This window comes from Chrysemys picta, chromosome 22, assembly GCF_011386835.1.
Source record: "Chrysemys picta bellii isolate R12L10 chromosome 22, ASM1138683v2, whole genome shotgun sequence".
NCBI lineage: Eukaryota > Metazoa > Chordata > Testudines > Emydidae > Chrysemys > Chrysemys picta.
Window position 1 is genome coordinate 22,166,224 of NC_088812.1, and position 138,711 is coordinate 22,304,934.

Consider the following 138,711-nt stretch of genomic DNA (forward strand, 5'->3'; position numbering starts at 1 on the left):
TTTGTTTGGCATTATCCAACACATTTTTTATAAAGTAACTTTTCCCACAGTTGCTAGGCCCCACGAGAATTGCAGAAAAGAGGTGTTTCCACCTCATATCTATTTTAAAAGCCGTAGGGCAAGGTTTTAAACCCTTCTCCTAGGACCCTCTTGTTGTAAAAGACTGTTTTCTTAAGGGTTTTTGTCTCTATTTGCCACTGATTTTTTGTTTTTTACGATAGAGGGCTGCTGCACCTCTATCTTTTTTGAGGTGTTTTCTTGCAGGCTCGTGCAATAGTCCAGGACTAGATCTTTCAAACTGTCAAAGTTGGTCTTTTCATAGTTTGCTATGTTCAGGGTAATCCTTTTGACTTTCATGCAGGCCCTTCTTCCCGACAGCTTATACCTGTATGTTTTCGGGCCTGCCAACACAAACTTGGTGTTGATCTGGCAGGACCTTGCTTGTGAGGTCCCCTAAAACGGGCGTAAGCAGTGGTGAAACAGGCTATGAAAACACTGGTATTTCCAGAGACAGAGTACCGATCTTTTGTGTGTTTCCAAGACAGGCACGCTGTTTCATTGTCGATAAACTCGCAGGATGAAACCTCGTAGTTGGGGGGAAACAGGTACTGAAAGAGTTGGTCAGGGTCTCTCACGATGCTGATGTTGGGTCGGTTTGTTCTTTGGTTGAATTTACCCCACAGAGAATTTTAAAACAGTTTAGCGATTTGGCGTTTAGCGGTGTTAAACCTGATCTCATGTTGGCATAAATGCACGCCTTCTTTCTGGTAGAAATCGTTAATGTACTTATTTTGTTTTTCTTTGTCTGTGCACCAGCTGGGATACCCTGAAGCCTCTTGTTTCTGGTGGAGGTGTAATTTTATGTACTCTGAAAAGAGTTTCAGATTTTTCATTAAAATGCCAGTTTTCATATATTTTAGCCACCGCGTACCCCTTCGCTATGGCCGCGTTCAATTCCACCGTGCACCAAGTCCCCAGGATGGCCCTCTCCTTGTCAGTATGGGGGGTGCACATCTCCCACTGCTTGGTTTCCACACAGGTTCAGCATAGCGGGAACATAAGCTTGTCACCTACTCTGACAGGTAACAATGGGAAAAAGAAGCCTCATGGGGGGGTACACTTTAACTTTTGCAATTCCAAAATAATTTGCAAGGGGTCCCAATTTGTCATACCCTATTGGACACCCCAATATAGTTTATTCTTGGGTTTTGCTTACGAATGGGTACAGGCTGGTAAAATCATAATAGTGGATTTCTTCCCTGGGGTTAGGTTTGTAATATAGGCCGATAGCGTTTGTCCTCCCCCCAAAAAGAGCATCCCTAGGCACGAGAGGCACCTGGCGCAACTGGGCTCTGTTTAAGAAACCTGCAAGCTTCTTGTCTGTTTCTTTCATCATCTGCCACTCGTGCTCCTAAAGAGTCCTCACTACAAAACCAAGTCGTTTCAGACAGTCGGTCTTGAGCTGCATCTTGTAATAAAGAAACCCAAAAGTTGTCCCCGTCATAGGGTTTTGTGCTTTTTCACAATGACAGTGACACAACCGTGGGGAAAAAAACAACTGTTGAACTCAAAGGCTGTGTGTACCCTGTCAACATTGGCATAACCGTCTAAAAAGTAGGGGCCTACCTGTAGTTCCCCACCCTGTAAAGCATGCCGTATTGTATATTTTCTTTGTGAGAGGTATACGACCACCACTGAATAGCTGGGGTCGAATATCTCTTTTTCTGCCTGTGATAGTTATCTGGAGGGAGAAGAGCTACCATGTTGGGCTCCAGAAACATAAACCTGTACATAGCCATGCAGACACATGCCAGTGTTATGTACCGGAATGGATCTAGACACAGTTTTATCTCAGTGAATGTACCAGGTTCTATCTCTACTATATCTCCCTTCTCCGTCATTTTCATAATCTCTTTTCTGTATAGGATACAAGCCTGTCTCAAAATTTTGACATCCTGCTGACAGTTGTACGCGAGCTCTTGCTACAAGTCAAACATCTCATACCTGTGGTCCCAATATCAGTCGAGAAACTCTGCTTTTTCCCTGGGCATCATGCTTTCTACACCATAGTGCTCCACACCCGGGTATAGGCCCCACTTAATTTTGATTTTCTCAAGTGTTTAAAAAAATGTGGAAAATACCCTTTGCACCCTTCAAACCCCATCGCCTGCGGGAGCTTGCTAAGCTTCATGGGCAAGAAGTTTGAAGAGAGTCTATAAAACGAATGCCCAGGGCCTTAATTTCCACACACATTAGTTTACTACCCTGAGTGATCAGTTCTAGGCACATCTTTTCCTTCAGTAACTGTCTAACGATGAAGTACGCATCGTAACCTTTGGAATTGTGTGCTAGGAATGTGTAGTCCTGGAACTCTTTGCCAATAAAGGTCTTAACAACCATAGAAAGACACTCATCGTCCTTAAATTCCCAGGACTTTTCCGGCTTTAGGGACATAGCGAAACCCAGTCTCCTCCATCTATTCAACCTATTCTCCTCCATCTATTCAAAATCATAAAAAATATACTTTTCTGAGGATTCAGGCTTTCTAAGGCTGTCCATAAAACAGAGATGACTTCTACATCACCAGCGATCAAAGCCTGACACTGCTTACAGCGCCTCCCTTTATACCTGTGCCGCTTGCCCACGTAAGACTGACACTTATCACACACAGTTTTAGACAGACATTTGACTAGTTTTTTTGATGCACAGTCTGTGTCTGTCTAAACACTCTTTGGACTGACAATATAGTCTACAGCTAGGACACCTCAGCTGCATGCCCACGCTGTCTGAACATGTTACGCTCAGGCAGAGGCGGCAACGATACCTGCAAGAATGGTCGTGACTGTACACCGTGTGGCAAAACTCACAATAATTTTTCGCTCCGAACAACTTTTTCACATCCAAAAACCCATAGTAATGCTGCTCATGCAACAGGATGAAATAAGTCTTGGGGTACACTGGGCCCCCGTTTTTAAAAAGTCCCATCCACCTTTCGCCGCATACTGCACCACCTGTATGTTGACTCCTAAATGCTGCTCAAACATTGCTGCGTCACTGAGCATAATTTTTTTTGATCTGACCACCCCAGTTTCTCATGCAACTTTCTCGCCCCCGGCTAACAATTCCACATCCCTATGTTTACGGTCGGACATGAAGGCCAAGAGCCCACCCGCAAAACACAGATTGGTACCCGTGTAAGTCAGGTCTACTGAACATTGTCTCTTTTTATGGATGATTTGACTACTGAGGATACTCTACGAATGCCCCCACCCCTGGTTTCTACAATGGTCACAATGAGGCGCAATGTCCCATCAACACGCAACTCTCTATTGCTCTATAGCAGCTTTGAGGACTGATTTAAGAAATCCTCAGCAGAAAGCTCATCTCTAGTTCGTCAGACCAAAAACAAAGGATTAGTTAAATTACGGCTCTCTAAACGTAGCTGAACATAATCATCAGGGCCTACCCTACCATTAACGTCATCGAGCACTAACTGTATTCCCCTGTGTATGGCTTCAACAACCTGCTGAGCTGAATTTATTCGCTCAAGATTGACAAAACAAAATTCTGCACAATACACCGACCGACCCCACCCCCCCCCAAATCTAGGTAATTCATGTTGCCAACATCTCACTCTCTCCATATACACCTCTGCATTTTCAGGGTTACTTGGGGGTTCCTCTATGGGACCATCAGTGGCATCTTTCTACATCAGATGCTATTTGAGAGTCAGACTCTGAGGTGCCTCCGTGAGGGTCATTGGGAGTAGATGGGGACCCATCTAGAGAGCCCTCTGGGGAATTTTCTAAACCAGATTCTGCGTGAGAGTCTGATTCCACCTCCCCATTTTCTGGGAAGCCAGTTTGAGAGCATCCAGTAGGGGGCATCTCTTTTTGTTTTTTCCCCCCTCATTACTTCTTTAGCCCTTTTTAAAATTTTTACAGCGATCCTGGCCTGGAACTTTTTGGCAGCCATTTGTTTGTCCACCCAGCGCTGTCCCCCCTTTTGTTTACACCCGAGCTGATGTGTAGCCTTGGGGTGCCCCTTTAACCCAGGCCCCTTTCCATGACTAGTCACGCCTGCTCAGAGCCACCCTTTGGAAAAATTGAAGTATTTTTCAAAAAGTCACCCGCCAAAGCTTTTGCATTTTTGGTGTGGTTTCCAGCCCTCCTTCCTTTTAGGCCCCCTGAAGATACAGCGTTCACCAGTATTCTGAACGAAGCGTCATATTTTTCCCAAATGTTTTTAGAATACCGTTCTTATAGAACTCCCGAGGATACTGCGTCCATCAGTTTTCTGAATGAACCATCATACTTTTCCCAAATACTAGACTATGGGGGAGCTGTGAGGAGCTTATGGTGTTGAGGGAATGGTTTGTCAGTCCTTGGGTTTTTTATTCACAACCCCTAGAGCGCGTGCTCCGGGTTTGTGAATGTGTGTTTTGTGAACGTGCACAACCCCTAGAGCAGGTTTGTGAATGTGGGCGTTTTCGCTCAGTTTTCTCAGGGCTTGGTGTAGTGGTGGTCACTGAGGAACTGGAGTTGTGTTTGCATGGTTGGTTTTTACCAGAGTCTTTTGTTTTGTCCCTGGGTTTGACGCATATGAGGTTTGGACTGCCCTGATGCTTCATCTGCACTCTTGTGCTGTTTTGCCTTGTTAAAGGTCTCAAAGCAGATTTCTGGTTCTTTGGCAGTTCTGGTGGAGGTGTCCCTGTAGCTCTGACTATAACATTGTCAGGAGAGCTGCACATGCCTGACTGGGGGGGAAGGAACATATTACAAAACTTAACTTTACCATCTTTCTCACCCACACCTTTGCATTTACTTAAAATACAAAACCTCATAAATTAACCAAACTAATAAACACAATATATTTACTGGGCTTCATCCATCCATCCATCCGTCACTGATACTGGTGACATTTTCTTTTCAGCTGTCTCTTTTCTTTTAAGCTTGTTTACCCTCTGGTCTAAGGGTCTCTCATGTTTTGACTGTACTGTGGAGCAGACAATATTATTATTATAAATCACATGAAACTGTCTTGTAAACTTAAGAATAAAATATTTATTTGGGTGTTTTTCTATTTAAAAAGTCATAGCTTTAAAACAAAACAATCCATTTCAGGCTGTACAACAAACAGGAGTTTTGAATTTCTTTCTACCACTTAAAAACAAAAAACAACAAACCCACATTTTTTTCTAATACACCTCATTTTGCAAAATAAAAACCAAACTGCTTTTAAAATCAACTTTTAAAATCCAGTTTAAAACCATTTTGCACAGGAAAAAAAAACCACCCTCTTAGTTTGAAACACACCATTACCATCAGTTTGCAGCCATATACTTAAAAAAACCCACCTATGTTTTATACACGCACACACACACACAGTTTAAAACACAGTTTGCAACAAAATACTGTTCAATAAATCCACATGCATTTAAAAGCCAATTGCAGAAAGTTACCTTCTACTACAGGATAAAGTGTTGCAGGCACATACTTGTTCTGTTTCCCCCCGCCCATGTGTGTTTGGGCCTTTGGATTAAAGAACAAGCAAAAATGTTTGTTAGTATTACCCCCAAATCCCTATACAACCTGTGTAATACCTGACGTTATTAAGCAAAACTACAGTTAAAATGGTTTTTACCTTGGCCTGGTGATGAAATGCAATTTAAAGTTACTGGTTCCATGCTAAACAGATCACACTGCAATAAACATAGGCATCATTATTTACTAAGACAACATGGCCAACGACTGATATTATATAATATATATTTTCAGAGTTAAAAACAGGGAGCATACCTCCTCTTGCAGTCCAGCAGCTGTTCAACAGAGTTTCTGTTGAAAAAGACAGTCTCCAAAATACCTGAGGTTTTTATACCATCCTAACCCTTTCTTTCAAACAGACTTCAAAATAGTAGCTAACAGGTTGATTTGATTGCTACAACTCTGAAATAATAGATACTTAAGGACTTTAGGCCCCTCCCTAACATTCCCTTTTGTGATCTAGGGTGGGGGAATTAAGCTGTCTGCACAACTGAGCTGCTTTTGGCTACATTTTTTTCCTTGTAGTTAAAATACATTTTTCTGTAGGGCCTTCTTACAGTATTAAACAGTAAATCCCCAATCCTTAGTGGAACTGCCCCATTCCCAAGTGGGGACCCTTTGCAGATATCAATACATGTCTTTGGGGCTTGTTTTTTTAAACATGTTTCTTTCATGCTTAAAGTTTGGGGTGGGGGTTTGAAATAAAATGGTTGTATCACAACCATAATAAACACCCAGAGCTTTTAAATGTTTGATTGTGTTTAGAGCAAATGCTTGTTCTAAAGCATGGTGAAGGTTTGTGAACCCTTGAAACATTTCAGTTTTGGGTTAGATGCTTGTGTGTGGGTTGGTTTTTTGTTTTTTGTTTTTGGTAAATATATTATTTTAAACATTTAATGGCATTGAATTGCTAGAAAGAGTGACCCATAGCATTCAAACAACTCCTGGGGTCATATTTAATCTGCCCAATAGAGTTCTGCCAACTCCTGGGACATTTTAACTAATAGTGCTCTACCAACTCCAGGGGTTATATTTAAACTGTCCAATAGCGAATTCCTGAGGTTTTATTTCATTTCATATTAATCAGAACTGGCCTAGCCACCTCCCTTACTATGGGTGCACCCCAATCAAATTTATCCCTATGGCAACGTGGGTATGTAATCATAATTACCTTCACTATTCAGTGGGGGTGTGATTAAAACTATTCAGTTCAACAAGATGAGTCAACTCTATTGTACTCAAACACATGTCTGAACCATCTCTGTTTGTTTGACTGGTGTAAGCAGAGTCAGGATGAGCTCTGCCCTGACATCTGGTGGTGCGTTGTGGAAAAGAACTTCAGGAACACATTTTTAGGATTTTTTCCCTTCCCACAACATACATTTCAGCTTTTTGCTGTAAATGGGTCTCTTTTACACAAAGACACAAGAGCTAGGTTCTCACAAACCATTTTTTTTAAATTGAAAAGACATACCGCTCCTTGAAAACAAACCAAGATGTTCCATCAAAACTTTTAGCTCACTTAAGGGCCAGAGACCTTCTAACAGAAACACAGATAGTCACAAAGCCCTTTTCAATAGATTTTTTTTAAATTTACAGCTACCAAGTTTGATATTGCCTGTTTGTCCCCTCACCATTCTCTAACTTAATCCTTTTAGATTTCTTACAAATAGTCTTTTTCTTAAGCAGGACTCTGTCACTTTTAGTGCGGACCAGACGGTCAATATAACGCTGCAAGCAGGCATCTTCCAGTTTGGGCATTTTCTTTAAAATGTGGCCAGGGTCTCCACTGAACTGCACAGCATTTATCAAAGTCACCCCTTGTGCTAACTGTTCTTGGGTTAGGCACAGACATTGCATAGCATAACCTATGGCAATAATAGTGTTCAATAAGCTTTCCAAACACAGCTCAGCACACAGGCCCCGGAGCTTGCAGTTTACATTCATTGAAGTCCAAGTCACACAGTCATGGTGCCGTTGGGCTGGCGCATCTATGACACGGCCCTCACAAGCTTCAAAAAGCTTTTCCCTAAGACAGTGATTAAGAATGGCATAAACAGCAACGCGTACAATAGTCCGCATAACTTTTTCACGCTCACGACGTGGCACTGGCTCAGTGAGTTCTATCCCAAGCCTCCTCCTAAACTCCTCATAGCCATCATCCTCGGGGTTCATCTTCGCTGCTTGATGCAATGCTGACCAGGGCCTCCGGTCCTCTAGAAAGGCATCGTCGAGCTGTCGAGAGATTTTCAGACAAGAAACAAGTGTAAGTTCCCACTGCTTGTTTTTAGATTTACACAACCCCAGGTTCCTAACCCCATTACACCCCATCATCGACCGTAACTTCTTAATCATTCATTTACCTGAGTGACATCTTTTCCATTCACCTTGTCCACCGGTGATTCCCCAAAGCCATGATCACCTTCCTCCTTCAGGGTGATGGACGACGAGAGGCCACCATGCTCAGCGGGGTGTCTCATGAGCGGTTGGGCTTCGGGTTCGGCTTCTGGCATATTCATCAATGGCTGGGCCAAAGGAATCCCCTCGGCTGCTCCCTCATCCTCTTCGGAATTGTCGCTGCTGTAGCGCTTTCTCCACACAAGTCCAAAGGTCCTCAGAGTTAAAACAAAGTCCAAAGTTCTCACGGGGGTGGTAAAGGACTCCCATGTTTCCTCTCAGTCTTGCCATAATTTCTAAAACATGTCTTCTTGGTAAGAGATGGCCTCCTCTGCCCAGCGCCGGGACTTATAGGGTGATGGTGCTGCATTCTGATTGGCAGAGGGCATTGGAAGGAGTTCTTAGATGGGTCACACGACCCTCTTCTGGGTGGTTCACCCCATCCCAGAACCTGCCCTATTTTGGTCAGATCTCCTTTTGGGACAATCCTCTGCAGCCGAAACCCATCGCGATTGGTAGAGAGTGTTGGGAGGAGTTCTTAGAAGGGTCACATGAACCACTTCCGGACTGGTCACCCCACCCCAGAATTCCCCCCAATTGTCAAATCTCCTTTTGGGGTGGTCTCCAGTGGCTGAAACCCCTCCTGATTGGTAGAGAACAGAGGGAGGAGTTCTTAGAGGGGTCACATGACACACCTTGCTTCTAGTCATGTGTCCGCCTTGACCCCAGAAGTAATACCCCCCCCATGGGGTGGGACTTCCAGTGACCGGAGGGCAGGGCTTATTGGGTCAAGGTGTGGGGTTAATGTTTGATTGACAGTAGGGCCCTTATACTACTCACTCAAAATTGGAAGAAGAGAGAGGCAACTATAATACTGGGCAGTATTAGCCGTTGTACTACTGCTGAGATGCTGTAAGTGAAAGAAGGATGAGGCCCTGTAAAGTAGCCTGGGTTGATTTTTATCACTCAAAGCGTTTTTATTACACATCAGGACATCTAGTCATTCTGATGGACTTGTAGCTTCTGGACAAGCTCAGTGATAAGCATGTTTATTATACTGTTTGCTCAGGGGTCATTACTGTAGTAACAGCCAAGTACCGGCCCAGATCCTGAAATACACCTGAGCTCTAGACTCCGCATCATAGTCGAGCAGTCTATGGAGTGGAACTCCTTGTTGTACATCAACTTTGTTGACTATGAGAAAGCATTCGATAGCGTGGATCGAGAGACTCTCTGGAAGCTCCTTCGGCACTATGGCATCCCAGCAAAGGTGGTCAACTTGATTAAGAACTTATATGACGGCATACACTGTAGAGTGATCCATGGAGGGCAGCTTATGAACAGCTTCCAGGTGCAAACCGGAGTTAGACAAGGATGCTTATTGTCACCATTTCTCTTTCTCCTTGTCATTGATTGGATTATGAAGACATCCACTTATGAGCGCAGGAATGGAATCCAGTGGACGATGTGGACTCAGCTTGATGACCTGGACTTTGCCGACGACCTTGCACTCCTTTCGCATAGCAAACAGCAGATGCAAGAGAAGACCAACGTAGTGGCAGCCATGTCATCACAGGTTGGCCTCAACATCCACAAGGACAAGACCAAGATCCTCAAGATTAACTCCATCAGTAATGACCCAGTCACACTGAATGGAAGCCCTCTGGAAGAAGTGCAGTCCTCCACCTACCTAGGCAGCATCATCGACCAACAGGGTGGCACGGACGCAGACATCAAAGCAAGGATCGGTAAGGCAAGAGCAGCTTTCTTACAGCTCAAGAACGTCTGGAGCTCCAGAGAGCTGTCTTTTTGGCAACAAAGATTAGACTGTTCAACTCCAACGTGAAATCAGTTTTATTGTATGAAGCTGAAACCTGGAGGACAACTAAAACAACCACCAGGAAGATCCAGACCTTCATAAATAGTTGCCTTAGAAGGATTCTCCAGATCCGCTGGCCAGACACCATCAGCAACATCTACCTCTTGGAGAGCACCTGTCAACTTCCAGCAGATGAAGAAATTAGAAGGAGAAGGTGGGACTGGATAGGAGACACACTACGCAAGCAGCCAACCAACATCACTAGACAGGCATTGCGGTGGAACCCCCAAGGCGAGCGGAAAAGAGGCCATCCAAGAAACACCTGGCGACGCGACCTTCAGGCTGATAGCATAAAAATGGGCTATACCTGGAACCAGCTAGAGCAAATGGCCCAGGACAGAGGACTCTGGAGATCTGTGGTTGGCGGCCCATACCCCGATTGGGGTGACGAGCATGAGTGAGAGTAAGTGAGAGCTAGACTCTGGGTTGTTCTAAATTATGCTGTCTTGAAACAGCCATTGCTGCACTGGAGATTGCTGTAGCTCAACGCACACTGTGTGTGCCATCTTCTGTTTCCAGCTCACACCCCATATACTTGGGTGGGAAGCTAGGAGTTGGTGACATTCAGCCAGCTACACTGGCAGTACACTATATATGCTAGTTCTGTGTGTTAGGGATTTGCACATGCTGGGGAATTCCTAGCTACCTCTTAGGGCAGCTTTATGGCTACTTTGTCCTGCTCCACTGCAACATAGGGCAGCAAAAAGGTGATTTTACAACTGACCCCACCCCTATTTCTGCACCTACATGTGATTGTTAGGAGTCAAAGTTTAGGTATCCAGGTTTGGAAAATCCAGTCACCTGGCATAAAGTTGTCTGATGTCAACCGAAGGACAAATATGCCTTTAAACATCATTCCCCTTGTTTTTCAAATATCTATTTTAAACACCACAATGCTGATAGAGATTTAATCAGCACCTCTGCAGGTGGCTATAATGAGTATTTAGGCATCTAACTGCAGATTTTAGTGCTTAACTTTAGCCACCCAAGGCCTTTATATTTGTATTGCCCAATCCTATGAGTTGCTGAGTGTTCTCAAACTCCCACTGATGTTATTGGGAGATAAGGATGCTCTGCCCTTCAGAGAAGGCGCTCAGCAGATAGAACTCATCCTCCAAAGTTAGCTACTATGATCCTCCACCTCATAGAAAAAGGTCACTGAATGGTCAGGCTTCTAGTCTCCATCACCACCTCGTTCTCCAGTTTACTGTCCCCCGGGTTCAGGGCCTGTGGGGATTCACCAGGCAGCAGTTAGCAGAGGAGGGCGAAAGGCAGAGGGAGTCTGGGATGTTATTGCTTATAGCTCTCAATGGGGAGATAATGTTCCTGTAAGAGTTGAATATTGGAAGGAAATCAATAGAGACCCCTGCTGAATTGACCCATTCCGCTCATTCAAGAGCGACTATATTAAGTAATATGGGTTTCCCTAATCTTGTAGTGTTTCCTGTGTTGGTGTTTGCTTTCTATACCGTATCCAGCAGCTTATTCCCGGTCCATGTTATCAGATTGTTATTCCCTAGTATTCACCACTCTGTTTATGTGTATTAAGGAGCACTGGACAAATACTCATGACTCTTCACATTTCTTTTTCAGGTGCTGGCCAAGTATCTCACAAACAACGTCATATGTAAATAACCCAGCTCCGGATTTTGGATTTACTGTGCACACATTTCCTATTAAACTGTTTGAAGAATCTGTTTCAATTGCTCAGAGGCCTGATTTCTTCTTTCAGAGAAATTGGGGCTTCCTGCATGTCCACTGTAACCATGATGTGGGGGCTTCCTCCCTTACCCTTTCTCTGCAGAGATGGAAGAAGACCTCAGTTCAGTGCCTCTCTGGGGTTTCTAACCACTCTTCCAGGATCCCCACTGTGACGAAATGGGGGATTTTCTTATATTTTCGTGGTTTTCCAATGGTTTGCATGCAGAGGGAGTGGGACTCAGTGCCCCTGGGTGTTACTGGTTTAACGAGGTGAGGGGAGAGGGAGTTTGTTGTTACAGAGGACCGGAGAGGGAACTTGGGACCCCAGCCGATGGCCTGGAGGATGGACACCCCAGCGACCGCTGACCTGATGACCCAGAGACCCAGATGAGGAGTCACAGCCGGTTCTAGCCAGTGGGAGGACAATGGGCCGTGAAGAGAGGACCCCATGACCCAACCAGCCGGTTCCAGCCAGAGGAGGGCAGAGAGGAAAGGAGGCCCAGACGACCCTGTTTACCTGGAGAGAAGACAATGGACAGAGGGGGGCTTGGGGCCGGTGATCTCAGATGCAGCTGGGAAGCAGGGGGGCTCGGGGCTGGAGAGGAGGGGCAGGCAGAGCCCACCTGGATGCAAGGAGACTGGGATGTACTGGGCTGAGGGAGGTCAGGCCTGAGGCCCTGAGTGTTTCCTGTGCTGTGTTCAATGCTCAATAAACCCTCCTGTTTTACGCTGGCTGAGAGTCACTATGGTCTAGAGAACAGGGTTGCATCATCCCCTTCAGGGGGAGGGAGGCCCCAGGGGGTCCAGAGCGAGTGGACTCCCTGAGGGGGCCCACGGCGAGAGACAGACGTGCTAAGGCTCAGAGAGGTGCGGCTCCAGGAGGTGGAGGGGCCTAACCCTGAGAGAGAGTGGACCCCCGAGAAGGGCTGTCTCACTGAAAGGGGTGCCCCCCCCCTAACCCGCACGGACCGCACAGGGCCACGAGTGGGCACGATCTGTGAGTCTGTGACACCCACAAAGCTAGATCTAATCCCTGTAGTTAGTGATCTGGGGTCTGGTTCTTAATCATATTCTCATCTTTGTTTTTCTGGGAATTCAGTGTTGCTGATGAATTCTGGGTTGTAAGTGGAATGGACTGTGTTCTGGTGAGTTATCCTCCCTCCTGTCTGGTCTATTTCTGGGTCAGAAGGCTATCTGTGAACCGTGTCTGTTTACTTACAGACTTAGGATAGGTGCCTGGAATAGTGGGCAAGGGAAGGCATCTCTGCTTTTCCAAGTCCCTGTTTGTGTACTGCAAAACTTTATCTGAGAGGAACCACTGGATTCCCTGGCTTCCCCCACTGCACTACAAGGGAACGACTGTCATTGGGTATCTCTGATAGGGTATGTCCCGCTGTGCTCACTGGTCTTGTGACTTCTCCATATCAGGGACCAGCTCATTTTGTTAATAATTCACATTGGACTAGAGCTGGGTGAACGCTGCAGGGTCAGTTCGCTGTGGGGCTCACCAGTTAAACTCCACAGTTCAGAGAATCCTAGAAATGTAGGGCTGGAAGGGTCCTAGAAAGATGCCGTCTGGCACTATACTTAAACCGTCCCTGACAGCTCTTTGTCTAATGGGTTCTTAAAAACCTCCAATGATGGGGATTTCACAACCTCCCTTTGAGGCCTATTCCAGAGCTTATCTATCTTTATAGTGAGAAAGTTTTTCCTAATATCTAACCTAAATCTCCCTTTCTGCAGATTAAGTTGATTCCTACTTCTCCTACTTCTAGTGCACATGGAGAACAGTAGATCAGGGTCCTCTTTGTAACAGTCCTTAACATATTTGAACACGGTTTGAACATATTTGAGGTTTGGCTAAGATAAAGAGGCCCCTGGAGGAGGGAAAGCAGGTTACAGGGGTATGTGTGCAGCTTTCTTGGGGTGCCCAGGCTCTGAGTCACCTTCTTACCCATCTGGCGAGAGGAAGATTTTCTCAGGGAGCTGATATCCAGCCAAGCATAACATTACCGGTCTGTTAGCCATCCTACCAATCTCCACAGGGCTCTGCCAGCCCTTGCTCTGCCTTGCACGGTAACAGTAGTTGCACCACAGCCCCCAAGCCCCTCTGAAAGTGTCCCCCAGTAGCATCGGGTTACTGTCACAGGACACTCACAGAAATTACCAGGGAACAGAATCCAAACAGCTTAGTGGTACAGCTCAGGATCAGACCTTTTATAACCTCGCAGCAATGAGATATATGTATAGTGGAACAATCCTAAATTTATTATCAAAGATTAAGATTTAAGAGGTACTGAGTCAGGATAATGGAAACAGAACTGGTTACATATAAAATGAAAATCTAAATTTAACATTAACGGGCTAAAATCAATTATTACAGCGTTTTTTCACCTAAAGCAATCTCCCAGCAGCATTAACCAACATGGGATCCAACTTTCCTGCGTAAGGAGACAGGCTTTTTGCATGCTGTTACCAGATATGCCCGTTACTTTTGGGTAGGCTCATTGATTAGGGTTACTCTTCTGGGAGGGGCGGGGGTCTGTAATTCTATCAATGTGCTGCTTGTGTCACTTGTGTGTTCACATGGAGCTCTACTTCCTTCTGCAAGTCCCCTCCCAATGGAGCTACCCTGCAGGACCTAGGTTCCCCAGGGCTGGGTTCCTCCAGCCCTAGAACTAGAGCATCCCCTACCACATTGGCTGGGAGAGTGCATGCAGTGAGCGGTGACTCTGAATGCTGAGCTGGTGTCTGCCCCAGGGAGAACGCCCCCTACCACCTCGGCTGGGAGAGCACATGCAATGAGCGGCGAGTCTGACAACCCCAGCTGGCACCTGCCCTGGGCTGGGACACCCCCATCCCCAGAGCACCCGGGCTGCTCTCAATCCAACACCTGCAGCCAGGAAGGGGTTGAAGTCAGGTCAGCCCAGGTGAAAACCTGAGTCCCATGGAGGGGTCACAGGCAGCTGGTCAGGTCTCGCCTGGCCCCTCTGGAAACAGCACGGCTGCTGGCCTGGACAGCGCCTGCCCAGAGCGCTGGGATGCCTGAGTCATTTTTGCTGCAGGAGGGGCATGGACGAGGCTGAGAGTAACAGGGGTGCCCATTACCCTGGCGTGGAAGGGGTTAAACACAGCAGGGAGAGTTGGTCCCAGCTGTGCCCTGGGCTAGGCAGAGAAGCTGGGGTTCCCCAGCCAGGGTCTCCAAGCACCCCCCAGCACAGGCCTCACTCTCCTGTACAAGGACCGTCCGGCCTCCACTGCCATCCAGTCGATGGCAAAGTCCATCTGGCGCACGAATGGGGACATGCGGGCGGCCACAGTATGGGCAACACTCAGCACCACACTGGGCTGTTCCCGCATGATCCTGGGGAGAGAGTGGGCAGCTCGTCAGTGCACAGGTGGCCCCGTTGCTGCCAGTGCGCTGCTGACTGCAGCCGCCCCCTCCCTGAGTCACCCACCTCCTCTGGAACAGAGCCAGCCAAGAAGACATGTCACCAGGACAGATCACAGCCCAGGGCAGGAGAATCCAGGCCCATGCACAGGTGCACAATTGGAGGTCTGGGACATGGGGCCTTTCCCCTCTAGGGGGAGGCAGCTCCAATCCAGCCCAGGGCAGGGGACTGGCTGGTTTATGGGGGTGGGGAATGGGACACGGTGCCTTTCCCCTCTAGGGAGCACTGGCCCCAATCTGACCCAGGCCACCAGCCTAGATGGAAGTGGGGTGGGAGGTGGGCAGAGCCTGCCCACAGGATGAGGAGGGGAAGGGGGACACCAACTCGTAGAAGTCCGACGTGGAGATCTTGAGGAAGGTGCAGTCACGCTTGGCCTTGATGGTGAAGATGAGCGGCTCCCCGGTCAGCACAGCCAGCTGGCCCACCATCTCTCCAGGCTGCGGCAGAAAGAGGCACATATCCTCCGCCTTGTCAATCATGCGCTGGTAGACGTGTAGGCAGCCCCACAGCACGAAGTGAAGGCTGACGTCCTGTTGGGGGGTGGGGGCGGAGGATAGAGAGGAATGTCAGCCCCAGCACCAGGGTGAGGGGCAGGCCTGCCCCCAAGGTGCGCACCCACAGATAGGCGGCCAGGAGACCTGGGGACAGCCTACAGCTCCAGCTGAGCCTGAACTCTCTGGAGCACCCCATTAACCTTGGCAGAGCCACAGCCCAGCATAAATTCCCCCAGCTCCATGGAAACCAACCCCTCCCCATTCCAGCTGTGCAGGGGTTTAATGTTTCCTAGGCCTGAGGCCCAGCACCCGGGGGGGGGGAACAAACAGGAGGGGGCTGCCATCCCACCTGCCCAGTAGGCATGTAGCCCCGGGGGGGAGCGCACAGGGAACCTCTGGCGAGGGCGCTGCCAAGCTTCCCTCCCCGCCCCATCTGACCTCCACCTCTGCCTCCTCCCCTAAGTGCGCCCTGCTCCTCCACCTACTTCCCAGCACTTGCCACCACACAATAGCTGTTTCGCGGCGTAACAAGCTCCAGGAGGGAGGGGAAGGAGCGGGAATGCGGCGCGCTCAGGGGAGGAGGCGGGGGTTGGCAGGGGATTTGGGGAAGGGGTTGGAATAGGGGCAGGGAGGGGGCAGAGTTAGGGCGGGGACTTTGGGGAAGGGGTTCGAATGGGGGCAGGGCAGGGGTGGAGTCAGGGCGGGGCCGGGCGCAGAGAGTGGCAGCACCCACCGGCGCCAGCAGAAGTCAGCACCTATGGCCACAGTGCCATTGACCTCCGCAAGGAGGGACTCAGCGTGAGAGGCTGAGGAAGCAGCAAGGCCCTGTGACACTGGCAGACCAGGTGCCAGCTCATGCCAAGGCCCCCAGGCCTCACTGAGCCCTGACAAACGCAGAGCCGGGAACCAGGCTGGCTCACCAGTGTGTTCGCACTGTTAGAATAGATGTGAAGTTGATGCGAATGTGTTTGGTGTTCAGAAATGCTGAAATGCTTGTAGGATGCTGATCTCACTTATCACATCACTGGAGCCCATGGTGTAGTTACATCAAGCGTTTGCATTGTAAACCTCTTATTGTTTAACTCAACTTCCTTGATCCCACACACACCCCGCCCCCAGACACACCCATGAAGGGGAGCCAAGCACCGACCGACACTCGTTCCATCTGTGTGAGCTCTGGGGGAAGGAAATAAGGCCTGACCGGAAAGATCTGTATCACTGCATGGGTTGGCATTCAGGGAAGGCAAGATTTCTAAGCATAAGCAAGGGATCCCCAAGCAACTTAGCTTGGGTTAGCCCTGAAGGTCGCATAGAGCAGCAGTTCTCAAACGTTTGTATTGGTGACCCCGTTCACACAGCAAGCCTATCAGTGCACCCCCCTTATCAATTCAAAACATTTCTTATATTTCAAACTATTATAAATGATGGAGGTGACACGGGGCTTGTGGTGGAGGCTGACAGCTTCCAACCCCCCAGGTAATAAGCTTGCAACCCCTTGAGGGTTCACGGCCCCCAGTTTGAGAACCCTGGTCTAGAACTTGCACATTACAGCAGCTTCTCCTGCCTTTTGGAATCTGACTACCTCACTTGTGTGCGTCTGTTACCTGCTTTCACCTAGTGAATAACTCTCACTTCTTTTCCCTACTTAATAAATCTTTAGTTAGTATCACAGGATGGCTACAAGCATTGTCTGTGGTTTGAGATCTGAGGTACAATTGACTGGGGGTAAGTGACTAGTCCGTTGGGTGAGGGAGTAACCTGAATACTGCTGTGATTCTTGGTGTAAGGGCCCATCTGTCACAAAGGCCGGCTTGCCTGGGTGGCAAGCTAGACCCAGGTGTAGCCAAGGACTGTCGGTGACTCCATGGTAAGGCTGTTATGGTGCTTTAGGAGTTCACGCTTGTTACTTGGTGAAATCTTTACAGAGCACAGAGCCTGTTTGGGGTTTGTGCCCTGGTTTGTACAGTCTGCCCTGACGTTGGCACACACGTTCGTGAGCCTCTCCAGGCAGCTTGGCAGCCCCATGACCCTGCTGCTCATGCAGCCATCAGCACCGGTGCAGAGTGGGTGAGGTGCCCCCACCCCAGCAGGCAGCATGTCCTGCCCACTCCACACTGGGGCTGCTGCAGGGCAGTGGGGATCAGGCCCCAGCTGCCAAGAGACAACAGCAGCACCAGCTCAGAGCACCTGCTTCCTGCTTCGCTTGGGTTAGCCCTGAGGGTCATACTGGTGACCCCTTTCACACAGCAAAGCCTATCAGTGCAACCCCCCTTATCAATTAACCTGGTCCCTGTGACGAACTGGGACTGTTCTTACTGTGGTCTGTGAATGCTGACAGGGGAGTGGGGCTAGGATAGTCTGCCCGAAGGCGAATACCTGGGCGTGTAACATGAGAGCCCAGGTGACACCGTGGCCCGGGAAACTGAACAAAGGCTGTGGGAGGGGTCGCTGAAGGCAGAGTCTTGGAAGCTGGGTGGTGAGATGGTGGGGAGGCAGAGATTGCTCTGACCTCCCAAGGGGGGCTGGGATGCCCTGGGACCCCAAGATGGACCTAACTGAGGGGGGGCCCTGTTGTCTGTGCCTGCAAGACCTGTCTTGGACTGTATTCCTGTCATCCAAATAAACCTTCTGCTTTACTGGCTGGCTGAGAGTCATGGTGAATCGCAGGAAGCCGGGGGTGCAGGGCCCTGAGTCCCCCAATACTCCGTGACAGTCCCATCCTGGGAGAGTTCCACGTACCTGAGCTATCCACTGGCATGGAGATGCAGCGGCTCAGCAGTGGCACTGCAGAGGGCTCCAGGGACCCCAGCTTGAGCTGATCAGCTGTGAGGGTGACACACACATCCCGTTACACTGGCACAGCGAGCACACGGGGTCCAGAGCCTCCCCTGCCCTGGGTCGGACCCTACAGCCAGGCCACCTCCAGGGGCAGGATTGGTGATGAGAGCCACTCCACAGCTGTCGTGGCATATGGAAGGTGTGGACCAGTTCCGTGCAAGGGGAGTGCCCAGGCCTCCACCCCGCTCCCTGCAGCACAGCACCCCGTACTGAGCCCTTCTGCACCCTTGACTTCTTTCACCCCTGTCCGGTCCATGCCCAGCTCAGTTGCTCTGAGGGGGAGCACAGCTGCTGCGTTCCCCTCCCTGAGCCAGGGCAACCCTTACCCAGATCCTTGGCGCTGGCATCTGGCTGCCTCCAGAGCTCTCCTTGTGGTGGTCAATGGAGGAGACGCTGATGACGCGCTTGCTGTGTCTGACAGGGCTGGTGCGTGAGGCATGGCTGGGCTGGGGGAAGAGTCGCAGCGGCTGCATCTCCTCCATGACACAGCTGGTATCAGCACCAGGCCAGGCTGGGCAGTGCCAGCCTGGGGACCAGCCACACCCACCACTCAAGGCCAACGGGGCCATTCAGCGCATCTCGTCTGACCTCCCCCATCACACAGGGGGCGACACCTCCCCCAGAGAGTCCTGCCCCCACCCCAGAGCAGAGCTGAGGCAGAGGGACGGGGACGGGCACAGGCACGGCTTGGCTCCCCTCACTTGGCTGATGGTCCAAGAGGGAACATGCTCCACGCCAGCAGCCGCATGGCTTGTGTGGGGGAGACCCGAGTCCACGGAGCTGCGTAACGTGGGAGGGGCCAGATGTGCCACTGTAGACAAGGAGAGCGCAGCGCCCAGCTGAGCCCAGAGCACCAGGTGCTGCCGCCACACGATGGCCTTGCAAAGCTTGCTCTCGGCTCCTGGCTCCCTGGCAGCCGGGGAGAGGGGGTCACAGCGCCAGCCCAGTGACCCATCTGAACGCTGGGCTGGTTCCTCTGGCATCAGAGGATGGACCCGGCTGTTCCCACAGGCCTTGGATCCACCCCGAGCCAGGTGCTCCACCCAGCAAGGCAGGGAACGCTGCTCCAGCAGCCAAGTCTGAGGGCAGAGCAGGGCTGTGCCAGGGGGAGAGGCTGCTTGGGCGCAGGATTCTTCACCTCTCCAGAGCCGCCAGGCCGGGGGTTAAGGCCTCTCACTGTGACTTGCTGCCAGCAGGGTAGGGTTACCATACGTCCGGATTTTCCCGGACATGTCCGGCTTTTGGGGGCTCAAATCCCCGTCCGGGGGGAAATCCCCAAAAGCCGGGCATGTCCGGAAAATCGGGAGGTCAGCCGGGCCGGCGGGGAGCCGGGCCAGGCGGGCCGGCGGGGACCCCGGCCGGCGGGGAGCCGGGCCGGCGGGGAGCCGGGTCGGCCGGGCCGGCGGGGACCCCGGCCGGCGGGGAGCCGGGTCGGTCGGGCCGGCGGGGAGCCGCGTCTGCCGGGCCGGCGGGGAGCCGGGTCGGTCGGGCCGGCGGGGACCCCGGCCGGCGGGGAGCCGCGTCCGCCGGGCCGGCGGGGAGCCGGGTCGGCCGGGCCCGCGGAGACCCCGGCCGGCGGGGAGCCGGGTCGGCCGGGCCCGCGGGGACCCCGGCCGGCGGGGAGCCGGGTCGGCCGGGCCCGCGGGGACCCCGGCCGGCGGGGAGCCGCGTCTGCCGGGCCGGCGGGGAGCCGGGTCGGCCGGGCCGGCGGGGACCCCGGCCGGCGGGGAGCCGGGTCGGCCGGGCCCGCGGGGACCCCGGCCGGCGGGGAGCCGGGTCGGTCGGGCCCGCGGGGACCCCGGCCAGCGGGGAGCCGCGTCTGCCGGGCCGGCGGGGAGCCGGGTCGGCCGGGCCCGCGGGGACCCCGGCCGGCGGGGAGCCGGGTCGGCCGGGCCGGCGGGGACCCCGGCCGGCGGGGAGCCGCGTCGGCCGGGCCGGCGGGGACCCCGGCCGGCGGGGAGCCGGGTCGGCCGGGCCCGCGGGGACCCCGGCCGGCGGGGAGCCGCGTCTGCCGGGCCGGCGGGGACCCCGGCCGGCGGGGAGCCGCGTCTGCCGGGCCGGCGGGGAGCCGGGTCGGCCGGGCCGGCGGGGACCCCGGCCGGCGGGGAGCCGGGTCGGCCGGGCCCGCGGGGACCCCGGCCGGCGGGGAGCCGGGTCGGTCGGGCCCGCGGGGACCCCGGCCAGCGGGGAGCCGCGTCTGCCGGGCCGGCGGGGAGCCGGGTCGGCCGGGCCCGCGGGGACCCCGGCCGGCGGGGAGCCGGGTCGGCCGGGCCGGCGGGGACCCCGGCCGGCGGGGAGCCGCGTCGGCCGGGCCGGCGGGGACCCCGGCCGGCGGGGAGCCGGGTCGGCCGGGCCGGCGGGGACCCCGGCCGGCGGGGAGCCGCGTCTGCCGGGCCGGCGGGGACCCCGGCCGGCGGGGAGCCGGGTCGGCCGGGCCCGCGGGGACCCCGGCCGGCGGGGAGCCGGGTCGGCCGGGCCCGCGGGGACCCCGGCCGGCGGGGAGCCGGGTCGGCCGGGCCCGCGGGGAGCCGGGGGTTTGCCGGGCCGCCGGGGGCCAGCAGTGCTGGGCGGGCCGGGGGTGGTCGGCCGGGGCCGGCACCCCAGGGCCCGAGCTGACCCAGGCTGGAAACGCCGGGGGGGCCAGCCTGAGCCGCGCCTCCTCCCCCCACACCCCCCTTACCTGCTTCAGGCTTCCCGCAAATCAAATATTCGCGGGAAGCAGGGGAGGGGGCGGAGACTTTGGGGAGGGGGCGGGGTTGGGCAGGGGTGTGGGCGGGGCTGGGGGCGGGGCCGTGGGCCTTGGAGTGTCCTCCATTTGGAGGCACAAAATATGGTAACCCTACAGCAGGGGGCACCCTGCCAGGCCCTGCTTCATCCCTGCTGCACAGGGATCCCCCCCTTGCAGACACAGGGGCTTTGCTCGGGGGGTTCTAGCTCTTTCTGTCCCCTCCCCAGCCATGTACCGGCCTCCAGCCCCCCTAGTGGGACCAGGATTTGGACACTGGCCCAAGTCTGGCCCAAACTGCCATGAGCAGGAGGGACCGGGGATGGGAATGTTGGGGTTACTGTGCCTGCCTGAGCCAGAGTTCTTCCATGTTTAAACTCTGTCCTTCCATGTTTAACTCTAATCGACCTTAACAACCAAGGACAGGAATTGGAATGTGTAAATAGCCAGTTAGCAATTATGACCTTGTTCATTTCAGGTACCAAAGAATAATGATGAGGTTTGCATGTGTCTAGCTGGGGAAGGGGTAATAAACTAAGGGTAAACAGGACCAAATAACTGTTTAGAGAGAAGTTACTAACAAGCTAGATTTATAGCCCTAGAATGATTTAGTTGCTTAAATGTATAAACATGCCTTCGGTAGAGAGGGGAGGGGGAGTAGAGGAGGGGTGGTAGAGAGGGGGGCTTAGTTGTAAAATGTATAAAGAAGAGAGAAACTTCCCTCCAGACTCCTGCTGGGGAGGGCTGTGCGAGCCATGCAGGGGTAGGAGCTCATCCTGAGGGGGGAGCTATGAGCTGGGCTGGAGCGGCTCATGCTGGGAGGGTAGGGTGGGGAGGGGGAATTGCCCACTGAGGGGGCTGTGCAGAGGCAGGGGGCTGTGTATGTCGTGCAGGGATGGAGGCTCGTGGGGGGCGGGGAGGGCATCTGTGCATTGGGATGGGGCTGTGTGTGCTGTGCCAGGGCGGGGATCATTCCACCGGGGAGTTGGCTCATTCTAGGGGCCCCTGTTCTGCCCTTGCAGCTGGAGCAGATGCTGGAGAACACAGCCGTGCGTGCCCTGAAGCAGCTGATTCTGCTGCACCGGGAGGATGGCCCCAGCCCCTCCCGTACTGTTGAGTGGCTCAACATGCGCAGCTGGTGCTCAGGACACCTTCACATCAAGTGCCCACGCCGTGTCTTCTCCCGCCGGAGCCCCAACAAGCTGGTACTGTCCCTCTCGTCCCCAGGACCCTCTGGGCTGGTGCAACATGGTGTTGCACGGTGAAGCTGTCTGTGCTAAGGAAGACAAGACCCCATGGGGGTGGGCACAGAGCTGCTGTCTCAGAAAAGACCCCCAGGCCAGTCTGGTCCCTGTGGTGCCTCTGCTGCCTTCTATGGCATTAACCTGGGCAGAGCCTGATGCCAGCCTGGCCTAGGTCTGTGATGGCATCAGACCTCTCTGGAGTGGGGGGCCATAGGCATCCACAACCCCAGCTTTACAGTGGGCAGGGGGGACAAACCCAGGGATAGAACCCAGGAGTCCTGGCTCCCAGCCCCATGTCCCTACTGGTACACGAACACTGCCTCCCAATAAGGGCCGTGGGAGTGGGGCTGGGACAGTGACCCTGCCGCCCACCACCCTGCCCGGAGCAGTGCATGCTGGGAGCACCATCGCAGACATCCTGGCCGCCTGCCCCGTTGGAGGCATAGCAGCTGCGTGGCAGGTTGCAGAGTTCGGGGCCATGTGATGGCCCCTGGGGTAGGCTCCCTGCCTCCCACTGGCCTCTGACCTCTCCCTCCCTCCCACAGGGGCTGCTCCCACATTGGGGTGATCAAGGCCATGGAGGAAGCCGGGATCCCCATTGACCTGATCGGGGGCACATCCATTGGCTCCTTCATCGGGGCTCTCTATGCTGAAGAGCGCAGTGCTGTGCGCACCAAGCAGCGTGCCCGTGAATGGGCCAAGGTGAGGGGCAAGGCCTGCTGTGGGGGTGGGGCAGACACAGGGTGGGGTGTGCTGTGGGGCAGGGCCAGACTTGGGAGGGTGGGAGCAGGAAAACTCCCCAAACCAGCCCCTCCCAGAGCTGCCACCCAGTGACCCAGCCAGCCTTCCCCACAGCCGCTGGCAGCCAGGCCCAGGGCTGCACTGGGAGCTGGCCCTCACGGCCAGCAAGTGCAATACAGAGGTCCCAGCATGCACTGGGGCCTGATCAGTCTGCCTGAGGGGGCCCATAGAACCTCCAGGCTCTCTCTGCTGCCGGCATCTCTGCCCCCTGCCCATGCTATGCAGCTCTGCCCTGTGGGTTCAGAGGCAAATCCCCTGCAGGCTGTGGGGGTTTGTCCTCCCTTTGGCCCTGGGACGTCTGCTTGGCTTGGAGCAGAGAGCCCCATGGGGTGCCTCAGCATTGTGCTGCTAGGCACGGCAGCCTCTGTTGCGCGTGCAGCAGGTTAGGGCAGCATGGGGGTTCCGGTGGGAATCGCAACATCCCCAGTAACGACCCGTCATGCTAATTGGCATACGGTGCTTTGGCTGGAGGACATGCCACACCCCCACCAGCGGTTCCGGGGCTGGCATGCCAAGTGGAGGGGCTGCACCAGGGCACCATCCCACTTCGGAGCCACGTGCAGTGGGTGAGTGTCCTGGGAGCTTCAGGCTCGCTGCCGTCTCCCCGACATTCCTCCCCGCTTGTCCCCATGAGCCTGGACTCAGAACGCTGCCTGTGCTGGGCCGCGCCACCCGCGTAGTGACCCCTCGCCCTCCTCCTGCAGAGCATGAACTCCGTGTTTGAGACGGTCCTGGACCTCACCTACCCCATCACCTCCATGTTCTCCGGCTCGGCCTTCAACACCAGCATCAACAAGGTCTTCCAGGACAAGCAGATTGAGGTAGGTGGGTCCAGGAAGCTGGGCGGGGGTCCTAGTGCAGAACACTCAAAGTAGCCTCTCGCTGGGCAGCCCTGAGCAACGCCCCCTGCTGGCAGCTGTGTTCCCTGGAGTCCAGCCTTGTCCAAGGGGCGTGGTGCCTTGCACAGCCCCTGCAGCAGCATCCTGGGCTGTAACATGTCTCTGATTAGCCCTTTGTGCCCCTGCAGGATCTGTGGCTCCCCTACTTCAACGTGACGACGGACATCACAGCCTCAGCCATGCGGGTCCACAAGGACGGTAAGCGCCTGCACCCCACCCCCGCGGCGTGTCCCAGGCTGCACCAGGTGCATGGCGCCCTGGCTGTTGGGGCCCAAATCCTCAGCATCCGGCTCCTGTGAGGGCCCAGGGCCAGAGGCCTTTCCCTGCCCCCCACCCTGAGCCAGTAGCGCAGCATGTGGGGTGGAGCCTGCTTGGTTGCTGAGAGTAATGGGCCCCATTGGCCTGTCTCAGCCCCTGCTGGCTCTCTCCAAAGAGCCCTGCTGTGTGTGTGCTCGATGGGCCCACGTGGCCATGCCAGGCCTGGGCTCAGCAGAGGGCTGCCTACTCTGACTGAAGCTATTTCAGGAGATTTTTTTCCCAATCTGACCTAATGTCATTTCCTTAAAATAGCCTATCAAAATCTCCTGGATTGTTTCAACAGTCACCGGGAGATCGATGCCGGTTCCAGGAGACTCCAGGCCAAACCTGGAGGGTTGGCAACCCTAGCTGAGCGGTGCTGCCCCTCAGGCGCTGAGCTGATGTCTCTAAGGAGGGGAGCAGGTTATCGCCTGCTCTAGAGAGTGCCCCCATCCCCCAGGGAGCAGTGCTTGTAACCCCTAGCCCACATCAGCTGGCATGGGCCACCCGACTGCCAAGCCATCCACTAACACAGCGAGGGACTGGGCTGGGCATGGCCATCTCGATGTCTTGGCGCTTGCCCCATTTGCCCCCACACCTGGCAGGGCCCCTCAGCGTCCTGCCCTGCAGAGAAGGATAATGTTACAGGAAAGGGCTGAAAGGAGGGCAGGGGCTGACAGGGCAGGGCTCCAGAGGTCTAATTAGGAGTGATGGGCTGAAATAAAGGAGAGACACCCCCCCTTGTCTGCCCCCACCCCTGCGAGAGAGCCGGGGCAGAAGCTGCCATTGGTGGCATAGGGAGTACTAGGGCTCTGCTGCCAGGGGTGTGCCAGAGGCAAAGCCAGGCTCTGGGACACCCCCTCCTTCCGCAGCAGTGCTGTCCTGGGGCAGCAACCCCTGCTGCTCTCCCAGGGGCTGGGGCACCCCCTATAGGGAGCACTCAGCCCGAATTGACTGGGGCCAAACACCAGGGCCACGGGGCTTCCCCCATCCATGGCTCTGCCCTGGGCAGGAGGAGCTGCTGGCTCCCTCTAATCACCAGGCCTCAGGCAGCGGCGGCTCCAGGCACCAGTGCTCCAAGCGGGTGCCTGGGGCAGCAAGCCGCAGGGGGCGCCCTGCCGGTCACTGCAAGAGCGGCAGTCAGGCAGCCTTCGGCAGCATGCCTGCGGGAGGTCCCCGGTCCCACAGATTCGGCGGCACGCCTGCGGGAGGTCCCCGGTCCCGCGGATTCAATGGCAGGTCTAGGGTTACCATCCGTCCGTATTTCCCCGGACATGTCCGGCTTTTGCGTCTCTAAATAGCCGTCCGGGAGGAATTGGTAACAAGGTTAAAATGTCCGGGTTTTTTTCTCCCTCGCCTCCCTCCCTCCCTTCCATGCAGAGTGTGGCTGCTGATTGGGCGGCTAGGCCGATTGACCCACTCCCATTGGCCTCCAGCAGCCAGAGCCCTCCCCTGCTCCCCCCTCCCTCTCTCTGTAGTCCTCTGTAACACACAAACAGACCCACGTGGAGCCAGAATGGTAAGGGGAGTCGGGGGTGGGCAGTTAGGGAGCGGGGGAGTGTTGGATGGGTCCCCAGCCTCCACCTGCCACCCCCCCTCCGTGCATCCCCCCCTCGGTGGGTCCCCCATTCCTGTCTGCCTGCTGGCTCTGGCAGTACATGCAGACAACTGCTGTCTGCTGCCCCTGGGTCCTAGTGCCCCCATCCACTAATGGGAAGACAGGCTGCCCTTACCCTGCCCTTCCACCCTAGCCCTGAGCCTCTCCAACACCCCAAACCCCCCAGCCTTCATCCCCACACACCCTAATCCTCTGCTCCATCCCTGAGCCCCCTCCTGCATCATGAACCCCTCATCCCCAGACCCACAGCCCTCACCCCTGCATCCCCTCCTATCCCCAAACTCCCTCCCAATCCCCCTCCCTCTTCCCACACACCCCCTCCTGCCCTCAAACTTCCTCCTAAAGCCTGCACCCCCTCCCTTTGCACCGCCTCTCACCCCCAAACTCCATCCCAGAGCCTGCACCCCTCACCCCCTCCTGCACACCCACCCCCTGCCCCAGCCCGGAGCCTGCACCCAGCACCCAAACTCTATCCCAGAACCTGCACCCCTCCTGCACCCTAATCCCCAGCCCAGGACCTGCACCCCAGACCTCCTCCCCCCACCCAACCCCCCTCCCAGAGCCTTAGGCAGGTGGGGTGGGGGGTTCTGGGCACCACCAAAATTTCTACAACCCTGCCACCCATGCGAGTGGATAAGGGTCAGGGCAGTCAGGGAACAGGTAGGGTCCTGGGGGGGGGCAGTTAGGGTAGGGGGTTCTCAGCAGGGGACAGTCAGGGGACAAGAAGCAGGGGGGGTTGGGGTTCTGAGGGGAGCAGTCAGGGGGTGGGAAGTGGGAGGGAGTGGATGGGGCGGGGCTAGGGCGGGGCTTCCCCCCCTCCCCCCCCCCCCCAGTGTCCTCTTTTTTGTTTGTGGAAATATGGTAACCCTAAGGTTCGCCGAATCCGCGGGACCTGGGACCTCCCGCAGGCATGCCGCCGAAGGCTGCCTGACTGCCGTCCTTGGGGTGGCAAAAAAGCTAGAGCCGCCCCTGGCCTCAGGGCCCAGAATCCCCAAGCAGCCAGACACCATTCCTGTCTTTCTGGGGGCAGCAAGGGCTGGCCTGGGCCAGCAGAACCCAGGCCCAAGAGCTGCTGACGCTGCTTCTGGTCAGAGCTGGGGGCCCCACAGTGAGTCCCTCCCTTCCCCCCCTGCCCATCCCCACACTCTGCTGCCCACTTGGTCACTGTCTGGCTCCTCCCCCGTTCCCTGCTTGTAACACTTCTGCTACTCACTAACCCCTGGTAACACCCCCCACCCCTGACTATGTGGGGAGAACACAAGATGGGGCTGTGGGACACACTAACCTTGCTGCCCCCTGCCCCTCACGGCTGGCCTGAGCAGCCCTCCTGTCATCTGACACCCCCATTGGGCCAGCTGGATGGCATGTTAGCAGCGTCAGCAGGGGCTGCTCTGGGTCAGGGTGGGGAGCTGGGGCAGCATTCTGCCCTTACACTTGGGTGGTGGTGGTTGGGAGCTCTGGGTGGAGGCAGGTGGAGGAGAGGGCCTGCTATGGGGGTGGGTGGGGGTGTGGTGAGGCTGGGGCTGAGGCAGACAAGGGGCAATATTCTGTCCTTGCACTCAGGTGGTGGTGGTTGGAGGCTCTTGGGGGAGGCAGGCGGGGGATGCTGCTGGTTCAAACTCAGTCTCTGCCCTTGGTCCTCATGTTGTGCCTTGTCTGTCACAGGCGCCTGATCTCACCTGGGACATTGATCCATCCATGTCTGTCCACGGGGCGCCTGGCAGCTGTAACTGCCTGGCTCTCACTCTGCCTGCTTGTCTGTCCTAACGCCAACTAACCCCCACTCACCCCTAACTCACTGAGTCCAGGGGACAGGGAGATGGGTCAGGGAGGGGCAGGGCTGGCTCTGCTGTGTGTCTGTGTGTGTGAGTGCTCTCTTCCTGGGGAGGTGCCAGGGGAAGGCCTCCTCCCTACCAGGACCCTGCTGTCCTACCCAGGGGTCCTCAGCTGGCATCCAGAGCCAACAGCCAAAGCCCTTCCCCCAAAGGCCATGGAATGGGGCCTCTGCCCCACTCGCCCTTTGTCCGATGTTCTGGCCATGCTGGCTGGGTTTCTCCAAGGTTACAGGAGGGCACTCGGCCCAACCCCACTGCCTTTGGCCCTGCCATTGCAGCAGGGCACTCCTATCACCGATCCGGTCTGGTGCACCCTGCCAGCTCCCCACCAGGCTGCTGTGAGGGCACCTAGCTGCTGGATCCCCAGGGTCTGAGCCCTCAGCTTGGGCTCCTTTAGGCATACCCTTGGGGTGCACCCATCTATCTAGCCCCTTCTCCTGAGCGTACTGTGACTACATAGCTTCTCACCAGCCCCGAGCTCAATGCTGACCCCTCAGATTCCCCAGTAACTTAAATGCCTTCTCCCAAGCCCCTTTGAAAAGGTGAGCTGCTGCGTCCCCTCTTCCAGGGCCCTGGGCTAGGTGTACCATTGAGCATAGGTCCTCTGCACAGCTGTGTGACACGAGTGCGCTTTACCTAAGAAGGAGAAACACCCTGAGGGTACAGATCCTATAGAAAACACCACCCTCCTGAGCACAGGGCCACTCACTTGCTCCCCCGTCCCAGGCAGTCCATGGGGGTTCCTTCTCCGAATCTGGCTCCCTCAGCAGCTCCTGATTTTTCACATTTGCTCTCTGGTCACCCTGCTGGGCCTGACTCCTCGCGCCATCGGCCTGGGCTGGGGCAGGCAGGATGCTGGCTGGGCTGGGCAGGCTGGTGACATGGGGGGACAGCAGGCCCAAGCTGCAGTTGGACAGGCCTGACAATGGGCAGCAGTCAGGGCAAAGGGGTGAGATGAGGGCGCAGGGGGCAGCAGCCCAGACGGAGGGAGCATGCGCTGGGTGGTATGGACAGTGGAGGATGCCCTAGCCTGGGATGGACCCGGAGGGAGTACGAGGGGTGATCAGCACTGAGACAGGCAGGATGTTGGAGGTTTTAAAGGGAGGCCAGAATGGGGCTCGTCCTGGAGACCAGGGAGCCATGGGAGGGGGGGAGAAATTGGCCCCGACTCTGCCCCCTCTTTCAGCCCAGCCTTTCTGGTTCAGCAAGGTGCCAGGAACCAAAAGCAAGGTGCCATGTGTGACCCAGGCTCTCATTCTCCCCGAGCCTGGCAGCTGCTGCTCATGTAAATCACAGGAGGAGCGGGAAGGGCAGAGCGCCACCCCAGGGCCTGGCCCAGCTTTGCCGGAGGGGAGGAGAAATATTGACCCAGACCCAGCCAAGAAGTACCTGCCGTCTAAACCTCTCTGTATGCCCTGGGCCCCCACCATTTGGCATCGAGAGTTTCCTGGGTCATACCAGAAGGGGCCCCATGTGTTAGGTGCTGAATGAACCAATGCACATAGAGATGAGCCCTGGCCCGAGGGCACTGGGACACTTCAGGGTTAAGCGAGGTGTCTGGAGTGACTTCCGACAACCTGCTCACAGCAGGAGGGAGCCTTGTCTGTGCCCAGCAGGGAAACTCTCCCCAGTGAGTGGCTGCTGGCACCACAAGCCCCCTCTGCCCCAAGCTCCATGTCACAAAGTGAGAAATCACTGTAATATTTTATGATTCCTAGGCATGCCTCAGTTTCCCTCAGTACTTTGCATTGCTCTCCAGTGGATGCAGAAGGGTTAAATCTGCTCTTGGGGCGGAGCAGAAGCCATGGGGTGATGGGTCATGTAGCTGTCTGGGGGGAATGAACGCAGTGTTAAAGGACTGGCTGAAACTGACCCGTATCAATGAAGGATTCAGAAAGACAATGGGACCTCAATGGCCAAGACGGTTACACCCAGCAACCAAGAGAAAGGACCTTCCTCCCACCCTGCCACCTCTCCGCAGGAAGCCGAGCCCAGCCCAGCTCGAGGACAGTGGCCTGAGAGGTGTCAGGGTACAGGACAGAGTTGGCTTTTGGAGGGACTCAGCACCTCTCAGCTGGGCCAGACAGAGACAGAGCTGGAGCCAGAAGGGGGTTCCAGGGCAGCTTGGCTGGGTGGTGCACTGGATGGACGGTGTCTTAGCCTTTGCTTCTCTGGGCTAACCTGGGGACTTCCCGGGCTGGGATGCAGATGACTAATAAACCCGACTCCGTGTGAAAACATGGTCTGGTGTCACTGCACGTCCTTGCCAGGGTGCACTGGGCCCTGAGGAGTGGGCAAGTCTCTGGCCAGGCGTCTGTCTCAGCTGAACGCGCCGGGTGGAGCTCTCAGGGTGAAGCAGGAGGGCTGGAGCCCAGGGGCTCAGTCTTGGAGGAGTTGAGGCAGTGTGGTGTGCTCTTAAGGAAGAGCGGGACCCCTCGGGGGTCTGGCTCCCTGAAGGGCTCCTCCAGGGACGGTTTAAAAGCTGGGACGTAGCAGCCATGACACTCCACGAGCCCTGCTCTTTCCCAGGACAGGCGAGCAATTTACACCCCCACTTTGTTGCACTCATGTGCCCAGTCCCTTGTCTTCTGGACACCTGCTATGCACCGCAATCCGCTGCCGGCAGGGAAGCGGGGCGCTCCAGTTCACTGGTTCCACCTCAGTGCAACACTCCTTAGCACAGGGGGCTTAGAGGTGGCCAAAGGAAAATCTAACACATTAATTTACCAGAACTCGTGTTAAAATTCAAATAAAAGCCCGGGCCAGGTCAAAAGTTACAGATCAAATAACCCGGGGTGGGCAAACTATGGCCCGCGGGCCAGATCTGGCCCACCAGGTCGGGGGCTGCTCCATGCGGCTCCCGAAAGCAGCGGCTCCAGCTGGGGAGCAGGGTTGGGTGCCGCTCCATGCAGCTCCCAGAAGCAGCGGCATGGCCCCTCTCCAGCTCCTACGCATAGGGACAGCCAGGGAGCTCCGCTCTGCATGCTGCCCCACCCCAAGCTCCGCCCCGCAGCTCCCATTGGCCAGGATCCGCAGCCAATGGGAGCTGCAGGGGTGGTGCCTGCAGACAGGGCAGTGTGCAGAGCTGCCTGGCTGCGCCTCCGTGTAGGCGCCCGAGAAGGGACATGTAGCTGCTTTCGGGAGTCGCTTGAGGTAAACGCTGTCCGGAGCCTGCACCCTTGAGCCTCCCCCCATGCCCCTATCCAGAGCCCCCTCCTGCACCCTGAACTCCTCATTTCTAGCCCCACCCCGAAGTCCGCACCCCGTCCCACACCCCAACCCCAATTTTGTGAGCATTCATGGTCCATCATACAATTTCTATTCCCAGATGTGGCCCTCGGGCCAAAAAGGATGCCCACCCCTGAAATAACCCCATCAAACGCGGTCTAGAGCCTGGCTTATTAACCAGTTCCTTTCCGGTGTGATAAGGTATCTCTCTCCCAGTGGTCAGTCTGTCCAGCGCTTGTTCAGGCCAGGGAGCTGGGCTCCACATTTCCTGGGAGGCTCCTGCTGGCAGAGCGTTGCCTCCCTGATGGATCGCACTTGTGCCCTCTTTCCTTCTCTTACAGTCTCAGACCCTTTTCCTGTGTCAATGCTCACCTCTGGGTCGTCCCTGGACTGTAAACTCTGGGCTGGGCTGGGTCCTAGATGCTGTCGCGGATTGTGGGGGAGTCAGGGCCCTGCACCCCTCTTCCCGAGATTCACTGCGACTCTCAACCAGCCAGTAAAGCAGAAGGTTTATTTAAGGACAGGAACACAGTCTCAAGCAGAGCGTGTAGGTACGACCAGACCCCCTCAATTAGGTCCCTCTGGGAGGTTCAGGGAGCTTAGACCCCAGCTTGGGGTTCCCTGTGTTGCACCACCCAGCCCCAACCGAAACTAAACTCCCAGCCCCTCCCGCTGCTCCTCTCCTTTGTTCAGTCTCCCGGGCAGAAGGTGTTAATTCTCCCCACCCCCGTTCCTGGCTCAGGTTACAGCTCAGGTAGCTTCCTTCAAGGGAAGTCCCACATCCCCACTGCAACCCCCCCTGCAACATTCCCAGGTCAAATCTGCCCTGCTCCCTGCTCCGTCACATCTCTCCCCCCTTCGAGACTGAACTGAGCGGGGTCACTCTGACCAGTGACCTGGGGAAGTTCAGGGCTCCCTCTCCGGGACAATGCGTCCGCTATCAGGTTGTCACGTCCCTTCACATGGACCACGTCCATGTCATAATCCTGCAGGAGCAGGCTCCATCTCAGGAGCTTGGCGTTGGCTCCTTTCATCTGGTGCAGCCAGGTCAGGGGAGAGTGGTCGGTGTGCACGGTGAAGTGACGCCCAAAGAGATATGGCTCTAGTTTCTTGAGGGCCCACACCATGGCCAGGCATTCCTTCTCGATGGCCGCGTAGTTCTGCTCCCGGGGTAGCAACTTCTTGCTCAGGTACACGATGGGGTGCCTCTCCCCCTTTTCATCCTCCTGCATTAACACCGCCCCCAGTCCTGTGTCTGAGGCGTCGGTGAACACCATAAAGGGCTTGTCAAAGTCTGGGTTTGCCAGAACTGGGCCACTGACCAGCGCCTCCTTCAGCGCCCGGAGAGCCTCCTGGCACTCCTCGGTCCAGACCACTTTGTCTGGCTTCCCCTTCTTGCACAGCTCAGTGATGGGGGCGGCTATGGCGCTAAAGTGGGGCACGAACCTCCGATAGTACCCTGCCATCCCAATAAAGGCTTGGACCTGCTTTTTGGTTTGAGGAGCGGGCCAGTCTCTGATCACCTCCACTTTGGCTGGTTCCGGCTTTAGGCAGCCGCTTCCCACCCGGTGGCCTAGGTAGGATACCTCAGCCATCCCCACCTTGCACTTCTCCGGTTTTACGGTCAGCCCAGCCTTCTGGAGTCGGTCCAGCACTTGTCTAACCTGGGATATGTGGTCCTCCCATGTCTGGCTAAAGACACAGATGTCATCGATATACGATACGGCAAAACTCTCCATCCCCCTCAGTAGCTGATCCACCAGGCGCTGGAAGGTGGCCGGCGCTCCCTTGAGGCCGAAGGGCAGGGTCAGGAACTCATAGAGCCCCAGAGGGGTGACAAAGGCCGATTTCAGCCTGGCATCTGCATCCAGCGGCACTTGCCAATAGCCCTTTGTAAGATCCATGGTGGTAAGGTACCGAGCGCCTCCCAGCTTGTCTAGGAGCTCGTCCGGCCTGGGCATGGGGTAGGCATCGGCTACAGTGATGGCATTGAGCTTCCGATAGTCCACACAGAACCGGATCGACCCGTCCTTTTTGGGGACCAGCACCACCGGCGAGGCCCAAGGGCTGGAAGACGGCTGGATCACCCCCAAAGCCAGCATGTCATTGACCTCTCTTTCCAGGTCCTGAGCAGTTTTCCCTGTGGCTCGGAAGGGGGAGCATTTTATAGGCGGGTGCGATCCTGTCTGCACCCGGTGGACAGTCAGATTAGTGCGTCCAGGCTGGTTGGAAAACAGCTGCTGGTACAGATGCAGCACCCCTCCGATCTCAGCTCGCTGGGCAGGGGTTAGCCGATCAGAGAGGGGAATTGCTTCCAGGGGGAAGCCAACTCTTGTCCCAGGGAATAGATCTACTAAAGGGTCATCTCCCTGCCCCTCCCACTGTCCACACACGGCCAACACCATATTCCCCCTGTCATAATATGGCTTCATCATATTCACATGGTACACCCGGTGGTGGTGTGCCCGGTTCGACAGCTCCACCACATAGTTTACCTCGTTTAGTTGCTTGACAACCTTGAAGGGCCCTTCCCAGGCGGCCTGGAGTTTGTTTTTCCTCACGGGGATGAGGACCATCACCTGATCCCCAGTGGCGAAGGCGCGGGCCCGTGCTGTGCGGTCATACCAGACCTTCTGCTTCCTCTGGGCCCTGGCCAGATTCTCCCTGGCCAGGCCCATGAGCTCGGCAAGTCGTTCCCGGAAGGTCAGGACATACTCCACCACCGACTCTCCGTCAGGAGTGGCCTTCCCCTCCCATTCGTCTCTCATCAGGTCCAGGGGCCCCCTTACCCGCCTTCCATATAGCAGTTCGAAAGGCGAAAACCCGGTAGACTCCTGGGGTACCTCCCTGTACGCAAACAGCAGGTGAGGTAAGTACTTGTCCCAGTCCTGCGGGTGCTGATTCATAAATGTTTTCAGCATCATTTTTAGCGTCCCATTGAACCTCTCCACCAGCCCGTTGGATTGGGGGTGATATGCTGAGGCCCAGTTGTGCCGGACCCCACATCTCTCCCACAAGCACCGGAGTAGGGCCGACATGAAGTTGGACCCTTGGTCCGTCAAGACTTCCTTGGGGAACCCCACTCGGCTGAAAATGGTCAGCAGCGCATCCGCCACAGTGTCTGCTTCAACGGACGATAAGGGCACTGCCTCGGGGTAGCGGGTGGCGAAATCGACCACCACCAGGATGTATTTCTTCCCAGACCGGGTCGTCTTGCTGAGAGGTCCCACTATGTCCATGGCCACCTTCTGGAAAGGCTCCTCTATGATGGGCAAAGGTCTCAATGCTGCCTTCCCCTTGTCCCGGGCCTTCCCCACCCTCTGGCAGGGGTCACAGGATCGGCAGTACTGCTGGACGTTGGTGAAGACCCCGGGCCAGTAAAAGTTCTGTAGCAGCCTCTGCCTGGTGCGCCGGATCCCCTGGTGCCCTGCGAGAGGGATGTCATGGGCCAGGTACAGTAGCTTGTGGCGAAACTTCTGGGGAACCACCAGCTGCCTCCTGATCCCCCACGACTCCACTTCCCCCGGGGGAGCCCACTCTCGGTACAGGAACCCCTTCTCCCACAGGAACCTCTCCTTGCATCCTCTCCTCATGGTCTGTACCACACTGAGGTCAGCCAGGCCCCTTAGCTTCCGCAGGGAGGGGTCCTTCTGCAACTCGGCCTGGAACTCGGAGGCTGGGGAAGGGATGGGGACCTGCTCCCTCTCGTCGGCTGGGTCGGAAGCCCCAGCCACCCCGCGGCCTGTCCTTGGGTGTTCCCTCCCCACCCGGGAAGGGTTCGGTGCCTCCGGTGGGACATCCTTCCCAAGGTCAGGACGTAGTGCCCCTCGCCGGCTCTGGCTACGGGTCACGACTAAGGCGGTCTGGGGGCTGCTTGGCCAGTCCTCTAAGTCCCCCCCCATCAACACCTCAGTGGGCAAATGGTGGTGCACTCCCACGTCCTTGGGGCCCTCCTTGGCCCCCCATTTCAGGTGTACCCTCGCTACGGGAACCTTGAATGGGGTCCCGCCCACCCCGGTCAGGGTCAGGAAGGTGTTGGGCACCACCCGATCTGGGGCCACCACCTCGGGCCGGGCCAGTGTCACCTCTGCGCCCGTGTCCCAGTATCCATAAACTTTCTTCCCATCCACCTCCAGGGGAACAAGGCACTCGCTCCGCAGGGACAGCCCCGCGCCAACCCTGTAAACGGAGAACTTTGAATCCGGAGCATCTGGCCCCCCAGAGAAGCTGGCCGGGGGCCCTTCTCTCTCTTGAGCAGTTGATAAGCTGCCAGCCCCTCTTGCGTGGGAAGCCTGCCCCTCGTCCGTCTGGGCCTCTACCAAGTTAACCCGGTGCGGGTTCGGTCTGCTCAGTCTGTCCTTGAGCTTGGGGCACTGGGCCCGAACGTGGCCTCTTCGGCCGCAGTAATAGCAGCTCAGGTCCCGTGGGTCCCCTCGAGCCGGTCGGTTGTCCCTGATGCTGGGCATTCCCCGTGGGAGGGGATTCCCCATATTCCCCCTTTGGGAGGTCCCAGGGTGACTCTCTCTCTGCATCGCGGCGGGCCTGTTCCTTTGGGGCTCCTCCCTGCCACCCCCTGACCGGCTCTTTACAAACTCATCAGCCAGCTGCCCGGCGTGTCGCGGGTTCTCTGGCTTTCTGTCCACCAACCACAGCCTCAGGTCGGATGGGCACCGCTCATACAGTTGCTCCAGTACCAGCAGTTTAATCAGGTCCTCCTTCGTCTGGGCCCCACTAGCCCACTTGCTGGCGTATCTTTCCATGCGGACGGCTAGTTGCAGATATGAGATCTCAGGGGTTTTATCTTGACTCCGGAACCTTTCCCGGTACATCTCAGGAGTCAGCCCAAACTCACGTAGCAGGGCCTTTTTGAATAGTTCGTAGTCCCCTTTCTCTGCCTCTCCCAGTTGGCGGTACAATGCCACGGATTTGGGGTCCAGTAAGGGGGTAAGGACCCGGAGTCTGTCCGCGGGATCAACCCGGTGCAGCTCGCAGGCCGTCTCAAAGGCCTCCAGGAAGTCATCCATGTCCTCCCCCTCCTTGTATGGGGCCATGATGCACTTATCAAAGCTCCGTGCAGTCCTGGGTCCCCCCTCACTCACCGCAGCCGGGGGTTCGCTGCCCCTCAGTCTCGCCAGTTCCAGTTCATGCTGTCTTTGTCTCTCATTCTCCTCCCGTTCACGCTGATGCTGTCTCTCTTTCTCCTCCCGTTCATGCTGTCTCTGTCGTTCACGATCCTCCAGCTCTCTCAGTTTTAGCTCTTTCTCCCATTCCAGCCAATTCCGCTCCACGGATGCCGAACGTCGCCGGGAGGATCCTCTGCTGGCCGGCGGGCTTCGCCGGGGGGATCCCCTGCTGGCCGGGGGGGTCACGGCGCCTTCGGTATTTGCTGGGCTCCTCCCCACCCTTCCCCTAGGCATAGGAAGGAGGGGTCTTGGGAAGCCCTCAGCAGCCGGCTGACCACTCCCAGCTGGGACAGACACTGGTGCCTGCGCTGCATTTGCCAGGCTGCTTCCCTGAGACACAGGGATCAGTTCATTCGCGCGATCTTCCGCCTCCAGCTGGGCAATGAGCTGTTCTTTGGTGAGCCTCCCAATGCGCAGCCGCCTCTGCTTGCACAGCTCCACCAGGTCGCTCTTAAGCCGCTTGGCATACATCTTCCTGCTGGCCACTCACCGGCCTGTGTGCTCACAGCTCCCCGCAGTTCCCAGGGGGACCCCTAGTGTGCCAGCCCTTCTCGAGGTCACCACCTCTCTGCCAGGGTCGAGCTGCAGACTCCTCCGCCCCTGGGACCACTCGCTGCGATCCCCCCGGGGGACCCTGTTACTGCAAAAGTCCTTCTCGCTGGTCACACACTCCCAGGGGTAATAACCGTCTCTCTCCCACTCTTCAGCACGCCTGGTCCCCGTCAATCCCCCTTCGTTTTACTGCTCCCCAGTCACTTACTGCAGGAAGCGCCGTCCACGGGGTGCAGTAGATCCCGCCGCTGCCACCAGTTGTCGCGGATTGTGGGGGAGTTAGGGCCCTGCACCCCTCTTCCCGAGATTCACTGCGACTCTCAACCAGCCAGTAAAGCAGAAGGTTTATTTAAGGACAGGAACACAGTCTCAAGCAGAGCGTGTAGGTACGACCAGACCCCCTCAATTAGGTCCCTCTGGGAGGTTCAGGGAGCTTAGACCCCAGCTTGGGGTTCCCTGTGTTGCACCACCCAGCCCCAACCGAAACTAAACTCCCAGCCCCTCCCGCTGCTCCTCTCCTTTGTTCAGTCTCCCGGGCAGAAGGTGTTAATTCTCCCCACCCCCGTTCCTGGCTCAGGTTACAGCTCAGGTAGCTTCCTTCAAGGGAAGTCCCACATCCCCACTGCAACCCCCCCTGCAACATTCCCAGGTCAAATCTGCCCTGCTCCCTGCTCCGTCACAGATGCCAATGGTTCTCGGTGTTGATGGAGGCAGCTGGGTGACCCACGGTTCACCTCTCACGGGTTTGGAACCCAATATCCTCCACGTTCCAGAACTCTACCAGCAATTCCTGTGCCAGCCCCCTCCAATAACCACGACAACCAGCGAGATTTGAGCTGTTGGTTCAGACCACACACCACCCCGTTGGTGAACTAGTGAGAAGATGGCTGGACGCAGATGGCATGTCTGTGACACAGGCTCCCAGAGTAGCAGCCAGACAGCGGGACTGGGTTGGGGGTGGACAGACATGAGGGAGGATGGGTGGACATGGACAGCAGAGTTGGAGCCCAGGCAGATTTCCCCAGCTCCTCTGGCTTAGTCACTGTCCTGGATTGAGCTGGTCGGGCTGATCCTGGCTAACCCAGGGCCTGTGCCGCTCCATGGTGAGGTCAGCCTGGCCTCCCAAGTGACATCCTTCTCCCCCGGCACCGGCGTGAGCAGCAAGGGACAGCCTGCAGAGACAGATGTACAGACATGGCCCAGGGGGCACCCTGCACTCAGAGTCTGCTATGCGCTGCTCGTCTGGAGCCCGCTGCGCGCCACGGAGCCGGGAGCCTGGTCCTGTGCAGAGTCCCACACACCGGTTAGTGTCTCTGGAGCCCAATGCTCCTGTCTGGCCTGGTACTGCAGCTCCTAGAACTTCCTCTGGGGGGCAGCATCACCCCACACCAGCTGTGATAGTGGGCATAAGGGAATGGGAGCTCGGCATTGCTGTGCGGGGAAGGGAGTTTGATGAGTCCTGAAGTGGCAGGGGCATACACAGCCTGGTGGGAGGAGCTGCCCTGCTCCATTGCCCTTTCTTCCCAGCTCCCCAACCCCCATGTTACTCTGTCCCAGCAGGCCCTTTAGTTCCAGTCCCGTTGTGTAGGATAGAGTCCTGTGGTGGTGGAGAGGTCACGTGGCCAGCTAGGGAACACTGGGGGAAGGAGGGGACAGCCACAGCCAGAGGGGCTGGAGTGCTGCCTGGGTGGGAGGTAAGGACTCTCCTCTAGAGGCCTCTGTGCCCATGGGAAGCCCAGCTCCTGCACAGTCTAGGCACTCCGGATGGCAGCGGCCTCTTGTGCACCTCCACGCTTCCCCAGGGCCATGACACGCAGCCATCTCTGGGGGGGAGCCTGACGCCTCTAACTAACTTGGAACCGCTGCCCAGCTAATGATGAGGTTTTAAATATGATCAGATTTGGGTCTGTTTATTGGCTGACTGCTCTTTGAGTCCTTAGAGGGCCACATTTGCCAGCTTTTCTCTGCAGCTGGCCAGGGCCCGAAACTCACTTTGTTTTTTCATTGGAAGCAGAATCACATGATGCCAGGAGCTGGGGATTTGAGAAATGTGAGTCATGATCAAGTTGTGCGGGTTGGAAACACTGAGCCTAGGAGGCAGGAATGTGATGGGGGAGAGTGCACCACGAGAATGTGTGTGTGTGTGTGCGCGTGCGCTTCTGACCAAAGGTCTACTGAGCTGGAGGCAGTTTGGCATGGACCAGCACCAAGTGATCCCTAGTTGGGGGAATAACCCAATGTCTCCATGCACCTGGCTGGGAGCAGCACAGACTCCCCTGGGAACAGCTCAATGAACCCCGCACCTTCACACAGCCAATACAGCGCTGGGCCGTGGGGGGCCAGACTGGGGGCTGACGTGAAGGATGTGGCTGGTGTGCAGCTCTACAACAGGGGGCACCTGTGCCTGGGCACCATGTGCTGGGCTGAGTGGCTGTCCCCAAGGGACTCAGCAGGGCACAACAGGCAGAGATGGCAGGGAGAAGGGATAGGGGCTTGGAGACAATCCTCCGTAAAAAGAGATTTAAAAGGTTGGGACTGTGCAGAGAGGGGAAAAATGCCAGCCTAGGGAAAGAACTGGATAAAGAACAGGGACATAAGTGAAATGTTTTCAAGTCAGTAGGGCCTGAGGAGATCCACCCTAGGGGACTTACAGAAGTGCCTGGAGCAATCTTGGAATGGTTAGAGATTATCTTTGAGAACTCCTGGAGGATGAGTGGAGGTCCCAGAGGACTGCAGAAGGGCAAACAAAGTTCACATCTTTAAAAAGGGGAAATGCAGAGGACCCGGGGATTATCGACGAGCCAGCCTGGAAAGATACTGGAACAACTTATTAAACACTCGGTTTCTAAGCACCTAGAGTTTTCTCACCACAGTTCTTCTTCCAACGTGGCTGCCCAGTCCTTAGCCCTCGGTGGAAATTTGGAGGCGGGGGGTCCTTCCACTCTGGGTCTTTGGCAGAAATTTGGTGGCGGGTCCTTCACTCGCTCCGGGGCCCGCCGCCAAAGTGCCCCGAAGACGCGGAGCGGAAGGACCCCCGCCGCTGAAACCCCAAGCCCCCTGAATGCTCAGAGGAGGAGCACTGCTGCCTAAGGCGGCAAAAACCCTGGCGCCGCTCCTGGGAACCACTATTTCATTAGAAGGGTGGTGAAGCACTGGAATGGGTTACCTAGGGAGGTGGTGGAATCTTCATCCTTAGAGGTTTTTAAGGCCCAGCTTGACAAAGCCCTGGCTGGGATGATTTATTTGGGGCTGGTCCTGCTTTGAGCAGGGGATTGGACTAGCTGACCTCCTGAGGTCTCTACCAACCCTAATCTTCTATGATTCTATGACTGAGAGAGGCTGCAGGGTGAGAGGGGATGATGGGTGGCGACACCGCCAGAGGAGGGTGGAGCACCTGGAAGGAGCTAATCCCCAGAGCGGCCAGGAGGAGGGGCCCCTAGCAGTGAGTAGAGCCCATGACATCTTGGGTTTTTTGTCTCCTCAGGTGAAAGATTCCATAGTGGCTCTCTCTGCTTATAGCCTCAAAGCTTATCTTTGTGTTCCAAGCCAGGAAGCTCTCCCAGTTCAGTTACTTTCTAGTCTCCTCCCCCCACGGTGATAGTTACGTGGCTCTCTCCCCGCCTCACTAGTTTGATGGCTTTGTTTACCTTCTATGGAAATGTACTTCCATTGTCTCTGCTCACTCACTTTACACTGGAGACACATTTAAGCAGGTGGAACCACACTCTTTTCCTAGGGCAGGTGCCTTAAGCCCTGCTCCCCACACACATTTTCGGAACATATTTATAATTCGCTATATGTTAACCATACACCCATCATGCAAGAATATTGATGATCAGTGAGTTGCTAATTTTCCAATGACATCTTACAAGACACCTGTTAAATAAATATGACAACTGTGTGTGGGGTGCACTGAGCTGGTCAGGCCTGCTGGAAAGCACTGCTACACAGCCTCCTGCCCTCTGGTGCTGGGGTGCCTGTAGGACCACACACAGTCCCACCTGACATCCTCATACGCAAACTAGGGAAATGTGGCCTAGATGAAATTACAATCAGGTGGGTGCAAAACTGGTGGGAAGACTGTACTCAAATAGTTATCAATGCTCTGCTGTCCAACTGGGGGAACTGTGGAGCCCCACAGGGGCCAGTCCTGGGTCAAGTACTAGTCAATATTTTCATTAGTGACTTGAATAATGGAGTGGAGAGTATGCTTATAAAATCTACAGGTGACCCCAAGGACAGGACTCAAATTCAAAATGACCTTGACAAATTGGAGAATTGGTCTGAATTCAGCAGGATGAAATTCAATAAAGACAAGTGCAAAGTACTACACATAGGAAGGAAAAATCCAACTACACAGTGGGGAATAACAGGCCAGGTGGTAGCACTGCTGAGAAGGATCTGGGGGGTATAGTGGACCACAAAGTGAATATGAGCCAACTGTGTGATGCAGTTGCAAAAAAGGCGACTATCATTCTGGGCTGTATTAACAGGGGTGTTGTATATAAGACACAAGAGGTAAGTAACTGTCCTGCTTTACTCGGCACTGGGGAGGCCTCAGCTGGAGTACTGCATCCAGGTTTGGGTGCCACATTTTAAGAAAGACGTGGACAAACGGGGTGGGTGGGGGAGAGCATTCAGAGGAGAGCAATACAAATGAGAAAAGGTTGAAAAAACCTGACCTCTGAGGAAAGGTTTAAAAAACTGGGCATGTTTAGTCTGGAGAAAAGCAGACTGAAATGGGGCCTGACAACAGTCTTTAGCTGCGTGAAGGGCTGTTCTAAAGAGGATGGGGATCAGTTGTTCTCCAGACCACACCCACTGGAGGTAGGACAAGAAGTAATGGGCCTATTCTGCAGCAAGAGAGCCTGAGGTTAGGAAAAACTTTCTAACTCTAAGGCTAGTTCAGCTTGGGACCAGGTTACCAAAGAAGCTGTGGAATCCCCATCACAGGACGTTTTCAGGAACAGGTTAGACGAACATGGTCAGGGATGAGTTGGGTTTACTTGGTCCTACCTCAGTGCAGGGGGCTGGACTAGGTGGCCTCTCAAGGTCCCTTCCAGCCCCACATTTCTATGATTCCATGCAGTGAGTCAGAGTGGGCATAATTCAGGTCTCCAGAGTAATGAAGGGGCCAGAGGGCGATTGGGTACCCCGGTCTCATGGCACAAGAGTGATGGGTGGGACCGTGTGTGTACCTGGCTTGGCTGCACTGGGGAGGGTCTGCCCATGCCACTTCTGGCTCTACCTCCCCCCTGCCTCCCTCCTTCACGGCCCCTGGTCTCTAGGTCGAGCCCTATTCCGGCCTCCCTTTAAAACCCACAACATCGTGCCTCTCTCAGTGCTGGTCCCTTCTCATCACCCCTCTGCATCCATCCCAGGCCATGGCATCCTCCACACTCATCCCACCCAGTGCACACTCCCTCCGTCTGGGCCGCTGCCCCCCACGCCCTCACCTGCTGCTGCCCCTCTTCAGGCCTGGATAGCTGCAGCTTGGGCCTGCTCTGTCGCCTCATGCCACTGGGGGGAGCTGCAGCACCAGCCTCCCCAGCCCAGCCAGCATCCCTGCTTCCCCCAGCCCAGCCAGCATCCCTGCCTCCCCCAGCCCAGCCCAGCCAGCATCCCTGCCTCTCCCAGCCCAGCCAGCCAGACCCTGCCTCCCCCAGCCCAGCCCAGCCAGCATCCCTGCCTCCCCCAGCCCAGCCAGCCAGACCCTGCCTCCCCCAGCCCAGCCAGCCAGACCCTGCCTCTCCCAGCCCAGCCAGCCAGCGACCCTGCCTCCCCCAGCCCAGCCAGCCAGACCCTGCCTCTCCCAGCCCAGCCAGCCAGCGAACCTGCCTCCCCCAGCCCAGCCAGCCAGACCCTGCCTCCCCCAGCCCAGCCAGCCAGCGACCCTGCCTCCCCCAACCCAGCCAGCCAGACCCTGCCTCCCCCAGCCCAGCCAGCCAGACCCTGCCTCTCCCAGCCCAGCCAGCCAGCCAGACCCTGCCTCCCCCAGCCCAGCCAGCATCCCTGCCTCCCCCAGCCCAGCCAGCCAGACCCTGCCTCCCCCAGCCCAGCCAGCCAGCATCCCTGCCTCCCCCAGCCCAGCCAGCATCCCTGCCTCTCCCAGCCCAGCCAGCATCCCTGCCTCTCCCAGCCCAGCCCAGCCAGCATCCCTGCCTCCCCCAGCCCAGCCCAGCCAGACCCTGCCTCCCCCAGCCCAGCCAGCCAGACCCTGCCTCCCCCAGCCCAGCCAGCCAGACCCTGCCTCTCCCAGCCCAGCCAGCCAGCGACCCTGCCTCCCCCAGCCCAGCCCAGCCAGCATCCCTGCCTCCCCCAGCCCAGCCAGCATCCCTGCCTCCCCCAGCCCAGCCAGCCAGACCCTGCCTCCCCCAGCCCAGCCCAGCCAGCATCCCTGCCTCCCCCAGCCCAGCCCAGCCAGCATCCCTGCCTCCCCCAGCCCAACCAGCCAGACCCTGCCTCCCCCAGCCCAGCCCAGCCAGCATCCCTGCCTCCCCCAGCCCAGCCAGCATCCCTGCCTCCCCCAGCCCAGCCCAGCTAGCATCCCTGCCTCTCCCAGCCCAGCCAGCCAGCGACCCTGCCTCCCCCAGCCCAGCCCAGCCAGCATCCCTGCCTCCCCCAGCCCAGCCAGCATCCCTGCCTCCCCCAGCCCAGCCAGCCAGACCCTGCCTCCCCCAGCCCAGCCCAGCCAGCATCCCTGCCTCCCCCAGCCCAGCCCAGCCAGCATCCCTGCCTCCCCCAGCCCAGGCTGATGGTGCAGGGAGTCAGGCCCAGCAGGGCTGCCCTGCCTGTGTGTGTGTGTGTGTGAGCGGAGCAGTCTGCCTGGGAGGGTGCCAACGTCCGGGGGTCCCATCCCACTGGCTGGTCCTTCCTTTGCTCAGCTGCCCTGGCCAGCAAAGCACTTAGGCCTAGCAACCATCTGGGCCAGCTCTGTACCAGCACCTCTGCTGCTGCCAGCCTGTGGCAGTATTAAGATGGCACCACACTACCACTGGCTGCCTAGTCAAAGCTCACTGCAAAGCCAGCTCTGCACCCTCCCGCCCCACAAACTCTCCAAGGAGGGGAGAGCAAAGGACCCTCCAGTGGCAGGCTCAGCCCCCCCCACTCCACACCGGAGTTTGTGTTGCTACTAAACCCGTGTCCCCCCCACACACATGTGCCCCTCTCCCGCCAGCCCATACCCTGCCCAGCTCCTACCCCCGTCAGGGCACAGGGATCACAATCTGTGATCACTGACTCAGTCAGAGCAGACTCTGCAGGGGGAATTATGGGTAAGCACCGTTGTAATTTATGTAAATGAGGCTGGCCAGGGCTGGCTTCCCCTTCCCCTTCCTCCCTCTAGAGGGCGCAGAAAGCTCCCTCCCACTAGGAAACTGGAAAAGCAACTTCATTGTCCCCCGTGTCCCCCGGCCCCATGACATGTCCTGCTTGGCCCCGGCTCTAGCAGGCTGCAGGGACTGATGGTGTCTCTGTTATTTTTCTATACAGCGCCTATTGGGCCCTGATCTTGGGTTGTGCTTCCTAGGCTGTACCTAGCACTCTTGATACCTCCCCACCTCCAGGGTCTGAATTCAGAAGCACCAAGGCCTGGGCAAAGCCTGCTGTCCCCAGCTGCATCCCGTGCTGAGATGCGGGGCAGGGCCAGGGGCTACACAGAACTTAAGAGCATAAGAGCCATGAGGCTGGGTCAGCGTAATGGCCCATCCAGCCCAGTGTCCTGTCTGCTCACAGCGACCATTGCCAGGTGCCTCAGAGGGAACGAACAGAACAGGTAATCATCGAGTGACCCATCCCCTGTCGTCCACTCCCAGGTTCTGGCGAACAGAGGCTCGAGACACCAGAGCATGGGGTTACATCCCTGACCATTCCGGCTAATAGCCATTGACGGACCTGTCCTCCAGGAACTTAGCTAGTTCTTTTCTGAACCTTGTTATACTTTTGGCCTTCATAACATCCCCTGGCAACGAGTTCCCCAGGCTGACCGTGCATTGTGTGAAGTACTGCCTTAGGTTTGTTTTAAACCTACTGCCTGTTAATTTAATCGGGTGATCCCTGGTTCTTGTGTTATGAGAAGGAGTAAATAACACTTCCTTATGCACTGTCTCCACTCCAGTCATGATTTTATAGACCTCAATCATATCTCCCCTTAGCCGTCTCTTTTCCAAGCTGAAAAGTCCCAGTCTTTTCGCTCTCTCCTCATACAGAAGCAGTTCCATCCCCCTAATCATGCCCTTCTCTGCACCTTGTATATGTCTAATATCGCTTTTTTGAGATGGGACGACCAGAACTATTATCAGAGTGGGAGCCATGTTAGTCTGTATCAGCAAAAACAATGAGGAATCCTTGTGGCACCTTAGAGACTAACAAATTTATAACAATAAATAATTTATAACAAATAAATAAATAGTCTCTAAGGTGCCACAAGGACTCCTCGTTGTTTTTGCAGAACTACTATGTTTGACCACAGTGGCATGTTGAGAATCTGGACTGGAGACTGGGAGTCAGGATTCCTGGGTTTCATGCCCGGCTCTGGGAGGGGAGTGGAATCCAGTGGTTAGAGCAGGAGGCTGGGAGTCAGGACTCCTGGGTTCCATTCCTGACTCCCTGGGAGGGGAGGGTGGTTTAGAGGTTGCAGCCAGATCTGTGGCCCAGTACGTGGATTTACCACATTCATTGTGGCTGGGACTTGACTGGGCTCAGCTCTGCCAGGCTGACTCGTGTAATGCCTGGCCTCTCTCTAACAGGGGGAGGCTTCGGGAGGAGACCGAATTGACGGCTGCTCAATAACACAGGCCCTGGAACAGATGCTCACTGATGCCACTCAGTCACTTACCCTCCCAGCACAGTGCCCGGGCCCCTGGCTCCAGCCTCTCTCCACTGGGGACAGAGCCCCTGGTCTGTAAGCCTGGCTGAGGTCCCAGAACCAGCCCTGAACCCCTGACTGCGGGGAACCCGGTCACTCCAATCCAGGGTGTCTGCTCTATGTCAGCCCCTGAGTAGGATGGAGTGGCTCCTGGAACCTGCTGCTGGGGAGAAGTGGGGGAAGCTGTGGCACCCAAGCAGGACAGGGGTGGCAGACACTTGTGTCCTGATATGGTCCAGATGAGGAGAGGGCCCCACAGAGCGGTGGGGCACAGGCCTCACAGAGGATGGTGCCCTCAGCTGCACTGATGGGGCAGCAGGCTCCGGAATGTGCCCCAGCACTGACCCACGGGCCTGGGCCCAGAGCCACTGGGGCTGGCTAGGCAGGGAGGGGGCTGGCCAGCTGTATGAGTGACAGGCAGACAAGGGGGCTGGTGTCCAGTGAATCCACCCGCATGTTCCCAGCGTGGGCCAAACTTGCCCACACCGTTCCCCTGTTCCCTGGCTCCACCCATGGGTATGGGGGAGCCAGCGGCCCCTGGAGAACTGAGCTGGGTGATCATCCCCAGGAGACTACATGGAGAGGGGGGGCCATGAGGTCCCCACACTGCAGAACCAGAGACCCCAGAGGAAGGGATGGTGGGATGTGGGGGTGGCGGTGCAGAAACTGGCGCCTTAGGGGGAGGGGTGCCCAGGCCAGGATGCTGGAGACAGGAGTTTAGGGCCTAGTGGATTGCCGGGGGTGGAGGCAAGAGGGGGTTAGGGAGAGGAGAGGGGGCGGATGGGGGACAGAAGGAGTCACTGGACTGGGGGAAACTGAGGGAGACATCAGCCCTAGACCAAGGAGGATTGGGGGACACAGCAACATTACCAGGGTTGAGTAGGGGAGGGGGCAGAGTGTGGGGACTTGGGGTGTAGGGAGAGACTGGGGCTGGAGGAACCTTGAGCTCCCCACAGCAGCCAGCGTTCCTGCCCTGTTCCCGATAGCGCCTCCTGCTGGGAGAGGCCAGGCTGCAGCAGCTGGGAGCTTCCCCCCCCCCCCCCCGAGCTCCTGCCCCACTCCCCACAGCGCCCCCTGCTGGGAGAGACTGGGCTGAGGTACCTGGGAACTTCCCCAGAGCCAGCACTTCTGCCCACTCCCCACAGCGCCCCCTGCTGGGACAGCTCAGGGCTGCAGTAGCTGGGAACTTCCCCAGAGCCAGCACTTCTGCCCACTCCCCACAGCGCCCCCTGCTGGGAGAGACTGGGCTGAGGTAGCTGGGAGCTCCCCCCACAGCCAGAGCTCCTGCCCCACTCCCTGCTGGGCGTTCCATAGCATCAAGGATCTGAACCCCCTGCACTGTCACTCCCACTGAGCTCCTGTGGGTCCCTGCAGGGGGTGCCAGTCTGGTGGGGTCCCTCAGGCCCCAGAGCTCCGTGTCTGGGCTGTGAGCTTCCCCGTAGGCACGGCGCCTGTGAGCCTCTGTGCGGCAGTGCCCTGGCTCCCCAGGACCAGCGTTAGGTTCGGGGCTCAGGCGGTGGCTATGCTCTGCAGGGTGGGGAGGGGTTGGCTGGGGTGGTGGGATGTGCAGTGGTAACCCTCGGACTTCCTGGGGGCAGAGCAGTGCCCAGCTGTGGGGAGCAGGGGCAGCCAGGCCCCAGGTTTTGCTGTGAATGACGCTGGTTGCCGGGCCTGGCACTGAGCCAGCCTGACACTTATCTCCCCATGGCGGGCACCAGGCCAGCCCCTCCCCCAGCCTGTGCTGTGGGAACATTCTTACTCAAGCGAAAGAAATGCCTTTGCTGTGTCTAATGGCTCGCACATGGGGGGCGGGGCCCTGGGAAAGGTGCTGCCTGCGTCAGGGGGCAAGGGGCACCTCAGGACACACCCCTCACCCGGCACGGGGCCTCTTCACAACTGGGCACCCCTCACAGCAAGGCCTGGGGGCTGGGGGTGAGTTGTGGCCTGGGAGAGGCAGTTCTGGGGTGATTGTCTCTGCAGTCCCCCCGCTTTGGCCACTTCCTTTGCAAGGAAGCCCCCATGTAACAAGCTGCACTCAGGGATCCCTCAGCCGGTGCTGAGATGCAGCCACCTCTGGGGTGGGGCACGGGGTTGTTTGTACAGGGATCCCTCACTCAGCACTGAGATGCAGCCACATCTGGGGTGGGGCACGGTTTGTACAGGGATCCCTTGCCTGGCGCTGAGATGCAGCCAACTCTGGGGTGGGGTGCAGGGGCTATTTGTACAAGAATCCATCGCCCAGCACTGAAATGCAGCCATCTCAGGGGAGGAGGGGGGGATGGCAGATGTTTAACAGACCCTCCTGACATCACCTGGCCCAAGGATGTCATTCCCCCCACAGGTCGGTCTAGGAATGGGGACAGGGAACCAGGACTGGCCCTGCCAAAGCCCTCAACTCCAGCACACACTCGAATGCGGGGCCAGCCAGGGGGCTGCGGGTCGGCACCGGTAGAGCTGTGAGTGTTGGAGCCGTGTAGAAATGGAGGGATCAGTGCTTAGTGGAGGGGAGCCAGGCGCGGGGGAGGGGGGGTTGAAGTGCGTTCTTGGGGTTAGTCAGCCCCACCGCCCCCTCCTCCCCAGTCCTGGCCAGCTCGGCAGTAAAGGGTGGATTGTTTCCATGTGTTGGCAGCTGCGCCTGTGTGTGTGTGAGGGATTGTGTGTCTGGGAGGGATTGTGTGTGTGTGTGTGAGAGAGCATGTGTGTGTGTGTGTCTGGGAGGGATTGTTTGCGTGTGTGTGTGTGTGCATGCGTCTATGTTGGGGAGGGATTGTGTGCATGTGTGTGCATGTATGCATGAGTGTGTGTGTGTGTGTGTGTGTGCGCGCGTGCACAATCTGGGCTTGATTTGGAGCTGGCTTTTTCCCCCAGCTCCATTTCTGTTTCGCTTAGAAAGTGTTTGTGTCCTCCCCTCCTCCAAATCCCACTCCCCCTTTTCACCCCAGCCCCCCAAACATTCAGCACCTCCTCAGACCCCCTCAGTCCTGTCTTCCCATCTCTGGGGGCACCCCACAAACATCCCCCCGGGGTATTCTGCCATAATCCCAGGATTCCTACATGCTCCTGCCCCCCAAAGAGCCCCCCTCACTCCACCTCACTCCACCCACCCCCCAACAACCTTCCTGGCCCTGAACAACTGTCCCCACCTCCTGCAGCAACATGAGGCCCCCTGCTCCAGGCTCTGGAGGTTGCCCCTGGGCTCAGGATTCACTCAAAGCACAGCCACCAGGGTGTGGAGTGCAGTGGGGTGAGGGGAGGAGTGGGGGCAGCACGGTGAGGGATGCAGTGGGGCAGGGGCAGCAGGGTGGGGGTGGGGGAAGGCAGTGGGGGCAGCAGGGTAGTGGGGGTGGGGAGGCAGTGGGGGCAGCAGGGTGGGGGGAGGAGTGGGGGCTGCATGGTGGGGGATGCAGTGGGGCAGGGCCAGCAGGGTGGGGGTGGCAGTGGGGGTGGGGAGAGGCAGTGGGGGCAGCAGGGTGGGGGTGGCAGTGGGGGCGGGGAGAGGCAGTGGGGGCAGCAGGGTGGGGGTGGCAGTGGGGGCAGCAGGGTGGGAGATGCAGTGGGGCAGGGCCAGCAGGGTGGGGGTGGCAGTGGGGGTGGGGAGAGGCAGTGGGGGCAGCAGGGTGGGGGATGCAGTGGGGCAGGGCCAGCAGGGTGGGGGTGGCAGTGGGGGTGGGGAGAGGCAGTGGGGGCAGCAGGGTGGGGGATGCAGTGGGGCAGGGCCAGCAGGGTGGGGGTGGCAGTGGAGGCAGCAGGGTGGGGGATGCAGTGGGGCAGGGCCAGCAGGGTGGAGGGCAGCCCCACAGGCTCTCTTCAGCTCTGGGGAGATTCCCCCTCTGCCTAGACCTCCCTCTGTGTCTGGGAGGCTCCTCCCCAGCCCCAGCCGCAGCCCATGATCTCCCGCCTGCCAGTCCCTGACCCGGGCTGGGCCTGCCTGGGAAAATGCTGCTCTGGATCCAGTCTCGTTCCTTTCTTGGCAGGCGCCTGACCCGGGGGTGGCTATTCCAGGTTGACCCATACTGGGCCACCCTTTCCCAGAGGGAGAGCTCAGGACTGGGATCTGCTGCAGCCCCAGAACAGACCCCAGGGGGGCTAGCCATGGACCCCGTGCTGCATTCCAGCTCCATCCCTGCCACTGTCCCAGAGGCTGTGAGCTTCCCTGCAGCAGTGCCCTGCTTTGCCATGATCCTGGGAGTTCAGCAGAGGGAACTCTCACACAGAGTGTGTGTGGTCAGTCCAGCTGGGGGTGAGGCTGGGAGTCGGGACCCCAGAGTACAGAGTAATGCAGCTGGGATTGTTGGGCGCACGGCCCCTCTGGGAGGAGACATGGAGCTGGTGGAAAGTTGAGCATGTTGGGGGGTGTAGCTGAAGGGATTTCACCCCACCCCACCCCCAGGCAGAGGGGCTCCTGGCCTGCCATCTGCAAGGCCCTGTGCCACCTTAACCCTGAGGCCCTGTCTGTCAGTGGGGTGGGCCCAGTAGAATAGGAATAGCATTGCATGAGCACCATGCAATAAATGAAGTCATGTGCCCCCTGCTGGCTGGCATGAGAACCATGGGCCTGTGCTTCCTGTGCCCCGCTCTGCACGGCCCAATGGCGAGTCCCACACACTAGCTCAGCGGCCAGGGAGGCTGCGGGGTGGGGGGTGGGGAGAGGAGTTGCAGCGATTCTGCCTGTGTGCTGGGGAGGGGTCCATCAGCGAGGAGATGCTGTCCTGCGTCATCAGTGCAGGGTTAGGGGTCTTGCCTGGAGGGGAGGCTGGGAGCTCCTGGTGTGCTGGGAACGTTCCGACGGGGGGCTATTTATACTGCACCCCGAGGAGACGGGGCCTGCCCCCTTGCAGCTATTTGTATCCCACTTCCTTCTGCCCTGCTGCCCTTTTCTTCCATCCTCCTTTATTTATAACAGCTTGGCCTCCACTAACCCACCCCTCTCCCCAGCACAGGCGCCAGGACTCCTGGGTTCTCTATCCAGCTCTGGAAGGGGAGGGTCTAGTGGGTTAGAGCTGGGGGCTGGGAGCCAGATCTCCTGGGTTCTCTGCCCAGCTCTGGGAGGGGATGGGGGGTCTAGTAGTTAGAGCAGGGTTTTATGAGGGAGCCCAATGCAGAGCAAAGGAAGCACCTTCCTCCCCACCCCCGCCAACAGAGAGGTGAGCAGCCTCATCCCTTTGGAAAATTGGACAGATCTGGGGGGTCACATCTCTGGCATTTGGGTGGAGGTGACATATATTGAGCTCCAGGGATTTGATTGAGCAGGGAAGGCAGTGGGTGGAGGCTGTGTAGGGGGTGCTCTCCCCTTGAAGTCAATGCTGACTCCAGCATGGTATTAGGGGGCGCTGTGCCACAGGGACAGGGTGGCGATGCCCCAGTGTGGGGCTAGGGGGCGCTGTGCCATGGGGACAGGGTGGCGATGCCCCAGTGTGGCGCTAGGGGGCGCTGTGCCACAGGGACAGGGTGGCGATGCCCCAGTGTGGGGCTAGGGGGCGCCGTGCCATGGGGACAGGGTGGCAGTGCCCCAGTGTGGGGCTAGGGGGCGCTGTGCCATGGGGACAGGGTGGTGATGCCCCAGTGTGGGGCTAGGGGGCGCTGTGCCACGGGGACAGGGTGGTGATGCCCCAGTGTGAGGCTAGGGGGTGCTGTACTGCAGGGACAGGGTGGCAATGCCCCAATGTGGGGCTAGGGGGCGCTGTGCCACAGGGGCAGGGTGGCGATGCCCCAGTGTGGGGCTAGGGGGCGCCGTGCCACGGGGACAGGGTGGCGGTGCCCCAGTGTGGGGCTAGGGGGCGCTGTGCCACGGGGACAGGGTGGCGGTGCCCCAGTGTGGGGCTAGGGGGCGCTGTGCCACGGGGACAGGGTGGCGGTGCCCCAGTGTGGGGCTAGGGGGCGCCGTGCTGAGGGACAGGGTGGCGATGCCCCAGTGTGGGGCTAGGGGGCGCTGTGCCATGGGGACAGGGTGGCAATGCCCCAGTGTGGTGCTAGGGGGCGCTGTGCCACGGGGACGGGGTGGCGATGCCCCAGTGTGGGGCTAGCGGGTGCCGTGCCACGGGGACAGGGTGGCGGTGCCCCAGTGTGGGGCTAGGGGGCGCCATGCTGAGGGACAGGTTGGCGATACCCCAGTGTGGGGCTAGGGGGCGCTGTGCCATGGGGACAGGGTGGCGATGCCCCAGTGTGGGGCTAGGGGGCGCTGTGCCATGGGGACAGGGTGGCTATGCCCCAGTGTGGCGCTAGGGGGCGCTGTGCCATGGGGACGGGGTGGGGATGCCCCAGTGTGGGGCTAGGGAGCGCTGTGCTGAGGGACAGGGTGGTGATGCCCCAGTGTGGGGCTAGGGGGCCTCTCCCCTGTCCGGCTCTGGGCACCGCTCCAGCTTACGCATACAATGGGCTGCTGTTCGGCCCTGCTGCCACAGCTGGCCGCTCTGCTGGAACAGCTGGCTGACTGGGTGCCTCACCCCGCTCTGCTGGGCGGGGGGCCCTGGGCAGGGACGGGAGCAGCTGGGAGCTGACTCCCCACCCCCGCTCCCAGCCAGCCCCAGGGCCCCTTCACAGGGGGCACCAAAGAGCCACTGAGCTGACATAGCCCCCTGCCAGGCCCCTGAATCCTACAGACCCCCACCCTGACCCCCTGGGTCACACAGACCCCTCTTCTTCCTCCGGGGTCACACAGATCCCCACCCTGACTCTCCCCAGGCACACAGACCCCCTCTTCGTCTCCCCAGTTCACACAGATCTCCACCTGACTCTCCCCAGTCACACAGACCCCCTCTTCATCCCCCCAGTTCACACAGATCCCCACCTGACTCTCCCCAGTCACACAGACCCCCTCTTCATCCCCCCAGTTCACACAGATCCCCACCTGACTCTCCCCAGTCACACAGACTCCCCCTTCATCCCCCCAGTTCACACAGATCCCCACCCTGACTCTCCCCAGTCACACAGACCCCCTCTTCATCCCCCCAGTTCACACAGATCTCCACCTGACTCTCCCCAGGCACACAGACCCCCTCTTCGTCTCCCCAGTTCACACAGATCTCCACCTGACTCTCCCCAGTCACACAGACTCCCCCTTCATCCCCCCAGTTCACACAGACCCCACCTGACTCTCCCCAGCCACACAGACTCCCCCTTCATCCCCCCAGTTCACACAGATCCCCACCTGACTCTCCCCAGTCACACAGACCCCCTCTTCGTCTCCCCGGTTCACACAGATCTCCACCTGACTCTCCCCAGCTCACACAGACCCCGCAGCTTGTCTCCTATTCTCCTCCCTGGGGTGACTCCTCACCCCTGGGCAGAGCTGGAAAGGGAGCTCGGAGTGGGGTCAGATGAGGGGCAGCCTCTTTGGGTCTGACTAGACCATTTCAGGCTCTTGGCCTGGACAACTCTGGGGCATCACGCCCAGATCAACCAGCTCATGGGGCTACAGGGCCACCTGGCAGAGCCAGGCAAGCTGCTGCCAGCCTCCCTCCAGCTCTGCCAGTGCCCCTCAGTCCTGACCCGCAGCCCCAGCTATCCCAGCCCTGTGCTCCCCAGGTCTGCTGAGGCACCTCGGTTCCCCTCTGCTGCCCCCCATCCCAGGTCCCAGCACCCAGTGGGGGATCCAGCTGCTCTGGAATGTGCCCGGGCTGCTTTTCCTGAACCACCTCCCAGCACCCAGGGATGGGCAGGACCCACTGGCTCCCTGCTGCCAAGGGCTGGCCAGGGGTGGGGGGAGCAGCCCCCCCCCCCCCCGCAGGTGCTTGGAGCTGGAGAACCAGAAATTCCTGCTCCCTGCAGGAGCTTGCCTCAGGGGAAGGGGGTGGAGAGGGAGGCCCAGGGGGTGTGGGGTGGGGGCAGAGGGGATAGAGGGACAGAAGAAGACCCAGGGAGAATGAGGGGCAGACGGGAGGCTTGGGAGGATGTGAGGCGGGGGAAACCTGGGGGGCAGAGGGGAGGTGTGGGCAATGGGGAAAAAGAAGGAGACCCGGGGGGATGGGGGCAGAGGGAAGCCTGGGGGCAGAGGGGAGGCGCAGGGGAGATGGGGTCAGAGGGGAGGCTTGGGAGGAGGGGGGGAGGGGAAAGCCTGGGGAGCAGAGAGGAGGCCCAGGGGAGATTGGGGCAGGGGGAATCCTGGGGACAGAGGGGAGACTTGAGGGGATGCGGGGTAGGGGGAAGCCTGCGGAGAGAAGGGAGGCCCAGGGGACATGGGGGCAGGGAGGACCTGTGCGGGGCAGGGGAAACTGGGGGGGGGGCAGAGGGGAGGCCCAGGAGGAATGGGGGGTAGGGGAAAGCCTGGGGGGCAGAGGAGAGGGATGGGGCACGGAGAATCCTGTGGGGGGCAGAGGGGAGGCCCAGGGGATTGCAGGGGTAGGGGAAAGCCTGGGGGGCAGAGGAGAGGGATGGGGCACAGAGAATCCTGTGGGGGGCAGAGGGGAGGCCCAGGGGATTGCAGGGGTAGGGTATTAGTTCAGTGACTGACCACTTTAGGAAGCAGAGAAAGAGCCAGGCCTGGCCCAGGGGGCTCCCCCCCCTTCCTCACTTGGGCTCAGAATTAGCCAAGGGACCTCGAGCTCTACAGTTAAGGAGAGAGAGCATGTGGTTACAGCAGGGGGGCTAGGAGCCAGGACTCCTGGGTTCTCTCCCTGGCTCTGGGAGGGGAGTGGGGGCTAGTGGGTAGAGCAGGGGGACTGGGAAGCAGAACTCCTGGGTTTTTCATAGATTCATAGACTCTAGGACTGGAAGGGACCTCGAGAGGTCATCGAGTCCAGTCCCCTGCCCGCATGGCAGGACCAGATACTGTCTAGATCATCCCTGATAGACATTTATCTAACCTGCTCTTAAATATCTCCAGAGATGGAGATTCCACAGCCTCCCTGGGCAATTTATTCCAGTGTTTAACCACCCTGACAGTTAGGAACTTTTTCCTAATGTCCAACCTAGACCTCCCTTGCTGCAGGTTAAGCCCATTGCTTCTTGTTCTATCCCTGGTTTGGGGAGAGGAGTGGGGGCTGGGAGCCAGGCACTTGGAGGGGAGTGGGGGCTGGTGGTTAGAGCAGGGAGGAGGCTCCCAGCTGGGTCATGCTCCCCAGGGGAGATTCTCTCCTCACCTGTGGGGTGAGCTCATCCGCTAGAGCCTGAGCATCTGCAGCGCAGCAGCTGACCCCACTGACCAGGAGCTGGGGAGTGGCAGGGGGGAGGCGATTTGAAGGTCTGGAGATGGTGGAGAGGCAAATGTCCCAGGGTCTGGTGGAGAGGGAGGAGGATGTTGCAGGCGCCTATGGGGGGGCTGGGTTGAGCCCAAGGGATTAAGGGGGAGAGTCTGCCCCAGGGATGGGGGGGTGGGGGACTCTGCATGGGGTGTGGCTCTGGGGAGAAGTCTGTTGGGGCAACACCCCTCCAGCTCCATTGCTGGGCCCAGGGCAGCCAGAGTGCGATCCTGCCCCCGAGCTCTTGGAGCTGGGATCTGGGGGCCAGGGCCCTACCTGGTTTGGATTCCCTGGGGGCCCAGGGCAGGGGCAGGCCGGGAGCAGCTCTTTGCCCAGCAGGCTTTATCCCCACCCCCACTGGCCCTGCCCCTGCCCCATCATGGGATTAGCCAGGCAAATCAGGGGCCTGAGGCTGGCCCCTGTCATGGCTCCGGCTGGCCTGTACTCCTGCACCAACCACTTCTCGCATCCCCACAAGCTCTGGGGCCGCTAGCCTGAGCTGCAGCTCCTGACCCCACCTGCAGGGGGCAGTGGGGGGAAGTGAAGCTTATGGGACCTCCCCCACCTTCCTGCGCAGCTCACCCAGCAATTCCTCCTAGCCTGAGCGTGGCTCTCTGTTTTCCAAGTGGGGAAACTCCCAGTAACAAATCATGGCCAGATGGACCAGCCCAGTGCCTGGGAAAGGGGAAGCAGCTCAGCTGTAAAGACCTCCCCCTGCAACCCCCAGCCACACCCCAACCACCCAGCTATTCCCCTGACCCTTAACCACTCTACCTGACTTCCCCAGCCATGCCGAGAGCCCAGCGCTCCCCAGCTTGTCTCCCATTTACAAGCCTGTAAATTATTGCTCCTTTGCAGAGTCTTTATCAGCATCGACCTGGAGGGGAGGGGACCGGAGGGGTGCAACAGTCCAGGGACTTGGCTCCCTCCTTAGGGGCTGCTGCTCCCCCCACACACACACACTGGACTTTCTGTCCCTCTGGTCCTTTTTCCATGGTGGTGGGAGCGCGGGGCTGGGATAGCAGGGGGCTGTGGGTCGGGACTGAGTTCTGAGAGGCATTGCAGGGCGGGGCCTGTGGGTTAGGACTGAGGGGCATTGCAGAGCTGCGGGGGCTGTGAGTTGGGACTGAGGGGCATTGCAGAGCTGGGGGGGCTGTGGGTTGGGACTGAGGGACATTGCAGAGCTGCGGGGACTGTGGGTTGGGCCTGAGGGGCATTGCAGAGCTGCGAGGGCTGTGGGTTGGGCCTGAGGGGCATTGCAGAGCTGGGGGGGCTGGGGGTTGGGACTGAGGGGCTGTGGGTTGGGCCTGACGGGCATTGCAGAGCTCAGGGGGCCGTGGGTTGGGACTGAGGGGCATTGCAGAGCTCGGGGGGCCGTGGGTTGGGACTGAGGGGCATTGCAGAGCTCGGGGGCTGTGGGTTGGGACTGAGGGGCATTGCAGAGCTGGGGGGGCTGTGGGTTGGGGCTGGGGGGCTGTGGGTTGGGACTGAGGGGCATTGCAGAGCTCGGGGGCTGTGGGTTGGGACTGAGGGGCATTGCAGAGCTGTGGGGGCTGGGGGGCTGTGGGTTGGGACTGAGGGGAATTGCAGAGCTCGGGGGGCTGTGGGTTGGGACTGAGGGGCATTGCAGAGCTGCGGGGGCTGTGGGTTGGGACTGAGGGGCATTGCAGAGCTGAGGGGGCTGTGGGTTGGGACTGAGGGGCATTGCAGAGCTCGGGGGGCTGTGGGTTGGGACTGAGGGGCATTGCAGAGCTGCGGGGGCTGTGAGTTGGGACTGAGGGGCATTGCAGAGCTGGGGGGGCTGTGGGTTGGGACTGAGGGGCATTGCAGAGCTGGGGGGGCTGTGGGTTGGGACTGAGGGGCATCGCAGCGGGGGGGGGCTGTGGGTTGGGCCTGAGGGGCATTGCAGAGCTCGGGGGGCTGTGGGTTGGGACTGAGGGGCATTGCAGAGCTGGGGGGGCTGTGGGTTGGGACTGAGGGGCATTGCAGTGGGGGGGCTGTGGGTTGGGCCTGAGGGGCATTGCAGAGCTGCGGGGACCGTGGGTTGGGACTGAGGGGCATTGCAGAGCTCGGGGGGCTGTGGGTTGGGACTGAGGGGCATTGCAGAGCTCGGGGGGCTGTGGGTTGGGACTATGGGGCATTGCAGAGCTGGGGGGGCTGTGGGTTGGGACTGAGAGGCATTGCAGAGCTCGGGGGGCTGTGGGTTGGGACTATGGGGCATTGCAGAGCTGTGGGGGCTGTGGGTTGGGATTGAGGGGCATTGCAGAGCTGGGGGGGCTGTGGGTTGGGACTGAGGGGCATTGCAGAGCTGGGGGGCTATGGGTTGGGGCTGGGGGGCTGTGGGTTGGGACTGAGGGGCATTGCAGTGGGGGGGGCTGTGGGTTGGGCCTGAGGGGCATTGCAGAGCTGCGGGGACCGTGGGTTGGGACTGAGGGGCATTGCAGAGCTCGGGGGGCTGTGGGTTGGGACTGAGGGGCATTGCAGAGCTCGGGGGGCTGTGGGTTGGGACTGAGGGGCATTGCAGAGCTCGGGGGGCTGTGGGTTGGGACTATGGGGCATTGCAGAGCTGGGGGGGCTGTGGGTTGGGACTGAGAGGCATTGCAGAGCTCGGGGGGCTGTGGGTTGGGACTATGGGGCATTGCAGAGCTGTGGGGGCTGTGGGTTGGGATTGAGGGGCATTGCAGAGTTGGGGGGCTGTGGGTTGGGACTGAGGGGCATTGCAGAGCTGGGGGGCTATGGGTTGGGGCTGGGGGGCTGTGGGTTGGGACTGAGGGGCATTGCAGAGCTCGGGGGGCTGTGGGTTGGGACTATGGGGCATTGCAGAGCTGGGGGGGCTGTGGGTTGGGACTGAGAGGCATTGCAGAGCTCGGGGGGCTGTGGGTTGGGACTATGGGGCATTGCAGAGCTGTGGGGGCTGTGGGTTGGGACTGAGGGGCATTGCAGAGCTGGGGGGCTGTGGGTTGGGACTGAGGGGCATTGCAGAGCTGTGGGGGCTGTGGGTTGGGACTGAGGGGCATTGCAGAGCTCGGGGGGCTGTGGATTGGGACTATGGGGCATTGCAGAGCTGTGGGGGCTGTGGGTTGGGACTGAGGGGCATTGCAGAGCTCGGAGGGCTGTGGGTTGGGACTGAGGGGCATTGCAGAGCTCGGGGGGCTGTGGGTTGGGACTATGGGGCATTGCAGAGCTGTGGGGGCTGTGGGTTGGGACTGAGGGGCATTGCAGAGCTGGGGGGGCTGTGGGTTGGGACTGAGGGGCATTGCAGAGCTGGGGGGCTATGGGTTGGGGCTGGGGGCTGTGGGTTGGGACTGATGGGCATTGCAGAGCTGGGGGGCTGTGGGTTGGGACTGAGGGGCATTGCAGAGCTGTGGGGGCTGTGGGTTGGGACTGAGGGGCATTGCAGAGCTCGGGGGGCTGTGGGTTGGGACTATGGGGCATTGCAGAGCTGTGGGGCTGTGGGTTGGGACTGAGGGGCATTGCAGAGCTGCGGGGGCTGTGTAGGGGAGAAGTAAGAACTGCCAAAAGCCAAGCAGAGCTGGACCTTGCAAAGGGAATTAATACCAACAGTTAAAGGTTCTATAGCTAAATAAATAAGAAAACAAGGAAAGAAGTGGAGCTGCTAAGCACTGAGGATAGGGTGGAGATTAAAAATAACACAGGGCATGGCCCAACATCTATATGAATACTTTGCCTTGGGTTTTAATGAGGATAAAGAGGAGCTTAGAGGTAGTTGCATGGTGACTGATGGGAATGAGGATATGGAGGTAGAAATTACCACATCCGAGGTGGAAGTCAAACTCAAACACCTCACTGGACTAAATCAGGGGGCCCAGATAATGACCATCCAAGAATATTAAAGGAACTGGCACATGAAATTGCAAGCCCAATGGTAAACTCGAGGGTCGTATCCTATGGCTGGAGTTCCTATTTTAAGAAAAGGGGGAGGAAATGATCCGGGAAACTATTTTTTATCTCAGCTATGCAAGGTCTTGGGACAAATTTTGAAAGAGAAAGTAGTTAAGGACATAGAGATGAACAGTAATTGGGATAAAATACAACCTGGTTTTACAAACTGTAGGTCCTGCCAGACCAACCTGATCTGTTTCTCTGTGAAGATAACTGATGTTTTAGACAAAGGAAATGCAGTAGATCTAATCTACCTGGATGTCAGTAAGTCATCTGATACAGTTCCACATGGGAAATTATTAATTCAATTGGAGAAGATGGGGGTTAATATGAGAATTGAAAGGTGGATAAGGAACTGGCTAAAGGGGAGACAACAACCGGTCACACTGAAAGGTGAACTATCAGGCTGGAGGGAGGTTACTAGCGAGTTCCTCAGGGATCAGTCTTGGGACCGCTCTTATTTAACATTTTTATTACTGACCTTGGCACAAAAAGTGGGAGAGTGCTAATAAAATCTGCAGATGATACAAAGCTGGGAGGTATTGCCAGTATGATGGAGGGACCGGAATATCACACAAGAAGAGCTGAATTACCTTGAAAACTGGAGTAATAGAAATGCGATGATATTTAATAGTGTGAAGTGCAAGGTCCTGCATTTAGGGACTAATAAGAATTTTAGCTATAAGCTGGGGATGTATCAGTTGGAAGTGACAGAGGAGGAGAAAGACCTGGGGGTGTATTGGCTGATCACAGGATGACTATGAGCTACCAATGTGGTACAGCTATGAAAAGGGCTAATGCAGTCCTAGGATGCATCAGGCGAGGTATTTCCAGTAGCGACAGGGACATGTTGGTACCATTATACAAGGCACTGGTGAGACCTCACCTGGAACACTGCAAGCAGTTCTGGTCTCCCATGTTTAAGAAAGATGAATTCAAACTGGAACAGGTGCAGAGAAGGACGACTAGGGTGATTAGAAGAATGGAAAACCGACCTTGTGAGAGGAGACTCAAAGAGCTTGGCTTGTTCAGCCTAACCACGCAAAGGCTGAGGGGAGATCTGATTGCGCTCTGTGAATACATCAGAGGGATAAATGGATATAAACTGCTCATCAATGAGTTTAGGCTTGAAATTAGATGAAGGTTTCTAACCATCAAAGGAGGGAAATTCTAGAACAGCCTCCCACGGGGAGGAGTGGGGGGCAACAAAATGAACTGGCTTCAAGACTGAGCTTGAGTCTGTTCTGGAGGGGATGGGATGAGGAGACGGCCTCCGATGGCATAATTGATCTGCGACTGCTAGCAGCAAATATTCCCAATGGCCGGAGATGGGACACTAGATGGGGAGACTGAGTTATCACAGAGAATTCTCTCCCAGGTGTCTGGCGGCTGGGACTTGCTCATGGTTCTCAGGGTCTAGCTGATCTCCAGATTTGGGATTGGGAAGGAAGTTTCCCCTGGATCAGATTGGCAGAGACCCTGGGAGGTTTTCGCTTCCTCTGCAGCGTTGGGCCTTGGTCACTTGCCGGTTTAAACTAGTGTAAATGGTGGATTCTCTGTAACTTGAAGTCTTTAAACCAGGAGTCGAGGACGTGAGTAACTCAGCCAGAGGTCTGGGTCTATTCCAGGAGTGGGGAGTGAGGTTCTGTGGCCTGCACTGTGCAGGAGGTCAGACTAGATGATCACGATTGTCCCTTCTGACCTTAAAGTCTCTGAGTGCTCACCCCTCGTGTCCCGCCTGGCAGGTCCCCTGGCTCTGGGCTCAGGTGCAGCCTGGAGGTTGGTTATGAAACGCTTTTGGTGGGTCTGTTCCTCTTCACACAGCAGCGAAGAGCTGAAGGGAGCACAGGGCTCCGGATACTAAATCCCCATGGCCTGCCAGGCCCAGGTACGCACCCACGACTGCTCTGGGGGCTCCACAGCACAGATGTGGTGAGTGCCGCTTGATGGGTCACAACCACGCTGCCCTTGCCTACACCACACCTGTCCACGGCACACAGCCACGCGGGGCCCTCATGCTTCACAAACTGGAGCAGATTCCACCCCTTCCCCACCCCCAGCCAGGCATGGCAGTGAGTTGAGCCCGCTAAAGGTGGGAAACTGAGGCAGAGCAAGGGGACTACCCCAAGCTAGAGATGTGACCCAGGAGTCCTGGCTCTCTCTCTGCTGCCATGACCCCCTCCATGTGTTCCCCTTTGGGAGCAGCTGGGAACTTCCAGGCCCAAAGGGATTTAATGTCCAATCATCGCAGAGAAAAAACAACCCAAGAAAGAACCAAGTCAGGCCCACGGGAGGGAGCCCAGCGCCTGCGTCCCTGCACTTCTCCAGAGCCAAGGCTGCAGCTGGGGGGGGTGCAGCAGTGACCTCAAACAATGGCTGCATGGTGCCACCCAGCTGAGCCAGAGGAGACTGTGCCCAGGGCCCCCACTGCTAGGCAGGGCAGACACATGGGAACTCAGCTGGGGAAGTGGCAATGTCCAAATCCCCCTGCCCTGCCCCTGCAGGCCCCAAATGTTACTGGCTCTACCCGGGATCCAGGAGCGGCTCTGCCCAGGGATCCGCATGTGGCTGTGCCCGGGGATCCATATGCAGCTCTGTGGGGGGGATGTGGGGCAGGAGGGGAGGTGTGGGGGGATGATGTGGAGCTGGAGGGGAGCAGGGGGGTGGCTGGGAAGGATCATTTTGAAGCTGAAAAGATGCATCTTTGTCATCCGTGCCTAACCAGGGAACAGCTGCAGCGATTCCAGCAAAGCCCGTCTGGGCTGGGACCCAGCAGAGGCTGCGGCCCGGGGGGGCGGAGCCTGGGAGATGGTTATGAACAGAAATAACCTGCGCGGGCCCCACTGCCCCCTACAACCTGGCTCCCCCATCCCTACTGCAAAATACATGGTATGCAGGGACCAGCCAGCGCTGAGCTGCAGCCACTTCTGGGGTGGGCCGGGGCCAGTTTAACAGCCACATACACTACATGGCTGTGCAAACATGGCTGTTTAGGACAGGAAGTGAAGGCCGAGGTCATAGCAGGGGAGATGGAGTCTGGCTGCCTGTTGGGGTGCCTGGCCTGACTCTGGGGTGAGCCCCCATAGTAGGAACCATCCCAAGGGCAGCACCTCGCAGCCCTCCTGGGCCTCTGGAGTAGTTCTGACCCCACAAGGGGCGGAGCCTGCCCTCTAGCTGTGCCACCCAACACTCACTATTCTAGGGCTGGGCAGTCTCCCCAGATCCAGCAATGTGCTCCCTGTCGTGGAAAAGGGGGGGGGTCTGAACCAGTCACGGGGTGCCCCCAGGCACCCCCAAATCCTCACTGTGGGAGCCCCCCGGTACTTCTGAACTCTCACTATGTCAGCCCCTGGGAACCTCTGAACCCTCACTGTGTGAGCCCCGCAGGCACCCCCAAACCCATTGCTGTGTGTGTTCCTTGCCCCCCTGAACCCATCACTTTGCCACCCCAAACCCTTCACAGGGAGCACTCCTAGGCACCCAAACCTCTCACTGTGCTCCCCAAGCCCCTCTGTGTGTTCCCAAGCCCCACACACTGTCCCTCAACCTGTCTGTGTCCCCCAGAGCCCTGGAGGCACCTTGCTCCCCCAGTCCATGGCTCTGGCTGCACCTTGGCACCCCAAGCCCGTTGCTGAGACTGCTCCCTGGTCCCCCAAACCTCTGCAGATGTGCTCTGAGCGGGGCTTGGCAGCTCTTTCCCAGCGCCCCGGCAGCCGGCCCTGCTCCACAGCTGGCTTTAGCATTCACACAAGAATGACAAAGGAAAATAAATAGGAGGATCTGGGCTGTGAGAATCGCACAGAAAGGGGGGAGCAGGAAGGGCTCACAGAGGAGGAGGCTGTTAGACCCGACGCTTTGCAAAGCCTGGGGCAGCAGCAGAGGGAGCTAATGCCATGGGGGGAATAGAGGGGCTGTGACTAGTGCCCCTAGCAGACATCGCAGCCCTGGGGCAGGCAGCTGCCTTGGGACCTGAGGCCATTCCCATAACTCAGTCGGGATCCCAGGCGCCCAGCGGAGCTGCTGATCTCCAGCCCAGGGGACATCCCAGCCTGTCCATAACAGAGTCCTCATGATGGCCGTGTCTCAGCCCCCATGAGATGAGTTGGCTGGGCCTCAGCCTGGAGGTCACTATCTGCCCCCCGCAATAGGCTAGGCCCCAGGTTGGCAGCCTCAGCCAAGCTCTCCGCTGCCCCCAGAGGGGCCTGTCCCAGGCAGGGGGCGGTGCATTGCTGGGGGTCTGGGTGCAGATGCTTACCCTGCAGTAGATGAATCTTCAGGGCCTGATTTACAGAGGTGCTGAGCACCCACAAGTCCTGTGAGTGCTCAGCCCCCCTGAAATGAGCCTCATAGCTCCAGCTATGCCCCATATCCCATGCCCCTTGGTGTCATGCGGAGACCAGTCCAAAGACGGGAGCATGGCCTGCTGTGTGCCAGCCTCAGGGCACTCTGCCACTTAGTCACAATTGGGGCAGCTGGGCGTGCCCCACCCCATGTGCTGTGCGGTGAGGGGCCCAGAGACCATCACCTCCCCCCCCCCCCCCCCCCGGCTCACACAGCAGCTGTGCCCGCTCCAGTCACTGGGGTCTGAGATGGCGGCAGCAGCGCTGCGGCTAGTGAAGGAGTAAAATGGGTGTGACCATATCCCATCCTCACCGAGGGTCAGGACAGCGGGATGGGAAATGGGGCTCCATCGTCCAGACAGCCCCCCCAGCACCACCCGGCCTGTGACCCCAGCCAGCAATTCCCTGAGCCCCACTGCTCCCTGGGGAGATCGGTCTCACCCCATGATATTGGGGGCTCAGGTGCCCCAAGGGGAGGGGCACCTGCCCAAGGCCACCCAGTGAGTTTGGGGGAGATTTGGGATCAGAATCCTGGAGCACAACCCCCTCCCTCCCCCAGATGAGCCTGAATCCCCAGGCCCCACCAGGAACCTTCTCTCTGGAGAAAATGTTTCTGCCAGATACACCCCCACTGCCAGCTGCCGTGGGGGCAGCAGGGCTAGGAAGGCTGCAGGGGAGGTTCTGCTGTGCAGGGTTTCTCCTCTGAGCTGCTGAGAGCTCTAAGGCCAGGGAGCAGGTGGGCCTGGGGAAGGAGAACGGCCCTGTAGGGAGGGCACTGGGCTGGCCCCCAGCAAGACCTAGGTTATGTTCCAGGCTGTGCTGCAGTCCTGCTGGGTCACCTTGAACAGGTCACCTCCCCTCTCTGGCCTGTTTGCTCTCCCAGCCTGTGAGCTCTGTGGGGCAGGGACTGTCTCTCCCTAGGCAGCTGTGCAGGGCAACGGGGCCCTGATCCCATCTAGGGCATGTATATGGGCCACGCTAGCAATAACTCCCACCAGTACCAGCACCTCTGAGAATCAGGACCCCTGATCTCTTGTGACAGAGCAATCTCTTGGGGGGGGGAGGGGCAGGGCAGCCCCTGTTCCCTCCTTGGGAGGCCAGTCACATGTGCCAGAGGCTGCGAATTGGGAGCAGGCAGCTGTCTGTCTGTCCCACATGCCGACCAGTAGGAATAGCAGTGAGCTGGGGAGCAGGCTGTGGTTGGGTGGGGTGCTGTGCCAGGGAGCAGGAGGCCTGGTTCTATGCATGCTCTGCCACTGAGTTGCTGAAGGGCCTTGGGCAAGTCATTTCCCCTCCCTCCCACTGGATGGTATTTCTTGCCTCAGAGCTTGGCCGGGGGGGGGGGGGGCTGTGGCTTGCAGCTGGCTGTGAAGCCTTATCAAAGCGCAGTGTTAGTAGTGGGATTAGAGCCCCCCAGCCCTGTGCCCATTCCTCCAGAGAGGCTTCTACTGCCTGGGTCGCCCTAGTCAGACAGGACGGAGCGTCCCGGTATGTGATTGCCCAGGGGGGTTGCACATGAGCCTTGGCGCGGCTGTGGCAGCCAGACCCAGGGGGTCAGGGTGCAGACGCTCACCCAGCTGTAGATGAATCTTCAGGGCCTGATTTTCAGAGTGCTCAGTGCCCCTGCAAAGAGCTCCACAGCTCCCTAGCTCTGCCCCATATCCCATACCCCTTGGTCCCTCCGTGTCCTCTTCCTCAAGTAGAAGTCAAACTGCCTTCACCCCCACAATTTGCCTCCTGCAATGACACCTGGCTTTCCGGAGCCTGGAAGAGCAGTGTCTGGGCTGAGCTGTCTTGGACTCTCCTGGAGTCCAGCTGTCTTGTCTGAATTGCCTTGAACTTTCCAGGAAAGCTCCATCCTGCCAGGGCAGCATGAGGCCGAAGGCTCTGGGCTGGCAATGTTACCAGTGTGGGCACAGCTGGGCCCAACTCCAGCTGGTGATGGAGCAAGGGGGGGCGCTCTGCACTGAGGAGGGGCAAGTGGCTCTCTCCAGCCCTTGAGCAGCTGGGGCCAAGTGGCAGGAACCCCCGAGATACTAACCAGCCCCCCGGCGTCTCTCTCCAGTACCCCTGGCTGGTTCTGCTCCAGCTGGGACTCAGTTCATCCAAGGTCTGCTCTGTTCCATCCCCGAGTCTGCCTGGCTCCCCCCAAATGCTAACAAAGCAGCGGGGATCCTGCCAGGGCTACAGCCGCCCCAGTGTGCGGACCCCACCAGTCGACTCGGGCTGGAGTTGCCGGAAGCGGGGGTGGATGAGGGGCCGCCCGTTGCCACAGCCAGCCAGCGATGGAAACTTTCCCCTCCTTGGGGACTTGGATGTTCATAAAAAACAACCGCTTTTTTGGTCATGTTGGAGGGAGGATTCATGACTCTGTGGGAAAGGCCGAGGCTATGGGGTCTGAGCCAGCACATCCCTGACCCCAGTACACACCGCTGCCTATGCCCCCTCCCCCACCCTGCTGGGGGGGGGGGCAGGTTTGTACCCCTCTCCCCTGGGGAACCTTTATCCGGTCGCTCAGAGATCTCCCAGCAGAGCCCCCCACTGCATCCCGCTCCCTCCATAGTCATCTGTCCCCCGGAGCCCGAGCCCCACTGAGCGCCGCGCTGCCCCCCTCTCCCCCCGCCTGCAGCGAGGGAGCGCGGCCAGCCCCCCGCCACCTGCCGGCGCTAGCTGCAGCGCGGGGCTGGGCCTGGCCGGGAGCGGGCTGGGCAGGAGGGAGCGTGGGAGCCCAGGGAGGAGGAGGCCGGGCCCCGCCCCGCGCAGAGGAGGGGCGGCCGGGCCGGGCCGGGCCGGGACTCGAGTCGCTGCTGGCGGGGGAAGTTTCCCAGGGTCCGGGAGGGAGGGAGACAGCCTGGCTGCGCTGGTGTCTGGCTCTGCGGCGCGGGGCTCTTGGCCCCGCCATGGATCTCTAGGGCGGGGGCGGCGGAAGAGCGGGGTCCGGGTCCGGGATCGCGAGCGGAGCAGCGGGATGGGCTCGGGGGCCGGGTCCCGGGCGCTGCTGGGCGGCAGCCTCCTGGGCATCGCGCTGCTGGCGCAGCTGGGAGCCGGAGCAGGTAAGGGGGCAGGGGATCCCGTGCGGGGGGCGCGCCGGCTGGGGGAGTTGTGGTCTGGAGAGCTGGAGCGGGGATCGCGGCAGCTGCGAGTGCCAGGGGACCCCCGCCCCCGGCGAGCTCTTGTTGCTCAGTGTTGGGGCAGTTTCGGGGACCCTGTTGTTGAGGGGTCCTCTCTTGCTGTTTGGGGGTCCTGGCGATTTCGGGGCCCCCAGGTTGGCGTCCCGGGGGGGCGTCTAGTGGCGTCGGGAAGGGGGGCGATGTGATCTGGTCCCTTCACTTTCTCTTTATAAACTTTGCAAAACTTTTTTTGGGGGGGGGGTTCAAAGCCAGGAATCCGTCGCGCGCCCCAATGATGCGGGCTCCCCCGGCAGGGATCAGCGGCTGAATCGGGGGCTCAGGACGGGGACGGCTTCGTCCAACTTGGGAACTACTTGTAACCCGTCTCTTGTGCGCTCCCCCCTGCTCGGAGCCCCCTCCCCTGTCTGCGCTGGGGGGAGGGGGCCGGCCCTGTGTCTGAGCACAAAGAAAATACTTAATCATTGTATAATCCCCGCTTGGGGGAGGGGGCTGCGCGGCCCCTGCCCCGCGGCTGGGCTGGGCTGGGAGTTCGCAGGCACTGATTTGAGGCTGCGGGGAACAATCCTGCGCTCCTCTTCTTTCACTATTGACTAGAAGTAAACTTTCCTCGCAGCCTGCGCCAGCCAGCCTGGGAGCGTGGGGAAACCTGGAGCTGGAGCGCGGATCCGGCTTCTCTCTGCTTCCCCAGCCGGCGCCTTCCCCCTTGCCGCCCTTCCCCCTCTCTGCGATCGCGGCCTCCTGCCCATGAAATCCCCACGAGCCAGGCGCAGAGCGTGGGGGGATCCCATTGCACTGTGGTGGGGGCTGTACAGTGGGGGGTTCGTGGGTGAGTTGGGGTGGGGGAGCAGGGCTTCCTGGGGGCGCTGGGGCTGACCTTACATTTGATGGCATTTTTTTCGCGGTTCAGGGGGGGGGCTGATGTCCTGCACAGATGTTTTGACTCTGGTCTCTTCCCAGCCCCGATGCTCAAACTTTTTGTGTTGGAAAGTAACTCCGAGGCCCCGTCCTGGGGCGCTCCCAGACCTGCCCGGGCTGGGCTCCCCTGCTTCTTCACAGAGCTGGGGCATTGGGGCAGGGCACCCGCTGGCTAGGAAGCACTGAGGAGGCTGGGAGAAAACTTCAAAATGCTTCCCCAGCTCCGCACTGGGCCAGCTGGGATCTGGCCTCCCCTGGCTCTGCCGGGCAAGTGGCAAACTCAGCAAGAGTCCGGGGAGCCCCGCTGGTCAGCCAGCGGCCCCCCACCCCCCAGTGAGTGTGAGCTGGGACTCGAGGTGATGCATCTGGGAGATAAGATGATTTAATTGCGTGTCCTGCACCGACTTGCCAGCACACAGCGATGTGCCAGCAATGAGAGAACTGCTGTGAAAGGTAAATACAGTGCAGGGTTATTATTCAGCGTGGGTTTCACTCGCCCATGAAGCTGCTGGACTGGTTTGTGCAGCTTGGCGAGGCCGGCCTGCCCTGCGCTCCCAGCCAGCGCATGGGAACACATGTGGATGGGCCCAGGGTCTGTGGGATGGCTGCTGCAGGTTGTGGATGCCCTGAAGTATAACCCCCTCCACCCCCCCTTGCTGCCTGGCTGGACATAGACCAGCATTGTTCTTGTTGAGCAACTCGCTGCATTGCGGGAGTCCCGCCGTGCTGTTCGTTCCTGAGCATTGCGTGGCCCCATGGCTAGACGGGGTCTGGCCACTCTGCCCCCGCATAGACTGCTGGTGCCAACCCCCCCTTGCAGGAACTTGGAGCGTCTCTGTCCTGGAGCCAGCCTCCAGATGCACCCAGACAGCGTCCTCGCTAGGGAAAGGCACCTCTAGCCCCGAGTGAGGCAGAGGCCTTTGCAGCAGCTCCAACTGCTTGGGGGCTGGGAGGCCTTGGGCTCAGCTCAGGTCTCTTCTGGGTAAATTCTCGTCTTGGGCAGTAGTAGTGGAAATCAGGAGGCAGCCTGGTCCTCCCCGTCCGGGGGGATGAGCTCCAGTCGTCTTCCCCCACACACACACTCGGGGGTTTTGGGGGGGGGGGCAACAGCCTAGCTCCTCGCCCCCATCCTGGGTATGAGGTCCTCCTACCTTTGCAAAGTCTCCCACTTTCAGGACTTTCCCTGGTTGATTTTAGCCACCCCCTGTTTAACCTCCCCCCTTCCTCCAGAGCAGCCTGGCTCCCACAAAACTGGCTTCTCTGTGCCATGCTGCAGCAGCGTGGGCTCCCCGGAGCGCGATGGTTTGTGTGCCCATGTTGCCCCCTAAGTGAAGGGGCTGCCCCTGTGGAATGAGGTGGGGTGGGGAATTGGGTGGCAGGCAATGGCTCGGTGGTGCTGGCCTCTGTCATTCACCCCACAGACAGTCTCATAGAGCTGGAAGGGACCTTGAAAGTTCATTGAGTCCAGTCCCCTGCCTTCACTAGCAGGACCAATTTTTTGCCCCATCCCTAAATGGCCCCCTCGGCCTCAAGGATTGAACTCACAACCCTGGGTTTAGCGGGCCAATGCTCAAACCACTGAGCTATCCCTCCCCGCCCCTCCCCAGTGCTGGCTATGCCCAGGGAGCGCTCAGAGCTGCAGCAGCTGCCTCCCCTCCAGATGCAGGAGAGGGCCGGCTGGCTGGGCCATTCACTCGCCTGCCCCTTTCTTCTCCCCACTGCGTTGCTAGCCTGTGAACAAAGCGGCCAGGCAGCTGGAGAGCTGTGGAATCTGGAGAGGGCCCTGGAGCCGCCTGAACAATCACACTGGCTAATCCGGTTGTAAACACTCCTCCCACAGAGCCGCTGGCTGCAGCAATAGGGAGACCTAGGGACCCAACCGGCCAGGGAGGAGTGGGGCTGGGGGGCCCGCCTGCCCCAGCACAGCCAGCGCAGGCCATTCTCTCCTGCCCAGCTGGCAGGACAGTATGGACCTGTTCTCAGGGGCTTTCTGCCTGGCTAGTGAGCCCCCTTCCCTGCTGCCTTGGGGACTGCAGAGCTTTCCTCAAGACAGCATCCAAATGTGCCCCAAAATCAGGGCCTGAACCTGCTCGCCCACCCAGGATGGAGACCAGGAATCCTGAGGCGGGTGGCGTCTCCCAGGCCCCCCTCCACTCATGGGCTTTTAGCAACACTGACCCCTTCCCCCACCATGGGGAGAGTGAGGGGCAGGTGAGCCTCCCCGGGCCCTGCCGGGGGCGCCAGTTGCACTGAAGGGTGCCTAATGGGGCCAGTGGTAGGGGTCCGGATGCTGGGCTTGGACTGCACCATAGAAGTGACAGGTCCTGTCTCCCACTCCCACCACCCCCGCACCAGTCAGTCTCCCTGCTCTGGGCTTGGTCACAGAGGCCCCGACTCTCCCAAGCCAATCACTTGGCTCTGAATTGGCTGCACTGTTGGGGCAGGGGCAGTTGGCTGTGTCTGCCAGGCCAGGGGAGCCAGCTCCACTGTCCTGTGAGGGTCAGTTCTGGTCCATCCGTGGGTCCTCGGCTGGCAGGAGCAGCCCTTCCCCTGCCCTGGGGAGTGGGGGATTTGCAGCAATGGGATCCCTGACTGAACAGCCTGGGGCGCTGGCTGAACCCTCCCTGGCCCCTGAGCTTCTCATGAGCCTTCACAAATGCCACAGAGGAGGCAGGTTGGGGCTACTTCTGCCCCAGCATGAATGACTCCGAGAGGGCAAGTGACTGGCCCAGTGATTGGCAGAGCTGAGGATAGAACCCAGGAGTCCTGGCTGCCTCACCTGGCTCTGGACCCCGTGTTCTGCCTGGCAATGTACATTGGGCGGGCTTGGCCTTTGGGGGGCTGTGTCAGGCAGTTGGGAGTTCCAGCAGTCCCTGGGCTGGTTGCGGCTGTCGGGTCCCAGCCTCACTGCACTAGCGTAAGTGGTCCTGCTAAGCTGCCTGTGGTCAGGATCCCAGGGCGCTGGGGCTGCTGGGCAGCATGGGTCGGGGTGGGAGACTCTGTAGGTATGTGCCCTGCCTCGGCTGGCATACCTGTCAGGAGAGCATGCCGGTCCCTGATGCAGAGGGGTGAGGGGCTGTGTCCCAGCATGCACTGCCACTGTCTCAGCTGTGGGGGGCGGGGGATTACGGGGGCTGGGGCTGGGCCAGGTGTGTGTCGGCACAGTGCCCCCCTCGCTGCCTGTGAGCCCCCAGGGCTCAGTGCTGAGCCCCCACTGCTCGCAGCACCTTGCCTGCAGGGGCTGATGGGAGACTGTGCCCCAGGCCTGCCGGAGTGAGAAGCTGGGGGTGGGGGTGTGTGTCTTGTGTTGCCAGCAGCTGTGTGTCCTGAGCACCGGTGGGGGTTCCTGTGTGTGAAGGTATCCTACTTTGGACAGCGGGACTTAGGGGAGGGGTGGGGGGTCGTTCTGTGCCTCTCACCCCCCCAGGAATCCCAGAGCCCTCCGGGGCAGCAGAGCCTCCAGGGTCATCCTGTCTTACCCTGCCTTTGGCAGCGTGGTGAACTCCCCCAGCATTCCCACAGCCTCTTCTCTCCACTGTCCTTTAATTTCTGCAGTGATGGGGCCTTGACTGCTGCTGGGTTTATTTTTTTGGGGGGGGGAAGTGGGCGCTAGTGGGTTAGAATTGGGGGTGGGGCTGGCAGTCAGGACTCCTGGGTTCTATCCCTGGCTTTGGGAGGGAAATGGGGGCTACTAGGTTAGAGTGGGGGAGTGAGGTCGGTAGTCAGGACTCCTGGGTTCTATCCCTGGCTTTGGGAAGGAATTGGGGGCTAGTGGGTTAGAGTGGGGGGTGGGGCTGGCAGTCAGGACTCCTGGGTTCTCTCCCAGTTGTGCCACTGACTCGCTGGGTGACTTTAGGCAGTCCCCTTCCTACCTCTATGCCTTAGTTTCCTGTTGGTGCTCTCTTTGGAGGGCTGTGCATGCTGAGGGTTCCCCATTGCACTTCCTATCAGGCCTCCCTGCAGATGGGGAGTTGGAGCTGGCACCCAAGGGGTTAATGTTCTGGGACCCCTCCCCCCCATTCTGACTCTAGGCTGGAAGAAGTTAGGACTCTTCTTAAAACTCTCACCCACTCCGCTGCTGGGCCTGCCCTGGGTATCACATTGGGACCTCCTCATCACACGTATCTCAGTGTGGAACAGGCCCCCACTCCACTGGGGGGCTCAACTGGGTTTGCCACTCTCCAGACACATCTGTGCCTGACAGGCGTGGTTTCTGTGCGGGGCCTGAGCGTCCTCCTGGCACCTGGGGCAGCCCCGCCAGCTACCCAGGAGAATGAGCCTCTCAGCATCTCGCCCCCCTCCCCCAAAACTGCCGCACCTGGGGCCCCTCATGGGGCTGGGGGTTGGCGCCAAGGGCGAAGGAGCCCAGGGATCAGGGTGTGGGGGGAGCTGTCTAAGCCCGATGCCACCCCTTCGGTTGCAGCCACGTGTGGGGAGGGGGCTGGCCGGCCAGCGGAGCAAATTCCACTGCAGCACTGGCTCTGGGGACTGGAGTGGGGGAGAGGGGCGGGGGCGGCATTGTCTCTGGGAGCTAATCTGTGTGCTGGGCACGCAGCGCGCTCCAAGTGGGTCTGGAGGAAATAGCTGGTGGGGGAAGGAGCGAGGCCCCTGAGCCCTATGTGGCCTGTGGGGCCCAGGCTTGGCCTCCTCTCTCTCTCTGTATGGGGGAGGGGAGGGGGCTGTTGGGTTTGTGCCTCCTCAGCCATAGAAAACTGCTGCTGGGGTTTCCTTTTGGGATCGGCTCCTCCACGGGGCCTGGAGTTGCAGCCCCAGGGGCATAGAGATGTCTGAACCCCATTTATTCCGGGGTCCAATCCAGCTGGCCCCCAGGAGTCCCATTAGAAGCCCAGGCAGTGGCCCATGGGTGTGGGGTGTCTCTAGTTTGCCCCCCCCCCATGCTAGCCCAGCTGCTGGCAGAGCTGTCCAGGGGTCTGGAAGGGGAGAGGGCTCACAGGGCTGGGTGTCCTGGCCCCTCGACCCTAGATTGGGTCCAGCCAGGGCTGGCAGCTGGTCCCTGTCATCCTGGCACAGGCAGCCTGGGCCTCACTCTTCCTGGGGAGGCTTGTTCAGGAGCCTGTGGGGCTTGGCAGAGCTGGGGCTGCCCTGGACAACAGGTCCCCGTGCTGGGGGCTGGGAGGGTGGGCTCTGAGTCGGTCTCCCACAGAGCGACCCTACATCCCCAGGCTGTGGGAGCCTCGCACTCAGGATGGAGGCAGAGGGCTGGGCTGGCTGTAGGGTGAGCTGTGGGTGGAGGTTCCTGGCTCGTTTGTCGGGGAGCCGTCGGGCCTCGAGCTGCTGTAACACCCAGGATGGTTCAGTCGCAATCCCCTCCCAGCTGTGCTGCTCTGTCCCCTGCATGTGGGGCCGAGGCCCCCAGCTCTGTTCTGCCTGTAGCCCTGTGCTGCCTGGCATGGCCCAGCTTCCTTGGCAGGGTCTGAGCCGAGGTTCGAGCTGGCAGGCTACTGCTGTATGAGGGGCCCGGGAAGGGGCAGAGATTAGCAGGGCAGGTCCCTGGACACTTGATGAAGACACTGGCTGGGCTCTGAGGCCCTGACAGGCCCAGCTCTCCCTGTGGGGTCCTGGTGGCCTGGGCCCATGTGCCACAGGGCAGAAGGTTCTCAGAGCAGGAGCTCTGGGGGCTGCTGTCCCTTTGGTCCCAGGGGGTGCGGGGCCCTAGCATTTGACTGGAACCTGCAGGTTGTGCCTGGAGCCCTGGAAACCCCTGTCCCCCTCCCCCTGTGCTGGATGGCACTGGGGGCTGATGGTGGTAGAGTCACAAAGACCTTTCCTTGGCTCACTGGTAGGGGGCAGCCCCAAGCTAAACTTCCTAGTCATGCATCAGAGGGGTAGCCGTGTTAGTCTGAATCTGTAAAAAGCAACAGAGGGTCCTGTGGCACCTTTGAGACTAACAGAAGTACTGGGAGCATAAGCTTTCGTGGGTAAGAACCTCACTTCTTCAGACGCTTGCATCTGAAGAAGTGAGGTTCTTACCCACGAAAGCTTATGCTCCCAGTACTTCTGTTAGTCTCAAAGGTGCCACAGGACCCTCTGTTGCTTTTTAGTCATGCATGGAACTTGTCTGTCAGCTGCCCTCCTCCTGGTTTGTGGTGTGTGTGTGTCTTCCCTTTGCCTGCTGCTTCTGGGATGAAACGTTCCCCATGCAACTTCAGTACCAGTGTCAGTGCGGCGTTGACTCTGAAGCCTAATGATGGCTGTTTAAATCCCAGCCCTGATAGCAGCATTGCTGTTGATCATTTCAGGGTGGGGCTTGGGGTTATGGGCAGGGTCCTGCCACATCCATCCAGTTTATGGGGCGCTCCGATGTTCCCTGGGGCTTGCCCTGAACAGTGTGCTCTAAGCCAGATGGGTGAGGTTTTTAAGGTCAGGCTTGACAAAGCCCTGGCTGGGATGATTTAGTTGGGAATTGGTCCTGCTTTGAGCAGGGGGTTGGACTAGATGACCTCCTGAGGTCCCTTCCAATCCTGATCTTCCATGATTCTATGGACCAAGGACCATCTGGGTGGGGCGGGGGGACAGGGAAGCAAAGAGCAGCTGCTGTCAGGGGTTGCCGCTAGGAAGCCCCCTGGATCCCAATGCCCTGATGCCCCTACCTTGGTGCAGCTGGCATGGCCAGTGACTGAGGTGGGCTCCCCACTGAGGGGCTGGGTGCGAGGGAGCTCTGCATGGGGATGGGGGCAGGGAAGTGAGGGGGCCACTCCTCTCTGCTCTAATGGGCTCTCTCCCGCTCTCTCCCTGCAGCCGTGCAGTGTCTGGAAGGCTCCATGCCCTGTGAGAATGGCGGCCAGTGCATCCTCTACTCCAACGGGAAGGCAGCCTGCGTGTAAGTGACCCCCTGCCCTACAGGTTGGGATCCATGCCCGCTGCCATCCAGCACGGGGCTGTGGGCAAGACGGGTTCCATGGTGGTGGGGTGTTGCTCACAGGCTGTGGGGGTGGGGGGCTTTCCCACCCTCCCTGGGGTGAGGGGATGGGCAGGTCTGAACCAGCAGGAACCGGAGGCCTGGGACTGGGTTAGCAGGAGGGAGGGTGGTTCCCGGCAGCGCAGCCATAAGGAGTAAGGGCAGCCTGGCCTAGTGGTTCAGCTGGCCCAGGCCAGGTTCTGGAGCGCTGGGTTTTGTTCCTGGCTCTGCCCCCATCTTGCTGCGCCTCACCTGATGTATGTCCTTGGCTAGGGGCCTGCACAGCCCCTGTCACCGTGCCTGGCATGGCCCTGCCCCAAAGAGCTGGTGGTGATTGGGGGTGCCAGCCAGCAGGGTGGAGGGTCATGGCACCAAGCCCCAGTCGCTGCTCTGCTCTGTGGAGCTGGCAGAGCTGCCTGGGGGTAGGAAACACTGGCAGGGTAGAGGGTCAGGGCTGGGGGATGTGGGGAGCAGCCACTTACTGTGAGGTAACCTCTTGCCTGCTCCTCGTTGCCTCTGGGAAAGGATGCAGCAGAAGGGACCCTTGCCAGGCCAAGAGAGGGGAGTTGCACCCCCCTGGGGCTGTGAGCATGTGGGAGGGGCTAGGGGTTGCCCTGAGCTGATGGGAGCGGGGGATGCTTGGGGCAGGGTGGGGGGGTTATAAGAGTGCGGGGGGTGGGGTGGGTCTGTTTCCATGTGAAATGAGGAATGTCAGCAGCCAGGCAGTGGGCGACTCACTCTGCCCCTGGAGGCCCGGCTGTTGGGCGTGACCCCTCGTGTCCCCAGGCTCTGCGCTGGGGAGGGCAACACGGGGTGATGCTTGCTGACGCAGAGGGGCAGGAGAAAGGGCTTCCAGCCGGGGGTCGGATGAGCTGGGAGGGCGGCTGCAGAAGAGGTGAATCTTGTGCCTGGCGGGGGGCTAGTGGAGGGCAGAGTGACAAAGTGCCTGGATGTTTTCTTTGGGGCTCCCTGGGCAGAGAACTGACACCCTGGAGCTCACATCCTCTGGCCCTTTCCCCTGCCCACCCCTACTGGCAAAGGGGCGGAGATCTGCCCCGCCCGCCCTTGTTTCCTCCCTGCTGTGGCTGTTGCAATCCCAGATTGCAGAGCAGTGTTAGCAGTGACGTACGCTGGCCCCCCTGCTGCTCCCCACTTCCTGGGGGGGGAAAGCTCCTCCTTCCCAGAGTCTCCCAGACAGGGGGCCTCTTCAGGAGGGGGCCCTGGAGTCATTTGATCCCAGCGGCTGCAGACAGTGCTTGGAAAGGAAGCAGCTGCTGATCTGCAGAGCTTGGGGGGACCGGGGGGGGGGGGGGGGGAAAGGATGTGAGACCCAGGCTGTGTCCGGAGCTGAGCTGACCCCATCAGGCTAGGGTGACTTGGGCTGACCCCCTTTCCCAGCCCCCATTGGAGCAGTTGGCCCGCATGGGAGAGGCCAGGAAGGAGTGTGTTGAGTTTCCTGGTTCTCAGCCCTGCCAGCGGGAGCACCTGAAGGGAGGCCGTTTGACTCCCCGGCCCTGGCTGGTGGGAGGGCCTGCCATCCCTGGGCCCCAGCCTGGCCAGGTGCTTTCCCTGGTGGGGCTGCTGTAAAGGCCATGTGGGGGGACCCAGGAATTCCAGCTGCGGGTGGGGAGGGGCTGGGAACAAAGGGGAGGTGGCACTGGGCCATGGCAGCTCCTGCCATGCCTGGACCCGCTTGGTCAGTGTGGATGGGAGATGGGTTTGGAATGGCGATTGCCACTTCTGCCATGCTGTGCCACCCGACAGGTTTGCAGAGCCCTGGCGAGCCAGCTGCAAGGGGCTGGGGCTGACTAGCATGGGGTGCTTCAGTGAGTGACATCACCTGCTTCACGGGAGCAGAGCTGGGGATAGAACCCAGGAATCCTGACTCCTAGTGCCCCTGCTCTAACCACTAGACCCTGCCGTCTCTGACTTTCTCTGTGAATCACTTCCGTTTTCTTCCTGCTTCTGACTCTGCAGTGCGAGCTCTGGGCGGTGGGGGCTGCCAGTGGGGCAAGGCAGGCTGATTATCTGGGAATTCTCTCTCCAGGGCAGGGCACCCTGATGCTGGGGAGTTGGAACCGGACAGGGCTAAGCCCTGGAGACTGGGTGCAGGGGGCCTTGGCAGCTCCTGGCAGTCTGTCTGCAGAGCCGTCTCTGATCTGTCACCCAGGTCGTGGGGTTCCAGGGGGAAATGGTTGGCGCCTGGTGGGGGCAGCGGCTGGCTCTGTATGGGTAGCCTGGGTGGCCCTGTGCCCACCACTTCCTGCCTAGTGAGCCAGGAATAGCTGACTAGTTTCTGTGCTGTGCCCTCGCCCGGTCCCCGCTGCCCCTAGTGCCAGGCCACGGCACAGCTGCCGTGCGGGCAGGTGCCGGAGCTCGCAGTGGCAGGTTCCCGTCTCCTTGCTGCGTTGGAATGCCAGACAGGTGGATGGGCCTCCTGCCGCCCCGCCCCGAACAGGTGAATCACCGGTTGTGGCGCTGCCTGGCCTGGAGCAGGAGCAGGAGTAGGATCTGGATTGGGCCTTGTTGCCTGGCTGCTGGAAATCGTGGGCTGGAGTGTGGGACTGGAGCACCAGCTGAATGCTGACCTGGCCTAGTGCCAGAACAGGCACAGTGCCCCCAGCCCCCTGCCCCATCTCACTGGAGCAGGCTCCCGTCTGCATGCTGGGTTCTTGGTGCTCTGGAGACAGTCCCCCGGTGCTGTGGGAGAATCAGGGGGAGGGTGCAGAGAGGATTGGGTGTGGGGGGCAGGAGGGGCATGGCGGGGCCACTGAGGATCAGGGGGTGGGATGGGAGCAGTGGAGGGCAGAGAAGGACAGGGGAGGGGTGGAAGGGGCACAGCAGAAGCAGAGATGATTGGAGATGGGGCAGAAATGAGCAGCCAGGGGGTGGGGGTGGGAGAGGCATGGTGGGGCACAGAGAGGAGCAGCTGACAGGGGACTGAAGAGGGGCAGAGAGAAGCGGCCAAGAGGGTGGGGGCAGGGGGAGAGGAACATTGCGGGGGCACGAGGGGGCAGCTGGGAGGGCAGAGAGGAGCGGTGGGGGGGCACAGGGGACATCCAGGAGGACAGAGAGGAGTGGCCAGGGGTGGGGGGCAGAGAGGAAAGGCCGGGGGGGATAAGAGGAGGGCAGGAGCAGAGAGGAACAACTGGGGGGGGGGTGGCAGGGGCAGAGAGGAGCAGCCTTGGGACAGAAAGGGGGCAGGGGGTAGAGAGGGGTGGCCAGGGGGACAGGACGGGAGAGACAGGGAGCAGAGAGGCGCAGCTGGGCAGGCAGGAAGGGGGTAGGGGACAGAGAGGAGCAGCCAGGGGGGCAGGACGGGCGTGGCAGGGAGCAGAGAGGAGTGGCCAGGGGGCTCTCCCTGCCGTTTGTCTCAGCATGGTGCTGGTGCTGCTGGAACCTGTCGAACGGGTTGGAACCGGCTCAGGGATGGCTGAGAGGGGGGGAAATGTATCTCCATCCCAGTGCCAGAAATCTGCCCCCCTCCTCCCCAGTGTGCGGGGCCCCTCACAGGGGGGCAGCTCCCCATGGGCCCTACTGTGCCAGCCTGGAACTGGGTTTGCTGCCTGGGTCCCTCTGCCAGGCGCCCTCGGGGCAAGAAGGGGGGACTAGTTTAGGCTGGATTGTGCCCGCCCAGGTGCCGCAGGAGGGGGCGCCAAATGAGCGTGGGAGTTGGAGAAGTGGGGAGGTGGGGGACAGGATTGGAGCAGGGGCTGATGGGGTGGGGGGAGTGGGGATGGAGGGGGCTGCTGGGCAATGCATGTGGGAGGATGGAATTGGAACAGGGGGGTGAGGTCAGGGAGTGCAGCAGAGACCACTGGGGGATGGGAGGGGGCACATGCCAGGGTAACCCCCATCTGCCAGGCGAAGGGGCATTCTGGGAGCAGACGGGCAGTGTAGCTTGGTGGTCAGAGCAAGGGGAGGCAGGCTGGGAGTCAGGACTCCTGGGTTCTATCCTCTAAAGCTGGCTGCTGCCTCCTGCGGCTGGGAGGTATGGGGGGAAGTTGTGCCCCTGTGCGCTCTCGTGCCCAGGGGCATCCCATCCCTCCAGGAGTGGGTGCCTGAGGCAGCCGCCGGGGTGACTCATGGGGTGATGTGGCAGTGGAGCCGCTGAGTCACCGCCCCACGGAGTGGGCTGGATGCCGGGCTCCACTCCCCAGACATGAGCAGGCAGGAGCACTGCCAAGGGGCTGGGAAGGGGGCTGCCTTCCCAGCGTGGGAGCCTGGCTCTGCCTGCAGGGGAGGGCGCTGCCTGGTGCTGGGATACAGGGCCCTGCTCCCTGCTACAGGGACGCCTGTCCCCACATCCCCTTTCCCTTTCCAGGGGCTGGGTGGGTGGATGGGGTGGGAAGCTCTGCCAGCCCCAGCCCTGCACTCAGGGTGCCTCCCCCTCACATGCAGGGAGAGGGGAGTTGGCATCTCACTAAGTGCTGCATTTGGAGGGAGCCCAAAATGGAGTGAGCAGGGCAGGGATGGGGAGGTCCGCCGGGTATTCCTGGTCCATACTGGGGCCAGTGGAGCTGCCCATGTCAGTGCTGGGGGGGCTGTGGCCTGGGCTGATTGGTGGCATTTGCTGTGGCTGTTGCTGAGGCAGGCATAGCCATCTGCAGGCTCCAGGGCATGAGGGTCAGGCAGGGACCAGCACACCAGGGGATGGGGAGGGGATGGAGTTCCTACAGGCAGTATTGGTCAGTGGGTCTCAGCCTGGGGCAGGGGGGTTATGGTCTAGATGGGCCCATGGCTCCCATCTGGTCCAGTGGGGCAGGAGAGAAGGGCTACAAGGCTGGATGGGCCTGTGGGTCTGGCAGGCAGGGGGGATCTGGCCTGCGCTGTCTCTCTCCTCACCATCCCTCTCCCCCGCCCCGTCTGTGCCCCTAGCACCATGTGTGCTCTAGCACCGCGCTGCCCTCTTTTCTTTCCTTGTTGGACCATGCCCCCAGCTCTGTGGGGTAGAGCTTGGGTCCCCAGGAAGGGCCCAGCGCTCTGGGGAGCTGGTGGGTGTAATTCCAGGCCTGGGCAGAGTCCCTGCTGTCCTGTGGTACCTGCCTGCAGGGGGCGTTGGAGTGAGTGGGACAGGAGCTCCTCCAGTCCCAGCCTCTCCCAGAAGGGGGTGCTGTATAGAGCAGGCTGGGAGCCCCCGTGCTGCTCTGGGGTGAATTGAGCGCCCCCCCTGTTTCTGCTGCAGGGTTCTCCTCCCCCCTGGAATTGAGGGCCTGGACAGCAGAGCAAACAGGTGTTGTGCGTTGCCCTGGTAACGGCAGGCGGGGGTGGGGGTATAATCTGTGCACCAGTACCCAGGCTGTGGTGCGGCTCCCCCCAGCCGGTGCCCTCTGGAGCCGGCCCAGCCTGACGGGGAGCACCCAGGTGCTGCCCAGCGCTGGCTCCATCCTGGACCCTGAGCGGTCGTCAGGAGCGAGCCCAGATCTGGGACTGGGGAGGCAGGATGGTCCTGTCCGGCCTGGCTCAGCCCGGCAGGCTTGGCTGCTCTCCCCTCCTCAGCCCCTGCACACCGTGGGTCTTGGACCCAGCCCTGTGGTGCATGCAGAGCCCAGGTCAGCCCCTCCTGTCGCCTCCCCACTGCAGAGCTCCCAGCATGCCTGCTTCAGCTTGGTTAGCTAGAGACCTGTGAGCTGGGCCCTGGTCACTGGGGGGCTGGGTCTGCCCTGGCTCAGTCCCATAGGATGTGGCCCTCTGGGTCAGAGTTCAGGGCCCCTGCGTGACGGGGGGGATTGTGGAGGGCAGGAGGGACTCTGTACCCTACTCCTTCTGCATGCACCCCGAGGAGGTGAAGCTGGGGGGTGGGGCAGAGAACCCCTCACCAGGCTCTCCCAGAGAGAGGTGCGGACCTGCTGGCTGGACCAGGTTCCACTGGGAGTGGGTGCCCCTGCGGACCAGCTCTAGGCAGTGGGGTCCCTGGGTCAGAGCAGGGTCCTGGGGCCGCCCCTGTGGACCAGCTCTAGGCAGTGGGGTCCCTGGGTCAGAGCGGGGTCCTGGGGCCGCCCCTGCGGACCAGCTCTAGGCAGTGGGGTCCCTGGGTCAGAACAGGGTCTGGGGTTGGGCAGGTGCTAAGAGGTGCAGCAGCAGGAATGATAGGGTGCGGGGGGCCCAGGGAGTCAGTCCTGAATTGGCTGACACCTGCTCTGCACAGTTTGTAGCGGGTGGGGGTGATTCTCTGCCGATCCGGGGTTACCAATACAGCCTCATGTGAGGGTGCCGCTCTGCTGCTATAAAGGTGCTTTGTACTGGTGTAGCACATCTCCTTCCCTGTGCAGGGATAGCTACACAGTGGGGAGCCCCTTTACTTTGGCACAGCTTCCCCCATGCTTGGAGCTGTACCCTCATGCCGAGCCCAGTCTGGTTTGCCAGCAGACCAATCCTCGGGGCAGGAAGCAAAGTCAGACTCAACGGCCCCTTCTCCCCTGGCCAGGGCTATAGGCCGAGTCCGGGAGGCACCCCCTGGGGGGAGCAGAGAGGGGGGTTAAAGGCTTCAGTGGAGATCTGGCAAGGGCTGGGGGAACAAGGAGGGGGCAAAGTGAGCAGCTGGCACAATGATGAGTCCAAGCTGGTGCCAATTGAGGCCCTGCAGAGGGAGCTGAGCCCACAGGGCGAATGGGCAGCACAGGGTAGGGGGTGTTTGGAGCGGAGCAATGCCAAGCAATGTCTGTTGGAGGGAATAACCTGAGATCTGGGGCAGCCCCCAGGACCAGCACCAATTGCATGAGGGCCAGGCTACCCTGGGGGCAGTTTGATGGAGCTGCAGGGATGGAGGTGGCCGATGTGTTGTGGCATAGGGGCCCATGGTTGGGTGCTGAGTGCAGGGCTGGGTGCCTACCCACAGAGCACAGTGGGGGGATGGGCTGGGCCAGAGACAATCCCCCCCCCCTCCCCAGGAACCCCTGGTAACCAATAAAAGCAGAGGAAATTGATGGACTCTAGCCTCCCCACCCTGCCCCGGAAAGGCAGACCAGCCAGAGACTCCATGATGCTGCCCCTAGGAACTTCATTGCCAGTGACGTGATGTATAAGGCGCCCAGATGCAGTGGTGATGGGCATGTGTCCTTCCTGCACTGGTTCCAGGCGGGAGGGACTCACACCAATGTGCCCCCTCTCTGCAGGTGCCAGCCTGGGCTGATTGGCGAGCGTTGCCAGTTCCAGGACCCCTGCCACCAGTCGCCCTGTGCCAATGGGGGCGTGTGTGAAAGCTCCCTCAAGGATGGCACCGTGCAGTACCAGTGCACCTGTCCCAAAGGCTTCCGAGGTGAGGGTCATGTAGGCGGGGGGGCATGCTGCTCTGGGGGAGGCTGGGGAGGGGGTGGGACCAGCTTGGCCCGGTTGGAGGAGGGGCCAGGATCTGACCAGGCCGGAGAGGAGAACCCATGCCACGCAGGCCTAGGGGAGATGGGGGATGGCCATGGGGGTGCTGTGGGAGATGGGGAGGGACCCTCAGCCCAGCTGGGGGAGGGGAACGGAACCTGACTGGCTGGCGTGGGAGGAGGGCTGGGCACATCTTGGCCCCGGAGCGGGGATCTGCTTGGCCTAGGGGGAAGGGCTCTCTGGAGGGTCCTCATGCCTAACCAGGCCCCGCTCACAGACATCCCCCCCCCCCAGGTCAGGACTGCTCCCTGGGTGATGCCTGCGCCAACAACCCCTGCGCCAACGGGGCCCGTTGCACCAACTGGAACAGCCGCTACAACTGCACCTGCCCGCCAGGCTACCAGGGCCGCAACTGCCGCACGGACGTGGACGAGTGCCGGGCAGCGGGCGTCTGCCGCCATGGGGGCACCTGCTTCAATACGCCGGGCTCCTTCCGCTGCCAGTGCCCGGCCGGCTTTACGGGACAGCTGTGCGAGAGCATCTACACACCCTGTGCGCCCTCGCAGTGTCTCAATGGGGGCACGTGTCGCCAGACCGGGGAGCTGAGCTACGAGTGTGCCTGCCTGCCGGGTGAGGGGCTGGGGGCGCGGGTGGGCAGCGTTTGGGAGCAGCAGGGGTTGGTGTGTGGGGGCCTGGCCGGGACGGTGCTGGAGGAACCTCTTTGGGGGGATGCTGTCCCCTCCCTTAGCCCTGGGGGCAGGGGTTGTTGGGGGTGTCTCTCTCCCCCTGCCCTGGCACGTGTGCCCACGGGGCTGGCAGCTCCGGGCCGCGCTGCAGGAAGCTCATCGGAAGCTGTAAATGGCGCCGGGGGATCCTGGACCCTGGCCAGGAAGGAAACAATCCCAGGGAGCGTCCGGGAGAGCAGCATGGCCGGAGCTTGTGGGGGAGGGGGGACACTGTCCCTCCCAACCCTGGGCCATCCCCTCCCCTGCTCCGCAGAGCCCTCTTTGTCCCCCTCCCCACCTCAAGCTGACCGTTTCTTTCTCCCCGTTAGTCCCTTCAGCCCCTTCCCCCCAAGTAATGGCTCATTCTCATCTAAGCTGCAGCTCTGCTCCTGCCAAATCCTGCGCCCTCTGCCAGCTGGCCTGGCCCTGGGAACACAGGGAAGGAGGGGTATGGTCTGGAGGACCCTGTGTGTGGGGGGGGACCAGGCCCTGTGGTCCGTGTGGGAGGTGAAGTGGCTCTGAGGCAGCTGTGTGTGTGTGGGGGGGAGCAGGCTTCGAGGCCGCTGTGTGTTTGAGGGGGAGCAGGCTCAGAGGGTGCTGTGTGTGCGTGCTGAGGGAGTGGGTTTGGGGGCGCTGTGTGTGCATGTGGGGGGGCAGCGGGCTCGGGGGCGCTGTGTGTGTGTGGGGGGGACACCAGGCTCCAAGGGCACTGTGTGTTTGAGGGGGAGCAGGCTCAGAGGGTGCTGTGGGGGGGGGGGGGCGCCAGCGAGCTCGGGGATGCTGTGTGTGTGGGCGGGGAGCAGGCTCCGAGGGCATTGTGTGCGCGTGGGGAGGGCAGTGGGCCTGGTGGCGCTCTGTGCGCATTTGGGGGGAGAGGTCTCCGGCGCTGTGTGTGCATGGGGAGGGGTGAGGGGGCGCTGTGTGTGCATGTGTGTGGGGAAGCAGGCTTGGGGGTGCTGTGTGTGCATGGGGGGCAGTGAGCTTTGGGGGCGCTGTGGGGGGAGTGGGGTTTGGGGAGCTCTGTGTTCATTGGGGGGCAAATGGGCTTGGTGGTGCTGTGTGTGCATGTGTGGGGGGAAGCAGGCTTGGGGGTGGTGCTGTGTGTGCATGGTGAGAGCTGGCTCTGTGTGCCAGGGAGCAGAGAGCTCAGGGGCACTGTGTGTGCCCTGGGGGGGGGGGGGAGGGGGCAGTGGGCTCGGGAGTGCTGTGTGTGTGGGGGGGGAGGGCAGGCGTCAGGGGCGCTGTGTGCACGTGTGTGGGGGGGAGTGGGAGCTGGGGTGCTGTGGGTGCGGAGCAGGGCTCTGTGTGTGCGTAGGCGGGAATTGGGCTTGGGGGTGCTGTTTGTGCGTGGGGGAGAGCAGTGGGTTTGGGGTCACTGTGTGTGCGTGGGGGGGAGCAGTGGGCTCGTGGGCGCTGTGTGTGAATGGGGAGGGGAGCAGCGGGCTTGGGGGTCCTGTGTGTGTGTGAAATGGAACGGGCTTGGGGGAGCTGAATATGTGGGGGGGAGCAGTGGGCTCAGGGGCGCTGTGTGTGCGTGTGGGAACAGCAGGCTTGGGGTGCTGTGTGTTGTGGAGAGGAGTGGGCTTGGGAAAACTGTATATGTGGGGGAGCAGGCTCAGGGGCCTGTGGGGGGGACAGCGAGTTTTGGGGGTGCTGTGTGTGTTTGTGAGCAGGGTTCGGGAAGCTGTGTGTGCTTTGTGGGGGAGGAGCGGGCTCGGGGGCGCTGTGTGGGGGTGGGGGGACAGCGGGGTTGGGAGCACTGTGTGTGTGCGTGGCGGGGGGAGCCAGCTCTGGGGGTGCTGGGGGGGGGCGCGGGAGAGCTGGTTGGGACCCCATGTGTGCGTGGGGCAGGGGAGCAGGGTTGGGGGTGCTGTGTGTGCGTGGGGTGGGGGCGCTGGCTTGGGGGTGCTGTGTGTGTGGGTTGGAGGTGCTGGCTCTGGGGCACTGTGTGTGCGTGGGGTGGGCGCGCTGGCTTGGGGGTGCTGTGTGTGTGGGTTGGAGGTGCTGCTCTGGGGCACTGTGCGTGCGTGGGGTGGGGGCGCTGGCTTGGGGGTGCTGTGTGTGTGGGTTGGAGGTGCTGGCTCTGGGGCACTGTGTGTGCGTGGGGGTGGGGGGTGCTGGCTCTGGGGCACTGTGTGTGCGTGGGGTGGGAGCGCTGGCTCGGGGGTGCTGTGTGTGTGGGTTGGAGGTGCTGGCTCTGGGGCGCTGTGTGTGCGTGGGGTGGGGGCGCTGGATTGGGGGTGCTGTGTGTGCGTGGGGTGGGGGCGCTGGCTTGGGGGTGCTGTGTGTGTGGGTTGGAGGTGCTGGCTCTGGGGCACTGTGTGTGCGTGGGGTGGGGGTGCTGGCTCTGGGGCACTGTGTGTGCGTGGGGTGGGGGCGCTGGATTGGGGGTGCTGTGTGTGCGTGGGGTGGGGGCGCTGGCTTGGGGGTGCTGTGTGTGTGGGTTGGAGGTGCTGGCTCTGGGGCACTGTGTGTGCATGGGGCGGGGGGCGCTGGCTTGGGGGTGCTGTGTGTGTGCGTGGGGCGGGGGCGCTGGCTTGGGGGCGCTATGTGTGCGTGGGGCGGGGGCGCTGGCTTGGGGGCGCTGTGTGTGCGTGGGGTGGGGGCGCTGGCTTGGGGGCGCTATGTGTGCGTGGGGTGGGGGCGCTGGCTTGGGGGCGCTGTGTGTGCGTGGGGGTGGGGGCGCTGGCTTGGGGGCGCTGTGTGTGCGTGGGGGCGCTGTGTGTGCGTGGGGTGGGGGCGCTGGCTTGGGGGCGCTATGTGTGCGTGGGGTGGGGGCGCTGGCTTGGGGCGCTATGTGTGCGTGGGGTGGGGGCGCTGGCTTGGGGGCGCTGTGTGTGCGTGGGGCTGTTCCTGCTGCAGCGTGGCCTAGGGCCGAGCAGAGCTGCGCGGAGCCAGAGGGGGCGGGCAGCCGCCCGTTCCCCCTGCAGCACACCCTGCTGGAGCCTGTGGAGAGGGCCCCCCATGGAATCTGGTCCCGCCATGCTCGAGGCAGCTCTGTTGTGACCCTGGGGTTTTTCTCACCCCTCCTGGCCAAGCTCCTGAATCTCCCATTGTCCTGGTGGTGCCAGCCAGGGGGAGGTGGGCATGGGCATTGCAGGGCCTGGCCCAGGGCCCTGTCCCCTCAGGGCTTTGTCTGATAAATGCCCCATGACAGGCTCCTGACTGAACCCCCTCCCTTGTCTGCAGTGACCTCTCGCCCTGCTCCCTGACCTTTCGCAGAAGCCCCTGCTCCTCTTGCTGCAAGGCCCCGTGTGGGCAAAGCCAGGGAAAACTGGCCTGCCTCACTCAGCCCTGCTGGGACCTGCATTTGTTCCAGGGGTCTGCTGGGTTGCAGCAAGGGGCTGGGGACTGGAGCCAGGACTCCTGGGTTCTATTCCCAACACTGAGCAGGGCGAGGTGGCTAGTGGGGGGAGGCGGGGGCTGGCAGTCAGTTGCCTGGGCTCTGTTTCAGGTTTAGCCACAGAGACTCTGTTTGGCCAGCTGCCTCTCAGATTGGGCTGGGGGTGGATTTGAGCTCTGTGCCTCTTGGAGACTGGGTGGGAGGCGCTCTGGGCTGGGGCTGGGGAGACGCCTGGGGCCAGGGAGTGGGTGGGAGGCGCTGGGGAACGGGCGTACACACACACACTCTGACAAGGCCATGCTCTCTCTCTCTCTCCAGGCTTCGAAGGGCAAAACTGTGAGATCAACATTGATGACTGCCCGGGCCACAAGTGTCTGAATGGAGGCACCTGTGTGGATGGGGTCAACACCTACAACTGCCAGTGCCCGCCCGAATGGACAGGTACCACCCAGCGCCAGGAGTTAACCCCTCATTGCCCACCACCAGCTGTGTCAGCACTGTGGGCCCTGAGCCTTAGCGCCAACATCCAACCCTGTGGGCAGGGACTGTGTGCCCAGTAGCCCAGGGCTGCCATAGGCTCCAGGAGGAATGTGACATGGGGCCTTCCCTTCTAGGGGGCGCCGGCTCTGATACAGCCCCAGAACGGGACTGGCTGGCTCAGGGGGGAATGGGACACGGGGCCTTTCCCCTTTATCATAGAATATCAGGGTTGGAAAGGACCTCAGGAGGTCATCTAGTCCAACCCCCTGCTCAAAGCAGGACCAATCCCCAGACAGATTTTTGCACCGAATCCTTAAATGGCCCCCTCAAGGATTGAACTCACAACCCTGGGTTTAGCAGGCCAATGCTCAAACCACTGAGCTATCCCTCCCCCCAGGGCGGGGGACTGGCTGGCTCGGGGTGGGGAATGGGACACGGGGCCTTTCCGGCTCGGGGTAGGCAATGGGACACGGCCTTTCCCCTTTATGGGGCACCGGCTCTGATCCAGTCCCAAGACGGGACTGGCTGGCTCAGGGGGTGGGGAATGGGACATGGGGCCTTTCCCCTCTAGGGGCGCTAGCTCTAACCTGCCCAGGCTCAGCCCCCTTCTCCCCCAGGCCAGTTCTGCACAGAGGACGTAGATGAGTGCCAGCTGCAGCCCAATGCCTGCCACAATGGGGGCACTTGCTTCAACACCAACGGTGGGCACACCTGCGTGTGCGTCAATGGCTGGACGGGCGAGAGCTGCAGTGAAAACATTGACGACTGCGCCACGGCCGTCTGCTTCAATGGGGCCACCTGCCACGACCGCGTGGCCTCCTTCTACTGCGCCTGCCCCATGGGCAAGACAGGTGAGGTGGGAAGGGGGGTCCGGCCTGGCTCAGCCCAATCTCAGATCTCCAAGCACCCCTCACTGCCGGATTTGGGATTCTTCCCCCCATGCCTAACCCCCCGACGATCTGTGGGGGGCTGAGGGGTTGGCCAGGGGGATGGGAAGGGCTAGGAAGGACCTGAAGGGGCAGGAGGTGGCTGAGTGGAAGGGGGCAAGAAGATGGGGGCAGGAGGAGTGGAAGGGGGTGGGAGGGAGACCTGAGGTGAGGGTGACAGGCTGGCTGAGTGGAAGGAGTTGAGAGGAAGGCTGTGAGGGGTAGGGAGCTGGGGCAAGGGCAATAGTGTGGGAGCGCAGATCAGGGAGGACTGGAGCTGGCTGGGGGGTGTTGGTGGGTGGCTGTGCGGGTGGGAGATACTAAGGCCAGATGGGGCTGGGGGGTTGGTGGGTCTGTGTGGGTGTGGGGGGACTGGGGCTGCCTGGGGAGGGGGGGGGGCTGGGGCCAGCTGTGGGGTGGTTGGTGGGTGTTTGTGCGGGTGGGAGGTACTGGAGCTGGCTGGGAGGGTTGGTGGGTGTTTGTGCGGGTGGGAGGAACTGGGGCCAATGGGGGGTTGGTGGGTCTGTGTGGGGGGACTGGGGCTGGCTGGGGGGGTTGGTGGGTCTGTGTGTGGGGGGTGGGGATTGGTGGATCTGTGTCGGGGGACTGGGGCTGGCTGGGGGCGTGAGGGTTGGTGGGTCTGTGTGGGGGGACTGGGACTGGCTGGGGGGGCGGGGTTGGTGGGTGTCTGTGCGGGAGGCCAGGGCCGGCTGCGGGGAGGGTTGGTGTGTGCGGGTGGGGAGGAGGGATGAGGGGCACTGCCTTAGCCTTCCAGGATGGGGCTGGCACTCTGCTCCCTGAGGGCCAGGCTAGCTGGGGTTCCGGAGGGTGGTTGCCCCACTGCTGTCCACGCCCCTCACTCCCTCCCTCTGCCAGGTCTCCTGTGCCACCTGGATGATGCCTGCGTCAGCAACCCCTGCCATGAGGATGCCATCTGCGACACCAACCCTGTGAACGGCCGGGCCATCTGCACCTGCCCCCCAGGCTTCACTGGGGGGGCCTGTGACCAGGATGTGGATGAGTGCTCTATTGGTGAGGAGGGGCCCACTGCCTTGGCACAGGATTGGGTGCGCCTGGCCCTTTGCTCAGTAATGGGGTGTGGGAGGCTGGGCCAGGATCGGGGGGGGCGGGGAGGGGGGGGCTGGCCCTTTGGTCAGTGGTGGGGTTGGGGTGGGAGAGGCTGGGCCAGGATTGGGGGGGGGGGGCTGGTGGCTAGAGACCTGGCCCTTTGCTCGGGGTTGGGGTTGGGGAGGCCTGGCTGGGATTGGGGTGAGGCAGGAATTGTGGGGGTCTGGCCCCAGCCCCGTCTCTGACTTGGCCACGTCCCTGCAGGTGCCAACCCATGCGAGCACTTTGGCCGCTGTGTGAACACTCAGGGCTCCTTCCAGTGCCAGTGCGGGCGCGGCTATACGGGTCCCCGCTGTGAGACTGACATCAACGAGTGCCTGTCCATGCCCTGCCAGAACGACGCCACCTGCCTCGACCGCATCGGGGAGTTCACCTGCATCTGCATGGCGGGTGAGCACTCAGCCCGCCCCCTGCATTGCCCGCAGGATGCCCAGCTCAGCCTGCCTTAGAACAGCTGAACTGCAGCCCGGAGCCCTTGGGGATGTGTGTGCTCAGGGGCTGGGTCCCTGCCTTGAGGGGAGACTGGCTCTACACCCTTTCCTCCCCCCGACACCAGGACTCTGAGAACAGCCTGTGTCTCGGAGCACCAGATCGCCTGGGGAACGGGGGCCAGTTTATCCCCAAGACGCCAAATGCTGGTTAAGTAATTGTGAAGTTGACTGGGAGCCAGGACTCCTGAGCTCTGTCCCCAGCTCTGGGAAGGGAGGGGAGTCCAGTGGTTAGAGCAGGGCAGACTGGGAGCCAGGACTCCTGGGTTCTCTCCCCAGCTAGGAGAGGTGAGCATTGTGCTGTCAATCCAGGGGCTGGCTGGCCTGAGTGTCTTGAAATGAGAGATGTGATTCTGTCCCCCGCCCCCCAGCGCAGGTGCAAGGCGTCACCTTCTAACAACACCTCACAGTGAGTTTGTTGAGACTCAGCCCAGTGCCCAGCGGGATGGGAACCTGGGTCCCCTGCCCTGTATCCCAGCTGGCTCTAGCCAGCCCCAGCTGAGAGGCCAGGGCTGGATGGGCGTTGGGTGCCCCTCTGTGACAGGGCTCCCCGTGGACAGAGCCCGGCCTGGCCTGCATTCCTCTCCTGTCCAGAGCAGGGAATCCTGGCTTGGCTCGGCTCCCAGGGGTTGGGAGCGGTTGGGAAGCCCAGGCGGTTGGGGCGAGGGCCCCTCCCCTGGCAGCCGGATGGCGGGATCCCGGGGGCTGGGCCTGGCAGGGAAGGATGCAATGCTTAATTTGGAATGAAAGAGGTGCCATGGCTCAAGCATAACAGATGCAGCAAGCCCAGCGGGGCCGGGGCTCTGAGCTCCCAAGCCCCGCGGGGCCGGGGCTCTGAGCTCCCAAGCCCAGCGGGGCCGGGGCTATGAGCTCCCAAGCTCAGCGGGGCCGGGGCTCAGTCCTGGCAAGCCTTGGCACAAGTTAAGTCGTGGAGCTGGCTGTGGAGCCGGCGCCACACCCGGAGGTACTGGAGGGGCAGGGGGTGCGTAGCCGGCAGCCAGACGGTGGGAGTGCAGGGCTGTGCCTGGAATACTAATGGGGCAGGGGGGAGGTCTGCGCGGGGCTGGGCTGCTCCTTTTTGTCTCCCCGCTACCCCCTATGGGGAGGAATCTTCCCCTCCTTTGTGGGGCCAGAGCGGGGGGAGGGGCAGTGCCGGCACAGCACTCGCCAGGGCACCAGGCCCTACGTACCCTGCTACCTCCCCCGCCACATGCTGCTGCCTGCCCTGCGTGGTCCCTGCATGCAGCCTCACCCCTGCCCCAGGGAGCTCTTCCACCCCTGCCCCATCTGTTCCACCTCTCCCCCAGTCCAGCACCCTGGTGCTCTGCTGTGCCGTGCTGGTGCCTGGGCATCCTGACGGGATGGGGGCCGCACAGGCCCCTTGTGGTGCAGGAGGGGAAGGAGCCATAGAGTCTCTGCCCCGATGCCTGTGCCAGTGATGTGGGGACCAGGGAATGGGCACAAAACCAACCCGCGGACTCCACATGCCGACCGCCTGGCCGCTCCGGGGGCCACGCACGTCGCTGAGCTCAGAGCGTAGAGCAGGGATCTGTGCTCTCCTAGCTCTGGGCGGGGACTGGGAGTCAGGACTCCTGGATTCTGTCCCCAGCTCTGGGAGGGGCGTGGGGCCTAGTGGGTAGAGCAGGGGGCCTGGGAGCCAGGACTCCGGAATTCTGTCTCCCCAGCTCCGCCACTGACTGGCCTGGGCCCTTGGGCGAGCGTTTCACCTCTGCATGAAATACTGTCCCTGTGCTTGATGCTTCGTTAAAGTCCCTGAACCAGGCAGCACCAGCACCCCTGCCCTTCCCCTCCAAACCATGCAGTTTTGTAGGGGACCCACTGCCCCCCAACCAGCAGTACTGGCAGCCCTGAGCTGGGTGTGTCCATGGGGCAGCGCTGGGGTCGGGGTGGAGCCTGGATAGTGAGCTGGGGGGATAATAGTTTATGAATTGAATTGAATTGAATTAATGGAGATATCCCATCTCCTAGAACTGGAAGGGACCTTGAAAGGTCATCGAGTCCAGCCCCCTGCCTTCACTAGCAGGACCAAGTACTGATTTTTGCCCCAGATCCCTAAGTGGCCCCCCTCAAGGATTGAACTCACAACCCTGGGTTTAGCAGGCCAATGCTCAAACCACTGAGCTATCCCTCCCCCCAGGTCCCCTCCATTCACAGCCAGGGCAGCACAGCCATCGGGAGCTCTGCCAGGCTGAGGCTGGAGGGTGCTATGGGCCTGCCCCAGATCTATGGGCCCAGAGGCACTGGAATTTATGGGGAAAGGGGGCTTCCAGATTTTAATGGGGGCTGGGAGGGAGGTGTGGGGGGCAGGAATTCCCAAATGCGTTGTGGTCTTCCCACCCCGTGTGGCCAGCTGCAGGAGGAGCCGTAGCCCCAGGGTGCAAGGCCCTCCGGCCATATGGGAGCAGCCTGTCCATGGGGTGGGGTCACAGCTCTGGTGGAAACCGCGGCTGCTGAGCCCCAAGAGGGAGAGGGCAGGGCTGGCTCCGCTCTCCATAGCCTGGGCACCCCCTGCTCCCTCAGACTGCTGCCTCCCCAACACCTCTGTGTCTGCTGCTGCCCTAACACTGCCCTCTCCTGTCCCACCCCATGTGGGGCAAGAGCTCCCACTGCTGCAGCCTTGACCAGGGTGTCTGCCCCCTGCACTGCCCTAGTGATGGAACCCCCTCTGGTAATGGGCTTATTCCAGACCCCCCGCACAGCCTCTCTGCCCCATGGCGCAACCCTAATACCATACAGTCTGCTGCTTCCCATGCTCCATGGCAGTGCCCTGCCCATCTGGAGTCTGCCACCTCCCCTCCTCCCCTGCCCCATGGTGCTGCCCTGCCCCCACAGAGCCTGCCACCTCCTCGCCTCCCCTGCCCCATAGTGCTGCCCTGCCCCCACAGAGCCTGCCACCTCCCCTCCTCCCCTGCCCCATGGTGCTGCCCTGCCCCCACAGAGCCTGCCACCTCCTCGCCTCCCCTGCCCAATGGCATTGCCCTCCTTCCACATAGCCTGCCAGCTCCTCATGGCACTGCCCTGCCCCCACAGAGCCTGTCACCTCCTCGCTGCCCTGCCCCATGGCGCTGCCCTGCCCCCACATAGCCTGCCACCTCCTCGCCTCTCCTGCCCCATGGCGCGCCTCTCCTGCCCCATGGCGCTGCCCTGCCCCCACATAGCCTGCCACCTCCTCATGGCACTGCCCTGCCCCCACAGAGCCTGTCACCTCCTCACTGCCCTGCCCCCACATAGCCTGCCACCTCCTCGCCTCCCCTGCCCCATGGCGCTGCCCTGCCCCCACAGAGCCTGTCACCTCCTCGCCTCCTCTGCCCCATGGCGCTGCCCTGCCCCCACAGAGCCTGTCACCTCCTCGCCTCCTCTGCCCCATGGCACTGCCCTGCCCCCACGTACCCTGCTACCTCCCCCGCCGCATGCTGCTGCCTGCCCTGCGTGGTCCCTGCATGCAGCCTCATCCCTGCCCCAGGAGCTCTTCTGCCCCTGCCCCATCTCTAATGCTCCCTCTGGGTTCTGGCTGCAGGGTTCAGCGGCACATTCTGCGAGATCAATGTTGACGAGTGCGACAGCAACCCCTGTGTCAATGGCGGGGTCTGCCGGGACGGCGTCAATGGCTTCACCTGCACCTGCCCCTCTGGTGAGTCTGGCTCCTCCTGGGGCCATGGGCTGGTGGCAGGCACAGGGGTCCTAGCACGGCTGACCGGGCTGAGGGCAGGCACAGGGGTCCCAGCGCGGCCTGACCAGGCTGAGGGCAGGCACCGAGGTCCCAGCGCGGCCCTGACCGGGCTGAGGGCAGGCACAGAGGTCCCAGCGCGGCCTGACCGGGCTGAGGGCAGGCACAGAGGTCCCAGCGCGGCCTGGCCGGGCTCCTCCTGGGGCTGAGGGCTGGGCCCATGGAAGTGCCCTGGGCTGGACAGGCTGGGTCCAGCAGCAGGGGGGGCCCTCTGGGGTGGAGGGGAGGGAGCGCTCGCTGGGGAAGCATAACCCCCTCCCCCCTGCTCCTTTCACCCCGGAGGTTACCTCTTGCGGGACTGATGGACAGCCAGGCCACGCTCTCCGTGCTGACTGGGGACAATAGCACCTTTGTTTTCCTGGGGCCGCCTCCCCTGCTGGCACACAGACCCCTGAACCCAATTTACATGTGGGGCAGACGCCGGTGATTGGGATGGGAGGGGAGCTGGCCTGCTCCATTGCCGGGCCCAGTGGGGAGCCTGTGCCATGGTCCTGCACAGGCACCCTCCTCTGGGACAGGATGCCCCCCCCCCCCCAGCTCGCTCGCAGATCCACCAAGCTTACACCCAGCCCCACCCCAAAGCCCTTCTCCCCCTCCCACACGGACCCTGCACCCCATCCTGGAGTCCCGCTCCCAATACCCAGCCCCAGAGCCTGCACCCTGCCCCTGAGTCCCTCTCTTCTCCCACCCTGGACCCTGCGTCCCATCCCAGAGCTCCTCTTCTGCCCCACCCCCAGACCCTGCACCCCCCACCTCACCCCAGCTCCTCTCCTGTCCTAGCCCGACTCCTGGATCCTGCACCCCACTCCATCGCCAGGGCCTGCACCCCCAACTCGGAGCTCAGCTCCCCTCACCACTGTGGCCGTACTCCCTGACCACAGCATATCCCTGTCCCCCTTACTCCTGTGGCATCTCTCCCCTCCCCCCCAGCCCCTTTGTCCACTTGGCCCCTTGCTGTTGCCCAACCCTGACCTGGAGCCTTTGCCTGAAGTTGTTCCAAGCTCGGCCCCCAGCACCTGTCCCCGAGCAGGGCTGCGTCTGAGAGCACAGCCAGGGAACGTCCCCGAGGTGGTGCTGCCCCCTGGGGTGGCCCCAGTGCCCCGGTGGGGGAGTGGGGGCTCCATGGGGAGGCAGTGCAGGGCCCCGGCATACATTTGAGCCCCCTGCCTTTCTGTGCCCAGGTTTCTCCGGTTCCATGTGCCAAATTGACATTGATGAGTGCGCCAGCACGCCCTGCCAGAATGGTGCCAAGTGCGTGGACCGGCCCAACGCCTATGAGTGCCGCTGCACTGAGGGTGAGTGAGGGCTGGTGCCGAGAGCCTGGTGCTCCGTGGCCTCAGCACAGGCTGGGCGGCTTGTCCCACAGGGGCCACAATAGTTCCTCCCATCAGCAGGGGGCAGCGGGTGCCCCAGAGCACCCCCATTCCCAGGCTGGCTAGGGCCCCCCACCCAGCAGTCTGGGGAAGACACTGCAGCTGCACCCCCAACCATAAGGGGGGTCAGGGGTACGTCTGTATTAAACAGAGGCATTCCGTGGTGCCCAGGGAGGGGGAGCCAGTGCCAAGGGCTGGGGACCCACCTGCCAGCCACACTCTAGGGGCTCCTCCCTCACAGCATGGAGGATGGAGAGCCAGGTCTGGCAATGTGTTGGGCCGGTTGCCTGCACTGGGGACCCACACAAACCTGTGGCTGGGGTCACATTCCATGGGGCTGGACTGTCCCCCTCCAGACCCTCCAGCATCTGGAGACGGGACAAGAATGGAGCTGCTGGAGTCTGTCCCATGTGGGCATCCCTCCCCAGCAGGCGGGGGTGGCGCTACCCACATGCCATGTGGCTGCGGGGCACTCGGGCCACACCGAGCATCACACAAGCCTGGCACTGCCCCGCGAGGAGGGTCAGAGTCAAGCCCCCCTTCCCTCCGCTCCCACCCCCCAGGGTTTTGAGGGCATGCTGTGCGAGAAGAACATTGACGACTGCTCGCCCGACCCCTGCCACCACGGCACCTGCCTGGATGCATCGCCAGCTTCACCTGCTCCTGTGCCGCCGGCTACACCGGCTATCGCTGCGAGAACCAGCTCAACGAGTGCCACAGCAGCCCCTGCCAGCACGGGGGCAAGTGCATCGACCGCATCAACAAGTACCAGTGCAACTGCCTGCCGGCACCTCAGGTGGGGGCAGGGCTGGCCAGGTCTGTGCCCCCGCCCCACCCCCCTACTCCATCCTTAGGGTCCACAGTCCCTTTCCTTCCCAGGGGCGCACTGTGCCCCACCTCACCCCCAGGGGTGCACAGTACCCCTCCTCTGCATCCCCAGGGTCCACAGCCCCTTCCCTCCCCCACCCCAGGGCACACTGTGCTCCTTCCCGCCATGTGCCTATGCTGCCCCCCTCACTCCCCCTCCAGGTCCATGGCCCCTCCCTCCCCCTGGGTCCTCTGGCTTCCCTTACCCCCAACCCTAGGACATGCACTACCCCCCACCTCAGAACACACCATGCCTCCCACCCCCAATCCCAGGGTGCATCCGCTGCCTCTCACTCCCACCCCTCCTAGCCCTAGGGCATGTGCTGTCCCTAGGAATACGTTATTCCCCCAGCTCCCCTTCCGCTGCTCCTGCCCTCCCAGCCCACACGCCCTGCTCTGGCCAGGCCGTGGGTGTCGTGGGGCGCTGCAGTGGCTGGCTGGCGCGGATGTAAGGCAGCCCCTCTCCCCAGGCGTGAACTGTGAGGTGAACTTTGATGACTGCGCCAGCAACCCCTGCGACTACGGCGTCTGCCGCGACGGCATCAACCGCTACGACTGCATCTGCAAGCCTGGCTTCACAGGTGGGGCAGGGACGGGGCCCAGCTCCAGGGAGCCCTGGCTCTGGGAGGTGGGGGTGGGGTCCTGTAACCCTGGTTCTGAGAGGATGGGGAGGGGGGGGCCTGGCTCTGGGGGGTTGTTTGGGGTGGGGCCTAACTCTGGGGTGGTGGGACCCTAGCTCTGTGGGGGTGGATAGGGGGTGGGAGCAGGGCCCCATGACCTGGCTCGGGGGGTGGGGCCCTGGTGTTGCAGGGCTGGGCAGGGATGGGGTCCTGGCTCTGGGAGGGTGTGGTGGCTAGGCCATGGGGTGCCCTGGGCCGAGCCATACGCGGCCCCCATGCCAAGCGGGCGTCTCATAGGACCCCTGTGCAACGTGGAGATCGACGAGTGTGCGTCCAGCCCCTGCCAGAACGGCGGCACCTGCCTGGACGGCGAGAACGGCTTCACCTGCCTCTGCCCCGAGGGCTTCCATGACCCCCACTGCTACTCCGAGGTGGACGAGTGCAGCAGCAGCCCCTGCGTGCACGGAACCTGCCGCGACGACATCAACGGGTGAGGGAGCACTGCGCCTGCCCGGTCTGCCCCTGCTCTGCCCTCCCTACCCTGCCCTGCCCTGCCTGCATCTGCCCCGCGTCTGCCTGCCCTGCCCCAACCCGCCTTGCCTTCGTCCGCCCTCCCTGCCCTGCATCCACCCCGCCTTGCCCCCACCCCTGCCCTGTCCCGCCCCGACCTGCCCTGCCTGCATCTGCCCCATCCTGCCCGCGTCCGCCCTGCCCCTGTCCCTGCCCTGCCTTGCCTTGCGTGCATCTGCCCCACACTGCCTCAACCTGCCCTGCCTTGGCTGCGTCTGCCCTCCCTGCCCCGCATCCACCCCGCCTTGCCCACGTCTGCCCGCCTTGCCCACGTCTGCCCGCCTTGCCCCTGCCCTGCCCTGCCTGCGTCCGCCTGCCCTGCCTGCATCTGCCCCACCCTGCCTGCATCTGCCCTGCCCCAACATACCCTGCCTGCGTCTGCCCTCCCTGCCCCAACCTGCCCTACATCTGCCCCACCCTGCCTGCGTCCCTCCACCCTGCCTCTGCCCCATCCTGCCTGACCCCCCACCCCACCCTGCCTGTGTCCGCCTGACCTGCCCCCGCCTCACCCTGCTCTGCCTTCCCCCACCCCACCCTGCTGCCCGCCTGCTGCCCTGCCCACTCTGTGGCCAGCACTCCGCCCACCTGCCCTGCCCAACCTGGGGAGCGGCGCTTGGCTCGCCTGTCCTGCCCACCCAGGGGGCATCGCTGCGCCTGCCTGTCCTGTCCTATCCTATCCCCGCGTGCGCTGTGGGCAGCACTGCGCCCACCCATCCTTCCCTGCCCATCCTGGGGGCAGTGATGCACTTGTCCGCCCTGCCAGGGGGAGCCACTGGACCCAGCGGCCCCATCCAGTGCTTGCTGTGTGGTGCCAGTTCCCCAGAGAGCCCTGGAGGCACAGAGTTGGGTCCCCATGGGGCAGGACCTGCACTGACGCCCCCTCCCCCACAGGTACAAATGCGAGTGTGAGCCGGGCTGGGCTGGCACCAACTGCGACCTGAACAAGAATGAGTGTGAGTCCAACCCCTGCCAGTTCGGGGGCACCTGTACCGACTACGTCAACGGCTACCGCTGCAAGTGCAAGGAGGGCTTCCAGGGTATGTGCCCCCGCATCCTCCCTCCCCCTCCAGTCCCCCCTCCCTCCCCTCAACTGACCCTCTCCCTCCCTCCCAGGGACCTACTGCCAGACAAACATCAACGACTGCATCTCCAGCCCCTGCCTCAACAAGGGCACCTGCATCGACGCCATCGCCAGCTACACCTGCCTCTGTGACCTGCCCTACACAGGTGGGGCTGTGCCCATTGTGGGGAGAACAGGGTGCCCGGGCCAAATGGGGAGGGCCTGTTTCTGGGAGCTGGAGGGGTGGGGGGTCCCTGTGGTTCGGGCGGGTGCCAGGCCAGGCGGAATGAGGGTGTGTGTGTGGGGGTGCCTGTGGTTCTGGGAGGTGAGAGGTCCCTGTGGTTCGGGGGATGCTAGGCTAGGCAGAGTGAGGGTCCCTATGGTTTGGGGGTGCTAGGCTAGGCGGAGTGAGGGTCCCTGTGGTTTGGGGGTGCTAGGCTAGGCGGAGTGAGGGTCCCTGTGGTTCGGGGGCGTGCCAGGCTAGGTGGAGTGTGGGGGGGTGCCTGTGGTTCTGGGAGGTGTGGCGGGGTACGGTGGGGGGGGGTCCCCATGGTTCTGAGTGGGGAGGGGATTCCTGTGGTTCTGGGGGGAACGGGGGTTACCATGGTTCTGGGAGGTGTGCTGTGGTGAGTGGGTGTCCCTGTGGTTCTGGGGTGTGTGGTGGGGCGGGGGGGCGTCTCTGTGGTTCTGGGTGGTGTGTTGTGGTGGGTGGGGGTCCCTGTGGTTCTGGGGTGTGTGGTGGGGCCAGGGGGGTCGCTGTGGTTCTGGGGTGTGTGGTGGGGCGAGGTGGCGTGTCTCTGTGGTTCTGGGAGGTGTGCTGTGGTGGGTGGGGGTCCCTGTGGTTCTGGGGTGTGTGGTGGGGGGCAGGGAGGTCGCCGTGGTTCTGGGACTCATGGCAGGGCAGTTCCTGTGTTGGGCAAGGCCTGTGGCCAGGACGGAGGCCCCATGTTGCCTCTGGGTGGGGGAGTCGGAACTGCTCTCACCATTGCCCCTTTCTGCCTGCAGGCCGCAACTGCGAGAACGTGCTGACACCCTGCTCCCCTAACCCCTGTGAGAATGGAGGGGTCTGCGACCACACGCCCGACTACGAGGGCTTCACCTGCAGCTGCCCCCCAGGCTGGCAAGGTACCGTCCCTCTGCCCTGCCCCTCCCCCACGGCCTCCCTGCCCCACCCGCTCTGACCTGTGCCCTTTCCCTCCCCGCCAGGTCAGAGATGCCACGTGGATGTGAACGAGTGTGACCGGACCCCCTGCTGGAACCGGGGCACCTGCACCAACCTGCACGGCGGGTACAGCTGTGCCTGCCGGCCGGGGTACACAGGCACCAACTGTGAGACAGACATTGACGACTGCGCCCCCAGTGAGTGTGGGGGAAGGGTTCACGCGCACTCATCGGGGTACCGCACGCCAGCTCGATGGGCTCAGCCAGGGCACCGTGCGGAACCCCAGCCCTGCGGGCAGGGGGCACTCTCCCTTCGCAGTCCCTGCTGCCCCAGGGTGCTGCTAGGGGGCGCTGTGCTGTGGGGCAGGGGGCACTCTCCCTCCGCAGTCCCTGCTGCCCCAGGGTGGTACTAGCGGGCGCTGTGCTGTGGAGCGGGGGCACTCTCCCTTCGCAGTCCCTGCTGCCCCAGGGTGGTGCTAGGGGGCGCTGTGCTGTGGAGCAGGGGGCACTCTCCCTTCGCAGTCCCTGCTGCCCCAGGGTGGTGCTAGGGGGCGCTGTGCTGTGGGGCAGGGGGCACTCTCCCTTCGCAGTCCCTGCTGCCCCAGGGTAGTGCTAGGGGGCGCTGTGCTGTGGGGCAGGGGGCACTCTCCCTTCGCAGTCCCTGCTGCCCCAGGGTAGTGCTAGGGGGCGCTGTGCTGTGGGGCAGGGGGCACTCTCCCTTCGCAGTCCCTGCTGCCCCAGGGTGGTGCTAGGGGGCGCTGTGCTGTGGGGCAGGGGGCACTCTCCCTTCGCAGTCCCTGCTGCCCCAGGGTGGTGCTAGGGGGCGCTGTGCTGTGGGGCAGGGGGCACTCTCCCTTCGCAGTCCCTGCTGCCCCAGGGTAGTGCTAGGGGGCGCTGTGCTGTGGGGCAGGGGGCACTCTCCCTTCGCAGTCCCTGCTGCCCCAGGGTGGTGGTAGGGGGCGCTGTGCTGTGGGGCAGGGGGCACTCTCCCTTCGCAGTCCCTGCTGCCCCAGGGTGGTGCTAGGGGGCGCTGTGCTGTGGGGCAGGGGGCACTCTCCCTTCGCAGTCCCTGCTGCCCCAGGGTAGTGCTAGGGGGCGCTGTGCTGTGGGGCAGGGGGCACTCTCCCTTCGCAGTCCCTGCTGCCCCAGGGTGGTGCTAGGGGGCGCTGTGCTGTGGGGCAGGGGGCACTCTCCCTTCGCAGTCCCTGCTGCCCCAGGGTGGTGCTAGGGGGCGCTGTGCTGTGGGGCAGGGGGCACTCTCCCTTCGCAGTCCCTGCTGCCCCAGGGTGCTGCTAGGGGGCGCTGTGCTGTGGGGCAGGGGGCACTCTCCCTTCGCAGTCCCTGCTGCCCCAGGGTGGTGCTAGGGGGCGCTGTGCTGTGGGGCAGGGGGCACTCTCCCTTCGCAGTCCCTGCTGCCCCAGGGTGGTGCTAGGGGGCGCTGTGCTGTGGGGCAGGGGGCACTCTCCCTTCGCAGTCCCTGCTGCCCCAGGGTGCTGCTAGGGGGCGCTGTGCTGTGGGGCAGGGGGTACTCTCCCTTCGCAGTCCCTGCTGCCCCAGGGTAGTACTAGCGGGCGCTGTGCTGTGGAGCGGGGGCACTCTCCCTTCGCAGTCCCTGCTGCCCCAGGGTGGTGCTAGGGGGCGCTGTGCTGTGGGGCAGGGGGCACTCTCCCTTCGCAGTCCCTGCTGCCCCAGGGTGGTACTAGCGGGCGCTGTGCTGTGGAGCGGGGGCACTCTCCCTTCGCAGTCCCTGCTGCCCCAGGGTGGTGCTAGGGGGCGCTGTGCTGTGGGGCAGGGGGCTCAGTGGGGGGTGCTTTCTCCTCGCAGTCCCAGCGTACTGCTAGGGGTGCTGTCGTGCAGGAGGCGCTGTTAAGTGGAGGTTTCCCACTGAGTCCTTGCTGTCCCATCATCCCGCCATTCCCCAGGGGCTGAGCTGAAGCTGTCCTGGACAAACCCTTCCCGAGGGCTGCCTCTGGGCCTGCCTAGCCTGCTCACGCTGGGTTCTCCTTCCCCTCCCACCCAAGCGGCTGGGCAGCAGGGCTGTGGGGCTGGGGAATAGCCACTGCTCCTTCCCCAGAGGGGGCTGGGTGAGTGAGCGGGGGAAGGGCTCTGGGAATGACAGGGATGTGGGGGTGAATCTCTCCCTGGGGGTGCCTGCCCTGAATGCCCGGGGGCGAGGGGAGGCCTGGCTGGAGGCCATGAAGTGGCTGAGCTCCTCTGGCCCCTTCTGACCCCGCTGCGGGCCTTCTCGCCCCCCTCGTGACCCTGCCACTTACCTGCCTGCAGACCCCTGCCTGAATGGTGGCTCTTGCCAGGATGGCATCAGCTCCTTCTTGTGCACCTGCCTGCCGGGCTTCACGGGCCCGCGCTGTGCCAGCGAGACCAACGAGTGTCTGAGCAGCCCCTGCCGCAATGGCGCCACCTGCACCGACTACGTCAACAGCTTCACCTGCACCTGTGCCCCAGGCTGGGCCGGCCTGCATTGCGAGCACAACGTGCAGGAGTGCACCGACAGGTGAGTCCCCCCCCCGACCAGGGACCCCCCTCCCATGCCCTGGGCTGGGCCGGCCCGCACTGTGAGCACAACGTGCAGGAGTGCACCGACAGGTGAGTCCCCCCCCCGACCAGGGACCCCCCTCCCATGCCCTGGGCTGGGCCGGCCCGCACTGCGAGCACAACGTGCAGGAGTGCACCGACAGGTGAGTCCCCCCCCGACCAGGGACCCCCCTCCCATGCCCTGGGCTGGGCCGGCCCGCACTGCGAGCACAACGTGCAGGAGTGCACCGACAGGTGAGTCCCCCCCCGACCAGGGACCCCCCTCCCATCCCCTGGGCTGGGCCGGCCCGCACTGCGAGCACAACGTGCAGGAGTGCACCGACAGGTGAGTCCCCCCCCGACCAGGGACCCCCCTCCCATGCCCTGGGCTGGGCCGGCCCGCACTGCGAGCACAACGTGCAGGAGTGCACCGACAGGTGAGTCCCCCCCCGACCAGGGACCCCCCTCCCATCCCCTGGGCTGGGCCGGCCCGCACTGCGAGCACAACGTGCAGGAGTGCATCGACAGGTGAGCCCTTCCCCCCCCCCCCCCATGCCCCAGGCTGGGCTGGCCTACACTGCAAACACAGCGTGCCTGACAGATAAGCGTGTCCTTTCCTCCTGCCTCCCCCCTGCCCCCCCGGAAGCCTCCCCTGGGCTGCCCTGTGAGCTCAGTGTGCAGGGGTGCACTGACAGGTGAGCCCCAGCCCCCATCAGGGAGCACCCCCAATCCCCATCTCCCTGTCCCCAGAGGAGCCCTATCTGCAAGGAGCTTCATCCCTTCAGGGGGAACCTTGCCCCTGGGATTCTTGGCACCAGCTTCCCTCCGCGCTGCCAGGCCCTGGCCCCAGCCTATGAGAGGCCAGTCAGTGCTGGGAACCCTTGAGAGAGTGGTGCCAGGCAGGACGGTGGAGTGGGGGTGGTTGTGAGGGGCGGGGGGCGAAGGGGAGGAGTGGGGGTAGTTGTGGGGAGCGGGGGGGCGAAGGGGAGGAGTGGGGGTGGTTGTGGGGGGGCGGGGGGCGAAGGGGAGGCGTGGGGGTGGTTGTGGGGGGGGCGGGGGGCGAAGGGGAGGCGGGGTGGTTGTGGGGGGGCGGGGGTCGAAGGGGGAGGTGTGGGGGTGGTTGGGGGGGGGCGCGGGGGTCGAAGGGGAGGAGTGGGGGTGGTTGTGGGAGGGGGGGGGCGGTTGTACTGATGGGTGGCGAACGGGGCATCGAGCTAACTGTGCCTGTGACCCTACAGCTCCTGCTTCAACGGCGGCACCTGCCTGGACGGGCTGAACTCCTACACGTGCCGCTGCCGCGCCGGCTTCACGGGCACCCACTGCCAGCATGAGATCGATGAGTGCCAGTCCAAGCCCTGCCTCAATGGGGGCATCTGCCTGGACGGTGTGGAGTCCTACCGCTGCACCTGCCCCCAGGGCTACACGGGTGCCCAGTGCCAGGTGAGCCCTGCCAGGTGGGCGTTGACATGGCGGGGAGGGGCAAGGACACAAAGTCCCAGCGTCTGGGGAAGGTGAACATGAGGCCTGGCATTGTCGGGGGAGCCTGGCCTCGGGCAGGGGAGGAATCCAACACCTCAGTGCGGTGGGGGGTGGGAAGCAGGGGCCAGGGGCCTGGCCTCAGGGGAGGGGGGAATCCAACACCCAAGTGTGGTGGGGGTCGGGGATCTGGCATTGCCGGAGCCCAGCCAGGGCTGTATTGGTTTCCCCAGGTCGCGTCCTCCCAGAGTACATTGTCCCCTAACTCCCCCTCTCTTGCAGACCCTGGTGGACTGGTGCAGGCGCTCGCCCTGCCAGAACGGGGGCCGCTGTGTGCAGACGGGCACGGCCCTGACCTGTGAGTGCCCGGGGGGCTGGACCGGCCGCTACTGTGACATTCCCAACGTTTCCTGCGAGGTGGTGGCAGCTCATCGAGGTGAGGGCACTCCTGGGCAGGACTGACCCCCACTGGTCCCTGCCAGGCTGGGCTGGGAGAGGTCTGTCCTTGGCAGGCGCTGCCCTCGCTCCGGGATCTGGGTCTCCAGTGCCCTCGAAAGATGTGAGGGGAGTTGGGGGCCCATAGGGCAGCCTATTGGGTGGAGCTGTCAGCTAGGTATAGCCTGGCCCCTGCCCTGCCCCCACTTGGCCCTTCTGTCCCAGCCACACCTGCTCCAGCAATGCTCTTGGTACCTCTACAGCTATCCCCCAGCTCTGGGAGGGAAGGGGGAGGGGTCTAGTGGTTAGAGCGGGGGGAGCTGTGAGTCAGGACTCCTGGGTTCTATCCCCAGCTCTGGGGGGGGGGGTGTGTCTAGTGGTTAGAGCAGGGGGGGGCTGACAGCCAGAGTCCCTCTCTTCTCAGTGTCATGGTTTCCCCTGTCGGAACTGTGCTGGGGCTGTGGGCCAGGCACAAGGCATCACAGTCTCTGTCTGTCTGTCTGGGGCAGGGGTCTCCAAGGAACAGGTGTGTCACTACCGGGGCCAGTGCGTCGACGCTGGCAACACCCACTTACTGCCTGTGCAAGGAAGGCTACACGGGCAGCTACTGTGAGAGCGAGGTCAACCCCTGCCAGCCCAACCCCTGCCAGCACGGTGCCTCCTGCCACAGCTTCATAGGCAGCTACGACTGTGAGGTGAGCCCCAGGGACGAGGGCTGCACGAAGGGGCTCCAGGCGCTGCCACCCGGCGCTAGCCAGGCTGCTGGGGCTGGGGAGTTGCAGGAGTTGTGCGCCCCCCCGCCTCCCCCCCCCGGCGAGGACGGCTGGGCCAAGGGGATACCGAGCAAGCCACATTCAGATGGGCTCACCTCGGAGCAGAGCAGCCAAGACTGGTCTGAGCATGAGCCTGGGAGCCAGGACTCCTGGGGTCTGTCTCCGGCTCTGGGAAGGGAGCAGGGTCTAGTGGTTGGAACAGGAGGGCTGGGAGCCAAGGTGTCTGGGTTCTATTCCCGGCTCTGGAAGGGCAGTGGGATCTAGTGGTTGCAATGGGGGCCTGGGAGCCAGGACTCCTGGGTTCTCTCCCTTGCTCTGTTGACAGTGTGTGCTGTGGGGTGAGTCCTTCTCCTCCCCCCGATGGTGCTCCTTGGCCCCCCACAGCAGTGGAGAAGGGTTGGTGGTGGCAGCATGAGGCCTTGTTTAACCCCTCTGTGGCTGGAGGGTGTGGAGCTGAGGGGCTTGGCAGCCTGAGGTGGGGTCCTCGGGAGCGGAGCTGGGGCCGGGCCCTGACTGGGCTGTGTCTGTCTCTCCCTGCAGTGCCCACCGGGGTTCGAGGGGCAAGAACTGCGAGTACGACATCGACGAGTGCCAGTCCCACCCCTGCCAGAATGGAGGCTCCTGCATCGACCTCATCGGGCGCTACATCTGCTCCTGCCCACCGGGAACCCTGGGTAAGGCCACGCCGGGCTAGTGGCCAGGCACCGTGGGGGGGGTGATGGGAGGCAGGTTACTGGGGGAGGGGGCGGCTCTGGGTTACTCCCAGGAGGGAGGGTACCTGTGGGACAGGGGGCTCAGGTTGGGGGACGGGGCCCTGGTTTCCCTTGGGGGGCCAGATCCCCACATGATGGGGTGGTTGGGTGCTCTGGTTATGCCGGGGGCTGGAAGGTCTCTGCCCCTTGTCCCCCAGGCGTCCTGTGCGAGATCAACGAGGACGACTGCGCTGCGAGCCCTGGCAGCCGGGCACCCAAGTGCCTGAACAATGGGACGTGTGTGGACCGGGTGGGTGGCTACCGCTGCAACTGCCCCCCGGGCTACACAGGCGAGCGCTGCGAGGGCGACATCAACGAGTGCCTGGCCAAGCCCTGCCTGCCCCAACGCACGCTGGACTGCGTGCAGGGCGCCAACGACTTCCACTGCCTGTGCAAGCCGGGCTACACGGGTGAGTGTGCCGAGGGGTGGGGCTACACCCAGGCAAGGGGCAGGGCTTCACGGGGCGTTTACACCAGGGGCACTGGGGTACATGTCAATGGGGTGCACTCAGTGCAGGGTGGGAGAAGGGGAAACCCCTGGTGGGGGGACTCTCTAGGCTTGGGGTCCAGCTGGCACAGGGAGGCTGGAGGTCTGTGCACCCACGAGGGGCTGAGCTGTGGGAAGGTGGCGGTGCTGGGAGCAGTGCTGGAGGCGGGATGGGGGGGGCAGCTCCACTCTCCCTGGACTCTCCATGACGCCTCCCTGGGCCCCTGCCCCCACCACCCCAGGCCGGCGCTGCCAGAACATCGTGAACACATGCGAGTCCCAGCCCTGCCAGAATGGTGGTCAGTGCAAGATGACAGTGAACACGCCGCTGGGCTACACCTGCCGCTGCCCCCCCGGTGAGTGTCCCGCGTGGGAAGGTGCAGGGGCGTTGGGCTCGGGCCAGCTGGGGGCCTGCCCTTGGCCGTGCACAGTCTGGAGTCTTCCAGGCCCAGAGGGAATGGGGCTGGGGGTCTGCTCCGCCATTCCAGTCCTGGAGCTGCAGGATGGGCTCTGATCTGAAGAGGGGCATCTTGGTTCTGGTGCTGCAGGGGAGGGTTTAGGTGTTGGTCCTGGTGCCTCAGGGGAGCAGGCTGGTCCTGCTGTGGGGGAGGGTTCCCATGTCATGGGGGGGGGGGGGGGGGGCCCTGGGGCAGTTTCCATGGCACTTGAGGATGGGGTGGGGGAGAGTTCCCATGGCACCTGGGGGGTGGATAATCGGCTGAACGTGAGCGTCCAGTGCAACGCTGTGGCCAAAGGAGCTAACGCAAGCCTGGGATGCCCAGACGGGCATAGAGAGGTTCTCTTACCTTGTACCTGGCACTAGTGCAGCTGCTGCTGGACCCCTGTGCCCAGTGCTGGTCCACAGTGAGGGTCAGAGGGGGAGCCCCGAGAATGGCGGAAGGATCCGAAGAGCAAGGAGTTGGAGCAGTTCAGCTTCCCAAAGGGAAAGGGGCAGGGGAGTGGAGCCCAGGCTGGGCTCCTGGGCCTAGTGACCGAGGTGTGATGTGATGTAGCAGGTGGGAGCTGGACACGTTGAGACTGGAAACAGCCCCTGGAACGGGCCGGCAAGGGAGGGGCTGGGCTCTCCGCCACGGGCCATTTGCAGTGGAGTTGGGCTGTGGGTCTAGCTGCGCTGCGCTTGGTCACGCAGGAATTAGTTCAGACCTGTGATATACACACCAGGTGGAGGGGCCTGTTCTGGTCTGGGTCCTGCTGCTGCTGGATGAGGCAATCCTGGTTCTGGGTCAGTTCTGGTCCGGGTCCCGGCGCTGCTGGGCAAGCGGGAGGTGGTTCTGGCCTGTGGCCTGGTCCCGGTGCCATCTCTCTCACCCTCTTTCCTGCCCCTTCCCAGAACTATTCCGGGCCCAACTGTGAGCGAAGCGTGCTGTCATGTCGGGAGCTCGCCTGCTTCAACGGGGGCAGCTGCCAGCACACAGCACTGGGTGCCCGCTGCTCCTGCCTGCCGGGCTTCACTGGCCCCGACTGCCGCCTGCGGGCCAACAGCAGCTGCACCGGTGCGTCCTGCCTCAGCGGGGGCACGTGCATAGAGATGTCCTGGCCTCCCCACTTCCAGTGCCTCTGCCCCAGTGGCTTCTCCGGCCTGCACTGCGAGCAGAAGCTCACCCTGGAGCTGCAGTGCCTGCAGGAGGAGTGCGCTGCCAAGGCCGGAGATTCCTACTGCGACAAGGAGTGCAACAGCCCTGCCTGCAAGTGGGACGGGGGCGACTGCTCCCTGCTGGTGGGTGACCCCTGGCAGCAGTGTGAGGAGCGCCAGTGCTGGCAGTTGTTCAACAACAGCCAGTGCGACGAGGACTGCAACACGGCCGCGTGCCTCTACGACAACTTCGACTGCAAGAGCCGCGACCGCAGCTGCAAGTAAGGGGGGGCGCTGGGCCGAGGGGGCAGGCCAATGGGCTGGGGAAGTGCTGCCCCTGGGCGGGACTCTACACAGGGTGCTCTCCCTTCAGAGTCCGCACTTGCCCCAGTGTGGTGCTGGGGGGCGCTCTCCCCCCACAGCGTGGTAAGTGTGCGCTGTGCACCTGGGGGTGGTGTCTTGTGGAGGACACGTGAAAATGAGGCCCTGGGCAGTCGTGCCCAGTGCAGATGCCATGGCTTTTGCCAGGGTTGAGGCTTTAATCCTGGTGCTGTGCCCAGGTGGGGCACGGGGGCTGTTCATACAGGGACCCCTCACCCAGCGCTGAGATGTGCCCCCTTGTGGGGTAGCGTGTGAGGGCTGTTTATACAGGGACCCCTCGCCCAGTTGAGGTGCAGGCCCCTCCGGACTCAGGTGCAGAGGATGTTTATACTGGGACCCCTCACCTGGCTCTGGGGTGGAGCGTGGGGCTGTGGTAGCTACATCTCACCGCTGGCCAAAGATGGCTGTGGGCACTGGAGCCATGTCCCAGATGTTTCTCACTGCGTGATGCAGTCTCTGCTGCAGGAGCCCAGTGACCCAGGTGCCCTGGGGTGCCCAGTGGGACGGAGGTGGGCTGGCCAGAACAGGGTAGGGCTAGGGGCTGGGTGGGGCTGTGCGCTGACCATGCCCTCCCCCCCAGCCCCGTGTATGAGAAGTACTGCTCGGACCACTTCGCCGACGGGCAGTGCGACCAGGGCTGCAACAATGAGGAGTGTGGCTGGGACGGGCTGGACTGCGCCCGCGAGATGCCGGAGCACCTGGCCAGCGGCGTGCTGGTCATCACCGTGCTGCTGCCCCCCGACGAGCTGCGCAGGACCAGCACCACCTTCCTGCAGAAGCTGAGCGCCATCCTGCGCACCTCGTTGCGCTTCCGCCTCGACAGGGACGGCAACTATATGATTGAGCCCTTCTATCGGCCCAGCCGCTTGCGCCGCCGTGAGCTGGGCCGGGAGGTCATTGGGTGAGCTGCGGGCCGCAGCCGGGGGGGGCGCCGCTCCGCGGGCCGCGGCCATGGGGAGTGAGGGGGAGAGACAGCCCCGTGAGCCATGGGGGGGAAGATGCAGCCCCATGGGCTGCAGCAGGAGAGGGAGCCAAGAGCTTTGGGGGGCTGGTACAGGGGGCTGGTGCCAGGGTGGGGGTGGTTAGCGCTTTGTGGGGCTGGCACTGGGAGAAGGAGCCAGCGCCACCTGAGGGAGCCAGCCCTGGGGCAGGCACTAGGAAGTTGTCTGTTGACTGGCACCACGACACAGCCTTTTGCTCCCAGAGATGTCACACAGCTGCCTTCCATCGGCAATCTGGTTCGCCGCCCGCTCTGATGCAGGGCTTCGGGTGGCTCAGCTGGTGCCTGTGCTCTCAGACGGCAGCAAGGGCTCCGGGGGCAGCATCCAGGGGCCTTGCCTCTTGCCCGGCCCTGGGACCCAGAAGGGAGCGGGTAGGGACAGGGAGAGCACAACGGTGCTAAGCAGCTGCTGGCAGCCTGGCAGGGACCCGTGGGTCATGGGACCAAACGCCCGCTGCCGGGGCCAGGCCTGCTCTGGGACGTGCACAGCCCTTGCTGCAGGCAGTGCTGAACCAGCCCTGTCCCAGGACTCCATGTGGGGCAAGGGGTGCCCAGGCCCCTACAGTCTGGGGTTTGGCGTCACTGTGGGCGAGGCCACACTGGTAACTGTCCCCCTCCCTGCCCCAGCTCCGTGGTCACTCTGGAGATTGACAACCGCCTCTGCGTCCAGGCCTCAGACAAGTGCTTCCCTGACGCACGCAGCGCGGCCGACTACCTGGCTGCACTGGCCGCTGTGGAGCGCCTGGAGTTCCCCTACCCCATCAAGGCTGTGCACAGTGAGTGCAGGTGGGGCCGGGGCCAGGGGGTGGAGTTTGAGGGCAGGGCTCTCAAGAGGCAGTGGGGTGAGTGGGAGAGGTGAGGTGAGTGAAAGGGGGCGGGGTATTGGGAGGGGGCGGAGTGAGTGGGAGCGGTGGAGTCTCAGGATGGGGTGGGATGAGTGGGGGTGGGGTATCAAGAGGCAGGGTCTGACTCCTGTCCACTCCTGCAGGTGACAAGCTGCAGCCGAAGCCTCCGGACTCCATGCCCCTGGTGCCCCTGGTGGTGGTGGCGGCGGCCGTGATCCTGCTGGTGATCCTGGTGCTGGGGGTGCTGGTGGCGCGGCGGAAGCGGGAGCACAGCACACTCTGGTTCCCAGAGGGCTTCAGCCTGAAGAAGGAGAACAGCAACAAGAACCGGCGGGAGCCTGTGGGCCAGGACGCCTTGGGCATGAAGTACGGGACTTGCCCTCGTGGGGCCAAGCCCACATCCTGCTCCCCACACCCAGGCCTGGAGCCTGGGGGATCCCCACTCTCTGCAGCAGCATGGGGGATTTTACCTGCTGCAGGCTCTCACCACCACCAGGGGGCACCGTGCAGACCGTCTCTGCCGGCATGCCCCACAGCTGCCCAGTGCCTTGTGCAGGGGGGATGTCCTAGGAGTGGCCCCCTGAAGCCCTGGGTGGGTGGGGCGGAAGGCAGGGGCTATGTGGCAGGGGCTGGGGTCTAAGCTCTGGGCTTCCCTCTAGGAACATCAGCAAAGGGGAAAGCCTGATGGGGGAACACTCAGATGACTGGATGGATGCAGAGTGCCCGGAGGCCAAGAGACTCAAGGTACCAACACCTGTGGACCAGCAGCGAGCCCTGGCTTGCTGGAGGCCAGATGGGTGATGGGCGCTGGGCTCGGTGATGTGGGGGAAGAGAAGTGCGGGGGGTGTCCTGATGAATCCCAGGTGCTGCACTGAGCCCCTTGCTCGGAGCCGCATGGGGTCATAACCCAAATCCTACCTTGGAGAGGTGGAGGGGGCGGGGAAACGGGAGCCCCCCGGCAGGGCAGGGGCAGGATCTACCAGCTCCGTGATTGGTTGTGCTCTCCCGCAGGTGGAGGAGCCGGGCGGGGACTCAGAGGACCCTGTGGACTGCCGCCAGTGGACACAGCATCACCTGGTGGCGGCCGACATCCGCATGCCGCCATCCATGGCCCTGACACCACCCCAGGGCGAGTTCGACACCGACTGCATGGATGTCAATGTCAGGGGGCCAGGTAAGTGGGCATGGCTCCATCTCAGGGACTACAGCTCCCAGCATGCAGTGCAGGTATGCTGCACCCTGGGAGAAGTAGCATCACTGAGAAACTTTGAGCGGAGTAGCAGCTCCCCTGCATATGCAGCTGACCACGAGTCCCAGCATGCACCACTGCCCCAATTCAGTCAAACAGCATGCTGGGAGTTGTGGTCTCTCATGCTGGAGCCCCTGGGGCAGCCCCCAGTTAACCCCTTGGTGGCGGCTCTCCTTGCAGATGGCTTCACTCCGCTCATGCTGGCCTCGTTCTGCGGGGGCGGTGTGGAGACCGATCTGGCCGAGGAGGATGAGGCTGACGACTCCTCAGCCAACATCATCTCGGACCTCATCTGCCAGGGCGCCAACTTGAGCGCCCAGACGGACCGCACAGGTGAGACTGCGCTGCACTTGGCTGCCCGCTACGCCCGGGCCGACGCCGCCAAGCGCCTGCTGGACGCCGGCGCTGACACCAACGCCCAGGACAACACGGGCCGCACGCCACTGCACGCCGCGGTGACCGCCGACGCCCAGGGCGTCTTCCAGGTGAGACCCCATCCCCCACCCACCCTGCGGTGACCGCCGACGCCCAGGGCGTCTTCCAGGTGAGACCCCATCCCCCACCCACCCCACGGTGACCACCAATGCCCAGAGCATCTTCCAGGTGAGCTCCTGCCTTTCCTCACCCACCTGGGAGAGGCCCCAGTTGCTCACTCTCCACCCCAGAGCTCCCCCACGCTGTTGTCTTCCACGGGAGGCCCCCCCCCCATCCTGGGCAAAGCCCCTGGGCAACCCTGCCCTTGCAAAACAACCCCCTGGAGAGCTCCCCCCTCTGCCCACACTGGGAGGGCTCCGAGCGCCCCTGGCTGTGCCCATGCTGGGAGAACTGGGCTGGGCAGGGTTTCCCCGGCTGCGGCTCACACTTGCCCTGCCCGGCAGATCCTGATCCGGAACCGCTCCACGGACCTGGATGCCCGCATGGTGGATGGCTCCACGGCACTGATCCTGGGCTGCCCGGCTGGCCGTGGAGGGGATGGTGGAGGAGCTCATTGCCTGCCATGCAGATGTCAACGCCGTGGATGAGCTGGGTATGGGGCGGCTTCCCTGCCATCGGGGGTCTCTGCGGAGCCCGCCCGCAGCTTCCCCTGGGGAAGGGCCTGGCTGTGGGTATCGGGGCTCAGCGACATGGCGGGGCACTGCCAACCCGTGAGGATTTGGGAGGGGCTGTGCAGGGGGAGGGAGCTAGCAGGGGGCTGCGGGTGGGGGACTGAGGGGGCACCGGCAGAGGTGTGAGGGGAGGGGGGGGAGCCCAGGGCTGGGCTAGCAGGGGGCTGCGGATGGGGACTGAGGGGCACCGGCAGAGGTGTGAGGGGAGGGGGGGGAGCCCAGGGCTGGGCTAGCAGGGCTGCAGGTCAGAACTGAGGGGCAGTGGGGGGATGGACCAGCGGAGCCCCCCCCTCACGTCTCGGCTCCCCCAGGTAAATCTGCACTGCACTGGGCCGCGGGCCGTGAACAACGTGGAGGCCACGATTGCGCTGCTGAAGAACGGGGCCAACAAGGACATGCAGGACAGCAAGGTGAGCAGCAGGCAGGATGGGCAGGCGAGCAAGGCTTGGCTGTCATTCACCCCGCAGGCCCTGCCCACAACGGGGGCCCCCACTGTGCCTTCCTCCCGGAACCCCTGGGCCGAGCACCAGGACGTGCTGCTCCTGTGCTGGGGAGGGGGAGCCCTGTCTGCCCAGGGCCCAACCCTGGCTCTAAATCCCCAGCACAGAGGGCTGTGGGCATCTCCCACCCCTGCCCTGGCGGTCCCAGTACTTCAGGGATGGGGGCAGCCCCCTCAGCACAGTCTGAGCCCCGCTGTCGTCCCCCCCTCTCCCCCAGGAGGAGACCCCGCTGTTCCTGGCCGCTCGGGAGGGCAGCTACGAGGCAGCCAAGATCCTGCTGGATCACTTTGCCAACCGGGAGATCACAGACCACATGGACCGGCTGCCGCGGGACATAGCCCAGGAGCGGATGCACCACGACATTGTCCGCCTGCTAGACGAGTACAACACGGTGCGCAGCCCGCAGGGGGCGCTGCCCCCTGGCCACACCATGTCCCCGCTTATGTGCCCACCCAACAGCTTCCTGCCCAGCCTCAAGCCCACCCCGCAGGGCAAGAAGAGCCGGCGGCCCAGCGCCAAGAACACGGCAGGGGCAGGCAACAGCGCCAGCCTGGCCAAGGAGGCCAAGGGGCGGAGCAAGAAGCTGAGCTTGGAGTGCCAGGGCTCCCTGCTGGAGAGCTCAGTCACCCTGTCGCCCGTCGACTCGCTGGACTCTCCCTATGTGGCCAACCCCACCTCGCCCGTCCTGGCCTCGCCCGGCGTCTTCCACCCAGCCAGCTCCTCCATGTCGGTGGGCTCCACGCCCATGGTGCATGGCCTGATGGATGGGCCCTTTGCCGTCAGCCTGGCGCGGCTCAGCGACCTGGGCGAGGTGGCATCGGCCCAAAGCACCATCCTCTCCATGAACCGGGTCTCCATGCCTTCGCTACCGCGCCAGCCCGGCTGTGTGGGGCTCAGCCTGGGCATGGTGAGCCCAGTGGCGGTGCCCTTCGACTGGCACACCCGTGTCCCCACCTCCCAGTGCAACCCAGTCATCGGGGTGGTGCATCCGGCTGCCTCCCACCCCAACCTGCACCAGGCGGCCCAGCCCTTCCCACAGGGGCTGCTGCTGCCCAACCACCTGGCCATGGTGCACAGCTCCCAGGTGCTGGCCGCCCCCAGCCCTGCCAAGGAGCAGCCCCCGCCGGCGCCCACCCCTGGGCAGCCCATGCCCCCACCAGCCCCTGCAGCACCCGCCCTGGGCCGCGCCAGCCAGCCCATCTCGCCCAAGGAGGGGCAGGGGGGTGCGCGCCCCGGCCCCCCACCACCCCCCCAGTATTACAAGGCACCCAGCGGGCAGGGGGCAGAAGATTACCCCACACCCCCCTCACAGCACAGCTACACCCCCGGCCAGGACGGCACCCCCAAGCACTACCTGCACCTGCGCAGCGAGCACCCCTACCTGACGCCCTCGCCCGAGTCCCCCGAGCAGTGGGCCAGCCCCTCACCCCACTCACTGTCCGACTGGTCCGAGTCCACCCCCAGCCCGGCCGTGCTGGGGCCCCCCCAGACCCTCTCCCATCTGCCCGACCAGTCCACCAAGATGCAGGTGTTTGCGTGAGGGCAGGGGGGAGGGAGCCAGGGCCCCGAGCCCATCCCCCCGGCCCCCTGACCCCCTTCCTGGGGGAGCCCCTCACTCGCCCCCGGGCCCTGCCTCCTGGAGACCAACCCCCCTTGTGTTTTTTATAAGAAAAATGTCAAATGTAAAAAGGAAAAGATCCCTCTCTCTGTGGGTGGGGGCTGTGGACTCCCCCACAACTGCCATGGGGGGGCTCTAGCCATGCCCCGACCCCCCATCTCCCCGGCGGGGGGGCGTTTGTCTTTTTTTAAAGAAAGTCTTTTGTATAGAAAAAAAAAGTCATTTAAACAAGCGCTTTATTTTTACAAAATATTATATGTAAAGTGTCCAGTAGGTGTTGCTAAAGCACCATAGGCGGGGGTGGGGCTGCAGGGGGGGAGGGTGATCCCTGGCCTCCCCCCACTGTTGCTCGGTGGGCAGCGCGCCCCCCACGTTGGGGAGGAGCCCGCTCACTGTAATTGTGTACTGGGTATGCGGCGCTAGCCTGTGGCTGCTGCCTGGGGCACAGGGCCCCCCCCGCAATGCGGGGGGCTGAGCCCCCACCCCCAGCCCCCCTGCTCAGGGCCCTCCGCAATGCGGGGGGACTGAGCCCCTCACTGCCCCGAGCTCCCTGCCTGGGGCTGAGCCCCCCCGGGTCCCCCGCCCTCCCCGTCCTGTTTCTTGGCACTTCATCACATTCCAGGTTAATTTATTCCTTGGAGATGCCGCTGCTCAAGTGGGGCCTGTCTGGTGGGGGGCTCCAGCCAGCGGTGGGGGGCTGCCAACTGCTCTCGCTGTTTGCCTCCTCCATGGCACCACTGCCACCCCCACCCTGGGCACAGCCGATTGGGATAGGCGGCACCTGTCCTCCATGGCTGATCCCACCCCCTCTGCCCCACAATGGCAGCTTGCCCTCCCACGGGGGGGCCCCGCCCGCGGTACGATGCCAGGCAGCGAACTGACAGCCAGCTGGGCTCCGGCCCCTCTGTACATTCCTCACATGGCTCGCCTGTCAATGGCTCTGGGAGCAGGGGCTGGGGAGGAGCCCGGTGGCCGGGCACAGCTCCTGCCACCCGCTGTAGCATAGAGGGGGCACGGCCCCCGCTCGTCACTCCTAGGACGATGTGTAGCTCATTTTTTAAACTATTTTTTAAATCCCTGTTTAAATCAAGTAGCTTTGAACCAACTGGGCGCCGCTGTACAGAGCTTGGCCCTGCGCCTAACCTCCCTGGGATCCGCTGTACAGAGCCCACCCCGCACCTAACCCCCTGGGACCTGCTGTACAGGGACCCTCACTCCCATCCCTGCCCCACACAACCCCCTGGGACCTGCTGTACAGGGGCCCTCACCCCCACACATAACCCTGCTGGGACCCGCTGCCAAGCCTGCCCCTGCACATAACCCCCCTGGGACCGCTGTACAGGGGCCCCTGCCCCCTGGAACCCTCTGTACAGAGCCCACCCTGCCCCTATCCCTCTGGGACCTGCTGTACAGAGCCCGGCCCCACTGCACCTAATAAAGCTGTAGTTAACAAGGAACCTGTCTCTGCCCCCATTCTGTGCGCCTGTTCCCCCGCCCCCCATGACGTGCACCGTTTGCCAGACCCAGGGCCTTGCTGTGGGTCTGGTTTGGGGTGGGGTGGCTGCTCTGGGTCAGCTCCAGTCCTGGCTGATCTTGGTTGGTTATAGCAGCCTGTTTCCCTGGGGTCATCTGAGCTGGTCCCCTCTGAGCAGTTCATGGCCTCAGTGGCAGTGGCACCTGGGACTCTGTCGGGGGGCTCCCAGCAGTTAGTTGTCTGCGGCCTGAAGTGCCGTGGTTGAGCGGTGGGGCCCTGGGGGAGAGTGACGGCTGCACGCTCTAGGAGGACAAACAGCAGCTGGCAGAAATGCCCACGTCCGCCTCCTCCTCCCCCCGTGAGCTCTGTGCCTAAACGTTCTCTCTGGGCTCAGGGAACTCGCCCGCCTTGTGGTGGGGACACACTAACCCCCTTGCCTGCTGATCGTCCTCCAGGGTCTTCCCACGGTTCCACCTGCATGCCTAGCCGGGCAGAGCTGTTCCCCCACCCCAAGGCCCTGGGGTACAAGCAGAGAGGGCTCAGAACCCCAGGCTGTGCCCCAGATTTCCTGGGGGTGAACGCAGCCCCAGCGAGCCCCAGAATGTGAGAGCTGCTTGCAGCCAGGCACCCGCTGGGCAGCCTGGAGCGGGGGCATGGCAGCTGTTGGCTTTCAGGAGACTGTGATTGTCCTGGGTTCAAAGCCGCTAACCCCTTCAGCGTGACACCCCCGTCTCCACTCTGCCCAGCCTCTCGGGGGGTCTGACACACCGTCCCCTGGGGGGATGCAGCCCCAACAGAGAAGAAACAAAGGGGCGAGACCAGCTGAACGATTTGCATCTTCCCAGGATGTGTCAGGACGAGTCACACCCCAGCCCAAATCCTCGGCGCTTCCCCTCCCTGATTCATGGGCAGCTGCCGGGAGGGGCCACCTTCGACAGGCACCTTCTGCACCTCTGTTGTTTTGGTGGAGTCCGCAAGCTGGGATGGACGTGGCTCGATCTGCTCTGATGGGGAATTCATGCCTGTCACAACTCTTCCGGCCTCAGTTTCTGCAGCCCCGTTCTCAGCGCTTGGGGCAGCCCTGAGTGGCCATGTTCATGCTCCCAGCTGTAAGTGCTGGCGTTCAGGTCCAGCAGGAGAGGGGGGCGAAGTGGGCAGGCCAAGGCCCATCTTCAGCTCGGCCAGATCCCATGCACCCTTCTCACCCCGGCAGCATGTCCCTGTCTCAGCCAACAGTGGCTCTATCAGCAAACCACAGATCAGCCTCCCGTAACCAGCGCCGAGCCCACAAACCGCTGCCGGCTGCACAGGACAGAAACGTTCAGCATATGCGCTGGGAGCAGCTCCAGCGTTAGCAGCTGAGGGCCAGGTCCCAGAACAAGGGTCACCCACCCGGAGCATTCCCCTGGCACGTCGCTGGTCCGACAGCTCCTGGCCTGGCGAGGCAGGACAAGGTGGTCACTGCAAACCGCTGGCCTGCAGCCCGTCAGTCTCAGGCATGGCTACGGCTCCCAAGGGAATTCATCAGACACTGTTCCTGGCACCGATCACACTGGCCTTAGCCATAGTGAAATCCAAGACAATTATTCGCTTCTCCATCTGGGCCCCCCAGCTGTCTCGCTGCCCTGCCAGCAGGCCGGTCAGCAAACCCAGCTCTCCCCAGATCCGAGAGCCCAGCTATCCAGTTCAGTTTGGAGTACCTAGGCCCTGGCTTTGTAGCATAGCTGGTCTCGTAACTGTTCTGTTTGAACTAGTGTCTAATACTGTACACGCTCCACCCTCACCCCCCCAGCACAGATCCTATAGCACGCAATCGCTGGACTCCCAGTTTTTGCTTTTCACGGGCTATGTCCTTGGTCCACGAGATCGGTGTTAGGCCCCAGCATTGAAACTGTCACGTGGAGGAACCCTTCAGTTGGCTAGATGCCCAAGATGTCCCGCTCTTCCTCCCCGCCTCCGAGACTGAGCCCCAGGGCTCCAGCCCTCCTGCTGCACCCCATGAGCTCCACCCGGTGCATCCAGCTGAGACAGACGCTTGGTCAGAGACTTGCCAACTCCTCAGGGCCCAGCACACCCCGGAAAGAATGTGCAGCGACACCAGGTGGCGTTTTCAAACTGAGTCGGGTTTATTAGTCAGCTGGAACCCAGCCTGGGAAGTCCCCAGGTTAGCGCAGTGAAGCAAAGGCTATGACACCGTCCATCCTGGCCAAGCCAGCACGCCACCCAGCCAAACAGCCGTGGACTCCATTTTTAGCCCTCTCCCCTTGGTGGTCCCTGGTGGGAGCTCAGAGTCATAGAATAATAGGGTTGGAAGACACCTCAGGAGGTCATTTAGTCCAACCCCCTGCTCAAAGCAGGACCAACAGCAACTAAATCATCCCAGCCAGGGCTTTGTCAAGCCAGGCCTTAGAAACCTCTAAGGATGGAGATTCCACCATCTCCCTAGGTAACCCATTCCAGTGCTTCACCACCCTCCTAGTGAAATGGTGTTTCCTAATACCCAACCTAGACCTTCCCCACCGCAACTTGAGACCATTGCTCCTTATTCTGTCATCTGCCACCACTGAGAACAGCCGAGCTCCATCCTCTTTGGAACCCCCCTTCAGGTAGTTGAAGGCTGCTCTCAAATCCCCCCTCATTCTTCTCTTCTGCAGACTAAACAAGTCCAATTCCCTCAGCCTCTCTGCATAAGTCACATGCTCCACCCCCCTAATCATTTTAGATGCCCTCCGCTGCACTCTCTCCAATTTGTCCACATCCCTTCTGTAGTGGGGGGGGGCTCAAAATTGGACACAATATTCCAGATGTGGCCTCACCAGTGCCTAATAGAGAGAAATAATCACTTCCCTTGATCTGCTGGCAATGCTCCTACTAATACAGCCCAATATGCTATTAGCCTTCTTGGCAACAAGGGGGCACTGCTGACTCTCATCCAGCTTCTCGTCCACTGTAATCCCCAGGTCCTTTTCTGCAGTACTGCTGCTTAGCCAGTTGGTCCCCAGCCTGTAGCCGTGCATGGTGTCACGGAGTGTGGGGGGACACAAGGCCCTGCACCCCCGGCTTCCTGCGATTCACCATGACTCTCAGCCAGCCAGTAAAGCAGAAGGTTTATTTAGATGACAGGAACACAGTCCAAGACAGGTCTTGCAGGCACAGACAACAGGATCCCCCTCAGTTGGGTCCATCTTGGGGTCTCAGGGCACCCCAGCCCCCTTGGGAGGTCAGAGCCCCATCTGCCTCCCAGCCATATCACCAGCCAGCTCCTGAAACTCCCCCTTCAGCGACCCCTCCCACAGCCTTTGTTCAGTTTCTCGGGCAAAGGTGTCACCTGGCCTCTAACCCCTTCCTGGGTTCTCATGTTACATGCTCAGGTATCTTCCCTTAAGGCTAGTCTCCCATCCCGTCCTAGCCAACCTCCCCTCTCAGCATTCAAAGACCACATTAAGAACAGTCCCAGTTCGTCACACATGGGCTTCTTCCTTCCTAAGTGCAGAACTCTGCACTTGTCCTTGTTGAACACCATCAGCTTTCTTTTGGCCCAACCCTCCAATTTGTCTAGTCACTCTGGACCCTATCCCTACCCTCCAGCGTATCTACCTGTCCCCCCAGCTTAGTGTCCTCTGCAAACTTGCTGAGAGTGCAATTCATCCCATCATCCAGATCATTAATAAAGATGTTGAACAAAACCAGCCCCAGGACCAACCCCTGGGGCACTCCGCTTGCTACCGGCTGCCAACTAGACATCCAACCATTGATCACTACCTGTTGAGCCCGACCATCTAGCCAGCTTTCTATCCATCTTATAGTCCATCCATCCAATCTATACTTCTTTAACTCGCTGGCAAGAATACTGTGGGAGACCATATCAAAAGCTTTGCTAAAGTCAAGATATAGCACATCCACCACTTTCCCCATATCCACAGAACCAGTCATCTTGTCATAGAAGGCAATTAGGTTAGTCAGGCATGACTTGCCCTTGGTGAATCTATGTTGACTGTTCCGGATCACCTTCCTCTCGTCCAAGTGATTCAGAATGGATTCCTTGAGAACCTGCTCTAAGATTTTGCCGGGGACTGAAGTGAGACTGACGGGTCCGTAGTTCCCAGATTCTCTTTCTTCCCTTGTTTAAATATGGACACTATATTTGCCTTTTCTTCGAGTGATTGCTCATGTGTATTCCGCAATAGGTGTGCATGCTCGCCATGTGCTCCGGTGTCAGAAGATTCCCCCCTAGCAGTACCTGTAGGGGGAAGCGCCCCCCGCGACCCCTGGAGTGGCGCCTGCCTGGCATGGTATAAGGGGAGCTGCGCACTCCCGCCACCCTCAGTTCCTTCTTGCCGCCAGTGAAGGTGCATTGGAACTGCTGTGCTCCAGCTTCGCTGTAGCTCGTCCCCAGAACAGTTCGTTTGTTCAGCGTTAGTACCTGTAGTTAGTTAGCTGTTAGGCGTTCTATGCCAAGAAGCGACCCACATGCAGACTGTTTGCGCTGCTTGGGAGAAACCCATCTCAGCAAAAGGTGCAAGATTTGCAAGTTGTTTAAGCCTTGGACCAAAAGAGAAAGGGACATTAGGCTCTGGGCCATTCTGATGGAATCGGCGCTGACCCCGACCCCGGCACGCTGCTCTGAACGTTGGTACGTGGCGACCCTCCGGTACCATCGACCAGTCGGCACCGCTCCCCGTCCACAGGGCACGCCAAGAGGGCCAAGAAGACTCCCTCTTCGCAGCGGCACCGAGGGAAATCTGGGACAGAGGCTAGGCCCATGTCGGGCAGTCCTCGATCCCACCGGGTCCCAGGCCTCCGACTCAAGTTGAGTGGAGTAGCCCAGCCCCTTCAGAACAGGCCTCTCCGGATGTCCGGATTCCTTCCACGCCTGAAGCCCTCCAGGCGGCCTGGGACGTCATGTCCATGCCGGTGCCCAGAGCGCTGCCGATGTCGGCCCCGCGCTCCAGAGGCAAGCCGGCGCTGGGATCTCCGCAGTCGCCTCTGGCCCGGTACCGGTCTCAGTCGAGGGAACATTCCCGACGCAAATCGCCCAGCGACCACTCAGGGCAGAGTCCAGGTGGATCGCCCTCGACGCCGACCAGACTGTCTGGCTGAGTTCTGGCTGGCCGGGACTCACGGCACTGCTTGTCCTCAGGGAGCGAATATCGATGGGACCGCGGTAGGTGTCGCCGTCAATCCTCGTCTCGGACAGGGTACCACAGTTGGTCACAGCACGGTTGTCGACGTCATTCCTGCTCGGACTCCCGGTCCAAGTCTCTGCCAAGACATTGCAGCCCCGGGCGTCGATCGTCAGCGTCTCGCCATTGTGGGTCTGTCCGTCGAGCCCGTTCGCAGAGCAGCGATTACCCTCAGTACCAGTCTTCCACGTCGAGATGGCAGTCCCGTGGCCGTCGTAGATGTCGGCACCGCCACTCCTCCCGGTCCAGAGACAGCAGCGGATCTTATGCCATCCTTCGATGGGCCGGGCCAGGCCAGCCAACCCGGACAGCAGGCGGGCCGAATGGTACTAGTAGGCACTGTGGCCTCCGGTGCAGGCCCCAGTGGGAGCTCGCTCAGTGGTCGGAGCTTCAGAAGCACCATCGGCCTCCCTCTCCAGACCCCCGAGAAAGGAGTCGGTGGGATGTACGTCCTCGGCACCGTGCCTGGAGTCCGACCAGGTGGTGGACCCTCTGGTGCCGGCCGACACCCAGAGCACCACGCTGGCCTACTCGCCCTGCCCGGAGGAGGTGATTGCGATTGTGGCCCTGCCCCCTCCATCCTGCAGGAGGACTTCAGGGCCCACCAAGAACTCTTGAAGAGGGTGGCAACAAGCCTACACCTCCAGGCAGAGGAGATGGAGGAGCCCTTGGACTCCATTTTTAACGTGTTGTCCCCATCGGCACTGGGTAGGGTGGCCTTGCCTCTCCCTGAAGGGGTGGCTAAATTTCAAGTGCCCTGTGGCAAACACTGGCCTCGTTGGCCCCCATCTCTAAAAAGGTGGAACGCAAGTACTTTGTACCCACCAAGGGGCATGAGTACTTGTATACCCACCCGGCGCCCCACTCTTTGGTGGTCAGTCGGTCAACCATGGGGAACAGCTGGGTCAGCCAGCCCCAACCCCAAAGAACAAAGACTCTCAGAGACTGGACTCTTTCGGAAGGAAAATGTATTCATCTTTGAGCTTCCAGTTACGAGTGGCCAACTATCTGGCTCTCTGGGGCCGGTACGAATTCAATCTGTGGGGCTCCCTGCCTAAGTTTGAGGACTCCCTCCAGGAGTGCGATAGGAAGGAGTTTAAGGCGCTAGCGGAGGAAGGGGCAGCGGCCACTAGGGCGTCCCTGCAGGCAGCCTCGGACGCTGCGGACACGGCTGCATGATCGGTGGCCTCCGCGGTGTCCATGAGACGGGCGTCCTGGGTCCTGCTCTCTGGGCTGTCCAGCGAGGCACAGTCTTCCATGCAGGATCTCCCGTTTGATGGGAAAGCTCTGTTTGCGGAGGAAACAGATACAAGGCTACATGACACGAAAGACTCTCGCACGACCCTCCAGACTCTGGGCCTCCATGTCCTGGCTCCGGCAAAACCTAAATTCAAGCTGCAGCAGACTCCCAGCCAGGCCCCCCTTCTAAAGTACGAGGCCGCCCATAGGAAGCAGCGGGACTATAAGAGATGCCCTCAGAGGCAGTCTCGGCCTGCCCCCCAGCCTGGGTCCTCCAAGGGCAAGCAGGCGGGGAAAAGGCATTTTTGACGGGACGCCCGGGGGCACCCCGCCAGTCCTCATCAGGGATTCACCCCCAATAAAGCTTCCCTTCTCCAACCGGTTGTGTGCTTTCCTCCCGGAATGGTCGCGGCTGACCCCAGACCCATGGGTCCTCAACACCATCTCCCGGGGTTACACCCTCCAGTTTACTTCCTCCCTGCCCAACCACCCCCCGTCCCTGTTGGGGGACTGTGCCACTCTGATACACAGCGCCCCCTACTGAGCCCCCTGTGCCACTCTGACACACAGCACCCTCTGCTGAGCCCCCTGTGCCACCCTACAGCACAGCGCCCCCTGCTGAGCCCCTGTGCCACTCTGACACACAGCGCCCCCTACTGAGCCCCCTGTGCCACTCTGACACACAGCACCCTCTGCTGAGCCCCCTGTGCCACCCTACAGCACAGCGCCCCCTGCTGAGCCCCTGTGCCACTCTGACACACAGCGCCCCCTACTGAGCCCCCTGTGCCACTCTGACACACAGCACCCCCTGCTGAGCCCCCTGTGCCACCCTACAGCACAGTGCCCCCTGCTGAGCCCCTGTGCCACCCTGACACACAGCATCCTCTGCCACCCTAGAGCACTCCCTACTGAGTCCCTGTGCCACCCTACAGCGCAGCACCCTGTGCTGACCCCCGTGCCACCCTGACACACAGCGCCCCCGTGCCACCCTACAGCACAGCACCCCCTGCTGAGCCCCGTCAGCACCGCCCTACAGCATAACGCCCTCTGCTGAGCCCCCTGTGCCACCCCAACACACAGTGTCCCCTCCTGAGCTCCCTCTGCCACCCTGACATACAGTGCCCCCTGCTGAACCCCTGGAGAGAGTTCCTGGAGGGATCCTGCCTTAGCCCCACTGTGCCACTGATCAGACTGTTACCGGCCTGTTCAACAGTGCTGGCCAGAGCTGCCAAGGTCCCTGTTCGACCAGGTGTTCTGATCGAAAACTGGATGCCTGGCAACCCTAGGTGGAATTCTTTGCCAGAGGGATGTTGTGAAGGCCAAGACTATAACAGCATTCAAAAAAGAACTAGATCAATTCATGGAGGATAGGTCCACCAATGGCTATTAGCCAGGATGGACAGGGATGGTGTCCCTAGCCTCGGTTTGCCAGAAGCTGGGAATGGATGACAGGGAATGGCTCACCTGTTCTATTCATTCCCTCTGAAGCACCCGGCATTGGCCACTGTTGGAAGACAAGATACTAGACTAAATGGACCTTTGGTCTAACCCAGTATGGCCATTATTATGTTCTTATGTATGGGGAGTTGGATCTAGTGGGTAGAACTGGGGAACTGGCACGCAGGACTCCCGGGGTCTATGGGAGTGGGGTCTAGTGGGTAAAGCTGTGGAACTGGCATGCAGGACTCCTGGGTTCCCTGGGGAGTGGGGTCTAGGGATTACAGCTGGGGGAATGGTGTTCAGGATGCTTGGGTTCTCTGGGGAGTAGGGTCTAGTGGGTAGAGCTGTGGAACTGGTGCTCAGGACGCTTGGGTTCTCTGGGGAGTGGGGTCTAGTGGGTAGAGCTGTGGAACTGGCGCTCAGGACGCTTGGGTTCTCTGGGGAGTGGGGTAGAGCTGTGGAACTGGCGCTCAGGACTCTTGGGTTCTCTGGGGAGTGGGGTCTAGGGATTACAGATGGGGACTGGCACTCAGGACACAGCACAGTGAAGTTTTTTGGATGAATTGTTTATTTGCTAAAAATGCAGTTTTGGTCGACTTGAACCTCTTTGCAAAGTTGACCGGATTCGTTTTGGCTGAGAACCCTCCGCCTGGCGCCAGGCCAGCAAAAGCCAAGTGTCCGTCTGTCCCTTCAGCCCAGAGTTAGGGCACTTGCATCCCCACACTGGAGATTCCCCCCGCCCCTAGGTGTGCCCTGCCCTCCTGGGCTATCGGTGAGTGAGGGTGGGGGCTCCTGACTCTCCCCTTGAGGCTGTTCCACTGTGTAAAAATACCTGACTTGGGCAGGTGCTGCTGGTGTCCAGCGGGGAGCGCTGCAGCCCTCCAAGGGGCCAGGCGGCAGGAAGAGCCCTGCCTTGATGTCCCTGCTCTACAGGGAAGCTTCAAACCAGGATCTTTGGTCTCCCGGCTGAAGGCACTGACTCGCCACTGGCTGAGTGCTGCATGCACAGAGGTTTTCCTGATTTGCTGCCATTTTCTAAATCGGCTTGAACAATTTAGTCTGCTGTTTTGGGGGGCTGGCCAAAGCAAAACCTCGGCTATTCCCCCAGCTGCCCCCCAGACTCCTGGGTTCTCAGGGCGTGGGGGCTAGCGACTGAAGAGCCAAGACACACCACTTTGGCATTATCAATACATGGAGCCGTGTGGCTGTGCCAAGCGCCATCTCCAGCTGCGCTTGTGCCACATAGCTACTTTTGCCATAGGATGGCAGTGGGGGGAGGGGGAGGGAGTTGGCACAGGCCGGCCCCAGGGATGGGGTGGTAGAGGGACAGACATGGCCACAGCTGACAGAGCTCCCAGCCCCGGTGCAGGGGATTTTGGAGGGGCAGGGCTGTTGGTCTCTCAGCTGCTGCTTTGTCCATGGCCCCAGTGCTGAGCGCTGGTGCCCAGGCCCAAGGGCTTGTGGCACTGGTCCGGGTAGAGCTCCTAGCAACAGGCATTGCAGGGAGCTGGCCCTGGCTCCATCCCTGACCCTCGACGGCTTTCAGCATTCAGGCCTGGCCGCTAGGGGCAATGTTCCCTCTTAACTTTTCCCATCCGCGTGCGGAATGAATTTTGTTATGTGCACAACGGAGGTGATGTGTGGCGGGGGTGGGGCTGAGGGGTTTGACATGTAGGAGGGGGGCTCAGGGCTGGGGCAGAGGGTTGGGGTGTGGAGGGTGAGGGCTCCTGCTGGGGGTGTGGCCGCTGGGGTGAGGACAGGGATAAGGGGTTCAGGGTGTGGGAAGGGGCTCAGGGCTGGGGCAGAGGGTTAGAGTGTGGTGGGGTGAGGCAGAAGTGAAAGTAAGCTGGTACGCACCGGTATGGCGTACCAGCAAGAGGCGGTACGCTGTACTGGACCGGCTTCCCCAGGTGGCAATTTAAAGGGCCTGGGGCTCCCAACAGTGGCTGGAGCCCCGGCCCTTTAAATTGCCACCAAAGCCCCGCTGCTGGAGCCCCCGGGGAGCGGAGGTGGCCGGGACCCCCAGGGCTCTGGCGGTGATTTAAAGGCCCTGGGGTGATAGCGGCAGTGGGGCTCGGGCGGCAATTTAAAGGGCCCGGGGCTCCTGCCGCCGCTACCACAGCAGCCGAAGCCTGGGGCCCTTCAAATCTCGATTTAAAGGGACTGGGGCTCTAAAGATCCGCCTCTTCCGGTCGAGGCCCCACCCCCTGCTCAGGACTGCGGCCAGGGGTGAGGGCTCCTGCTGGAGGTGCAGGCTCTGGGGTGGGTCCGGGGATGAGAGGTTTGGGGTGCAGGCTGCCCGGGGCTGCGGCGGGGAGAGAGGACCCCCAGCCTTCTCCCCAGCCGCAGCAGCCCCAGGGATGAGGGGGGAGAGGTGTCTGGCCCTGCTGCAGCACCGGGGCTGAGGGGGAAAAGGAGTCTATCCTTGCCGCGCCACAGCCCCGGGGCTGTGGGAGTCACCGAAGCCCGGCACGCCCCAAGCTCCCCCATCACCAACCCCCACCTCGCCCCACGGCCCAGAACTGCAGTGTGCACACCTGCGGGGCCCTTGGCCTCCTGCACAGCCGCGCAGGGCCGCCCAGAGGATTCAGGGGGCCTGGGGCAAAGCGGGGGAGCTGCGGCCAGGGCCGGCTTTAGGCACTGCAGGGCCCAATTCGAAGGAGCTGCGGCCGAAGTCCCGCCGCTGTCTTCGGCGGCAGCTCAATCGCTGCCGCGGAGGAAGGACCCTCTGCTAAAATGCCACCAAAGACAGCGGCAACGATTGAGCTGCCGCCGCCGACAGTGCCGGGGCTTCGGCAGCAGCTCAATCAGCTGCTGGTGCCTTCGGCAGCACTTCGGCGGAGGGGCCTTCCTCCGCGGCAGCGATTGAGCTGCTGCTGAAGACAGTGGTGGGATTTCGGTGGCAGCTCCTTTGGGACGTTGCGGGGCCCTCTTAGGGGCACAGGGCCCGATTCCGGCCCTGGCTGCGGCGCTTGTACTCACCCGGTGGCGGTCCGGGTCTTCGGCGGCATTTCGGCAGCGGGCAGTGGGGGGCCCTTCAGTTGCGCCGCGTCCTCGGCAGCACTGAAGGACCCGCCGCCGAAATGCCGCTGAAGACCGGAGCGACTGAAGGGCTCCCCGCCGCTGAAATGCTGCCGAAGACCCGGACCGCCGCGGGGTCCCTGCGGGACCCGGGGCAAATTGCCCCACTTGCCCCCCCTCTGGGCGGCCCTGCACAGGCGTGCACCTTAAAGGGAACATAGGTTGTGTCCCGGGCGGCAGCCATTTGTGGGAGTGAGTTCAACTGTGAGACTTGCCTATGGCAGCGATGTGCAGCAAGGAGAGAGGCTGGTACGGTCAACAGACCCTGCAGCACATGCTGAACTCGGGAGTGAGTAGTGGGCATCATGTGATGCTGCCGGCTCCCCTCTGTCTATATCTGCACCTTCAGACCCCCTTCTAGCTGCGCATGTGCCACATACACCCCTCTCTTTGTACCCCTGGCCCATATTCCCTCTCAATCTACATATGTACCCTATGCACCCCCTCAATCTACCTATGGACCCCATACACCCCCTCTATGTACCTCCTTATACCCCCTCTAGTTACCTATGTGCCCCATACACCCCCTCTATGTACCTCCATATACCCCCTCTAGTTACCTATGTGCCCCATACACTCCCTCTGTGTATCTACATACACACCCCTTGTGTACACGTGTCCCCATACACCCCTCTCTATGTACCTCCATAACTCCCTCTACCTATGTGCCCCACATATCCCCTCTAAGGGTCCCCATGCACCTCCCTCTATATATTCCATATACCTGGACTATCTGTGTACCCCCATTCATTCCCTCCATCTACCTATGTGCCCCCCACGCCTCCTCTATGCACCCCCATTTGCCCCTCTAGCTTTGTACTCCCATATGCCCCCTCTATCTATGTAGCCCCAGTCACCTCTGCCACCTACATCTGTCTAGTGTGCTATCTACCCTATGCATTATAATTTGCCATTTAGAGCTCTGTTGCCCCGTGAGGCTGGGGCCTGGTTGTGCTGGATGCTTGGGTCAGTCCCTAACCCAGGGGTGGGCAAACTACGGCCCCGGGGCCACATCCGGCTCTCCAGATGTTTTAATCCGGCCCTGCTCTGGCCCAGGAACCACGACCAATGGGAGCTGCAGGGGCAGTGCCTATGGACAGGGCAGTGCGCAGAGCCACCTGGCTGCGTCACCATGTAGAAGCTGGAAGGGGAACATGCCGTTGCTTCTGGGAGCTGCTTGAGGTAAGCGCCGCCCAGAGCCTGCACCCCCAACCCCCTGCCCCAGCCCTGATCCCCCTCCTGCCCTCCAAACCCCTCGGTCCCAGCCTGAAGCACCCTCCTGCACTCTCAACCCATCATCTACAGTCCCACCCCAGAGCCCGCACCCCCAGCCAGAGCCCTCACCTCCCCACACACCCCAACCCCCTGCCCCAGCCCGGAGCCCCCTCCTGTACCCTGAACTCCTCATTTCTGGTCCCATCCCAGAGCCCACCCCCCCAGCCGGAGCCCTCACCCCCTCCTGCACCCAAACCCCCAATGTTGTGAGCATTCATGGCACGCGATACAATATCCATAGCCAGATGTGGCCCTCAGGCCGAAAGGTTTGCCCACCCCTGCCCTAACCCAAAGATCCTCCCCCCTCCCCTGTCTCCAGTCTGGCCCCATCCCATAGTGCCCAGGTGCCTGTAGGTGGCAGCATAGCCCCATGGATCCACAGTGCCAGGGCAGGGAGCAGACCACGGGGCATTGCGGCTGGCTCTGGGCCCTGCTTAGAGAAGGGGCCCAGCAGGGCTGTGGGTGGTGTCTGGAAGAGCCATGTGTGTCCGGCACAGCGAGGCCAGGGTCAGCTCGGGGAAGGAGGGGGTCTCTGGGGTCTCACAGGGTGCAATGGCTGCAGCCCCTGGCTGGACAGTACAAAGGGAACGATCCTGCCTGTGTTCCCAGGACTGGACAGACTAGTCACAATTTAACCCCTTCTGCTCTCCCACATCATCAGTCTGAAAGTGACACATCTCCCTCCCGCTTCCCAGCCTGGGCCATGCAGAGCCCTGACTACCTGGGACCATGGAGCCTCCAGGTGGACGTTGGCTCACTGGGGGCAGGGCTTAGCAGTTAACCCCCACCCCAATGTGACGAAGTGGGGGATTTTTCTTAGAGTTTTGCATGAATACTGTGTGGGTCTCAGTTTCCCTGTGTGCTGTGTGTTTAACGAGGTGGTTGGAGAGGGTTTGTTGTTGCAGGGGACCAGGTGTGACCTTGCCTAGCAGCCAGAACTGGGACAACTGCCTGGAGATGGGGGACCCTAGCAACCAGTGACCTGGTGACCAGGAGGCCCAGCCCATCTGGGCAGTCAGCTGGTTCTGGCCAGTGGGAGGACAAAGGGCTAAGGAGAGAGGACCCCGGTGACCTGACCAGCCAGTTCCAGACAGTGGGGAACAAAGGATTGAAGAAAGGAGGCCCAGGTGACCTGTTTACCTGGGACCAAAGACAAATGACAAGGGAGGAGCTGTTGGGGAAGATGATATAGGATGGTCGGCTGGAAGGAGGGGGCTGCTGGACTGGGGAGAGAGCAGCCAGAGCCCACCTGGATGCAGGAGAGACCTAGATGGTCCAGAGAGAGTTTCCTGTGCTGGGTTCAGAGGCTCAATAAACCTCCTGTTTTATGCTGACTGAGAGTCATTCCAATCTAGAGATCGGGGATGCATTATTCCCTCTGGGAGTGGAAGCTCCAGGGGTCCAGAGCGAGTGGACTCCCGAGGGGGCCCACGGTGAGACACAGGCATGCTGAAGGTTCAGAGAGGTGCAGTTCCAGGAGGCAGAGGGACCTATGGCTTAACCCCCGAGAGAGAGTGGACCCCTGAGAAAGGCTGTCACACTGGAGGGGGTTCCTCCCAGGCACCATACGGAGTTGAGAGATCACAAGTCCTGTGAGTCCGTGACACCCCTTCAGAGGGATTCCCCCTCCCAACTCCCACAAGATCAACAACTTCCAAAGAGAGCCTGGCTCTGGGACTAGTATCCAGATTCTGTGTGTGCATGTATACATCTGCATGTGTCTGAGTGTACTTATGTGTGAGAGGACACATACATGTGTGGGCATATATTTTTGTACGTGTGTGAGCGCACAGGCATTCAGGTGCACTTCTTTTGACGTGAATGTGCATGGTTGTGTGCATGAATATTAAAAAAACCAATGTAACAAAGGGAAGAAAGGGAATGTTAATAGTCATGAATATAAATCAGAAGTTAAGAATGGCAGAAAATCAATAAGGGAAGCAAAGGGACACAAAGAGTCATTTATGGCCAACAGAGTTAAGGACAATAAGAGTTTTTAAAATATATTAGGAACAAAAAGAATCTGGACAATGGTACTGGTCCATTACCAGATGGAAATGGTAGAATTATTAATATTAATGCAAAAGAGGCAGAAGTGGTCACTAAATATTTCTGTTCTGTATTTGGGGCAAAAAACAGATGCTATAGTCTCATCACATGGTAAAGATATCCATTCCATTAGTATCTCTGGAGGATGTTAAACAGAAGCTGCTAAAGTCAGACATTTTAAAATCAGCAGGTCCAGATAACTTGCATCCAAGAGTTTTAAAAGAATTGATTGAGGAGCTAATGTTGACTTTCAATAAGTCTTGCAGCCCTGGGGGAGTTCCAGAAGACTGGAAGAAAGCTAATATTGTGCCAATTTTTAAAAATGGTATTGGGATGACATGGGTAATTAGATGCTTGTCAGTCAGACATTGATCCCAGGCAACAGAATGGAATGGCTGATACAGCACTTGATTGATAAAGAAGTAGAGGGGAATGTAATTAATGCAAATCAATATGAGTTTGTGGAAAACTGATCCTGGCAAACTAACTTGATAGCTTTGTGGATGAGATTAAAAATTTGGTTGATAAAGGTAATAGTGTTGATGTAATAGCTTAGACTTCTGGTACTGCACAACATTTTGATTACAAAATTAGAACAATACAAAATGAACATGGCACACTTTAAATACTGGCTAACTGCTAGGTCTTAAAATGTAATTGTAAAGGGGAAATCATCGAGCAGGTGTGTTTCCAGTGGAGTCCCTCAGGGATTAGTTCTTAGCCCTACATTATTTAACATTTTTATCAATGACCTGGAAGAAAACATAAAATCATCACTGAGAAAGTTGCAGATGACACAAAAACTGGGGGAGTGGTAACTAATGAAGAGGACGGGTCATTGATTTGGAGCAATCTGGACCACTTGGTAAATGGGGTGCAGGCAAACACTATTCATTTTAATATGGTGTAAGGGGGGGGGGACTCACTCCTGCAGCACCTCCTGCTGGTACCTTCTGGGAATAGCACTCTTCCAGCCTGAAGCACCCTCTGCAGGCCAGTGTCCTGCTCGCCGCTGGCCCCCGGGCCCCTCACGGACCCCGGTGCCCCTTTCTCTGGGTTGCTGCCCCCCTGGCAGTACCCCCACACTCTCAGGTTCTGGGTCTCCCCACCCAGGGGAACCCCCACCCACTAACCCCACCTCACCATCTAGCCCTACTTCCTGGGGCAGACTGCAGTATAAGCCACTCATCACAGGCAAGGGGGTTCTCACCTGCTGCCTTCCTCTACCACCCAGTACCTTTTTAGGCCTTAAACCAGGCCTTGCAGCCTGGGGAGTTGCCAGCCAGGAGCTCCCCTGCTCCTCTGGCTTTCCCCAGCCCTGCTTCACTCCTAGTACCCTTTCTGCTAGGCAGCCAGGCCCTGCTCCCTCTCAGACCAAAGAGAGCGTCTTCTGACCTTTATAGGGCCAGCTGGGTCTGTTTGGGGCATGTCCTCCAGCTGAGGCTGCCTCCCAATCAGCCCAGCTTTTCTCTCAGCCCTCTCCCAGGGGTGGCTTTAACCCTGTCAGGGCTGGAGCGGTAACCACCCCGCTATATATGGGTAAATATTAATGTACATCTAGGAACAAAAGACTGTGGGCCAGATTTGCAGGCTGGGGGACTCTCTCCTGGGAAGCAGTGACTCTGATAAAGAGTGGGGGCGTGTGTGGATAATCAGCTGAACATGAGCCCCCAGTGCGATGCTGTGTCCAAAAGGGCTAGTGCCATCCTGGGATCCACAAACAGGGGAATGTCGAGTAGGAGCAGAGACATGGGTGCTGACTGCTGCTGGAAAAAAATTTTTGGGCTTAGCCCAGCGGCAGCCAAGCTCCCCTCCCATCCCCGCACTGCTGCCTACTGACAGCCCCACCGAACAACTCCTTCCCCTCCCTCCAGAGCCTCCCACCTGCTGCGGATCAGCTGTTCCACGGCGTGCAGGAGGTGCTGGGAGGGAGGGGGAGGAATGGGGCCGGGGCACGCTCAGGGGAGGAGGCAGAAAGAAGCGGGGAAGAGGTAGTGTGGGGGTTTGGAGTGGGTGGAGTGGGGGCTGGAAGAGGCAGGGTGGGGGTGGAGGCTTGGGGGGAAGAGGTGGAGTGGTGGCAGGGCCTGGAGCTGAGCACCCCCAGGGAAAATCAGAAGCAGGCGCCTGTGAGCAGAGAGGTTATTTTGCCTCTGTATTTGGTACTGCCGCTGGAATCCTGTTTCCAGTTCTGGTGCCCACAATTCCTAAGGAGTGTTGCTAAATCGGAGAGGGGTCAGAGAAGAGCCACGAGAATGATTAAAGGATTAGAAACCTGCTTTATAGTGATAGATTCAAGGAGCTCAAACTATTTAGCTTAACAAAGAGAAGGTTGAGCACGGTCTATAAGTACCTACATGGGGAACATCTAGCTAGTAAAGGGCTCTTCGTTCTAGCAGAGAAAAAGCCCGGTTAGGGAAGGAGAAAGAGAGCACAGGACCAGGCTTGCTGAGTTGGAAAGTGAAGATGGGGCACAGCAGGCTGTAATTGAGGGAGGGCAAGGAAGGAAAGAAGAGCGTCTAGTCCTGTAGCAGAGGGGACAAGCCAGTGGAGATACCCAGAGTTCGGCGCCCCAGGAGGATACAGGATGACTCGCTGAAGATTGCAAGGGAGAATAAAAGACAAGAAGACTTCCAGCCAGAAAGAACAGGAGGAAGGCTGGAGAATCGCACCACCACCACGAGGAGGCAGGTCTACATGATTGGTGACCCTCTACTAAAAAGAACAGACAGGCCTGTCACCAGAGCTGATCCGGAGCACAGAGGGGTGAGCTGTCTGCCAGGAGCTAAGATACGGGATGTGGATCTGAGGTGGAAGAGGATCCTAATGGGAGCAGGAAAGAATCCACTGATTGTCCCTCATCTGGGAACAAATGACACTAGATTCTCGCATCAAGGGAGACTGTGCCAGGCTGGGAAAGATGCTTAAGGAAATGGAGGCTCCGGTGATCTTCAGTGGGATTCAGCCCTCCTTAGAGGAGGAGAGTGAAGGTGAGACAAGATTAGGATGATCAATAGATGGCTCAGGCAGTGGTGCTATCAGGAGGGCTTTGGGATGTTTGACCGCTGGGAGGCATTCACAGACAGAGGACTGTTCTCATGGGATGGACCAAAACCTGAGTAGGGAGGGAAATAGCCTTTTGGGATGGAGTTGGTGCAACTGATTAAAAGAGCTTTAAACTAGGAACTCACAGGAGATGGTTGGGAGATGCTCATGTAATCTCCATGCCTGATTCTAATATTGACCTGGAGGAAAATCAAGAAAGAGAGGACACAGCAATGGAGAAAGGACCAGCAGTGGGTAGGCGAATGGACATTAAGAGGAAGGACAGTGCTGATACCATTCAGGAAGGCGATACTGGAAGCAGAATGACTGTGCCCAATTGGGTGAGGAATGTGGGTGAAGCCAAGCAGCAGCAATTAAGATGCCTGTACACCAAGGCAAGGAGGCTGGGTAACAAAATGGAGGAACTAGAGCTAATGATGCAGGAAGTGAAACCAGACACTGTAGGGATAACAGAAACCTGGTGGAATAGGCATGACTGGAGTACAAGGATTGAGGGGTATGTGCTGTTCAGGAAAGACTGAAACAAAGGCAAAGGTGGAGGAGTAGCATTGTGTGTTAACGATGAGGTAGACTGTAAAGAAATTAGAAGTGATGGAATGGATAAGACAGAGACTGTTTGGGCCAAAATCATTCTGGGGAAGAAGCTACCAGAGGTTCCCCTGGGACAGTGCTTGGGATGTGCTACAGACCCCCAGGATCCGATCTGCATAAAGACCTCTTCAATGTTCTTAATGAAATAAATACTACTGGGAATTGTGTGATTATGGGAGACTTTTTCACTTTCCAAAGATAAATTGGAGGACAAGTGCTACTAATAATAGTGGGGCCCAGGCTTTCCTGGATGTGATAGCTGACAGATTTCTTCACCAAACAGTCCCCAAACCTACATGAGGTGATGTCATTTTAGATTTGGTATTGGTGAGCAGTGAGGCCCTTGGAGAAAAGCTGGTTGCAGGAGACAACTCATGAGCTAATTCAGTTTAAACTACATGGAAGGATAAACAAAAATCAATCTGCACCGAGGGGCTTTGATTTCAAAAGGGCAAACGTTAAATAATGAAGGGAATTAGTTAGGCACATGGGCTGGACTGAAGAACCCAAGGATCTGAATGTGGAGGCAGGGCCGCCCAGAGGATTCAGGGGGGCTGGGGCAAAGCGGGGGAGCTGCGGCCAGGGCCGGCTTTAGGCACCTCGGGGCCTGATTCGAAGGAGCTGCTGCCGAAATCCCGCCGCTGTCTTCAGCGGCAGCTCAATCGCTGCCGCGGAGTAAGGACCCTCTGCCGAAATGCCACTGATGACAGCGGCAACGATTGAGCTGCCGCCACCGACAGTGCCGGGGCTTCGGCGGCAGCTCAATCGGCTGCCGTGCCTTCGGCAGCACTTCGGCGGAGGGACCTTCCTCCGCGGCAGCGATTGAGCTACCGCTGAAGACAGTGGTGGGATTTCGGCGGTAGCTCCTTTGGGACGTTGCGGGGCCCCCTTAGGGGCGCGAGGCCTGATTCCAACCCTGGCTGCGGCGCTTGTACTCACCCGGCAGGGGTCCGGGTCTTGGGCGGCATTTCGGCAGCAGGGGGCCCTTTAGTTGCTCCACGTCTTTGGCAGCATTGAAGGACCCGCCGCCGAAATGCCGCCGAAGACCCGGACCGCCGCCGGGCCAGGGCTCGCGAGGCCCCTGTGGGGCCCAGGGCCTGGGGCAAATTGCCCCACTTGCCCCCCGCCCCGGGCGGCCCTGTGTGGAGGAGGCCTGGAATTACTTTGTCGAAGTTCAGAAGCTCTCTGAAGCCTGCATCCCAGGCAAGGGGAACAATTTTGTCAGGAAGGGTTGCAGACCATGCTGGATGAACAAGCATCTCAAACAGGTGATAAAGAGAAAGCAGAAAGCCTATAAGGAATGGATGATGGGAAGGATCAGCGAGGAAAGCAACCTCTGGGGGGTCAGAAAGTGTAGGGGAGAAGTGAGAACTGCTGACAGACAAGCACAATTGGACCTTGCAAAGGAAATTAAAACTAACAGTTAAAGGTTCTTTAGGCATATAAATAATAAGAAAATAAGGAAAGAAGAAGTGGAGCCGCTAAGCACTGAGGATGGGGTGGAGATTAAAAATAACACAGGGCATGGCCCAACATCTAAATGAATACTTTGTCTTGGGTTTTAATGAGGTAATGAGGAGCTTAGAGGTAGTCGCATGGTGGCTGATGGGCATGAGGATATGGAGGTAGAAATTACCACATCCGAGGTTGAAGTCAAACTCAAACAGTTTAATGGGACTAAATTGGGTGGCCTGGATAATCTCCATCCAAGAATATTAGAGGAACTGGCACACGTAATTGCAATCCCAATAGCAAGGATTTTTAATGAATCTGTAAACATGGAGGGGTCGTACCCTATGGTTGGAGAATTGCTAACATGGTTCCTATTTTTAAGAAAGGGAAAAAAGGTGATTCAGGAAACTACAGGCCTGTTAGTTGGACCTCAACTGTCTGCAAGGTCTTGGAACAAATTTTGAAAGAGAAAGTAGTTAAGGACATAGAGGTGAACGGTAATTGGGATAAAATACATCATGGTTTTACAAATGGTAGATCTTGCCAGACCAACCTAATCTCCTTCTTTGAGAAGATAACTTATGTTTTAGACAAAGGAAATGCAGTAGATCTAATCTACCTAGCATCTGATACAGTTCCACATGGGAAATTATTAGCTAAATTGGAAAAGATGGAGATTAATAAGAGAATTGAAAGGTGGGTAAGGAACTGGTTAAAGGGGAGACTACAACGGGTCATACTGAAAGGTGAACTGTCAGACTGGAGGGAGGGTACTAGTGGAGCTCCTCAGTCAATCTTATTTAACATTTTAATACTGACCTTGGTACAAAAAGTGGGAGTGCGCTAATAAAATTTGCAGATGACACAAAGCTGGGAGGTATTGCCAATATGGAGGAGGACCGGAATATCATACAAGAAGAGCTGGATGACCTTGTGAACTGGAGTAATAGAAACGGGATGAAATTGAATAGTGCGAAGTGCAAGGTCATGTGTTCAGGGACTAACAACAAGAATTTTAGCTATAAGCTGGGGACGTATCAGTTGGAACTGACAGAGGAGGAGAAAGATCTTGGTGTATTGGCTGATCACCAGATGACTATGAGCTGTCAATATGATGCGGCTGTGAAAAAGGCTGATGCAATCCTAGACTGCATCAGGTGAGGTATTTCCAGCAGACAGGGACATGTTGGTACCATTATACAAGGCACTGGTGAGACCTCACCTGGAACACTGCGAGCAATTCTGGTCTCCCATGTTTAAGAAAGATGAATTCAAACTGGAACAGGTGCACAGAAGGGTGAGTAGGATGATCCAAGGAATGGAAAACTGACCTTGTGAGAAGAGACTCAAAGAGCTTGGCTTGTTCAGCCTAACCACACGAAGGCTGAAGGAAGATCTGATTGCGCTCTAGGAATACATCAGAGGGATAAATACCAGGGAGGGGGAGGAGTTATTTAAGTTAAACGCCAGTGTGGACCCAAGAACAAATGGCTATAAACTGCCCATCAATAAGTTTAGGCTTGAATTAGATGGTTTCTAACCATCAGAGAAGGGAAGTTCTGGGACAGCCTCCCAAGTGGGGGCAAAAAAAGACTGAGCTTCATAAATTTCTGGAGGGGATGGGATGAGGAGACGGCCTACAATGCCATGGAGCCGATCTGGGACTGCTAGCAGCAAATATCCCCAACAACGGCTGGAGATGGGACACTAGATGGGGAGGACTCTGATATATTACAGAGAATTCCTTCCCAGGTGTCTGGCTGGTGGGGCTTGCCCACATGCTCAGAATCTAACTGATCGCCAGATTTGGGATTGGGAAGGAATTTCCCCCCGGGTCAGATTGGCAGAGGCCCTGGGGTTTTTTTTTTTAGTCTTCCTCTACCACATGGGGTCATGGTCACTTGCAGGTTTAAACTAGTGTAAATGGTGGATTCTCTGTAACTTGAAGTCTTTAAACCAGGATTTGAGGACGTCAGTAACTCAGCCAGAGATTCTGGGTCTATTCCAGGAGTGGGGGGTGAGGTTCTGTGGCCTGCACTGTGCAGGAGGTCAGACTAGATGATCACGATTGTCCCTTCTGACCTTCAAGTCTATGAATCTATGAGAGAAAGGTCTGACACCATCCAATGGCTGGAAGTTGAAGCTAGACAAATTCAAACTGAAAATAAGGTGTAAATTTTTGACAGTGAGGGTAGTTAACCACTGGAACAATTTATGGAGGGTTGTGGTGGATTCTCCATCACCGACCATTTTAAAATCAAGATTGGAGGGTCTTCTAAAAGCTCTGCTCTAGGAATTATCTTGGGGCAGGTCTCTGGCCTGTGTTATACAGGAGGTGAGACTAGTTGCCCAAACTTGTCCCTTCTGGTCTCAGAATCGCTGAGTGTGTGTTTATGTGAGTGCGGATGTGCATGTGTGTGTGGATGGGGCTCGTGTGCTGCAGGTTCTCAGCTCCATTGTCCTGTCTCAGAGCAGTCCTGTGCATGCGCTCGCCACCACTAGGGAGATTGCAGGGGGAGGTGTGGTCAGTGCTTGGGTAGGACCCTTCCCGAGTAAATGCATCAGTGGGTGAGTGGGATGGCTGAGTCTGTAGGGGGCGCTGTGCTCCAGGGAGTGGGACAGAGTTGCAGAGTCCCTCCTCACAGGCTTCCCCTTGGCCTGCAGAGACGGAGAGGCATTGCTGAGAACCTGCTGCTGTCTCTTGGGCCAGAGGTGGCTGCCTATCATTGCTGGGTGCAGCCTGTCGGGGTGAGTGGGGCCATGCAGGCTTGTAAATGTTCCCCACCCTGCTGTGACTCAGCCTTGCCACTCACGCTGGATTGCGTATAATTAGCTATTGGCAAAGAAGGGTGGGGGTCATTTTACCAATGGGGAAACCGAGGCAGGAAGAGGGCAAGGACTTGCCCAAGGTCACCTAGTGAGTCAGCAGCAGAGCCAGGGATAGAATCCAGGAGTCCTGCCTCCTTTGGCTAGAGCTCAGAGCCAGCTGCTCCCAGAGGCCAGGACCCTAGAGCTGTTAGAGAATCTCCCTTAGCAGTGGAGGGAGTATGACCTACAGCTGGGCCATTCCAATCTGCCGCCCCCATAGTGGGCAGTGATCTCTCTCACACACACACACACACACAGAGAGAGAGCTCACTGCAGTCTGGACAAGCCCCTTGAGGGGAAGCATGCAGGGACTGGCTGGCAGAGCTGGTGGGGGGCAGCGTCCAGGCCCCGGGAGGTGTCTGGTCCCTGCACTACAGGCAGAGGGTTAATAGGATGTGTCTGGGCCCATTAATCCTCTTACCCTCTTGGGCAGGGAGGCCAGGATGGGGGGAGTGGGTGGGTGGGGGGGAGGGTACGTGGCTGGTACTGAGCCTCTGTGGAATGCTAAACCCAGTGCCTGGGGATTAACCCTTTGCTGGAGGGTCTGGGAGGTGGGGAAGTGGCAGGGGCTGCTGGCCATGGGTAGGCCTCATCTCAGCCCGAGCAGCTGCCCCCTCCCTGGCTACGGCCAGGGCCTGGCAGATGGGGTAGGAGCCTGGAGGGGCCGGGGCAGGTTGGGAGAGGGCATGGAGGTATTGTGGGTGACTTGTAGGGGGCTTCTCTCAAACCTGCTACCCTGGGGGACTCACCATGCCCAGCCCCCCCCCCAGCCTAACTTCCCCCCTCAGTCCCTACCACCGCTTCCTTCCCTCGCATTGTCCCCCCTCCCTGCCCCCACTGGCCCGTGGGTCCCTTGGGCACTGGTCCAGCCCTCGACAGCCCTGCGGGTCAAGGGGTGTGAAGGGCACAGCCCTGCCGGGGAGGCTCCCTGGCCAAAACCCACAGGCCATGCCCCCCTCGGTGTCCTGATGGGCAAGGGCTTCATTCCCATGCACCCCAGGGAAGCGGCGTTCCCAGAGGCACGTAGGAAGAGAGGGGCAGAGCTGGGATAGAATGCACAAGTCCTGACTCCCAGCCCCCCCCACTCTAACCACTAGACCCCACTCCTGTCCCACAGCTGGGGAGAGAACCCAGGAGTCCTGTGCCCTGACCCTAAATCTGTGCTCCCTTGTGATATCCACTAGGGCTACTGGGTGTTGTCTCCCCCACTACCCCGGGCCTCGACCTGTCCTCCTCCAGGGGGTGCCAGCCCCCCCCAGCAAGGGGTAGGTGGGTCTGGTCTCCCTCCTGGGAGGGCACCAGCATGGGGTAAAGAGGGGGAAGGAGCAGAGCCCAGCAGCCTCCTCTTGTGGGAGGGATGGGGAGGTGATAGTGGGACAGGGAGGGCTCAGCCTTCTGGCCGGGCAGTGGGACAGGCCGGGAGAGCGCTAATCCCTTTGGTCAGGAGTCTCGGGGGGGGGGGGGGGGGGCGATCTCATTCTGGATTTGCTGCTCAGGCCCTGTGATAGACCTGAGCCTATTCCCAACTCAGCACAGCTCAGCATGTGTTTGCCCCATCTCCTGTAGCGGGGAGATGCGAGGAAGAGGTCTCTCTCCCCTGTGCAGACACCGCATGCCAGTGTCCTCTGCTCAGTGTCTCCAGGGAAGGCTGGCATCTCCCAATTCCAATCTGTGTGCTGGCCTAGTCCTGGAGCAGCACCCCCTGCCCGCACACAGCGCCCATCCTGCACCTGGGGCTGGCTCCGGCTCCCTGGGCATTTCTTAGTTCAGGTCCAGCTGACCAAGCCCCAGAACCATCCCATGATGCCGATCGTCGTATTGGGGTTATCCACAGGGCCGGCTCCAGGCACCAGCTTGTCAAGCAGGTGCTTGGGGCGGCCGCTCCAGAGAAGGGCGGCATGTCCAGGTATTCGGCGGCAATTCGGCGGATGGTCCCTCACTCCGCCTCGGAGCGAAGGACCTCCCGCCGAATTGCCGCCGCAGATCGCAATGGCGGCTTTTTTTTTGGCTGCTTGGGGCGGCCAAAATCCTGGAGCCGGCCCTGGTTATCCAAAAGCCTCTTCTCCATACACCGGGGCTGGGCACTATGGGCAGGCACCACAGGGCTCCCAGAATGCACTGGTGCGGGGCACAATGGGCGGGTGCCTCAGGGCTCCCAGAATGCACTCAGGCTAGGCTCTATGGGAGGGCACTGTAGGGCTCCCAGAATGCACCAGGGCTGGGCACTATGGGCAGGCACCGCAGGGCTCCCAGAATGCACCAGGGCTGGGCACTATGAGAGAGCACTGCAGGGCTCCCAAATACACTGCCGCTGCCGTTTGTGGCTGCTCCAGAATGGCTCTGATGAAATGGGCGCCCAAAGGGATGAGCGAGGGTCCCTGCCACGCCTGCCTCAAGTCTCAAGGCATGGACTGACCTACCGCTGTGCTCCAGCACAGAGATGGAGGTGGCTTCCCTAAGCCAGGCCCTGCCCGTCCGCACCAGCCCCTTGGGACAAGGTCTGGGCTGG

The 138,711-nt window shown here is 60.4% G+C and overlaps 2 protein-coding genes and 1 long non-coding RNA gene across 3 annotated transcripts; 2 read left to right on the forward strand and 1 right to left on the reverse strand.

Moving 5' to 3' along the window:
• Nucleotides 1-4,800: 4,800 nt before the first annotated feature.
• LOC135977141 (uncharacterized) lies at nucleotides 4,801-5,703 on the reverse strand. The gene is made up of 3 exons (XR_010594497.1): nucleotides 5,644-5,703; nucleotides 5,462-5,531; nucleotides 4,801-4,995 (listed from the first exon to the last, which is right to left on the reverse strand). It is a non-coding gene; the product is annotated as an uncharacterized LOC135977141 (long non-coding RNA).
• Nucleotides 5,704-21,884: 16,181 nt separating this feature from the next.
• On the forward strand, nucleotides 21,885-40,174 carry LOC112061587 (patatin-like phospholipase domain-containing protein 6). Its single transcript, XM_065576510.1, has 6 exons — nucleotides 21,885-22,234; nucleotides 22,819-22,975; nucleotides 23,779-23,895; nucleotides 24,102-24,171; nucleotides 37,848-37,989; nucleotides 40,171-40,174. Exons 1-6 carry the CDS (start codon nucleotides 22,119-22,121, stop codon nucleotides 40,172-40,174), a joined length of 606 nt encoding a protein of 201 aa, XP_065432582.1. The 5' UTR covers nucleotides 21,885-22,118.
• A 25,186-nt stretch (nucleotides 40,175-65,360) lies between these two features.
• Nucleotides 65,361-113,944, forward strand: LOC101932864 (neurogenic locus notch homolog protein 3). Its single transcript, XM_065576295.1, is given in 38 exon segments — nucleotides 65,361-66,024; nucleotides 73,777-73,858; nucleotides 81,052-81,194; nucleotides 81,545-81,880; nucleotides 85,637-85,759; nucleotides 86,416-86,649; nucleotides 87,601-87,756; nucleotides 88,057-88,242; nucleotides 91,879-91,992; nucleotides 93,270-93,380; nucleotides 94,023-94,100; nucleotides 94,103-94,909; nucleotides 95,246-95,438; nucleotides 96,410-96,555; nucleotides 96,632-96,745; nucleotides 97,584-97,703; nucleotides 97,785-97,937; nucleotides 100,023-100,251; nucleotides 101,510-101,711; nucleotides 102,030-102,183; nucleotides 102,692-102,753; nucleotides 102,755-102,877; nucleotides 103,496-103,513; nucleotides 103,515-103,629; nucleotides 103,866-104,117; nucleotides 104,437-104,548; nucleotides 105,545-106,069; nucleotides 106,750-107,070; nucleotides 107,797-107,945; nucleotides 108,158-108,380; nucleotides 108,674-108,758; nucleotides 109,026-109,188; nucleotides 109,444-109,748; nucleotides 110,142-110,210; nucleotides 110,212-110,290; nucleotides 110,681-110,706; nucleotides 110,708-110,779; nucleotides 111,087-113,944. Coding segments are annotated over 38 exon segments (7,788 nt in total). The 5' UTR covers nucleotides 65,361-65,939; the 3' UTR covers nucleotides 112,410-113,944.
• Nucleotides 113,945-138,711: the final 24,767 nt, after the last annotated feature.

Bases quoted from the DNA above. Each gene is read 5' to 3' on its own strand.
- LOC112061587 (XM_065576510.1), top strand. From the start codon at position 22,119: ATGGCCCCAGCCCCTCCCGTACTGTTGAGTGGCTCAACATGCGCAGCT. The intron at 22,976-23,778 runs GTGAGGGGCAAG...CTCCTCCTGCAG, and splicing joins GTGCCCGTGAATGGGCCAAG to AGCATGAACTCCGTGTTTGA. The intron at 23,896-24,101 runs GTAGGTGGGTCC...GTGCCCCTGCAG, and splicing joins TCCAGGACAAGCAGATTGAG to GATCTGTGGCTCCCCTACTT.